This window comes from Moschus berezovskii, chromosome 12 (assembly GCF_049115385.1).
Source record: "Moschus berezovskii isolate FMDL1 chromosome 12, NW_MosBer_1.0, whole genome shotgun sequence".
NCBI lineage: Eukaryota > Metazoa > Chordata > Mammalia > Artiodactyla > Moschidae > Moschus > Moschus berezovskii.
The window spans coordinates 73911804-74055982 of NC_142471.1; positions in this window are offsets into that span (position 1 = coordinate 73911804).

Here is a 144179-nt window from a genome sequence, read left to right on the forward strand (position 1 = left end):
GTGGGCATATGCAGAGCAGACAATATGGAGAATGTGGGGTAAATTTCCCCCTAGTATCTCTCTCACTTTGATGGCTGTGAAGATTAGTTTCTAGGCATTTCTATGAAACTGCCTTGCAAACTGTCATGGCGAATGTCAATGCAAGATTGAGAGAAGCAGAATAAATTTGATATTTTAAACTCACAGTAAGTTCTGGACACAAGGCAGTGGTTAAAGCCAGACTTCAATCTCCTGCATATTTCTTTTCCATTCCTGCTCACACACATCATCACCTCCATTCATACCTGCACCCTGATTTCATTCTCCTTCTCCTCAGTCACAAAATACTGTGTATTTGTGACATGTTTATTTACCTCCTTCTCCTCCCAAATTTTCCATGAAGTAGGCATTATTTTTACCTCAGTTCTTGGATGAAGAAAACAGTATTGAGGTAAGACATGTAAACAGCCCAAGGTCATTGAAGACATGGCCTTGAATATACTGGATGCTAAAGTCTGGCTACAAAGTTTTGCTACAGGGCTTGAATGGCTACACCAGAAAGCCCTTGCAGCCAGAGGCCTGATGCTCACATGCTGCTCCTTGAGATGGGGCATCAGGGTACTCAGAGCTCTCCACTGTGCTATCTTCCTTCCATCTGCGTCATCTTTGTGCCACCCAAATATTACTTTCTCGGTCAACTGCATGTTCCTTTGAAAACTTAACACGATCATGTCCTCTTCTCATTGACAGGAAAGACACAGTTAGAAAATGGAATTTTCTGGAATAAGTGGCCTTGTAGGATGGCACTCGAAAGAGCAATGATGGGACTCTCGAGAGCAGTTTTCAGCTTCGGCTCAGGTACTCACTTGCTAAGTTCCTTCAAACAGATATTTTAAACTCTTTGGGCCTCAGTTTCTTCATCTATAAAGGAAGAGAATATTGCCTGCCTTCCTTATTTATCAGGGCCACTGTAAGGATGAGGTCAGATCATCTATATGGTGAGAAATTTTAAACTGTAAAGCACTAAACAAATGGAAAGTGTTATTTGACAGGCAGCTTTGCTGTAGAGGAGCAATCAGATTAACAGGAGCTGAATTCACCTCTGAAGTGATGCCACTTATTGTCAGAGTAAGCTTGTGGATGTCACTTCAAGTGCCTAAGTGTCAGCTTTCTAATCTGAAAAATGGGGGCACAAGGTTTCTCATGGGATTTCTGTTAAGATTAATTAGGGTGTTTGCTTAGAAATTAGTTGTTCATAAATCATTCTAATATTTACCATAATTGGTAGTTGGCAGGAAATAAAGTATAAAACGTAAGTAAATATACATGAAGATTAGAGATGAGTAAGATTTGCTGAAAGGACTTCAGGCTGCTGGGGGTCTTTTGGAAGCTGCCAAAGCAGCCTGTATAAACATGTAGTAACCTGGCCTAAATGATTAGACTGTTCCATTGTCTGAGCAGGCTACCAAATGGTCAACTGTCTGAGATGAAAACTTCCATTCAGTAATGGGGTTTAAGAAGATTTGGTGGATGAAAAACCCTTGACTACTACTAATAATGTCACCTTGACAGGCAAATGAGTTGGGCAGGTCCCTGCTCTTCCTATTGTCAAGAGGAGGGAGCACAGCAGATCTGCTTTCATCATCCTCAGCCTCTTAACCCTTGGGAGAGTAGATGTAGCAGTGTCTTGCTGTGTAGGGTGAGCTGGGCAGACCAAGAATTTGGAACTTCCCTAACACCTGTGGTGTCCAGTTCCTTCATTTTTGTCTGCACTTAAGGTTTACTCGTTGGTTGTAGTCTGGAAAGGGACAGTCTTATTCCTAAAATTTAGATTCTAGAAATAATGACTTCGGTTAACAGCTATGACTTTCTCAAAGAAAGAAACAGTATAAAAAGTATAAAAAGTTACACTTGTGTTTAACATGGGGTTTGGATCTGGATATATTAGGCATAAAACCCAGTTCCTGTTCACTGTCTTTATATTTCTAGACAAATGATCTATTATTTCTGAGTCCCAGTTTCATCATCTGTTTAAAGGGGATAACAATGCTAGCCTTTCTGTTTTGCTGTGATTAAATGTTATTCAGTGAGAAAATGAAGATAATGAAAGGAGTACTGTGATGGACACATACTTAATGGTCAACTATGAAAGCTATTTCTTTGACATTTTCCTCTTTGGGGAACATAAGATACAAACACAAAATATGTACCGTGCTTCTGCTTGCTTGTGTCAAAATGAAGGCCTTTGTTTAGTACTAATCTCAGACAAGGCAGTTTGCTGGAAGCTGTGAGGAATATAAAGATGTTCACTTAATAGTAGTCCTTGTCCTTAAATATTTTCCAAGCCAGTGGAACATAAGTAGGAAAAAAATGAGTTGCAAAAGGTTTTATACACATGGGAACTAAGATAGTACATGCAACTCATATGAGGAAAATTAATGTTCTTAGATAACATTTCACACACACATACACAAAAACATGTTTCATTTATCTGTCAGTTAGTCTGCCAATCCCTAATATTAGTGAATGGCAATACTGTCCTAAAAACTGTGCTAAGGGTCATGTTTGAGTTGAACTTTGAAGGAGAAGTGGGAAATACAGAGAGGAAAGAGAAATCGGGATTCATTTCTTCATGTTTTTAGGCAAGTAAAGCAAAAAAAAAGAATTCCATTTATTTTTTCCTTAGCTGTGGCTTTAACTGCTGCTGCTGCTGCTAAGTCACTTCAGTCATGACCAACTCTGTGCGACCCCACAGACGGCAGCCCACTAGGCTCCCCTGTCCCTGGGATTCTCCAGGCAAGAACACTGGAGTGGGTTGCCATTTCCTTCTCCAATGCAAGAAAGTGAAAAGTGAAAGTGAAGATGCTCAGTCGTATCCGACTCTTAGCGACCCCATGGACTGTAGCCTACCAGGCTCTGTTCATGGGATTTTTCCAGGCAAGAGTACTGGAGTGGGTTGCCATTGCCTTCTCCGGTGACTTTAACAACCTACTGGTAATTACTGTATGTTTGCCTTCACTCCCAATTCTTCTCACTGGTTTTAGGAGTGTAGCTTTTTCTGGATATCCTAATAGTAACTCAAATTCAATACATTCTCATATATACTGAAATTATTACCTTTTCTTAAAAAATGAGCATTATGTAGTTCTTATGTTGACTAAGTCATCACTATCTGTTAGGAGTGGCTGCCTGTCATGGCCTTGATGTTCTTACCCATTCTTCATATGTATATCAAACCTCAAGGCCTAATTATCCTCTGATCCTGAGTCATTTCTGCTGCTAGTTGTGCAGGCAATTAGTTTCGCCAAGACTGAAGTAGCATGACTTTAGTTCTACCATTTACTCCCTGGAGACTGGGGACTGTCCTATTTACTAGCCCTTAGCCCAGCTGCGGAGAAGGCAATGGCAACCACTCCAGTACTCTTGCCTGGAGAATCCCAGGGATGGGGGAGCCTGGTGGGCTTCCGTCTATGGGGTCACACAGAGTTGGACACGACTGAAGTGACTTAGCAGCAGCAGCAGCAGCAGCCCAGCTGCAGTACAATCCACTCAGTGTGTAAATGCCATCAACCCCATCACATCACTCTGTGAACCTTGGGGGTAGGAGATCAGTGCTACTGTGCTCATAGCCTGGCTATTTCCTTGCTGTGCAGTGATTAACATCCTGTCTTACTCAGATCCATTGAGTCTCATTGTCTACTTTTTGCAACCATGCAGCTAAAGCAGGCCAGCCTGCTTGCTGGCTTATCCATGTTCTTATTCCTTTTTGCTTTATGAAGCTGGGGTTCTTCTCTGATACCATCATTAAACAGTTCTAGTTCTAAACGTAAAATGATCCCCAGTTCTTTCCTCTTTCTGGAACTTGCCACCACACTGCCATATAATTAGAAAATCAAAATCTTGCAACTCTGAAGTTACACCTTGTACCTTGTTTCTTTACATTTTTCCTAAGTTTATTCTCCTTAGCTGAGATCTATTCATTTCAGAAGCTCTTCTAATTTAGTGATTCTATGTGGGATCTGAAGAAAAAGAATCTGGATTTGAATCTCAGTAACATTATTTGCAATCTTTATGACACTGAACAGTGTCTTGACATTTTAATGTCTTGTTTTCCTCTGATATAAAACGGGGTGAGTAGAAATAACTAATTTACTGGATTGTATGATGATTACATGAGTTAAAACATGTAAAACACTGAAACAACAACCAGATGATAGTAGAAGTCCAGTAAATGTTCATGATCATTATTCTTATTTTCATCATGAACTGCAGCCTTATGGTATCCTAGCCACCATATAGCATTCAGAACCAGATCACTCACATTCTTAAAAGTCTTCCTGCTGACTTGACTACAGATAAGACGGCAAAATTCCAAAATTTTGGCCTTTCAGTGTTTGGATTCATTCTTCTTTTCCTTAAATCCCTTCTACCTTCATTCAGCATTTAATATTTCTTCAAAAGTGACACATTTGTTTCCTTTATATGAACCCATCTTTGGTTTTCCGAGCTTTTTCCCCTTTGTCTTTAACTGCCTATTATTGGTCTATGTCTCAGCACCGTGAACAAAACACTAAAAATTTTTTAAAAAATAAAAATTTAATAAATAGATCCTTAATCAATAGGTGGATAAAAAAGAAAGAACTTTAGAACAGCCTGTTAAGAATTTGTGAAAAGAGTAAGAATTATTTAATAGAAGATCACAGTGACTTCATTGTTTCTTATGGCCACTGTCCTCGTAAAAATTCACTGAGAGATATATACACACACACACATATTCACAAAATATTTTTATATTGGAGGAATAGAAACCTCACTGGATAATACTTAAGTTCTTCATAAATATTATCATACTTATCATTTTCATACTCATACTTCACTTTATTGTTGTCTATATTCTAAAGAGACAAAGTGAGAACTGGGAATTATCACTGGGATTTGAACAAATAGTTTCTGTATCAGTTCACATAAAAATTTTTTATTTATGTGTAGGAGAAAATATTCCCAGCTTTGGCCTGGAAAGTCATGGTTTATGCATGTTATTCAGTGTAATTATTAACAGTTATTTCATTCTCAAAAGTATGTCAGCTTGAATAATAAACCATACTGTCATACTAATCATAAGGAAGATCTATGATTAAGATTGTATAAGAAATAAAAAATTATAGTCAGATATTATTTGCATGGTGTGAGATATATACCTGATCCATCAAAACATTTATGGAGTGTTCTCTATGTAATAATTCAGTACTATATGTCCCTTTGAATGATGACCAGATAGGAAGATATACTGCTCCACACATTTTCACTTCTCATTTTTACCTTTATCTGGAATTACTTTATCCAACCTGGATAAAAAGTTAGGAGTATGTGTGTGTGTGTGTACACTCAGTTGTGTCTGACTCTCTGCAACCCTGTGGACTGCAGCCCACCAGGTTCCTCTGTCCCTGGAATTTTTCGGGCAAGAACACTGGAATGGGTTGCCATTTCCTACTTCAAGGAACGTTCGTGACCCAGGGATCAAACCCAAGTCTCTTGTGTCACGTACACTGGCAGGAGTATTTTTTACCCCTGAGCCATCTGGGAAGACCAAAAAGTCAGGTAAAAAGGTTCAAATCATTTATTTTTATTTTGATTCTCAGAAAAGTCCACTTGTACTTTCTTGAAAGAAAAGTGGACATATTGCCTACATCAATAAAATGTTCAAAGCTGCTTCAATCAGGAATAGTTGGCTTTGTGTGTTCAAATAATGTTATCAAGAAGCTATCTCTATGTCTCAGTTTTTTTTTTCCAGAGAAAACTGTTTTATTTTACAAACAAATTTTGAAAACCTAGATGAAATCACTTGCTAAGAAATCATAAATAAAACTGACAACCATAGAAGGAGTTGAAAAGACAGTCAAAGATCTACCTGTAAAAGTGGTAAATAGCTTCTAAAATGGCACACAATAATCTCTACGTGCTCCTATTCACACCTTTGCTTAAGTTTCTTTCCTTGAGTGTTGGCTGGACCTTGTGACTTGGTTTTCTTTTTTCTTCTTTTTTTAAAATTTTAATTGGAGGCTAATTACTTTACAATATTGTATTGGTTTTGCCATACATTGACATGAATCTGCCCTGGGTGCACATGTGTTCCCCATCTTGAACCCCCCTTCCACCTCCCTCCCTATATCATCCCTCTGAGTCTATCCCAGTGCAGCAGCCCCGAGCATACTGTATCATGCATGGAACCTGAACTGGAGATTCGTTTCACATATGATAATATACATGTTTCAAGGCTATTCTCCCAAATCATCCCACCCTCACCTTTTCCAACAGAGTCCAAAAGACTGTTCTATGTCTCAGTTTTGCTTTCTACTATGTTAGCACCAAAGAACATGTTAACCATCTGACAACTGCACTCATCTCCCATGCTAGTAAGGTCAAGCTTAAAAATCTTGTATGCTATGCTTCAGCATTATGCAAACCAAGGACTTCCAGATGTCCAAGCTGGGTTTAGAAAAGGCAGAGGAACTAGAGATCAACTTGCCAACATTTGCTGGGTGATACAAAAAGCAAGGGAATTTCATAAAAACATCTATCTCTGGTTCATCAACTATGCTAAAGCCTTTGAGCGTGTGGAAAATGACAAACTGTGGAAAACTCTTAGTTCAGTTCAGTTGCTCAGTTGTGTCCGACTCTTTGAGACCCCGTGAACCGCAGCATGCCAGGCCTCCCTGTCCATCACCAACTCCTGGAGTTTCCCCAAACTCCTGTCGGTGATGCCATCCAACCATCTCATCCTCTGTTTTCCCCTTCTCCTGCCCTCAATCTTTCCCAGCATCAGGGTATTTTCCAGTGAGTCAGGTCTTCACATCAGGTGGCCAAAGTATTGGAGTTTCAGCTTCAATATCAGTCCTTCCAATGAACACCCAAGATTGATCTCCTTTAGGATGGACTGGTTGGATCCCCTTGCAGTCCAAGGGACTCTCCAGAGTCTTCTCCAACATCACAGTTCAAAAGCATCAATTCTTCTGCACTCAGCTTTCTTTATAGTCCAACTCTCATATCCATACATGATTACTGGAAAAACCATAGCCTTGACTAGATGGACCTTTGTTGGCAAAGTAATGTCTCTGCTTTTCAATATGCTATCTAGGTTGGTCATAACTTTTCTTCCAAGGAGTGTCTTTTAATTTCATGGCTGCAATCAGCATCCACAGTGATTTTGGAGCCCAGAAAAATAAAGTCTGACACTGTTTCCACTGTTTCCCCATCTATTTCACATGAAGTGATGGGACCAGATGTCATGATCTTTGTTTTCTGAATGTTGAGCTTTAAGTCAACTTTCTCTTTAAGCCACAGCTTTGACTAGAGGAAACTTTGTTGACAAAGTAATGTCTCTGCTTTTTAATAAGCTCTTCAGTTCAGTCGCTCAGTTGTGTCCGACTCTCCGCAACCCCATGAATCACAGCACGCCAGGCCTCTGTGTCCATCACCAACTCCCGGAGTTCACTCAAACTCATGTCCACAGAGTCGGTGATGCCATCCAGCCATCTCATTCTCTGTCGTCTCCTTCTCCTCCCGCCCCCAACCTTTCCTAGCATCAGAGTCTTTTCCAGTGAGTCAACTCGTCGCATGAGGTGGCCAAAGTATTGGAGTTTCAGCTTTAGCATCAGTCCTTCCAATGAACACCCAGGATTGATCTCCTTTAGAATGGACTGGTTGGATCTCCTTGCAGTCCAAGGGGCTCTTAGAGAGATGGAAATACCAGACCATCTTACCTGTCTCCTGATAAACTTGTATGCAGGCCAAGAAGCAACAGTTAGAATGTTTGGAATAACTGATTGGTTCAAGATTGAGAAAGGAGTACTACAGGGCTGTCTGATGTCACCCTGTTTGTTTAACCTGTACACTGAGCACATCATGAGAAATGCCGGGCTGGATGAGTTACAAGCTGGAATCAAGATAGGTGGGACAAACATAAACAACTTCCAGTATGTGGATGATACAACTCTAATGGAAGAAAGTGAACTAAAGAGCCTCCTGATGAGGGTGAAGGAGGAGACTGAAAGAGCTGACTTAAAACTAAATATTAAAAAAAAAAAAAAACAAAACTGGAATCTGGCCCTGCCCCATTACTGCATGGTGAATAAAAGGGAAAAGGTAGAAGTAATGACAGATTTCCTCTGCTTGGGCTCCAAAATTACTGGGGACAGTGACTACAACCATGAAATCAGAAGACGATTGCCTCTTACAGGAAAGCGATGACACACCTAGACAGTGTGTTGAAAAACAGAGATATCACTCTGCTCGCAAAGGTCTGTATAGTCAAGGCTATGGTCTTCCCACTGGTCACATATGGTTGTGAGAACTGGACTGTAAAGAAGGCAGAACACTAAAGAATTGATGCCTTCAAACTGCGTTGCTGAGGAAGACTCCTGAGAGAACCTTGGACAGCAAGGAGATCAAACCAGTCAATCTTAAGAGAGATCAACCCTGAATACTCACAGGAAGGAATGATGCTGAAGCTGAGGCTCCAGTATTTTGGTCATCTGATGCAAAGAGATGGCTCATTGGAAAATTCCCAGATTCTGGGAAGATCCAAAGGCAGAAGAAGAGGGCATTAGAGGATGAAATGGCTGGATGGCATCACCAATGCAATGAACATGAACTTGGGCAACTCTGGGAATTGAAGGACAAAAGTTTGGTGTACTGCAGTCCATGGGGTTCACAAAGAGCTGGACACAACTTGGGCGACTGAACAGCAAGTTAGCTTCATTCTCAAGAAGGCTTTTTTTCCTCATAGAGACCCTCTTAAGATCCAGCATGACATCCTTATAACTACTTAGCCATTGGAAAGATTCATTTCGACTGAACCCATTTTTTGATCATGAATCCCTATATAACTAAGAGGCTGAGAGACTGAATATGCTGACTATACAGGTCTGAGTCACGTATCATCCCTGAATATGGAGGATGTAGGGGTCCATCGATCCAAATCACATCGAATGACATTTGGGATTATTTTCTAGGAATAAAGAGGACTTTTAAACCAACCAGCAAACAAAAAACAAAAAAGAAGAATGGCAAAAACTGGAAGATCATAATCAACCCATGAACCATGCTGGTCAGGCTTACTATCGACTATTCTATAACCCTATATTTGTCATGGTAGACTAATCTCTGTCCGTTTATAATTTCTTAACAAAATGAAAGCTGATTTCTTATGCAATCTACAAGCTGAGAAAGGTTTTCTGAGTCCAAGTGACTAGACGTGTCTGTTTCTAATTTTTTTCCTTTTTTTTTTTTTTAATGACTCTCCTTAAGGAGTAACTCAAGATTCTAGGCTTCTATCTTGAAACTCACCATTTCAAATTCTTCTCCAATCAACCACAGCTAGGGAAAGGTATGGAGGATGGGAGTGTGCATGAGACAGTATTAACAGGCAAGCCTGGGGGTCATATACGTCTTCCTCTCTCCTACATTTTATTGGTTACAACTTAAGAACATAGCTGCCCCCTGATGCCACCTCGCAACACCTACCGTCTTATTTGGGTTTCTCTTACCTTGGTCAAAGATGGGGAAACAGTGGAAACAGTGTCAGACTGAATTTTTTGGGGCTCCAAAATCACTGCGGATGCTTATTGCAGCCATGAAGTTAAAAGACGCTTACTCCTTGGAAGGAAAGTTATGACCAACCTTGATAGTATATTAAAAAGCAGAGACGTTACTTTGCCAACCAAGGTCCGTCTAGTCAAGGCTATGGTTTTTCCCGTGGTCATGTATGGATGTGAGAGTTGGACTGTGAAGAAAGCTGAGCGCTGAAGAATTGATGCTTTTGAACTGTGGTGCTAGAGAAGACTCTTGAGAGTCCCTTGGACTGCAAGTAGATCCAACCAGTCCATTCTGAAGGAGATCGATCCTGTGTGTTCATTCAAAGGACTGATGCTGAAGCTGAAACTCCAATACTTTGGTCACCTCATGTGAAGAGTTGACTCACTGGAAAAGACTGATGCTGGGAAGGATTGGGGGAGGGAGGAGAAGGGGACGACCGAGGATGAGATGGCTGGATGGCATCACCGACTCGATGGACATGAGTTTGAGTGAACTCCGGGAGTTGGTGATGGACAGGGAGGCTTGGCGTGCTGTGATTCATGGGGTCACAAAGAGTCAGTCACGACTGAGCGACTGAACTGAACTGAAGAACATAGCTAAATCTAAGTGGAAGCCGAAATGTAGCTCATCCCTGAACACAGAAGGAACTTGGATTTCATTCACTGAATCTAATAAGTTATTTCTTCCGGGTTCCTGGGGGTGGGTAGGAGGAATCTGTGATCCAGTCTACAAAACTAGCTTCTTGCCTTGTTCTCTATCTGAATCCCAGTCTTTATTATACTTATAGTACTTTGAGACAGGAAACTCTGTAGCTTTAGAGTTACTCAGCTACTATTTGTCTAGGGACTAGCTCTTAGACCCCCATATCAAAAATCTGTCAGCCTAGACTACCAACCGGAGAGAGCAATGGCAGCCCACTCCAGTACTCTTGCCTGGAAAATCCCACGGATGGAGGAGCCTGGTAGACTGCAATCCATGGGGTCGCTATGAGTCGGACGTGACTGAGCAACTTCACTTTCACTTTTCACTTTCATGCATTGGAGAAGGGAATGGCAACCCACTCCAGTGTTCTTGCCTGGAGAATCCCAGGGACGGGGGAGCCTGGTGGGCTTCCATCTATGGGGTCAAACAGAGTTGGACACGACTGAAGCGACTTAGCAGCAGCAGCAGCAGCAGCAGCAGACTTCCAACCAATCCTTGTCTTATTCTGGAGGTCACCTCTTCAGGCCAGGGTGAGTCTGTCCTCATAGGCCTACCTTTATCACAATTCTGTCCCCAAACTGACCACAGTAATTCTTATTATGTTGGTTGCTACTTACACACTTATTTTTACTGCAGGAGCCATTAAGTATTTACTCTCCCGTGTTCAGCAATTCTTATGAAAAAATTTCTAGCCTTGCTTTAGTTAACAGGCTGCCAACCCCTTGATAACAATCCCAATTTATCACTCAGCTGTAAATACTGTCTCCAGGCAAAGCTTGGCCTACATGGTCTGTGCCCTGGAGCAATTTTATTTTTACTCATTCTAAATAAAACTTGAATTACTTAAGAGTGTGTGGGTGGGTGAACTGAAGAGGGTGAGAAAGGAAAGGGAGGGAGTTTCATAGCCTTGGAGATCTTTCAAAGAAGGAATAGGAGAAAAAGGATACGACCTCCTGGCAAAGGATAAGGGAAGTGAGAGGACAAAACAGGAGGAAAATAAAACAGAGAACCAACAATGAAGGACAAGTCATAACAGAAAATGTACAGTGAACAGACTATTGAAAGAATTAAAAGATGGATCAAATAAGAAGCCTGTGAAAGTACATGTCTCTGGTGTCCCATTTTCTCTTTCTCACCAGCCACCATGAATTGATCAACAAACACTGCCTGAGAACTTACTATTTGCTGGGCATATATGTCTCTGTAAATGTATGTTTTGAGGTACATATGCCATCTGTGCAATGCTAGGTAAGTGGCAAGTGTGTAAAACAGAATCTCTGAAGAGGGAGCTGTCTATGCCAGCTGGAGAACTAAGAAAAGGATTCATGGTCGAAATGGGGATCTGTTGATTCATGAAGTCTGGGCATCATCAGAGAAACAGACAAGGGCAGAGGGCACTCTTAACAGGTAGAGAAGTGCACAGACACAGGAAGTCTGGGCTCAGTCAGAAAACCCACAGTCCACAAGCTTCAATTAACAGGAGTATTTGATGGGGCAGATTGAGAAAACAGATGAGATAAAATAAAGAAAAAGAGAAAAGAAATTAATGTAGACAGAGTGAGGGGAAAGGAATAAAAGAAAAAGACATGGGTAGAGAAAATGACAACCTTTGAGATGCTTCAAATGTTTATTTTTGAATTCACACACAAAAGAGGAAACATTATAATATAGCAAAACTAATTTTTTATGAAATAAATGTATGAATCTAGCACCTAAATCATATTCTCATAATGAAAAGTCTTAGCTTGTCTATCCACTGCCTGCCCCGTCCCTATAACCTAATTATTACATTAACTTCCAGTATTATAGATTACCATTGTCTGTGATCATATAGTACGTACTTTGCTCAGTATTTACTATGAGATGCACTCATGGCTGTGCACATTTATAGTTCACTCATTCTTACTGATGTTTAGCTCAAGGTAAAAATATACCATGATTTATTTAACTATTATTGGAAATTCTTGCACAGATCTTTTGAAGTTTCAGAATTTCTTTTGGGGAGATACCTAGGAATAAGATCATTACTTTATAAAATATACACAGATTCAGTTTTGCTTGCTGCAAAGTGTTTTAAATGGTGTTTTATCCGATTTACACTCACACCAGTAGTAGGAGTTTCTAGATTCATTATCACCTATGCTTACTACTGTCTGTCTTTACAATTTTAGTAATTTTGTTTAGTACGTGTACAGGTATTTCACAATAGCTGTGATTAATTCACGTATCACAATGACTTAAGAATTTGAACACCCATTTTTATGCAGTTATTTGTCGTATCTCATTCTGTGAAGAAGTGCTTCAATTATTTTATCTGTTTTCTATTGGTATTAACCTCTAAATGATAACTTTGAAGGAGTTATTTATGTATTCTGGTAGCAAGCCATTTATTAAATATATTAAAAAAAATTTTCCCCTTACCTGTGATTTTTTCATTATTAATAATGCTGTTGAATAAAAGTTCTTAATTACTATGTCTATATTAATAGTATTTTATTTTGTGATTAGTCCTTTTCATGCCACAATAGCTCTGTTTCTTTCTTATATTCTTTAAGTGTGATTTTGCTATTCGTTTACCCTTAAAATGAAAACATTAATCAAGGTCATTTCTAGAAAGTTTTCCATTTGCCAAATACCTGACTCCTTTCACTTCTGTATGGTGCCAGTCCTGGATTCCTCTCTGCTGCCAAACTTCCCAAATTCCCATCTTGCCTGGACCATAGTCTTCAAGTTCTCTAGCTTTTTCAAGACTGATCTCTCAATTCTTTCATCTGGATGTGTCCTCAGAACCCAAAGTATGGATCTGTGTTCAGAGCAGCCTAGCCCTTCCTGCTGTAAACTCAGTTTCCAGCCATGCCCAAAAGTAAGTACAATCCAATCATTATCATCATGATAGAAAGGCAGACTGTGAGCACTCTTTTCTCTTAAAGCTAAGCATGAATTCTACCTCCTCCAACTACTCTAAATTATGAGTTCTTCTATGAGTGTACAAACACATGGAGTTGATTGTGAGCAGGGCTGTGCTGAGTACTTGGAATATACAGTGGGTAAAGTTAATGTCTGATATAGATGAGATACCTCAAATAAAAGAAAAAAAGAGTGAATAAAAGCCTGAGTGGAAGGATGTGAAGATATCTTTTTGTGCAAACATTTATTCTTTTATTAAACAAACACAATATGAATGCAGGATGAGAGCTCAGCTTCAGGCATAGAAAGTAGAAAAAGGTAAAGTAAGTATAAATATGTACAAGTTGAAAGCTTTTTCTTCGATTGATTTACTATTCAATAAAAAAGACTCCCAAAGAATGCTCAAACTACCACACAATTGCACTCATCTCACATGCTAGTAAAGTAAACCTCAAAATTCTCCAAGTCAGACTTCGGCAACACTTGAACCAACAACTTCCAGATATTCAAGTTGGTTTTAGAAAAGGCAGAAGAACCAGAGATCAAATTGCCAATATCTGCTGGATCATCGAAAAAGCAAGAGAGTTCCAGAAAAATATCTATTTCTGCTTCATTGACTATGTCAAAGTCTTTGACTATGTGGATCACAATAAACTGTGGAAAATTCTGAAAGAGATGGGAATAACAGACCACCTGACCTGCCTCTTGAGAAACCTATATGCAGGTCAGGAAGCAAGAGTTAGAACTGGACATGGAACAACAGACTGGTTCCAAATAGGAAAAGGAATACGTCAAGGATGTATATTGTCACCCTGCTTATTTAACTTATATGCAGAGTACATCATGAGGAACGCTGGGCTGGAAGAAGCACAAGCTGGAATCAAGATTATTGGGAGAAATACCAATAACCTCAGATATGCAGATGACACCACCCTTATGGCAGAAAACAAAGAAGAACTAGAGAGCCTCTTGATGAAAGTGAAAGAGGAGAGTGAAAAAGTTGGCTTGAAGCTCAACATTCAGAAAACTAAGATCATGGCATTTGGCCCCATCACTTCATGGGAAATAGATAGGGAAATAGTGGAAACAGTGTCAGACTGAATTTTTTTGGGCTCCAAAATCACTGCAGATGCTGACTGCAGCCATGAAATTAAAAGATGCTTACTCCTTGGAAGGAAAGTTATGACCAACTTAGATAGCATATTAAAAAGCAGAGACATTACTTTGCCAACAAAGGTCCATCTAGTCAAGGCTATGGTTTTTCCAGTGGTCATGTATGGATGTGAGAAGAATTGATGCTTTTGAACTGTTTGCTGGAGAAGACTCTTGAGAGTCCCTTGGACTACAAGGAGATCCAATCAGTCTATTCTAAAGGAGATCAGTCCTGGGTGTTCATTGGAAGGGCTGATGCTAAAGCTGAAACTCCAGTACTGTGGCCACCTCATGCGAAGAGTTGACTCACTGGAAAAGACCCTGATGCTGGGAGGGATTGGGGTCAGGAGGAGAAGGGGATGACAGAGGATGAGGTGGCTGGATGACATCACTGACTTGATGGACATGAGTTTGAGTACACTCCGGGAGTTGGTGATAGACAGGGAGGCCTGGGGTGCTGTGATTCATTGGGTCGCAAAGAGTCGGACATGACTGAGCGACTGAACTGAACTGAACATGAGAATATTGCAATATGAGTGGTATAAAACATGCATGATGGCAATAAATATATTAATTTATATATGTCTTGTATTTAACTAAAATAGCTATATGTAAATATATAGATATACCTTATGTGCTATATATTAGAGTCTGTCCATTGATTTGTTAATGCAACTAGCTTTCATTAGGTCTCAAGTTAAATCAGATATATATGCTAGGCACTAAGACATACTATTCATCTGAAAAGAAAGGACTCTTGCTTCTGGAGGCAAGGCAATCAAGGTTCATGGAGACAATATTTGGTAGGATAGGAGCTCCATAAGCAATATGAAAAGAGAAGGCATTCAAAGTAGAATAAAGAACATATGTAAAACTGGAGAGACAGAAAAAAGTAAATGCCCTGATACATATGTTGTTTAATTTGAATGTGGGATAATTATAAAATAAAAAATAACAAAGGGAGTTTCAGAGTAAGAAGAAAGAATGTTAAGATCCCAGTCTTTTCATCATTATAGAATAATTCACTTTACATGGATTTACTTGCACTCACGGCACTGAATATTTTCAGATCAGTTCAATTCAACACAATCTAATATAAACAATTTAGTACAATTTGATCAAATGCAATATTTTTAAAAAAAATAATGCTGTCATAATGCATGTTTTATATTACCTACTTAGCAATTAGCAGTTAGCATTCTCAGGCCAGTTAGTATAAGCTGAGCTATGACTCTTACTTAGGTTTTTTTCATAGTGACACAAAATGAAGGATAGCTATCTACAAGGGGCCCTGATTCCACACTGCCTCCATTCTGGCAAGGACATTTTCTCTGGGAGACAACATGCTCAGGGAGTCATATTTCTTCCATTTCACCAGGACTCATATGACAGAAGAATAGACTTAAAGGAAGATAATTTTTGAAGTCAGAATGTCACAGAAGGAATCCTTAAGTGTTTGCTCTGTATCAGGAAAGAGATGTGAGTGGGTGTAGAATGACTCATGATGAAAATGAATATGACATTTCTATTGTAGCTCCCATGCAAGAGAAGCTTTGTTTTCTCTCCAATTCTGGACAGCCCATGAGTGGGTTCCATGACCCCAGCAGGAAGCAGGAAAAAAACCAATTCATGAATTATTCGAATGATCACATTTTAATTCTAAAAGCTAGATATTAGCTTGACTAATTGGCTCTTAGTGGAAAAAAAAAGTAAGATTCTAGATTTCATATTTGTTAGCCAATTGCAAGTAGTAATTCCAGCAAAACCTAACTAAAGAAAAATATCTTAAACACTCAAAATCTTCATTGATATGTACTTTGCATAAAATTATGTATGCATTGAATGAAAATTTAAAAATAATCAAAAAGCAGAAAATAAAAATTATTCTTAAACACACAATATAAAAATAATCTGTTAATTTTGATATATAAGCTTCTACATATTTTCCTCTGTAATTTTTCTTTAAAAAGTGGACTTATAACATCTTGCAACTTATAAAAGGAAATAAATATAAACATATTTCTACCTCCATAAATATATTTACAAAACATCATTTTAAGAGCTTTATCAAATTCTACTGTACTGATGTCATAATTTAACTGGACTGTTAATTCGTTATCACTGGACTGTACTTCGGTGCAGACTTTCTAATATAATCAACAATGCGGTGATAAACATTCATATACATCAGTCAGTTCAGTCGCTCAGTCGTGTCCGACTCTTTGAGACCCCATGAATCACAGCACGCCAGGCCTCCCTGTCCATCATCAACTCCCGCAGTTCACTCAAACTCATGTCCATCGAGTCAGTGATGCCATCCAGCCATCTCATTCTCTGTCATCCCCTTCTCCTCCCACCCCCAATCCCTCCCAGCATCAGAGTCTTTTCCAGTGAGTCAACTCGTCACATGAGGTGGCCAAAGTATTGGAGTTTCAGCTTTAGCATAAGTCCTTCCAATGAACACCCAGGATTGATCTCCTTTAGGATGGACTGGTTGGATCTCCTTGCAGTCCAAGGGACTCTCAAGAGTCTTCTCCAGCACCAGAGTTCAAAAGCATCAATTCTTCGGCGATCAGCTTTCTTCACAGTCCAACTCTCACATCCATACATGACCACTGGAAAAATCATAGCCTTGACTAGACGGACCTTTGTTGGCAAAGTAATGTCTCTGCTTTTTAATATGCTGTCTAGGCTGGTCATAATTTTCCTTCCAAGGAGTAAGCGTCTTTTAATTTCATGGTTGCAATCAGCATCTGCAGTGATTTTGGAGCCCAAAAAAATAAAGTCTGACACTGTTTCCACTGTTTCCCCATCTATTTCCCATGAAGTGATGGGGCCAGATGACATGATCTTCGTTTTCTGAATGTTGAGCTTCAAGCCAACTTTTTCACTCTCCTCTTTCACTTTCATTTAGAGGCTTTTGAGTTCCTCTTCACTTTCTGCCATAAGGGTGGTGTCATCTGCATATCTGAGGTTACTGGTATTTCTCCCAGTAACCTTGATTCCAGCTTGTGCTTCTTTCAGCCCAGCGTTCCTCATGATGTATTCTGCATATAAGTTAAATAAGCAGGGTGACAACCTTGACGTACTCCTTTTCCTATTTGGAACCAGTCTGTTCCACGTCCAGTTCTAACTGTTGCTTCCTGATCTGCATATAGGTTTCTCAAGAGGCAGGTCAGGTGGTCTGTTATTCCCATCTCTTTCAGAATTTTCCACAGTTTATTGTGATCCACACAGTCTAAGGCTTTGGCATAGTCAATGAAGCAGAAATAGATGTTTTTCTGGAACTCTCTTGCTTTCTCCATGATCCAGCGGATGTTGGCAATTTGATCTCTGGTGCCTCTGCCTTGAACATCTGGAAGTTCACGGTTCACATATTGCTGAAGACTTGCTTGGAGAATTTTGAGCATGACTTTACTAGCGTGTGAGATGAGTGCAATTGTGCGGTAGTTTGAACATTCTTTTGCATTGCCTTTCTTTGGGATCAGAATGAAGACTGACCTTTTCCAGTCCTGTGGCCACTGCCGAATTTTCCAAATTTGCTGGCATATTGAATGCAGCACTTTCACAGCATCATCTTTCAGGATCTGAAATAGCTCAATTGGAATTCCATCACCTCCACTAGCTTTGTTCATAGAGATTCTTTCTAAGGTCCACTTGACTTCACATTCCAAGATCATATATATATTTCTTTTCACACTTCTCCAGTTATATCCTTAGGGTAAATTCCTAGGTAGAATTATTGGGTCAGAAAGTATAAAACATATATTTAATTAAAATTTCAGTTAACTAATACTTTAATACTTTTTTATTTCCTTTTTTTACCATATGCTATTCTGTATTTTTAACTCATGGCATGAGTTCATGCATAGATATGTAAAAACATGAAGTAACTGAAAACTATAAGACTAAACATTTAATTTCTCTTTTCAAATTATGAATAATCTTGGTTAATTCACTTCTGACATTCATCTCTCTTTGCTAAATTGATGAGATAATCCCTTTCCTACTAGCTGCTAAAATAAGCAGTATTTGTGATAGTATTTGGACAAAAGGAGATTTAAAAAAGAAACAAACAAAACTTTGAGAAATCACTACTGAAATCTGGACCACAGATAGCTTGTGACTCACATTTTAAAGAGCTGCATGAAATTTGAAATTTCTGTTTGAGGTATTAACACAAAACTCATCTAGAATTAATGAATTCCTAGATTCCTGGCAGAAGCAATTTTAAAACTCAGTAGAAATCCATGAGTGCATGGACCAGCCACAGGTAAACAAAACAAAACACATCACCATAGGGTTGTTTCCCAAATTTTCTATTTCTGTAAAATGCACAAACAAAAAATTTACCACATGAAGCATCTGTAAGTGTTTAGTTCAGTGACATTAAATACATAAAAATTATTCTAACATTACCACCATCCATCTCCACAACTCTCATCTTGTGGAATTTCATCTTTATACTAACTAAAGAAGAACACATCAGTCTTCCCTTCCCCTCAGCTCCTGACAACTACTGTTCTATTTTCTGTCTCCACGATTTCCACTTATCTAAGTACCTCATGTAAGTAGAATCATATAATAACCTTTTTGTGACTGACTTATTTCACTTAATGTAATGTCTTCAAGGTTTATCCATGTTGGAGCACACATCGAATTTCCTTTCAAGACTTCACAACATTCTATTGTGTGTATATACAAAATTTTATTTGTCCATTCATTCAATGATAAACACCTGGATTGCATTCACAACCCTATTGTCATTTTTAAAAATAAAAATATGTTAAAAATGAGATGAGATTAAAATATAAATATTAAATAAAATTTGTAGAATAAAATCAATCATCCTTTCTAATAAATCAAAAGAAAAGAAAGTAACAGAGACTACAAAATAACTATTACAATTTTCAAATGAATAAGAAGACAAAATGACAAATATCTATAGAAAAAATAAAGTAGTTGAAAGAATTGTAGAGAAATCCGTTAATAGTACAATTCAGGAAGAAAAAGATGGTAAAGACAACAGAATATAGGAAGAACGGAAGGAGGGGAAAGTGAGATAAATGATGAAACGAAATAATAAAATTGAAATACAAATACAATGGTAAGTTAATAAATTTAAGTTGATTCCATTTTCACATTTAAAAAAGTGTGTTCCATATTTTTAAATAATAATTTCATATACAGATTATAAGAGATATACCAAACAGAAATAATGCAAAAAACAAGCCAAATAAATATTAAGCAAAAATTCAATACATTAGTACTGACATCAGAGAAAATTGATTTGAATATAAAGTTTTCCAATATATGATATGCATTATGAAGTGGTATTTGATGTTCAAATGCACTCTTTGGTTCCAGAGATCCTGATATTAAAATAAGTGTAGACTTATGAACATATCTGTACTTAAGGATAGTCACCTAATTGCATTTTACCAGTAACAGCCAATCTATAGGAAAATACATTATGCACTTCAGGAACACTGCATATTGGGAAACTAAAATGGAAGAAAAAACATTAGAGAGATTCATTGCACCAAGAATGAGGAACAGATCCTTTTGATAACATCTAAGAATTCCACCCAGGCTAAGAATTCTTACATAGGAAAATATCTCAGGTCAAGGATGTCAGAGAAAACTGTTATCTCTGTCTTGACTCTGATTCTTACATAGTATTGTATCTCCACAGCACTTAAAATAGTGCCACCAAAACAGACCTCTGATCATTCATTCATTAACCTTTTTAATCCTTTGTTTATACATTTGGAGCCTTGGCTGTGAATGACTATTAAAGTTTTGTCTTCTCCAGTGGTGACAGTAGGAATTTAAGATGCAGCCATTCTGCAGAAATTTCTAGGAACAGAAAGGATAAATGATTCACTCTGAATAAGATCGGATAATTTGTCTGGTTCAATCTCCTTACTTTACATATGGGGCAAAATTCATACGTAAAACTTTCACCTAGCCTCTCCCTTACTGAATCACATAGCTGATTTGTAGCCATGTGTGGAAAGATCCTTATTACAAGTTTAATGATGCACATAATGGTTAAGAGTTTGAACAATGAACCCAGATTTAAAATCAATGACTTGAAGCTTGCTTTGTGACTTCAGTCATTATGTTTATTTCCATTTTTCAGATTTATATTTGGAGTTTCAAGAAATTAAAACATTTGCAAAATTCACAAGGGAATGATGAAACAAGTTGAGCTTTCAAACAGTCTCTAGCACTTGATAAATGAGGGCTATTGTTAATATCATGATTATTATTTTATTAACATTACTACCAAGACATCAGCTGCCCACCTTCAGTTGGTTTAACTTCTTCTAATTATCAGAATTCAATATTTCCTTTTTGTTCCTTCTCACATACACACTGGAAAATTCTTTCTCAGCTTGATTTCCATTTCTGAGTCACATTCACTGCCTTTTAAAGTCAATTCCATTTGTGCCCCCAGCATCAGCTCCTGAGCTACTGAGCTTTCTGCGGGGCTTATGAATTTTTCTCATTAGATGCTAAATTACTGCCACCAGAAAGTGACAAGTCTTAGTTTGCAACCTCTTTGCCGCAATAAAACTCACTCAAAAACAAAAGGAGTCATAGAGATGCAGAGTTTCAGGGATCATAAAGAATATCTATCAGTTTCAAGCAGTTTAGGTTTAGAAAAGTGACAGCAATGAGTGAGTTAGTGTTAAGAAAACACACAGCTTCAGTTAATGAGATATATTATTTAGGAAAAGAGAACTGTCACTATTACTTGTCATGTAAAGCAATAAATTTGTTACTTTTGAATGCTGGCTGCATTAGCAAATGCATCATTTATTCATATTGAGATGTTCCCCAGAGCTGCACTTTGGTTGATAAAGATAAAACCCTTATGGTGGTTGTTAAATGTTATCTTCCCATCCTGGGAACCCTTCCAACAGCAACCTGGGCATTTATTCTCAGATGATTTGCTTATTGTGAGATCTTCATGTGTATTTCAGAACCTGGGTGGATTATCTTAACTGATCGTTGGGGGTACCACCTATGAAAACCAAAAATCCACATCTGGGAGGTTTGATAAAGCAAGGAAAAAACTAAATGGAGAAAAAAAAGTTAGAACCTCAGACCCAAAGAAAACTCACATGTTTTCACTGAAAAAATTATCCAACTTTTAATCTCCCGTTTTCCTCCTTTCAGCCAAACTTCCCCCATTTGCCTCCCCTTCCTCACCTCTCCCTCACTCCCCAGCTTTTATGGAGTTCAAGAATGGGATCTGTTTAACTAAATCAAATGAATAGTTTTGGTTCTTCTTTACTTGCTTTATTAGAATTACTCGACACTATCTATACATTCCTGTTTCTTTCAAAACTACAGCCAATTAGTTTCCATGGCACCACGCTATTCTAGCTTCCCTCTTAAATCTCTTGCCAAACTTACTCCCCTCCACCTAGCCATTTCATGCTGCTGCCCCTCAAGGCTAAATACAAGCTCTGCTCTTTTCCTCCTATTATATTCACTCTCCCTAGAGGATCTTACCCACCAACACTTTTGAATACCAACTATTTGCAGGCAACTCATAAGCTGGCCTGCATCTTTGACTCACACGTCTCCTTGCAGTCTGGATTCATTTGACTAGGTGTATCACTGACATCTTCCAAACGTTGTCTCAAGAACTTTATAAATTCTCAAAATGTCCAGTCCAAATGCCTGAATTTCCTCCCCAAACATAGTGAAGTGAAATGAAATTCGCTCAGTCATGTCCAACTTTTTGCAACCCCTGGACTAAATAGTTCATGGAATTCTCTAGGTCAGAATACTGGAGTATTCTTTCCCTTCTCCAGGGGATCTTCCCAACCCAGGGATCAAACCCGGGTCTCCTGCATTGCAGGCGGGTTCTTTATCAGCTGAGCTACAAGGGAAGTATTTTTGTTTCCACAAGCCAGAAACTTGAGTGGCATCCTAAAAATAGCCTCCTTATACTTCACATACAATTTATAAAGATGTACTGTACATTATAGCACTTAAATATTGTATATAGCTATCTACATCTTTCTACTTCTAGCCCAGAATCCAGGGCATGACACACAGAAAGAACTCAAAGTTTAAGTTTGAATTAAAGAATCTATATCATAAACACACCAGTAAAAATTTTGCTTGGATCAAGAGTTTCTGGATTGATTACCTCAATTCAAGTATGCCCCACTCTGAATATAAATTGGTGTAGCTACTACGGAAAACAGTATGGAGTTTCCTCAAAAAACTAAAGACCGATTGGCCACGTAATCCAGCAACCCCACTCCTGGGCATATATCCAGACAAAACCATACTTCAAAAAGATACATGTTCCCCTATGTTCATAACAGTACTGTTCAAGGGAGCCAAAACATGGAAACAGCCTAAACACCCGACAGAGGAATGGATAATCAAGATGTGGCACATGTATACAATGGAATACTCCTCAGCCATAGGAAAGAATGAAATAATGCCACTTCCAGCAACAGGGATAGACCTAGAGGTTATCACACTAGGTGGAGAAAGAGAAAGACAAATACTGTAAGATATCACTAGTATGTAGAACCTAAAATACGACACAAATGAAAGTATCTATGAAACAGAAACAGGATCGCAGACATGGAGAACAGACTTGTGGTTGCCAACTGGGAAGGGGAGTCGGGGAGAGCTGATCTTGGAGTGTGGAAGTAGCACATGCAAACTATCACATACCTAAGATGGATTTTAAAAAAGGTCCTACAGTATAGCCTAGGGAACTACATTCAATATCCTATGACAAACCATAATGGAAAAGAATATGAAAAATAATGTACACACATGCATAACTAAATCACTTTGCCATATAGCAGAAATCAACACATTATAAATCAACTAGACTTCAATATATATATTTTTAAGTTAGTCCCACTCTATCAATTCATTTGACAAATAGTCTGGTCGCTTATAAAGCAAAACGGGATCATGCCATCTCCCTTTCTTCATTTTAAATGATTTCATTTTTGCTTCAAGAACCACATCAACTAGCCACTCTCTCTCTCTACAGGCCCCTCACATACCCCTTCTGTCCTTTCTCTCATGTGACAGCCAACTAGTATGTCTGCCTCTGCTCCTTACAATCACTGTCCTCCACAGACACAGTGTCTTCTTTTTGGTCTACAGTTCTACTCTCCTTCAGTCATCTCCTAATTAACATATACTTAAGTGGTAGCTCATTTCTTACTTCATTAGAAATAGTCACAATAACTTTGCTGACAAGGTCAATCATCTCTGATTATCCTCACCACCGTATCCTCAGGAACAACCAGTTTAATAAGTTTAAATATAAACATTTATGGTTACATTTATCTAATATATAATTGCTGCTTACCTGTCCTGCCACGTGGTGGGCCACTTCCAGGCCCTGCCTGCAGAGGGACTTCGGCCCAGCCCTGTCAAGGACGCACGCCGGATACTGGCCATCAGACCATGACCTGGTGGCTCAGCAGAACAAACCTGTTAACAGGAACAAGCTGGGCCATCCCAGTGGCTGGAGGGTGTGCCCTGGCCAGTGGACCGCCACAAGACCTTGCTGGGGAGCCTGAAACAGACCAGCGTGGACAGGTAGCTACCAACCGCTAGCAGCTCCACAGGGGAACAAGGAAACTGTCTGCTGCTCGCCGCCCGCAGCCCTCCTGGACGACCCCACCCACTAGCACGCGGCGGTTCACGTGCCCCGCGACTCCACGTGCTCCCAGCAGCGCCTCAGCTAGGGGAAGCGAAGTTGCTAGGAGGCGGAGGCCTGAGGCCTCCGGCGTCTCTCGACAGCCCCTCGCACCAGCACGTGGCTCTCCACCTGCCGCGCGACGCCTCATGGTCCCAGAAGCTCCGCAGCCAGTGGAAGAACTGGTGGACGAGGCTAATCCTCGGTACCTGTGTGCACCTGCGGGTGCCTGCAGAGCCTGGGGGTGGGGGGAAGAGGGGGAGGGAAGGGAAAGGGGTGCAGCCCCAGCCTCTTTGTACTTCAAGGGCTAGGCACTGCTGGGGATTGGGCCCTGTGTTAAAAAATAAAAGTTTAAATGTATATGGTTTATTTTATTTTATACATGTATGTAAAATGTGTATATATGTGTGTATTTATCTGTTTTTATCCCCTGGAATAGGGTATGGCAACCTCATCCAGTATTCTTGCCTGGAGAATCCCATGGACAGAGCCTGGCAGGCTACAGTCTGTGGGGTGGCAAAGAATGGGAAAAGACTGAGCGACTAACACAGCTGGTTCTATACACACACGTTATATATTGATTTTGGACAGTTTGGTCTCTTTGAAGCTCAATTTTCCCATCTATTTAGTGGCATTAGTCATTATGTGTGAGGTCTTTTCATGTCTAGATGCAGTAGAATAGAATATTAATTTAACAGCAAAATAATAAGTGAATGGCAACATTTTCTTACATCCAAATTAAAAACACAGATGAAAACAAAATTTGCAATGTATATCTCAAATGAATTAATATTCTTGTTGTAAAGGTTCTGAATACGTGTCCAAAGTATAACAGAGCAGAGGCAATACACATTTTCAAATAATTCTCAGGAAATGTATAAAGATATGAGAATATATTTAATCTCTCTCATACTGGCAAAACAGAAAATAAAACTGTGCTGGGTTACCGTTTCTCATATGTCAGATTGGCAAGAATAAAATAAATATGGTGATATATAATGGGCTTATGAGATGGCTTAGTGGTAAAGAATCTGCCTATGATGAAGATGAAGACGACACGGGTTGAATCCTTGGAGTGGGAAAATACCATGGAGGAGGGCATGGCAACCTACTCCAGTACCCTTGCATGGAGAATCCCATGGACAGAGGAACCTGGCAGGCTACAGTCCATAGGGTTGCAAAGTGTCGTACATGACTGAAACGGCTGAGCAAGCACGCACCATGCACAACATATAATACTTTGCTGGTGGAGATGTGGAGAAGAAGTCACTCTGATACTTATGTGATGCTATTTGAAATAAACTTTCCTAATAAACTTATAGAGGACAAACTTTCATTTTCAACAAAAAGATGTGTGTGTTCACATTGAGGCCTAAAAATCCAATTTCTATGAATTTATCCTGAAGATATATCTCCTAAAATAGGAAAATTCATATGTAAGGGGGTATCCATTGCAATGTTGATTAAAAATGCAAAATATTGACAACATCTTATGTGCTAATACATAGAAAAAACAGTTCAGTAATTAGCGGTATGTTCACAAAATGGAGTAAAATATAGCCAGAATAAAATAATGGGAATGAGAAAGATCTCTGTAACATGGAGTAATTTTTCAGATAAACAATTTACTGAAAAAATCAAAATACAGATGACTATATGAAGTATGCTGTTCTTTGTGTAAGAAAGACAGGGAAATATGCCTGAGAAAATATGCCTGTATCTTTTAATTATACATATAAAAATAAGGAATATAAACCACAGATCCATAATTTCAGTCTTTTACATGATATGGGTGAGAAAGCTGGAAAGTACAGAAGTATAAGATGGGATGTGATGCTTCTCTGAGCATACGGTTTTGAACACTGAATTTTACAATACTGTGAATGTTTCAAATTCTCAAAAATAAAAAATAATGTGCATGAGGGGATTTCTGAAACACAGTACAACTAGAAGCATTTTACAGGCTGTATTTGGAGAAATAATGTAACCACATTGCAGAGAGGGAAAAAAAACTAAATCAGGTAACTTTTAAACTTCTCAGTATTTAGATTATATGCCTCAAGCTAAAGGCAAAATTAGTTCTAAAATATGCTGGACTTTGTTTAGGTTTCTTTTTCACAAAATGATGGGTTAACTATTCTGAAAACAACTTTCTGTTTTCTGAGGCTAAGCAAATTAAGCAACTATATTGTAGCAAATTGGAGGCAGGTTTCTCATTGTCATAAGAAATGATTGAAAGGGAGAAGAACATTATGAACTCTAGCATTTCGCTGGAATTAGTAGTATCAGTATGAACTTATGATTTTAATATAAACAAAAAAAATAATTATAGATGTTTTGGTTCAGTATGCATATTCATATATATATCTTCCCTGGTGGCTCAGACGGTAAAGCGTCTGCCTACAATGCCTACCATGTGGGAGACCTGGGTTCAATCCCTGGATCGGGAAGATCCCCTGGAGAAGGAAATGGCAACCCACTCCAGTAGTCTTGCCTAGAAAACCCCAAGGATGGTGGGACCTGGTAGGCTACAGTCTATGGGGTTATGTGTGTGTGTGTGTGTGTGTGTGTGTGTGTGTGTGTGTGTGTGTGTGTGTGTGTAGGCTTTTATGTATATAGATACATCAATAAATATAGATACATTGAGAAATACATAGAGGTATAAATGTGTGAGTGTTTATGTACCTGTGTATACATATTTGTATGTATATATAGTTGCTAACTCCATGCATTAAGAGAGTTTAGAAGCAGTGATCCCCAAGTAACATTGACCACTGATCTTTATTTCTTATATCATTTTCTATTTAAAGAATCTAGGATTACAAACTAATACAATATTGTAAAGCAACTATATGTTTATATAAAAATTAGAAAAGAATCTAGGAAACTTCGGAGATGTGGATGATTTTAGTGATAGGGTAGAACAGAACAAGATATGCCTAGAATATTATTCTGTGCCATAAAGTAAAGAAGTGTTGAAAGAGTTCCAGCTTCATGGGCACCATTTGCTAAATCTGAGACCATCTGAGTATATTTAAAAATATAATGATAGTAAATAATTGCTAACCCATGTGCTAAAATAATGAGTCCACTTCTATATAAATGTATAAATAAATGAAAAGTTCTTTCTTATTATACAATAAAAATCTAAGTAGTAAGTATAGAAAATTGTCAACTGGCAATAATCATTATAAATATTTTTTCAAGCAAAATTCATTAATAGATGTTAAAACTGGTGTGTAAAATAGTGGTAAATAAGATGTGTCTGTGAGATAAGACTTTCTTAGATTTCACATACAAGTGAGATAACACAGAATTCATCCTTCTGTCTCTGACATTACACTTAGTGTAATGTCTTTCAGGTTCATTCATGTTGTTGCAAATGGAAGAATCGTGTTCCTTTCTAAGACTGAATAATGTCCCATCACAGACACAGATATAGATAGATCCCTATCACATTCATCCTTCCATCAAGGGACACTTAGGCTATTTCCATATCTTGGTATTGTGAACAATGACTCAAAAAACACGGGCGTGCAGGTACTGATTTCATGTCTTTTGGATAAAGACCCAGAAGTAGGACCACCAGATCATATGGTAGTTCTATTTTTAATTATTTGAAAGTTTAAAAAAATATACACATGTACTTTGCCAACAAAGGTCCGTCTAGTCAAGGCTATGGTTTTTCCCGTGGTCACGTATGGATGTGAGAGTTGGACTGTGAAGAAAGCTGATTGCCGAAGAATTGATGCTTTTGAACTGTGGTACTGGAGAAGACTCTTGAGAGTTCCTTGGACTTCAAGGAGATCCAACCAGTCCATTCTAAAGGAGATCAATCCTGGGTGTTCATTGGAAGGACTGATGCTAAAGCTGAAACTCCAATACTTTGGCCACCTCATGCGACAAGTTGACTCACTGGAAAAGACTCTGATGCTGGGAAGGTTTGGGGGTGGGAGGAGAAGGGGAAGGCAGAGAATCAGATGGCTGGATGGCATCACTGACTCGATGGACATGAGTTTGAGTGAACTCCGGGAGTTGTTGATGGACAGGGAGGCCTGGTGTGCTGTGATTCATGGGGTTGCAAAGAGTTGGACACAACTGAGCGACTGAACTGAACTGAACTGAAAATTTAAAAAAGCATTAAAAATATCATATGATATTATGTATTAGTAAACATCTTTCTAATACTTACTGATTAAAGCTTAAATGGTAATATCAGTTCAGTTCAGTTCAGTCTCTCATTCATGCCTGACTCTTTCCGACCACATTGACTGAAGCATGCCAGGCCTCCTGGTCCATCACCAACTCTGAATTTACTCAAACTCATGTTCACTGAGTTGGTGATGCCATCCAACCATCTAATCCTCTGTCATCCCCTTCTCCTCCCGCCTTCAATCCTTCCCAGGATCGGGGTCTTTTCAAATGAATCAGTTCTGCATACTGGGTGGCCAAAGCACTGGAGTTTCAGCTTCAGTGTAAGTCCTTCCAGTGAGTATTTAGGACTGATTTCCTTTAGGATGGATTGGTTGGATCTCCTTTCAGTCCAAGGGACTCTCAAGAGTCTTCTCCAAAACCACAGTTCAAAAGCATCAGTTCTTCGGAGCTCAGCTTTTATAGTCCAAATCTCACATCCATGACTACTGGGAAAAGCCACAGCTTTGACTAGACAGACCTTTGTTGGCAAAGTAATGTCTCGGCTTTTTAATATGCTATCTAGGTTGGTCATAATGTTCCTTCTAAGGAGCAAGCATCTTTTAATTTCATGGCTGTGGTCAGCAGTGACTTTGGAGCCCCAAAAAATAAAGTCTGTCACGGGTTTCCACTGTTTCCCCATGTATTTGCCATGAAGTGATGTGACCATATGTCATATCTTAGTTTTCTGAATGTTGAGTTTTAAATCAACTTTTTCACTCTCCTCTTTCACTTTCATCAAGGGGCTGTTTAGTCTCCACTTTCTGCCAAAGTGTGGTGTCATCTGCATATCTGAGGTTGTTGATTTCTCCCAACAATCTTAATTCCAGCTTGTGCTTCATCTAGTCCAGCATTCCTAATGATGTACTGGGCATATAAGTTAAATAAGCAGGGTGACAATATACAGCCGTGATGTACTCCTTTCCCGATTTGGAACTAGTCTATTGTTCAATATCCAATTCTAACTATTGAATGTTGACCTGCATACAGATTTCTCAGGAGTCAGGTCAGGTGGCCTGGTATCGCCATCTCTTCAAGAATTTTCCACAGTTTGTTGTGATCCACACAGTCAAAGGCTTTGGCATAGTCAAAGAAGAAGATGTTTTTCTGGAACTCTCGTGCTTTTTCAATGATCCAATGGATGTTGTCAATTTGATCTCTGGTTTCTCTGCCTTTTCTAAAACCAACTTGAACATCTGGAAGTTCACAGTTCACATACTGTCGAAGCCTCACTTGGAGAATTTTGAGCATTACTTTGCTAGTGTGTGAGATGAGTGCAGTCGTGCGGTAGTTTGAGCATTCTTTGGCATTGCCTTTCTTTGGGATTGGAATGAAAACTGACCTTTTCCAGTCCTGTGGCCACTGCTGAATTTTCCAAATTTGCTGGCATATTGAGTGCACAGTTTAACACCATCTCCTTTAGGATTTGAAATAGCTCTGCTGGAATTGCATCACTTCCATAACTTTTTCCATAGTATTACTTCCTAAGGCCCACTTGACTTCACACTCCAGGATGTCTGGCTCTAGGTGAGTGATCACACTATTGTGATTATCTGGGTCATGAAGATCTCTTTTGTGTAGTTCTTTTGTGTATTCTTGCCACCTCTTCTTAATATCTTCTGCTTATTTTAGGTCCATACCATTTCTGTCCTTTATTGTGCCCATCTTTGCATGAAATGTTCCCTTGGTATCTCTAATGCTATCTCCCTTGAGATCTAGTCATTCCCATTCTATTGTTTTCCTCTCTCTCTCTCTCTTTTTTTTTTTTTTTTTTTTGCATTGATCACTGAGGAAGGCTTTCTTATTCTTCCTTGCTGTTGTTTGGAACTCTGCATTCAAATGGGTATATCTTTCCTTTTCTCCTTTGCCTTTCACTTCTCTTCTTTAATCAGCTATTTGTAAGGCCTCTTCAGACAACCATTTTGCATTTTGCATTTCCTTTTTTTTGGAGATGATCTTGATCACTGGTAATATCACTTCACCATTATCAGATAATTTGTTAGAAACAAAGGTTAGTGTAGAGACAAGTCTTGTGTGTTCTTTACATTCAATAATACATTCTTACTAGCCAATGATATAAGACATCAGCTTCCACTCCTCCATTCTTATGCCTATGGTAGACGTTGATAGTCAGTTGATGTATTCCTTTATCCCTGCCCCACCTGGGACATAGTCTCCTATCTTCCTCAGTTTATCACCCCAGACAGCCCTTAGTGATCAGTGGAGGCATCCAGGTTGAAACCCATTTCCCATTCTAAAGATCAGATATACCCACTCTTAATTCATACTTAAGTGGAAAGACCCCATACCAGAAATTTTAGGGGAATATTTCTTATGGGGGTGACAAAACTAGAAGAAATAATATTCTCTACTTTGAAAGTAAGATGTGAGCTATAACTAAATGTAATAAATTTCAGTAACTAAAGGCCATGCAAGTAGAATTATGTTGGTATGAATGCATGTGAAAAAGCCCTTATCTTGTGCCACTGAGGGAGCTGTGTCAACACAGGATTCTCCTATTTCCCACTAATGAATTAGAGAAAAAAGACTAATGTTCCTTTAAAGTTTGGCTTAGAGTTCTAAGAGAGTAGAGATTGTTTTGAGAATAAGGCATGCCTAAACTTAGAGTAGTCCTTGATAATTGATCCTTGCACCTCCTTCAAAGCACTATACTCACCACCAGGAACCCCACTTTGAGTGTAGAAATAACCTCAGCATCTCTCTTAATAAAGTACCTCAGACCATCACCACTGATTTCAGTTGACACTCATAGTAAAACTCATGCTTTCACAATGATTCCACCTTCCTAACTGAAAGTCATGATACAGGATAACGGCTTCCCGGGTGACTGACTCAGTGGGTAATGAATCCACCTGAAATGCAGAAGATGCAGGAGATGTGGGTTCAGTCCCTGGGTTGGGAAGATCCCCTGGAGGAGGGCATGGCAACCTACTCAAGAATTCTTGCCTAGACAGTCCCATGGATGGAGGAGCCTGGGAGTTTATAGTCTGGAGTTGCAAATTGTTGGACACAACTGAAGCCGCTGAGCATACAGCACACATACAGGGTAAATGGCTTATACTATATCTTTTCTTGGTGTGTTTTTTCAATTAGAAGTAGGAGTGAGGATGGGTTTCCCTCGAGGCACTAGTGGTAATGCAGTAGATGTAAAAGACCCCTGGGTCGGGAAGATTCCTAGAGGAGGGCATGGTAACCCACTCCAGTATTCTTGCCTGGAGAATCCCATGGACAGAGGAGCCTGGAGGGATTGTTTTTTGATTGATGTCAAGACCATCTCTGATGGTCCAGGAATTGGAAATCTGAGAAACGTGCCTCAAAATCCCCCCAAAATCATCTGCTGGTTTTATAATATATTAGGGTATCTGTGGTAGAAATCTCCATTCACGTCTTAAGATCCACTTTAGAATTAGCCATCTTGGATTCAGTTCAGTTCAGTTCAGTTCAGTCGCTCAGTCATGTCCGACTCTCCGTGACCCCATGAATCACAGCACGCCAGGCCTCCCTGTCCATCACCAACTCCCGGAGTACACTCAAACTCATGTCCACGGAGTCGGTGATGCCATCCAGCCATCTCATTCTCCGTCGTCCCCTTCTCTTCCCGCCCCCAACCTTTCCCAGCATCAGAGTCTTTTCCAGTGAGTCAACTCGTCGCATGAGGTGGCCAAAGTATTGCAGTTTCAGCTTTAGCATCAGTCCCTCCAAAGAACACCCAGGATTGATCTCCTTTAGAATGGAATGGTTGGATCTCCTTGCAGTATAAGGGACTCTCAAGAGTCTTCTCCAACACCACAGTTCAAAAGCATCGATTCTTCGGCGGTCAGCCTTCTTCACAGTCCAACTCTCACATCCATACATGACCACGGGAAAAACCATTGCCTTGACTAGACGGACCTTGGTTGGCAAAGTAATGTCTCTGCTTTTTAATATACTATCAAGGTTGGTCATAACTTTCCTTCCAAGGAGCAAGCGTCTTTTAATTTCATGGCTGCAATCAGCATCTGCAGTGATTTTGGAGCCCAAAAAAACAAAGTCTGACACTGTTTCCACTGTTTTTCCATCTATTTCCCATGAAGTGATGGGACCAGATGCCATGATCTTTGTTTTCTGAATGTTGAGCTTCAAGCCAACCTTTTCACTCTCTTCTTTCACTTTCATCAAGAGGCTTTTGAGTTCCTCTTCACTTTCTGCCATAAGGGTAGTGTCATCTGCGTATCTGAGGTTACTGATATTTCTCCCGGCAATCTTGATTCCAGCTTGTGCTTCTTCCAGCCCAGCGTTCCTCATGATGTACTCTGCATATAAGTTAAATAAGCAAGGTGACAATATACAACCTGGAGCAAAAGCAAAACCAGTACCCAGTTGTGGATGTGACCAGTTATAGAAGCAAGGTCCGGTGCTGTAAAGAGCAGTATTGCATAGGAACCTGGAATGTTAGGTCCATGAATCAAGGCAGATTGGAAGTGGTCAAACAGGAGATGGCAAGAGTGAACGTTGACATTCTAGGAATCAGTGAATTAAAATGGACTGGAATGGGTGAATTTAACTCAGACGACCATTATATCTACTACTGTGGGCAGGAATCCCTTAGAAGAAATGGAGTAGCCATCATGGTCAACAAAAGAGTCCGAAATGCAGTACTTGGATGCAATCTTAAAAATGACAGGATGATTTCTGTTCGTTTCCAAGCAAACCATTCAGTATTACAGTAATCCAGGCCTATGCCCCAACGAGTAATGCTGAAGAGGCCGAAGTTAATCGGTTCTATGAAGACCTACAAGACCTTTTAGAACTAACACCCAAAAAAGATGTCCTTTTCATTATAGGGGACTGGAATGCAAAAGTAGGAAGTCAAGAAACACCTGGAGTAACTGGCAAATTTGGCCTTGGAGCACAGAATGAAGCAGGGCAAAGGCTAATAGAGTTTTGTCAAGAGAATGCACTGGTCATAGCAAACACCCTCTTCCAACAACACAAGAGAAGACTCTACACATGGACATCACCAAATGGTCAACACCGAAATCAGATTGATTATATTCTTTGCAACCAAAGCTGGAGAAGCTGTATACAGTTAGCAAAAACAAGACCAGGAGCTGACTGTGGCTCAGATCATGAACTCCTTATTGCGAAGTTCAGACTTAAATTGAAGAAAATAGGGAAAACCATTAGACCATTCAGATATGACCTCAATCAAATCCCTTATGATTATACAGTGGAAGTGAGAAATAGATTTAAGGGACTAGATCTGATTGATAGAGTGCCAGACGAACTCTGGACGGAGGTTCGTGACATTGTACAGGAGACAGGGACCAAGACCATCCCCATGGAAAAGAAATGCAAAAGAGCGAAATGGCTGTCTGAGGAGGCCTTACAAATAGCTGTGAAAAGAAGAGAGGCGAAAAGCAAAGGAGAAAAGGAAAGATATAAGCATCTGAATGCAGAGTTCCAAAGAATAGCAAGGAGAGATAAGAAAGCCTTCCTCAGTGATCAATGCAAAGAAATAGAGGAAAACAACAGAATAGGAAAAACAAGAGAGCTCTTCAAGAAAATTAGAGATTCCAAGGGAACATTTCATGCAAAGATGGGCTCGATAAAGGACAGAAATGGTATGGACCTAACAGAAGCAGAGATATTAAAAAGAGGTGGCAGGAATACATAGAAGAACTGTACAAAAAAGATCTTCACGACCAAGATAGTCACGATAACGTGATCACTGACCTAGAGCCAGACATCTTGGAATGTGAAGTCAAGTGGGTCTTAGAAAGCATCACTACAAACAAAGCTAGTGGAGGTGATGGAATTCCAGTTGAACTATTTCAAGTCTTGAAAGATGATGCTGTGAAAGTGCTGCACTCAATATGCCAGCAGATTTGGAACACTCAGCAGTGGCCACAGGACTGGAAGAGGTCAGTCTTCACTCCAATGCCAAAGAAAGGCAATGCCAAAGAATGCTCAAACTACTGCACAGTTGCACTCATCTCACACGCTAGTAAAGTCATGCTCAAAATTCTCCAAGCCAGGCTTCAGCAGTATATAAACCGTGAACTCCCAGATGTTCAAGCAGGTTTTAGAAAAGGCAGAGGCACCAGAGATCAAATTGCCAACATCCGCTGGATCATGGAGAAAGCAAGAGAGTTTCAGAAAAACATCTATTTCTGCTTTGTTGACTATGCCAAAGCCTTTGACTGTGTCGATCACAATAAACTCTGGAACATTCTGAAAGAGATGGGAATCCCAGACCACCTGACCTGCCTCTTGAGAAACCTGTATGCAGGTCAGGAAGCAACTGTTAGAACTGGACATGGAACAACAGACTGGTTCCAAATAGGAAAAGGTGTACGTCAAGGTTGTATATTGTCATCTTGGATTAGGGCACATTTTTGCAGCATAATCTAGTCTCAGGCAAAAGGTAGATATTTTGCTCATGCAGTCAAACCTTAAAGTGAAAGTGAAGTCGCTCAGTCATGTCCAACTCTTAGTGACCCCATGGACTGCAACCCACCAGGCTCCTCCATCCATGGGGTTTTCCAGGCAAGAGTACTGGAGTGGGGTGCCATTAATAGGTTTCTGTCCTGCTTCACTGAAGGTCATATTACGGCTGCCTCAATGGAACAAGGTTATGGGTTGTTTGCATGCATTCAGGCCAGTGCAATGCTACTTTCATGAAAGGGACTGGTCCTTAGTTAAGAAATTTATTTAATAGCAGCAAAAGTCATGCAAGGGAGTCAACACATTTACCCATTAATCCTTTAAGTGGTAGTCTCAGTCTCTAGAAGCTTTGGAAAATGCAAATCGGCAGTCCTTACAACTTCAATCCAATTTCTCAATCTAATTTCCCGAATTCCCTCCATTGGCAGCTGCAAGTGCCCCAGGGTGCATATTTCACATAATTGAGCTTATAGTTGGAGCCTGTTCTGAGAGGGTCAGCTGCCTGCATCCTATTGAAAATGCAGAGAGAAGAGGAAGTACTTGGCTGATTCACACTGTGGGATGCTCAGAGCCTGCCCTGGCTGCTCCACAGTTTGAAACAGCTCGAAGAGAGACTTTAGTTTTGTGAAGGAAAATAATCAAAATATGGGACAGCAGATTCATGAGGACGGAAGCAGAGCACTGGTTGGGACCCACACAGTGTGAAAGGCTACTCTCCCCTCTTCTGAACCTTTAATACACCTCCATCGGAGCCACACATAAATTAGTGTTGTCAAAAACTGCCTTATATTTATAGTAATTTCATGTATCTTACCATATTTTATCTTCAGGACAAGGCTGTAACTGATTCACTATTTTTGCCGATTTTTTTAGATTTAAAAAAATGAGATTTAGAGAAACCCGTGGCTTATTCTGTATCATCCCCCTACTAAGATGATTATAAGGTCAGCTTTTGTGACTATAAACTGAGTGAATTATATTACTGCACTATTTAATAACTTTGCTTTTCTTAACTCAATATATTTCTCTCTCTCTCTCACACACACACACACCCACCCCCACACCACACACTCTACACAAACTGTAATCTTCCAAGGTACAAGAATAGCATCCAAAGACCCCATGTCAGATAAGATGCTAGTACAAGGCTGGTGGTCTTAGATTAGAGAAATAAAAACTTTAAAACTGGGACAAGTGACTAATATCAGAGAAGAGACAGCAACAGACAGAAGCTCTAGTTATCTATGACTTCAAGGCTAATGAGATAGATTTGGGTCCATAGATTTAACTAAATCTTGGATGAAGATAGTCTCCTGGAACACTAAGGGTTCTGTATCCCCAGGACATGGCAGCCCCCAATGAAGATGGTATTGAAGAAATCAGAGAGATTACCAACAAAGCACTAAAGCCAAGATTTGCTATTTAAAACCCAATATTAACTGAAGCCAAACTTTTCTTGAAAACACAAAATAAAGATCTATTCACTGTAATAGGAATAGCTGCACAGGTTTAATCCTCCATAAGAAGGGCACACTGGATCATTATGGCACCTCGCATCCCAGTCCTCTGGTCTCACTCTAGCTCCCCCAAGAGGATCACAAGCTCTCTTTTCTGAGGACAATAGCTTGACTTTAAAGTTACCCAATTTTTTGTAAAGGAAGGTCACCATCCTTTAGAGTACACCAACCAAGTATGTATATGTGTATGGATGTGTGTGTGTGCATGCATACTTGTGAGTGCTAAGCTGCTTCAGTTGTGTCCAACTCTTTGTGACCCTATGGACCATAGCTTTCAAGGCTCCTCTGGCAGTGGGATTCTCCAGGCAAGAATACTGGAGTGGGTTGCCATTCTCTCCTCCAGGGGATCTTCCTGACCCAGGGATCGAACACAAGTTTCCTGTGTCTCTTGCCTTGGCAGGCAGGTTCTTTACCACTAGGACCACCAGATTGTTTACCATGGCTGAGCACTGAAGAACTGATGCTTTTGAACTGTGGTATTGGAGAAGACTCTTGAGAGTCCCTTGGACTGCAAGGATACCAAACCAGTCAATCCTAAAGGAAATCAACTCTCAATATTCATTGTAAGGACTGATGCTGACGCTGAAGCTCCAATACTTTGGCCACCTGATGCAAAAAGCTGCTTCATTAGAAAAGACACTGATGCTGGGAAAGACTGAAGGCAGGAGGCAAAGGGGATGATAGAGGACAAGACGGTTGGATGGCATCACTGACTTAATGTACATGAGTTTTAGAAAGCTTCGGGAGTTGGTGAAAGGTAGGGAAACCAGGTGTGCTGCAGTCCCTGAGGTCACAAAGAGTCGGCCGTGATTGAGAGACTGAAAAATAATATAAATGGTAAAGAATATATAAATAAATATATATATTATGTGTATGTACTACATATACATATGCATACATTTAAAATTCTTTATTAAATACATATATATATAAAATTTACTCAGACAGTAAAATCTTGTTGATGGTGAACATTCCTAGACTGAGGGATCATCCTAGATTGTATTTATTGTGTTCCCTAGTTTCACCTATGTCAAGAGCAATTAAAGTTGGATTAGCAGCTAAAAAGGCTGACTCTCAGGTAGATGATTGTAAGAAACATTTCAGGTGTTTCGCATTTGATTCACGCCAATAAATCCTATAGGGAAAAATCAGGCTGATAGATTTATGGGATTTCTCCACTTTGAAAAGAGACTTCACTGGGCCACAGGTGGCAATATAATCTACTCAGTTCTCACACCTCAGGGCCTTATTTTATACTACAGTAATAGGCTTTAAAACCTGAATCTCATTTTATCCATCATGGTAATTCACTAGCACAATTCAATATTTGAAGGAAAATTGCAATGAATATTCTGAACATTTAAAGGCTTATTTTGTTTCATTTTTTAAGCAGTTTACTAAGATATAATTCACACACCATACGTCATTTCAATGGCTTTCAATATATATCCACACAAACAAGCATCCATCACCACAACTAATTTTAGAACATTTTCATTGTACCCAAAATAAATGCTACACTACTCGGCCTTCAACCAAACTTCCTCAGCCCTTCTTAGCAATCTATTTCAGTCTCTATAGATTTGTCTGTTCTGGATGTTTTACATAAACGGAATTTAAAATATAAGTTTTTTTGTGTTTAGCCTCTTTTACTTTTTATGTTTTCAAGGTTTGTCCATGCTGTAGAATCTATCAGTACTTCACATTTTTTTTTTATTACCAAACAATATTCCATCAGCGGTTATACCACATCTTACTTATTCATTTATCAATTGATGGACATTTGAATTGTATAAAGATTTTGGTTATCATAAACATGATATGGACATTTATGTACAAATTTTGGGGTGGACTGCTGCTGCTGCTGCTGAGTCACTTCAGTCGTGTCCGACTCTGTGTGACCCCATAAACAGAAGCCCACCAGGGTCCCCCATCCCTGGGATTTTCCAGGCAAGAACACTGGAGTGTGTTGCCATTTTCTTCTCCAGGAGATCCTCCCAACCCCAGGATTGAATCTGTGTCTCTTAAGTCTCCTGCACTAAGTACCACCTAAATAAGAACAAATATATTCAGGAGAATTTTCACCAAAATAGTTGTTGGGGTGGACACATGATCCTATTTCTCTTGGGAGTACACTCTGTTGAGCAATTTCTGATTTATATGATGATTATATGCTTAACTATTTAGGGAAGTTGCAAATTATTTTCCAAAGAAGCTATGCCACTCAACATTCCTACCAGCAGTATATGAGGTTACCAATTTTTCCACATCCTTGTCAATTCTTTTTACTTGTATTTTTAGTACTTTTGTATTCTGAAGAGGAATGGCGTTAATATTTGGATTTAGTTGTACAAGTTTAGATTTTCACATTGAAGTCAGAGTGCCTCCTGACCTTACTATCAGATCAATTGTGCTTATTTACAGGGTGGGGGTTGGATGATAAGTAATCGTTTTAATCTGTGGTCACATGTTTGATTGTAGAAATGTCATCCCTTAAATTGGCATTTGAAGGCTTCCACTCCCCTATAGGACCCAGAAAGTCACAACTGAAAATTATGTGCATGCGTGCTCAGTGGCTCAGTCCAGGGGACTCTCTGTGACCTCATGGACTATAACTCTGCCAGGCTCCTCTGTCCATGGAATTTTCCAGACAAGAATACTGGAGCAGGTTGCCACGTCCTAGGTGATCTCTTGTGTTTCTTGCATTGGCAGGTAGATTCACTTGGGAAGCCCAGTTGAAAATTGATCCCACTTTAAAAACAAGAATAAGACCCATGCATGTAGGAACCCTGACTATTTTTATTTATCTTTATTAATTCATCAGACAGAACTGGGACTGCTAAGGCAGACTGGAAAAGGGACAAAATAGTCAAGTCAAAAGAGGGAGTGGAAGCTGGGACTCCAAGAGAAACACGGTCATGTCAGAGCAGAGCAAAGTCCTATGTCCTCAGTAAAGAGCCTTGACAAGCCCTTAAAGCTGGGCCCATCAGAGCCAGCCTTAGGCAAAAAGGCCTTATGTGATTTTAAGAAACTGTTCCACTCTCTTAACTTCAGGCTGCCTGGGACCATAGAAGAGTGAAGTTTTGCTTGAGGGCTGTGATATACAGGAACCAGTCCAGTTTAAATACAGAGTAGAAAATTGGGCCAAGAATGAATGGGCTGGTAGATTGATTTGGACCTGAAAATCATTTACTGAAAAATATCTTTTATCCAGTCAATTAGATGTGCCCAAATGGATCTAAAACAGAGCATGTGGAAGCTGTACAAGGACAAGCCACAGTCCTTCTCTCATGGGCTCCTGGTCAGTGGTAGCATGTGGTCAATGGAACAAGTTTTATCAGAATCTCTTTTTAATTAGAAATTATCTTTTAAAGAAATGCTGAAAGTATTGGAGATTGAGGGGGCAGAGCAGTATCCCTTTATAACTATTTTGATGAAAATTCTCCTGAATATATTTGTTCTTATTTAGGTGGTACTTAGTGATAAAGAACCCTCCTGCCAGTGCAGGAGACTTAAGAGACACAGATTCAATCCTGGGGTTGGGAGGATCCCCTGGAGGATGGAATGGCAACCGACTCCAATATTCTTGCCTGGAGAATCCCATGGACAGAAGAGTCTGGCAGGCTATAGTCCATCAGTTCAGTCGCTCAGTCATGTCCGACTCTCCGCGACCCCATGAATCACAGCACGCCAGGCCTCCCTGTCCATCACCAACTCCCGGAGTTCACTCAAACTCATGTCCACAGAGTTGGTGATGCCATCCAGCCATCTCATTCTCTGTCGTCCCCTTCTCCTCCCACCCCCAACCTTTCCCATCATCAGAGTCTTTTCCAGTGAGTCAACTCATTGCATCAGGTGGCCAAAGTATTGGAGTTTCAGCTTTAGCATCAGTCCTTCCAATGAACACCCAGGACTGATCTCCACCATAGGGCCGTGTAATAAGACTGAAGCGACTTAGCACACACGCACAAGGTGTAAGCTGCCCATGATTATAAAAAGATATAACTACATGAGCCTACAAAAAATAGGAAAAATATAGAGGAAAATGAAGAGTAAAAGGGCTTCTGCTCTGGGCCATGATAATAATGAGTATGCACAATGGAATTTAGCCTTGGATCTGAATCCCAAGGATCTGAACGACTATCTATTTCTTAATGACAAGTGATTCAGATACCAGGAAAAAAGTACCCTTTGGTCAGTGTTTAAACATTCTGTGCTTAATGTATGAATATGTGAATATATGAATATGAATATTCATATACCTAAATATATGAACATGTCATATATATATGTATCACAGAACACAAAAGCCACTTTTTCATGTAATTGAATGTCTATTTAATCACTGAAATCTTTTTAGACCTTATATTCTCATTAATATTTTTTTCAGAATTCCTTTAGAAAACTCCATGCTTTAAACATTCAAAGAGATTTTAGCAGTCAGCAAAATATTTTAAAAATTAGTGGATTGAAACAACAAGCATTTGCTATTTCTGAAGAGACTAGAGGTCAGTGGGAAGTGCCACAGGGCTTGGTTATGCTGCAGTTGGTGTGTCAGCTGCTGGCTAGTTGCTCTGGAATGGCATTGGCTGGGTCAGCAGGGACTTTAATTCACATCACTTTTCATGCTCCAACAGATTAGCCTGGACTTCTTATCATGGCAGTGGTGATGTTTGAAGAGACAGAGAGTAGAAGTATGCAAGACATCTTGAAACTTCAACTCAGAACTTGTGATGACTTTTATCGTCCAAAGTAAGGGAACAGTTAGCCCAGATTTAAGGTTGGGTACTCCTCTGCAATACTTTGGCCACCTGATGTGAAGAGCTGACTCGTTTGAAAAGACATTGATGCTGGGAAAGATTCAGGGCAGGAGGAGAAGGGGACGACAGAGGATGAGATGGTTGGATGGCATCACCGACTCAATGGACTTGAGTTTGGGTGAACTCCGGGAGTTGGTGATGGGCAGGAAGGCCTGGCGTGCTGTGGTTCATGGGGTCGCAAAGAGTCGGACATGACTGAATGACTGAACTGAACTGAATTCTTGTTTAATCTCTACATTCCACAAGCCCTGCTTCACTTAGGTCCTCTTTGTTTTTAACCTGGATTAGATGTTAACTTTTGAACTTGCCTCCCTGTCTCTGGTCTCACCTGTCTCTAATTCAAATATTCACAATTTTCTTGGAATAAATTCAATTAAATGCAAATCTGACCTTCTGGCTAATATCATTCTTTTGGCTAATGTCACACTTCTGGCTAATATCATCAAACCCTAGGCATACCTATATAATAATATGTATTATACAACATAGAACCTTCAAAACTCTCAGACAACTATAAGTAAGCTTAATGAGGGGAGGGATTGTGTCTCATTTAGCTTTGAGTCCCTCATACCAATGACTAGTTCAATGAATATGAGCTTTTCTTATGAAGTTAAGGAATATCACAGTTCAGCTTTACCTAGAATAAATATGTGTAGTCATGAATCCATAGTTGCTAAAGGATTGAATTTTTTTAGTTCAGTGGAATTATTTACTCAGTCAGCTTCTAGATCATATTCTGGCACCTGAGTACTGACTAGCATAAAAGCTGATAACTCAGGCCTGCCTCAAGAACCTTGTGTCAAAACAATTGTGATCCAGCAAAACCTTGGCTCAAGAAACAGACAGCTGAATTTTTGATTCTAAACCATTCGCTTGATTTCAAACCCACAGTCAGTCAAAGAATCATGCATAGGTTGATTTATGATGAAAAATATCAGAATTGAGAAATCAAGATGTTGGGAATTTATCATCATCAACACCTGATGGAAATATGATGTCTACATTTTGTTAAATCTTCCAGTTTTCTAAATTTCCAAGAACAATAAGCATGGGAATGAGGCCCACTTCCTATCTTAAGCACACAGGCTTTCAAAGCAGCCCTTATTAGTTTGACTGGTTTATTCTTTCTAGAAATATCACCATTTTTGGTGTTAAGAATACGCTGTTTGACCTTGAGACAGTATTTACAATTTGTAGAGGAGATTGTTTTCCCATATCTTTTGTTTCTTATTCAAATCCCCTAAACTTGCTCATTGATCAGGGAATGCACAAGAGGGCTAGAATTTTAATAATACATTCCACTTCCAAACTTCCTATCTGGATTTTTCAGCCTGATAAGTTTCATTTTCCTAAATCCTTGCTTTTGAGTCCAAATTATTTCTGTGACTCTTCCTCCTGTTTGCTCTGGGTTATCTGGCAATTAATGATATAATTATTTGTAGACATAGGAACTTGAAAGAAGTCCAGAATTTCTGTCTGCCAAATTGTAGTTTGATTTTCTAAATCTAGTGCTTTGCTTTCCTTCTCATTTATCTCTCAAAACCTTTCCAGTCCAACCCATTTGCTCTATTTGTCTTTATTCCAAAGAACATGGTTTATATATAACATTTAACTATTGCAAAAACACTTCTGACTCCTTTATTTTCATCTAGAAGGAATAATATTTCATCATCTCCAGTATACTTTTGTGGACTCTACAGGAAGAATAATACAACAGAGAGTGAGGAATTAAGAATTTTGAGTGGTACTACTCTTTTTGACTGGATAGTCAAAATAGTTCTAATCTTTTGACTATCGCGTTTGAATTCCCATATACTGTTTCACTATGAAAGATAAACCATTTAGAAAAGATGACCTCTTAAACGGCAATTTGTAAAGCCTCTTGTTAAATAATATTTTTGTTTTATGTTTGATCTTCTCACACAATTATTTATTGTATTATTTTGAATTATACTTAACAAAATGATTTTATAACAAATGCAATGAGAATTTATTTGATTTGGAGTAATGTCTATACAGATTAACCTACTATTTAAGCCCAAACACTATGAAATAGATGAAAATATGAAAATACTTACACACATATATACCTAGACTATTCTGCACACACATACAAATAAAGGTTTTCTTAACTAAGGTAACAGAATAGTAAAACCATACTGACACATATTTTACCTTCATACTGGACATAAATGTTGGGTTGGCCAAAAAGTTTGTTCAAGGTTATCCATGTTTTTGGTTAACCCGATAGAATATATAACTACATTTGCCTTTAAGGAACTCCGTCCATAGTTCTGGCACTCTGAGGTTTATAACATTGTACAGGAGACATGACCAAAACTATCCCAAAGAAAAAGAAATACAAAGGTAAAATGGTTGTCTGAGGAGGCCTTACAAATAGCTGATTAAAGAAGAGAAGCAAAAGGCAAAGGAGAAAAGGAAAGATATACCCATCTGAATGCAGCATTCCACAGAATAGCAAGGAGAGATAAGAAAGACTTCCTCAGTGATCAATGCTAAAAAATAGAGGAAAACAATAGAATGGGAATGACTAGAGATCTCTTCAAGAAAATTAGAGATACCAAGGGAACATTTCATGCAAAGATGGGCACAATAAAGGACGGAAATGGTATGGACCTAACAGAAGCAGAAGATATTAAGAAGTGGCAAGAATACACAGAAGAACTACCCAAAAGAGATCTTCATGACCCAGATAATCACAATAGTGTGATCACTCACCTAGAGCCAGACATCCTGGAGTGTGAAGTCAAGTGGGCCTTAGGAAGTAATACTATGGAAAAAGTTATGGAAGTGATGGAATTCCAGCAGAGCCATTTCAAATCCTAAAGGAGATGGTGTTAAACTGTGCACTCAATATGCCAGCAAATTTGGTAAATTCAGCAGTGGCCACAGGATTGGAAAAGGTCAGTTTTCATTCCAATCCCAAAGAAAGGCAATGCCAAAGAATGTTCAAACTACCATACAATTACACTCATTTCACATCCTAGCAAAATAATGGTCAAAATCAAGCTAGGCGTCAACAGTATGTGAACTGTGAACTTCCAGTTATATAAGCTGGATTTAAAAAGGCAGAGGAACCAGAGATCAAAGAGCCAACATCCTTTGGATGATAGAATAGCAAAGGAGCTCCAGAAAATCATCTGCTTCTGCTTCACTGACTACGCTAAATCTTTTGACTGTGTGGATCACAAAAAAGTGTAGATAATTCTTAAAGAGATCAGAATACCAGACCACTTTACCTGCCTTCTGAGAAACCTGTATGCAGGTCAGGAAGCAAGAGTTAGAACCAGACATGGAACAATGCACTGGTTTCAAATTGGGAAAGGAGTACATCGAGGCTGTATATTGTCACTCTGCTTATTTAACTTGCATGCAAAGTTCTTGTGTTCAGTTGCTCGGTTGTGTCTGACTCTTTGTGACCCCCATGGACTACAGCACACCAGGCTTCCCTGTCCTTCACCATCTCCCAGAGTTTGCTCAAACTGATGTCCATTGAGTCAGTGATACCATCAACCACCTCATCCTCGGTCGTCCCCTTCTCCTCCTGCCTTCAATCTTCTCAACATTAGGGTCTTTTCCAATGAGTAAGCTTTTCACGTCTGGTGGCCAAGTATTGGAGTTTCAGCTTCAGCATCAATCTTTCCAATAAATATCATGTGAAATGTCAGCCTGGATGAAACATAAGCTGGAATCAAGACTGCCAGGAGAAATATCAATTACCTCAGATATGAAGATGACATCACCCTAATGTCGAAAGTGAAGAGGTACTAAAAAGCCTCTTGATGAAGGTGAAAGAGGAGAGTGAAAAATGTTGGCTTAACTAAGATCATGGCATCTGGTCCCATCACTTCATGGCAAATAGATGGGGAAGCAATGGAAACAGTGACAGACTTTATTTTCTTGGTCTTCAAAACCACCACAGATGGTAACTGCAACTATGAAATTAAAAGATGCTTGTTCCTTGAAAGAAAAGCTACGACCAACATAGATAGCATATTAAAAAGCAGAGATATCACTTTGCTAACAAAGACAAAGGTTCATAGAGTCAATGCTATGGTTTTTCCAGTAGCCATGTATGAATGTGAGAGTTGGACCATAAAGACCACTAAGTGCTGATGCTTTCATACTGTGGTGGTGGAGAAGACTCTTGAGAGTCCCTTGGACAGCAAGGAAATCAAACCAGTCAATGCTAAAGGAAATTGACTAAAATATTCATTTGAAGGACTGATGAAGCTGAAGCTCCAATGCTTTGGCCACCTGATGCAAAGATAGCTAACTCATATTTGTAAAATTTGGTATATAATATTATTATACATACATATATATCCTTGAAAGGCTACAGGAGGAAGGGAGTTTACTTAGGAACACTTGAAAGAAATATTTTGTGCTCTAGGAGCCTCCTTCCATTATAGCATGGGGGGGTATGTTGCAATGATTTAATATTCATGTGGGGCCAATTTAGGTGTAAGGGTGTTTTAACCCAAGCATAATGTAAGCTTCAAATGCTAGTTAATAAACCCATTTTTCTTCCGTTTCTATTTAGCACAAAAGATGTAGGTTGTCTAGTACCTACATGTGAACCAATTTATATGCATATTTTCCGTACATGCTTTATTTGGGTTAGTATGACACATAATATTTAAGTTACTTGAACACTGTGGATTCTCCTAATATGTGTATGTATTACTGAAGCTTTGTGAATTAAGGAGAGCTTGTGTAAATAAGGTTATTATAGATATGCATATAACATATGTAGCATTATCAAAAAATTTTCCAATGATACAATCACAGCACAGGAAGGAATAGCATATTTGAAAATAAGTTAATATAAATTATCTAAAATAAAACAAAAGCAGAAAAAAAATGTGACGAAAGTAGCAAACCATCATGGGACAATATCTTACATCAAACATATATACTTGGGATCCCAAATGGAAGGAAAGGAGAAATGTTTGCTCAAGAAACTGTTTGATGTGATAATGGTCAATAATTTTCTAAAATTAATAAATGATGACAAACCATAGAACCATGAAATTCAGAAATCCTTATTCAGAATTTTTAAAAAGACCAAATTAAAACAGATGCATACACATTAGCATGTCATACTGAAACTTCTGAAATATAAAGATAAAGGAATAATCCTGAATGTAGCCAGAGAAATAAACATGAAATAAAAAAGGAAAAAATATATGGATTTCCATACAGCTCTTTTAAGAAAGTAGGCAAGCTAGAAAACAAAGAAGCTACATATTTAATATTTCAAAATACTGAAAGGGAGATAAAGCAAAGAACAGAAAACTATCTGGTCAGAGTTATAATTTATAAAAAAAATCTTTAAAAATAAATCAAGTAAGTTCAGTTCAGTTCAGTTCAGTTGCTCAGTCGTGTCCAACTCTTTGCGACCCCATGAACCACAGCAGGCCAGGCCTCCCTGTCCATCACCAACTCCCAGATTTCACTCAAACTCATGTCCATCGAGTCGGTGATGCCATCCAGCCATCTCATTCTCTGTCGTCCCTGTCTCCTCCCACCCCCAATCCCTCCTAGCATCAGACTCTTTTCCAGTGAGTCAACTCGTCACATGAGGTGGCCAAAGTATTGGAGTTTCAGCTTCAGCATCAGTCCTTCCAATGAACACCCAGGATTGATCTCCTTTAGAATGGACTGGTTGGATCTCCCTGCAGTACAAGGGACTCTGAAGAGTCTTCTCTAGCCCCAGAGTTCAAAAGCATCAATTCTTCGGCGATCAGCTTTCTTCACAGTCTAACTCTCACATCCATACATGACCACGGGAAAAACCATAGCCTTGACTAGACAGACCTCGGTGGCAAAGTAATGGCTCTGCTTTTTAATATGCTTTGTGTGCTAAGTTTCTTCAGTCATGTCTGACTCTTTGTAACCCTATAGAACCTTGTGATCCTATAGACCCAGCGATCGAACCCCTTTCTCTTGCCTCTCCTGCATTGCCAAGTGGGTTCTTTACCACCAGCGCCACCAGGGAAGCCTTCCTAAGGCTTAACTCCCAGCTATCATCATATACCAAATTGTGAAATAGTGAATGCTTTGTCTTTAAGATAGAGAAACAAACACACATGCTTCCTCTTTCCTCTTCTGTTCAACATTATACTAGAGGTCAATCACTGACATGATGAAATAAAATCATTGACACAAAGAAATACAATCAATGAAATAAAAAAATAAAATAAAATGAATAAAAGAAATTTCCATGAACAGTTTATAAAATTTGCAAAACAACTGCCAGAAGAGGCAAATTAATTTATCAAAATCACAAGGTAATATTCCTCTCTAACAATCAAAGTGCATGTGCATGTGTGCTAAGCTGAATCAGTCGTATCTGATTCTTTGCAACTCTATGGACAGCAGCCCCCCAGCCTCCACTGTCCATGGGATTCTCCAGCAAAAACACTGAAGTAGGTTGACATAAGTTGGGATCTTCCCAACCCCAGGGATCCATCTCATGTCTTTTGCATCTCCTACATTGGAAGACAGGTTCTTTACCACTAGCACCACTTGGGAAGCCCCCTAAAAATACAAGTATTTTATATATATATATATATACATAAAATAGCATATATGTAAACAATGAAACAAAATATTTACACAGGTTTGAGTAAAAATGCAGTATAATGGGCTTCCCTGGTGGCTCAGAGGTTAAAGCGTCTGCCTCCAATGCGGGAGACCCGGGTTCGATCCCTGGGTCGGGAAGATCCCCTGGAGAAGGAAACGGTAACCCACTCCAGTATTCTTGCCTGGAGAATCCCATGGACGGAGAAGCCTGGTAGGCTACAGTCCACGGGGTCGCAAAGAGTCGGACACGACTGAGCGACGGGACGGACGGATTCACTTAATACTCTGGTTAGTAAGGAATGATAAATGGTAAAGCACAAACAGTAAAATATTTGTGTCAGAACATAACTGAGTCTACTGAGGTTCAGAGTAAGCTTGAATGTGATGAGATGTTTACTAAGTAGCTTTGAAGGACCTAGTCAGTGAAGTACTTTACTACTATGGTTGTAATAGTAGCTTTAAGGACTATAGGAGTAGTGAGGCTATTTGTGACTGTACTGGAGAGATCGCAAAGAGAAAATCATAAGTTCTGACTTTTAAATCTCTAGTTTAAATGATTATCAAGGGATTAGAGTGGATGTTTGATGTTCCTGAAAGATTCTTTAATTCTTTATCTACAAGGATGACCCTACTGATAATTATATTGAAAATACATTTGTTTGAGTTGCAGAATTACAATATAAGTTGAATTCACACATTTGAAGAGTCTGTTATGTGATAATCAAGGCATTACTAAAGATGAAAGGGATTATGAAAATTGGTGAGAATAGTGAATAGATTTGAGTGAGGCTAAGAACTGTGAAATGTTGAGTCTTTTTCCTTAGTCTCTGAGTCTCTTCATAAGCATCCTGACTTCCAGTATCAAAGGAGGCTAACCTCCCCTTTCTCTGCCTAAATATCCTGTAATAAATTCACACTGTTGAAAAAAGTAGTGGCATTTTAATTCCTGATAGCATGCTGACTAATACACAATTCTGATAGATCTCTTTTTTATTCTTCATAAAACAGTATTGAGATGTGGGGAAAAGTGATAATAATAATCATTCATTTCCTTCCTAATGTCTGGATATTATTTATACTGTATTTCCAGACCACACTGCAAATCATACTTTACTAAAGAGTCCAGTATGTTAAAAACATAAAATGTCATATTTCTTAAATATAAGGATCATCTGTTGATATAACACTGGAGACGCATATTTGTTAGGATCTCTTTTATATTTTTTTCTTACTTGCAGCAATAGCAATTATTTGCAGAGCCAACTGATTCAATTAAACTCATTACCTTTCACCCACTTTGAAACCGCTTCTTGTGTTTCTTACCATCACCATTACAAATATGCAGAATAGATGTCAGCAAGCATCCCATGAAGTCCCAAAGGGTAACTGTTTTAGACTTGTAGACTTGAAGGTCACATGGTCTCTGCTATGACTACTCGAACTCTGCCCCTGTAGCACAAAAGCAGCAATAGACCATATGTAAACAAAGGGGCATGCCTGTGTTCCAAAGAAATGTTATTTACAAAAACAGGCAGCTGGCCTCTGGGAAGTAGGTCTGCCTACCCCTGATGCAGGCACTATATCTGGTAATCATTCCTAACTTCTATGTCTACTCAAATTCCAAATTCAAATCAGTTTAACAAGCATTAATTGAGTACATGCTATTTACATGCCATGCTAAATGGCACAAATCTTATCTGAAGCAAGTTTCAAATATCTACCGCTGTACACTGTTATATTATTTAAACAAGGAGACCATCAGACTGAGGTTGCTTGAATTTTTTAGGCAGCAATTTCCTTACATAAGTAAACCAAAACCCGTCTGTAATACCTCAAGGTGAAGAAATTAAAATCTACGGACAACCAATCACAGCCAACTAGGCTTTCTCAAATAAAGTAACTGCTTAAGTTACCATCAATCAAATAATTTTCTTGATTTGCTTCTGTCTTTTTTCTAGGGAGTATAGAGTCTCTCCCCTAGCTCCTGTCAATGGAGCACCTCCAACCTCTTCTGATTTGGGACTGTCCAATCCAAATAGATTTTTGCTCAAATAAAATCTTAAAAATTTTAATATGCCTCAGTTAATTTTTCAACAACACTCTTACTGTCTCATTATAAAAGCTCTGGGGCAGATTCATGTCAATGTATGGCAAAACCAATACAATAATGTAAAGTAATTAGCATCCAATTAAAATAAATAAATTAAAAATAAATAAATAAAAGCCCTCCAACTTGGTTTTCTATCTAATCTTTTTCTATACTATCCAGATTACATTCATTAACAAGATCTGAAGATAGTTTCTCTTGATGTCTCACAGATACTCTGCACTTCAAATATTATGTCAACATGGTCCAGTTCATAAAGAGAACTGTTACCATGTGTCAGAGGCCTTCTGATTTCCTTTGTTGTTGCAGTCTTATTTCTGAAGAACATCAAACCTGGGTAAGCAAAATTATACTGTACAATTGCCCCATTGCTATTTCCAGAAAGGTCAATCTCTAGTATAAAAGTATTATTCAAAACTTTGAAATATAGTTATAATGCTATTATATGAGTATATGTGTGTGTTCGAGCTGTCACTTCAGTCATGTCCAACTCTTTGTGATCCCAAGGACGATAGCCCACTAGGCCCCTCTGACCATGGAATTCTCCAGGCAAGAGTACTGGCATGGGTTGCCATTCCCTTCTCCAAGGCTCTTCCCAATCTGGGGGTCAAATACATGTCTCTTACATCTCCTGCATTAACAGGTAGATTCTTTACCACTAGTGCCACCTGGGAAGCCCTATGATAGGCTTTTAAGTGAGTATATATATATATATATATATATATAGTTATAGTATTATTATATGACTGTGTATATGTGTGTGTGTATGTGTGTGTGTGTGTGTGTGTAAGTCACTCAGTCTTATCTGAGTCTGACTCTTTATGACCCCATGGACTGTAGCCTGCCAGGCTCCTCTGTCCATGGGAATTCTCCAGGCAAGAGTACTGCCATGGGTCACCACTCCCCTTTTCCAGGGCATCTTCCCAACCCAGGGATTGAACCTGAGTCTCTCACATTGCAGGCAGATCCTTTACCATCTGAGCCACCAGGGAAGCCTATATATACACACAAACACATAAGTTCAGTTCAGTCGGCCAGTTGTGTCTGACTCTTTGTGACCCCATGAACTGCAGCATGCCAGGCCTCCCTGTCCATCACCAACTGCCGGAGTCTAATGAAACCCATGTCCATTGAGTTGGTGATGCCATCCAACCATCTCATCCTGTCATTACCTTCTCCTCCTGCCCTCAATCTTTCCCAGCATCAGGGACTTTTCCAATGAGTCAGCTCTTCGCATCAGGTGGCCAAAGTATTGGAGTTTCAGTTTCAACATCAGTCCTTCCAATGAACACCCAGGAATGATTTCCTTTAGGATGGACTGGTTGGATCTCCTTGCAGTCCAAGGGACTCTCAAGAGTCTTCTCCAGCACCACAGTTCAAAAGCATCAATTCTTCTGTGCTCGGCTTTCTTTATAGTCCAACTCTCACATCCATACATGACTACTAGAAAAACCATAGTCTTGACTAGACAGACCTTTGTTGACAAAGTAATGTCTCTGCTTTTTATCATGCTGTCTAGGGTGCTGCTGCTGCTAAGTCGCTTCAGTCATGTCCAACTCTGTGCGACCCCATAGACGGCAGCCCACCAGGCTCCCCCGTCTCTGGGATTCTCCAGGCAAGAACACCGGAGTGGGTTGCCATTTCCTTCTCCAATGGGTGAAAGTGAAAAGTGAAAGTGAAGTTGCTCAGTTACAACCGACTCGACTCTTAGCGACCCCATGGACTGCAGCCTACAAGGCTCCTCCATCCATGGGATTTTCTAGGCAAGAGTACTGGAACGGCTTGCCATTGCCTTCTCCGGCTGTCTAGGTTGGTCACACACATATATAAAATTGTACACACATACGTATTCCAAACTGGCTTTTTTCTTGTCTGGCTTTCCAGGTGGCTCAGTGGTAAAGAACCTGTTTGCAATGGAGGAGATTCAGGTTTGATCCCTGGGTCAGGAAGATCCCCTTAGAGTAAAGAATACTCCAGTATTCTTGCCTAGGAAAATTCCATGGACAGAGGAGCCTGGCAGACTACAGTTCATGGCATTGCAAATAGTCAGACATGACTGAGCATCCACACAAAGCTGGCCATTTATGATTCTGGTAATGTAACACAAGCCTCACTCGGCCCTGCTGATGGCATCTGCCAGAACCTCCATTTGATTGAAAAAAAAAAACCAAAAACAAAGAGCTTGAAGCAAACGATACTGGATGTTGGTTTTTGTTAATGAAGAAAGAGCCGTAAGATTTGACTGATCTTTACTTATCCAGAATTATTATTAATTTAGCAAAATTTGTTCTGCTTTAGACTGAAAAAAAAAGTCTTTCTTATTTTCATTGTCTTATCCTGGAGGGAAAATGAAACTAAGGAGTTTCACAGAGCCATCTGATCATCATAAGGTGCCCTTGTTGGCTTTCTGCTGCTGAGGAGGCACCAGAAATGGAAATTTGTGATGTCATGAGCACTTCCCCTCCTCTGAAACTGGTCACCCTGACTGTGTTTGTTATTGAGTATGGTTTATATATTCACTGCGTTCCTGCTCAATCAGCTCCTTTTCAGAAAATTCTGTGTGCCTCTTAGTGAAGCTATAGGCAAGCAGCCAAGGCATTAATCAGATAAATATCATTGCATTTGGAAAATCTTTTTTTCCCCACAAAGATCCTTCTTTTGCAGCTTCCTTCTTCATTATTCTTGTCCTTTGAATTAATTTCATTCATAGGCTATGGGAGGATCTGAGTGCTCTAGGGTGGGTTGGGAGACAGGTAATCATGACTGTTCTGGGTGAGGCAGAAAACTTTACATGAGCCATGGCTCACAAAGCTACCACAGGTGTTACTATCTTCCTGGAGTCACCTCCTTTCTGCTATTCCACAACCCCTAATTCCAGGGGCAACGTTCTTCTTAAATACAATGCAACATGCATTTGGCAACATATGTGGTAGTTTTCCTACTCCATCACTGTACTGTGCAGTGTTGTGCCGCTCAGTCGTGTCCGACTCTTTGTGACCCCATGAATTGTAGTCCACCAGGCTCCTCTGTCCATGAGATTCTCCAGGCAAGAATACTGGAGTGGGTAGCCATTCCTTTCTCCAGGGGATCTTCCTAACCCAGGGATAAAACCTGAGTTTCCTGCATTGATTCCTTATCATCTGAGCCACCAGGGAAGAGATTGCTTATCCTAAACACAAGTTCTAGGCTCCCCCTAGACCTAGTGGATCAGACTGTCCTGTAATTCCATGTTTCAAGATCTTGTTGATTCTGATGAGCAGTCAGGTTTGTAAACCAGCACTATATTCACCCCACCTTTTAATGCTCAAATGCCTCCTTTAGCAGTCCCAATGTTTGTTCCTCTAGCTTTGCTTTATATATATTTAGTGACAAAGAACTCACTATTTCCTGGCACAGACTTATCTACATGTGATACTTCTGAGAAGCGCTTCCCTTTACCAAAACAAAAGATGACTTTGAATCAATACTAACTCTAACCCTTATCTGTCAAGGAAAATTTTGAATCTTCTCTCCATTAAAACATCCTATAGCTATTTGAAAACACTAAAATTCCTGAGTGTCCTCTCCCATATGGCTATGCATTCTGAAAAAAATCCTTTACCTATAATACTAGCTTCTTTTTAAACAATTTTCTCAAATATATTTCTACTGGTAGAGTTTTAGTGAACTTATTCTTATAGTTCTCTTATAATTTATGCCTGAGAAGGTTTAATTTTTTTTAATATTATATTTCCAATTGCTTCTAACAGGTAGGGAATATGTTCTTTCTGTGAGCTTTTGCAAAAGAAATTTCAGATCAATTTTATTTATGTGATTTCCATATCCTCAATCATATCAATAAAGTAAGTTGCTCAAGGTAAAGGATATGATTTCTCATAATCTAGAGAATATGAAGATTCAGAATGGTCTAGATTTGAAAATGTTAAGAAAATATATATTGAGGGAACAAGATGGCAGAGGAATAGGACAGCGAGACCACTTTCTCTCCCACAAATTCATCAAAAGAACATTTGAACACTGAGTAAATTCCACAAAATAACTTCTGAATGCAGGCAGGGACATAAGGCACTGAGAAAAGCAGCCCATTGTCTTCGAAAGGAGGTAGGAAAAAACATAAAAGATAAAAAGAGAGACAAAAGAGGTAGGGATGGAGCTCCGTCCTGGGAAGGGAGGCTTAAAAAAGAGAGAAGTTTCCAAACACCAGGAAACACTCTCACTGGGGAGTCTGTGGTGAGCCTTGGAACCTCAGAGGGCCACATAACCGGGAGGAAAAAGAAAGAAATAATTAAAACCCACAGATTACGCACCAAATGGTAACTCCCAGCAGGAGAAGCAGCGCATACGCCCGCATCTGCCATTAGCAAGCGGGGGTTGGGCATGGAGGAGCCAGCTGAACTGATTAGAGTGAGGACCGGGCCTGAATGCTGCGAGGGCAATCTGAGACAGCTAACTGGAGACAGCAAAGCAGACTGTGGGATAACTACCCTGCGAAAAGGTGAAAACCCCTAACCTAAGACTCCACCAGTCTAGCTCACAGAACAAAGGACTGAGCAGAGCTAGCTGGCTGCAGACAGCCCATCCCCCACCGAGACAGGCAGGGGAGGGCAGCCAGAGCCGGAAGGGGACAATCGCAGCCCCAGAGAGGCATCTGATACCAAACTGCAGGCAGGCTTCGTTGCTAACCAAGACTTCTTGGGTTTCTGGCCGGTTGACATCCGCCTGAGAAGGTGTGCTGGTTGTACACCCAGAAAACCGAGCAGCAGGGACTGGGGAGGCGATAAGTCGCAGCGATGGTGCTCGCCAAACACCTGGTCAGCTGGGCTGCTCAGACCGGGGAAGTCACCAAACGCAGGCCCAACCAAGTCTGTGCCTTTGTGGAGTACCTGAGTACCTGAACCTGAGTGACTTTAGACCTGGGATATGCATACGACCCAGCGCCAGCCTCAGACAGTTCTTGGCAGAGCAACCTAGACCCTGTGCAGTGTAGACTGGGACAGCACACATGCCGTGAGCAGAGGCAAACCCAGTGTGGCCGAGACACTGGGAGGACTCCCCACAGATGCCAGAGATATTTGTCTGCAACATTCCTCCCTTCCCAGAACAGGACTGAACAAGTGAGCCTTAAAAAGTGTCCACCACCGCCCCCTAGTGTCAGGGCAGAAATTAGACACTGAAGAGATCAGCAAGCAGAAGCTAAAACAGAGGGAACCACCTTGGAAGTGACAGAGAAGTATAGAGGCTACTGCAAGAATAAGACTGAAAACCAGAGGCAGGAGGCTTAAGTCCGAATCCTGAGAACACCAGAGAACTCCTGACTTCAGGGAACATTAATCGATGGGAGCTCATCAAACGCCTCCATACCTACACTGAAACCAAGCACCCCCCAAGGGTCAACAAATTCCAGAGCAAGACATACCATGCAAATTCTCCAGCAACACAGGAAAATAGCCCTGAGCTTCAATATACAGGCTGCCCAAAGTCACTGCAAACACATTGACATCTCATAACTCATTACTGGACACTTCATTGCACTCCAGAGAAAAGAAATCCAGCTCCACCCACCAGAACATCGACACAAGCTTCCCTAACCAGGGAACCTTGACAAGCCACCCATCCAACCTCACCCATAGCGAGGAAACTCCACAATAAAGAGAACTCCACAAACTTCCAGGGAAAGGCCACCCCAAACACAGCAATATAAACAAGATGAAGAGGCAGAGAAATACCCAGCAAATAAAGGAACAGGATAAATGCCTACCAACCCAAACAAAAGAGGAAGAGATAGGGAACTTACCTGATAAAGAATTCTGAATAATGATAGTGAAATTGATCCAAAATCTTGAAAACAAGTTGGAGTTACAGATAAATAACCTGGAGACAAGGATTGAGAAGATGCAAGCAAGGTTTAACAAGGATCTAGAAGAAATAAAAGAGAGTCAATATACAATGAATAATGCAATAGATGAGATCAAAAACACTCTGGAGGTAACCAACAGTAGAATAACGGAGGCAGAAGATAGAATAAGTGAGTTAGAATATAGAATGGTAGAAATAAATGAAGCAGAGAGGAAAAAAGAAAAATGAATTAAAATAAATGAGGACAATCTCAGAGATCTCTGGGACAATGTCAAACGCCCAACATCTGAATCATAGGAGTCCCAGAAGAAGAAGACAAGAAGAAAGACCATGAGAAAATACTTGAGGAGATAATAGTTGAAAATTTCCCTAAAATGGGGAAGGAAATAATCACCCAAGTCCAAGAATCCCAGAGAGTCCCAAACAGGATAAACCCAAGGCGAAATACCCCAAGACACATATTAATCAAATTAACAAAGATCAAAAACAAAGAACAAATATTAAAGGCAGCAAGGGAAAAGCAACAAATAACACACAAGGGGATCCCCATAAGGATAACAGCTGATCTTTCTATAGAAACTCTTCAGGCCAGGAGGGAATGGCAGGGCATATTTAAAGTGATGAAAGAAAATAACCTACAGCGCAGATTACTGTACCCAGCAAGGATCTCATTCAAATATGGAGGAGAAATAAAAAGCTTTACAGACAAGCAAAAGCTGAGAGAATTCAGCATCACCAAACCAGCTCTCCAACAAATGCTAAAGAACCTTCTTTAGACAGGAAACATAAAATGAGTGTATAAACTCGAACCCAAAACAATAAAGTAAATGGCAACAGGATCATACTTATCAATAATTACCTTAAATGAAACCTGTATGCACAGGAAGCAACAGTTAGAACTGGACATGGAACAACAGACTGGTTCCAAATAGGAAAAGGAGTATGTCAAGGTTGTATATTGTCACCCTGCTTATTTAATTTATATGCAGAGTACATCATGAGGAACGCTGGGCTGGAAGAAGCACAAGCTAGAATCAAGATTGCCAGGAGAAATATCAATAACCTCAGATATACAGATGACACCACCCTTATGGCAGAAAGTGAAGAGGAACTCAAAAGCCTCTTGATGAAAGTGAAAGAGGAGAGTGAAAAGGTTGGTTTGAAGCTCAACATTCAGAAAACAAAGATCATGGCATCTGGTCCCATCACTTCATGGGAAATAGATGGGGAAACAGTGGAAATAGTGTCAGACTTTATTTTTTGGGCTCCAAAATCACTGTGGATGCTGATTGCAGCCATGAAATTAAAAGACGCTTACTCCTTGGAAGGAAAGTTATGATCAATCTAGATAGTATATTAAAAAGCAGAGACATTACTTTGCCAACAAAAGTCTGTCTAGTCAGGGCTATCGTTTTTCTAGTGGTCATGTATGGATGTGAGAGTTGGACTGTGAAGAAAGCTAATCGCTGAAGAATTGATGCTTTTGAACTGTGGTGTTGGAGAAGACACTTGAGAGTCCCTTGGACTGCAAGGAGATCCAACCAGTCCATTCTAAAGGAGATCAATCCTGGGTGTTCATTGGAAGGACTGATGCTGAAGCTGAAACTCCAACACTTTGGCCACCTCATGCGACGAGTTGACTCACTGGAAAAAACTCTGATGCTAGGAGGGATTGGGGGCAGGAGGAGAAGTAGAAGACAGAGAATGAGGTGGCTGGATGGCATCACCGACTCGATGGACATGAGTTTGAGTGAACTCCGGGAGTTGGTGATGGACAGGGAGGCCTGGCATGCTGTGATTCATGGGGTCACAAAGAGTTGGACACGACTGAGAGACTGAACTGAATTGAACTGAACTGAAATGGGTTGAATGCCCCAACCAAAAGACAAAGGCTGGCTGAATGGATACAAAAACAAGAACCCCATATATGTTGTCTACAAGAGACCCTCCTCAAAACGAGGGACACATACAGATTGAAAGTGAAGGGCTGGAAAAAGATATTCCACGCAAATAGAGACCAAAAGAAAGCAGGAGTAGCAATACTCATATCAGATAAAATAGACTTTAAAACAAAGGCTGTGAAAAGAGACAAAGGAGGATACTACGTGATGATCAACTGATCAATCCAAGAAGCAGATATAATAATTATAAATATATATACACCCAACATAGGAGTACCGCAATATGTAAGACAAATGCTAACAAGTATGAAAGGGGAAATTAGCAATAACACAATAATAGTGAGAGACTTTAATACCCCACTCACACCTATGGATAGATCAACTAAACAGAAAATTAATAAGGAAACACAAACTTTAAATGATACAATAAACCGTTAGACCTAATAGATATCTATAGGTCATTTCACCCCAAAACAATGAATTTCACCTTCTTCTCAAGTGCACAGGGAACCTTCTCCAGGATAGATCACATCCTGGGCCATAAATCTAGCCTTGGTAAATTCAAATAAATTGAAATCATTCCAAGCATCTTTTCTGACCTCAATGCAGTAAGATTAGATCTCAATTACTGGAGAAAAACTATTAAAAATGTCAACATATGGAGGCTGAACAACACACTGCTGAATAACCAACAAATCATAGAAGAAATCAAAAAAGAAATTAAAATACGCATAGAAACAAATGAAAATGAAAACACAACACAAAACCTGTGGGACACTGTAAAAGCAGTGCTAACAGGAAGTTTCATAACAATACAGGCATACCTCAAGAAACAAGAAAAAAGCCAACTAAATAACCTAACTCTACACCTAAAGCAACTAGAAAAGGAAGAAATGAAGAACCCCAGGGTTAGTAGAAGGAAAGAAATCATAAAAATTAGGGCAGAAATAAATGCAAAAGAAACAAAAGAGACCATAGCAAAAATCAACAAAGCCAAAAGCTTGTTCTTTGAGAGGGTAAATAAAATTGACAATCCACTAGCCAGACTCATCAAGAAACAAAGGGAGAAAAACCAAATCAATAAAATTAGAAATGAAAAGGGAGAGATCACAACAGACAACACAGAAATTCAAAGGATTGTCAGAGACTACTATCAGCAATTATATGCCAATAAAATGGACAACTTGGGAGAAATGGACAGATTCTTAGAAAAGTACAGCTTTCAAAATTTGAACCAGGAAGAAATAGAAAATCTTAGCAGACCCATCACAAGCATGGAAATAGAAGCTGTAATCAGAAATCATCCAGCAAACAAAAGCCCAGGTCCAGATGGCTTTACAGCTGAATTCGACCAAAAATTTAGAGAAGAGGTAACACCTATCCTACTCAAACTCTTTCAGAAAATTGCAGAGGAAGGTAGACTTCCAAACTCATTATATGAGGCCACCATCACCCTAATACCAAAACCTGACAAAGATGCCACAAAAAAAGAGAACTACAGGCCAACATCACTGATGAACATAGATGCAAAAATCCTTAACAAAATTCTAGCAATCAGAATCCAACAACACATTAAAAAGATCGTACATCATGACCAAGTGGGCTTTATCCCAGGGATGCAAGGATTCTTCAATATCTGCAAATCAATCAATGTAATACACCACATTAACAAAATGAAAAATAAAAACCATGTGATTATCTCAATAGTGCAGAGAAAGCCTTTGACAAAATTCAACATCCATTTATGATCAAAACCCTCCAGAAGGCAGGAATAGAAGCAACATTCCTCAACATAATAAAAGCTGTATATGACAAACCCACAGCAAACATTATCCTCAATGGTGAAAAATTGAAAGTGTTTCCCCTAAAGTCAGGAACAAGACAAGGGTGCCCACTCTCACCACTACTATTCAACATAGTTTTGGAAGTTTTGTCCACAGCAATCAGAGCAGAAAAAGACATAAAAGGAAAGAAAATATATATTGAAGATACCTCATACTCGGATCCATTATAGGGACAAGACCTCAGAGATCCTGGTTGACTAAGAGATTTTCTCCTCTCTTCAAGTACAAAGCCTACTTCTATGAATAAGGCTACATTTGTATAATGCATAGAAGTCAGGCTAGCATTCTAGAGAATTTTTTTTTAATTTATCATAGTCTTTTTAGTTAATATTTAAAATTCAAATATTTCACATACTTTTCCAGAAAACAACATTAAGAGATCAGCATTTCCACATAATGGGTTGGAGGTAAATGCTTCTTACCTTTGAACTGGATTTATATTCTCCATATTATGTGTCAGGGCATTGTAGGCATTTAACTTTACCTTGCTTCTCTTGCATGATTTGTTTTACTTGAAATATAGGTTAGTCCTATGTAGTACTCAGAATATAGGTACCTGTATATAATATAGCATATATATAGAATATAGCATATAGGTACCCCATATATAATAGGTGTATATAGATTAAATTATCTGAGATCTCTAAAATATGAAGCAGTTACACAATATTTTAGTAGTTTGGTGTAGTCTCTGAATCAGCCTGCCTGCTTCAAATCCCCATTTTACCACTTACAAGCTCTGCACTGTTAGGCAAATCATTTAATCGTCTGTAGCATGGTTTCTTCAGCTGCAAAATGGACCATGGTAATTTTGTTGGGAAACTCAAATGAGAAAATGAATAAAAATTTTTAGCAAAGGGTCTAACAAAGATAGCTATTGTTAATTTATAGAGACTGGGCGTCAGGACTCATGTCTCTTGGAATCAGCATGGCCCATTGATATTGTAACCATTCTGCTACCATTCTCCTGAGTCTCCCTGGTCCTTACTCTGGAGCTTCACAAATGAAAACCTCACTGGAGCTGTTAGTGGGCACTGGATGAGCCACTGAAACATCTCAACTTCCTACTTGACCCCCAATGCTTCTTATAAGGTAAATAAATATGAAGAAACCTATACCTGTGAGATGACCCCACTCTCCGCCCTGATTTGTGTTTCTAAATGGTCATAAGTAATCCAATCCGATTCATAATCATATTACATGATTTCTTAGGCAAATGATAGACTGGGATTCCAGCTAATATTCTTTGAAAATTCTGATAGTGTTGTGCAACTGATTGGCCATCCAAGTATATGACTCTTCTCTGTGAACCCTTCCATCAGGACAATTCAGTTGTGAGAGGAATTTGGGTCACTCAGCACCTACATGCCCAGAGGCAGAGAGGTGTCTTTAAACTTCACACTCAGAAGATAAATCTCTTCTATTTTCAGGCTTAGCTCTTTTTAATGCTTAAAATTTGGGGGGTTGTGTGGCTGTGTAGACAGCAGGATGTTCTCTCTCTCTTTTTTTTTTTTAGGACAACAAATTACTAATGACTCAGGAATACACTGGAAAGAATAAATTAAAAGTTTCATATAAACATTTTTTCAGAGTTCAGTCTTGACTCATGAGCCTCAGAATAATTTTGGTTAATTTTATGAAAAGGAAAACACAGTACCTGAATCTGTCCAAGATCTTCTGAACTGAAATCTCATGAATAAATCTCAGGAATGTGTTGTTTTCTCTTTTTTTGATCCCCCTGGATAATACTGAAATACATCAAATTTGAGAATTAAGAAATCAGTAGTTAGAGAAATGTGATAATGTATAAGGAAGTAATTGGGGTCACTGCAGCAACAAATGCTATTATAATGAGGAATACAAAATTGTGGGGCCAGCTCTTTAGGTGTGTGGAGGTGGCCTTGGCTCTAAAAATGTACAAACTAAAACAAAAAAGCACAAAAAATACACAAGAAAAAAATTCATGATTAAGTATTAAAATGAATCACGCTGATGGTCGAGAAGATCCCCTGGAGGAGGAAATGGCAACCTACCCCAGTATTCTTGCCTGGGAAATCCAATGGATAGAGAAGCCTGGTGGACTACAGTTCATGGGGTTGCAAAGAATTCAGACACGACTGAGCACTATAAACACAAGTCCGATAGAGTATCAGTCATCAGCTATCATAGATGCTAATGGTTTGAGAAGGAGGGAATATGATATGAGGTCTTAAAATGTGATCAGGATGTAGATTGGATGGATGAAAGAGAAAGAGATATTGCGATGGGAAAAGGAATGGTATGAATAAATCTGACGTTGTAATAAAGTTTAGGTTAATGGAGAGTTGAAAGGATGTATTTGGCTCAGTGATAAAGAATCTGCCTGCCACGCAGGAGATGCAGGTTCCATTTCTGGGTTAGGAAGATCCCCATGAGAAGGAAATGGCAACCCACTCTAGTATTCTAGCCTGGGAAATCCCATGAACAGAGGAACCTGTTGGGCTACAGGCTGTGGGGTTTCAAAAGAGTTGGACATGTTTTAGCGACTAAAAACAACAACAATTGAAGATGAAGAGCATACACATTTGTGTAAGTGCTTCCAAAAGTCACAATCACAAGATCTGAGATGCAGTGATTTCAAACGGCATTGGTTTTTGAGAAAAGGTGGTCTCTTGATCCAACATAGAGAAAACACGCATCTTTTTATAGTAGTGAAATCTGACCACGCATTTGACCAACTGAGTCTCTTGTCCTCACCTCGATCCTGGTCTGGAATTATGAGGACCAGCTTCATTTTGGGCAAAAGGAGATAGTAAACATATCCAATGCAGAGCAAACATTTATGAGAGCAATGTGACCCTATTAAAAAAGCAAGCAGATGTGAAAAAGGGAAAAATAAGTTGATAGCCAGAGATTTACCTGCCTCTTCTTGATTCTTTAGTTGCGTCTCAAAGGACCACTCCTCTGCTTTGGAAACTCGAGCAGTACCTCTCTGGTAATCCATGTGTGCAGCAGGATCAATCTACAAAGCAGAGTTTTATAAAATATTGTTGCTGAAATGGGAACTGGCAGCCTCATTCATTTTAAATAAGACTAAAACATAGATTCACATTCTGTTTCAAGGTTTCAGCTTGCATTTAATATTTCTTATGCTAAATCCCAGATCGTGGTTGAAAAACCCATAGAAGATTAAACTCATGTTCTTTCTTATACTCTTGTCACATTAGAAAAATAAAGCTTTTGCTCTTCCTTGTTTTTTTTTTTTTCCCCATCCTTTAACTAGGTTAGTGTCATTCATCCACACTGCTCTGGGACTGTGCTAGGTGGCCAGACTGTACTAAGGCACGATGTGGACAAGATTGGGTTGTTAAGAAATTTGGTTGAAAGGAAAAGCAAAGTGAAAGTCACTTAGTCATGTCCAACTCTTTGTGACCCCGTGGACTATACAGTCCATGGAATTCTCCAGGCAAGAAAACTGGAGTGGGTAGCCTTCCCCTTCTCCAGGGGATCTTCCCAACCTAAGAACTGAAACCAGGTCTCCCACATTGCAGGCAGATTCTTAATTAATTTGGTTGAGATGCTATTCAAATACTTCTGTGGCAAGAAAGATGTTGTGTGAGAGAGGCACCCAGTGGGCATAAAAGACTAGTGTGTTGTTGAGGAGTCAAAAGTCTCCATAATCTTAGAACAGTATTATCAGCCTTCTCTCATGCCTTGGCCTCGGAATGACACTGATTCCTATTCCACACCATGGTTTAAGATAGAATATTCATGTATGTGCTGTGTTCTGCAGTGAATGTTTATTATTATTTCAGCCATGCAACTTAGAATCCCCCTTTGGTAAAAGTGTCATTTCCCCTGGAGGAACTGAAGTTTCTATTATCTCAAGTGCCATGCCCTGGGAAGGGATGACCCCACTTCCAGCTTAAGAGAGAAGCCTGTAATTTAGGATTAAGCCTCTCCTTTAGCCACAAAATTGGATGCACAGATAGGGAACAAGCTTAGAACTGATAAAACTAATCTTAGGATGTATCTGGAATGAGCAAGAGAGGGATGTTGTTTGTTTGTTTCTTTTGGAAATTCTCTAGCCATCTCTCATCACGAAGTAAGAGTTTGTTTGAAATGGGGTCAATACAGAGAAGAAAGTGGCACGAACATACAGGGAGAAAACTAAATTGATAATATTTGCCTCTTGATGTATATGGCACATGAAGATACATGTTATCTTTGATTTTCATGTGTGTGTGTGTATGTTTATGGAAAAATAGATTTTATTTCAAGGCATTAGGATAGGAGTAAGAGGGATATTGTTAAATGTCAGTGGTATGCTGGAAAATGTTTATAGCTGTCTCTGTAGAGAGGGAGAGGAACTAGTATGGGAGTGGGAATAAAGCTCCAGTTTATAATATTTGCCAATGGTAGAACAGTGTAAATGTTGTACCATGCCAATTTCATGCTACCAGCCTGACGCGACTAAACATGGACCTGGAAACAGATATGTATAACTGGCTCTTGCAAGCTCATAAGAACTGGCTCTCAAACATTACACTTTTTTTTTTTCCCAATCTGAAAAATGTTGCTATGACAAGATGATACCTGGAACACTTCCCTCTTAGTTTGTCAGTAGAGGATGAATAATAATATCTCCATAAGATTGCACTGGCAGTAGATTTAGAATACTTGAAATAATTCACAAAACTTACATTAATGGAAGGTAATATGTGGCAGATGCACAAGTATGGGGGTTGGTCAGACTCAAACTGTGTGTGGCATTTAGATCTCTGTCACTGTAGGAACCTGGGAAAGTCAATTAAACTCTCTGAGTCTCATTTTACACATCTATAAAACTGGGGGGTACTAATACCTAAAACATGGAGTTGATAGAACTAAAATTGGCGTTCTATATGAAACGGCTTTAGTATAATGCCTTGAACATGGTAAATTCTTAATGCATGATAATTGTTGTAAGTCTCAGTAAGCAATCCACTGCTTTCCCCGCTCTTCTTCTAGGGGTTCTGTTATATACATGGTAAGTCACTGGTACTTATCTCACAGGTAATTGTGACTTTGTTCATCTATTTTTCACTCTTCTCACACTAATTTCTACAGATCATTATCCCAGACCCTATTTTCTTTTACAGTTGCAATTGACTGTTAAGACAATTGGCCCATTTTTCCAATTCAAATATTTCACTCTGAGATCTTAGAATTCCCACTTTGTTTTACAAGAATTAATCTGTTGATTTTTCACCTTGAGATCACTTCTTTTCTGCTAATTTGGAGAGTCTGTCACAGTGACACTTTTTCTGTTGACTGCTTTTTCTCTCAATCCTAGCTAAAATTGTTGCTTTTTCACATTTTTAAAAAGTTTTGACTGTACATTGGACATTTTAAATGATACACTGTAGACTCTGGCCTCTGCTATCTTTCTTTAAAGTGTTCATTTTATCTTAGCAAACAAATTATTAGTTCATCACATTAAAATTTTGCATTGCTTATGCTTTGTTAGTTTTCTTTTTTTCCTTCCTCAGATTTGCCCTTAGTCTTATGGTGAATTCTCAGTCCTTGGATCCAGTCTCTATTTCCAAGGCTTAGCCTCTCTGATGTTTCAATGGAAACCTCAGTGTTCTTACCACACCTGTTTAATTTGTAGGGTTCAAACTCCAAACTCTTCATTCATCTTCCCCTGTTGTGAGTGAGTAAGTGAAAGTCCCTCAGCGGTTTCTGACTCTTTGTGACCCCATGGACTTCAGCCCACCAGGCTTCTCTGTCTATGGAATTCTCCAGGCAAGAATACTGGAGTGGGTAGCCATTCCCTTCTCCAGGGATATTCTCAACTCAGGAATTCAACTAGGGTCTCCTTCATTGCAGGCAGGTTCTTCACCATCTGAGCCTTCAGGGAAGCCCTCCCCTGTTGTAGTGAGCAGCTAAAATTTCTACTCAGTATTTTCAGTTTTTCCATGATTGCTTTCTGTTGAGTTTCGGGAGTTTCCCCTGTACATGTGAAATTCAGGGGTGGCTATGGATTTGAGACTAGTTCATATGTAAATATTGGAGCTGCCCCAACTGTGACTCTTTCCTTTTTTGAGTTATTCTCTCAATTTCCAGTCACTATGGCAGCTGCAGTTTCTGTCATCTACCACATCATACCTATAATCCTATAGTTTTCTAAAGTAGAATTATGTGGAGTGCCTCCCAAGGATAAAATCTATAAAACAAAGATGTCACACAATGATTTTTCCTTCAATCAAAGCTCAATTAATCCCACATTTTTGCCTGTTCTTTCTCATTCTATAGTACTTGCAAATGTATTTCTATGTTTTTCTTCTAGAATTTTAAATTTTTAAGGAGGTTTAATATAATACAAAGAACTCTGGTGATACTGAAACTGGAATCAGTCCTTTCCCTTTTAATTTCTACTATTGCTAGAAAATTTCTTTGTTACTGATCTACTGAGCTTTGTCTTCATTGTTTTCAAGAAACATTATGCTTTTAGAAATATTATCTTTTGCATTTCTGGGGTTGAGAGTAAGTGAGACTATAGCTTATGCTTAGCATTTTAGATGAATAACACATTTCAAATATAGTTATTAAATAGCTCTATTTGGTAAACACTTCCTCTAATTGCATTGAAATATTTTTGTGTTAATGAGTTTGGTTTATATAAGTATCAGCTTTTTTGACTACTGAAAAAAATTCATGTATTTTTATTATGATCTAGGGTCCTTCTAACCATTTCTTAAAGAATGATTTCTTAAGGATTTTGAGAGGAGTAACAACTTCACTTTTATTATATCATTATATCTAGGGTACAGAAGTAAGTAGCATTACCTTGTGCATGCCATGCTAAGTCGCTTCAGTGGTGTCTGACTCTTTACAACCCTATGGATTGTAGCCTGCCAGACTCCTCTGTCCATGGGATTCTCCAGGCAAGAATACTAAAGGGGCTTGCCAAGACATCCTCTGGGAGATTGTCCCAAAATAGCGATCAAACCTGTCTCTCATGTCTCCTGCGTTGGCAGATTGGTTCTTTACCACTAGCACCACCGGCTGCTGCTGCTGCTGCTGCTAAGTCGCTTCAGTTGTGTCCAACTCTGTGCGACCACAGAGACGGCAGCCAACAAGGCTCCCCAGTCCCTGGGATTCTCCAGGCAAGAACAATGGAGTGGGTTGCCATTTCCTTCTCCAACGCATGAAAGTGAAAAGTGAAGTCGTTCAGTCGTTCAGTCGTGTTCAACTCTTAGCGACCCCATGGACTGCAGCCTACTAGACCCCTCTGTCCATGGGATTTTCCAGGCAAGATCATCTGAAAAGAAAGAAGTCAGTTTGGATGCCCAGAAAACAGATGACATATTGGGTGGTGTCAACCAGGCCTCTTTTATGCAGATTAGAATTGGCTTGTGTTTTTCCATCAGCCTAAGCATTGGAAGGACTGATGCTAAAGCTGAAACTCCAATACTTTGGCTTCCTCATGCAAAGAGTTGACTCACTGGAAAAGACTCTGATGCTGGGAAGGATTGGGGGCGGGAGGAGAAGGGGACGACAGAGAATGATATGGCTGGATGGCATCACCGACTCAATGGACATGAGTTTGAGTGAACTGCGGGAGTTGGTGATGGACAGGGAGGCCTATCGTGCTGTGATTCATGGGGTCGCAAAGAGTCGGACACGACTGAGCGACTGAACTAACTAAGCTTCTTCAGTCACCCTCAGTAAGCTTAGGCTCTGCCCAGCTGCCTCCAAACCTGCCAAATATAAAATGTAAATCAGTTCAGGCTGCTAAAAAAAAGAAAAGAAAAAAAAAACAAAACAGCCACTAAGAAAATGATCAGAAGAAAGTCTTCAAAACTCTCCATCCCACTGACTTATAAGAAGCTTCTAGGATGAAGAGCTACAATTTATTCCACATCTCTTATTATGTAAAATGATGCGTCAGTCCTACACTGAGTAAAAGTTCAATTATTCAGACTAGAAGGGAAGTTCTTATCTCAGCTATAATCTTAATTAAGATTGATTTGAAATCTAGCTTAGAGTTTTCCTTGACAAGAGGTATAACAGAGTAAGGTCCAGAGGTTTCATCAAAAGTTTCACCTTTCCAAGTTTCATCAGCAAGGGAAATTATCACAGCTTTATTTCCTTATGGTTTGTTTATAATCCATTTTGTAACACTTCGGTTACAAAATATGGACTCAACTGTGTCACCTGATTTCCTTCAAATTCAGAAGTCCAAATTAATGTTGTTCAGAATCCCATGTGTCAACTATGATTTGAGTTTTCATCCTATGATTTCAGAGAATCCCCATAGTCACTGTAGATACTTTGAGCCTTCTAAGTAAAGAAAATCGAGATATTCTGTAGAGAATAGGCAATGGGTGTATACTCACAGATACTTACATTGTCTATGGTATCCTCAGGTGTCCTGGTTACATATTTTGTTTAACATTTTGTTGTTTCCTTCGGACTGCAGCTGAGTTCGCTGTAGGTGAGTTAAAGTATGTTAATTGGAGAAGGAAATGGTAACCCACTCCAGTATTCTTGCCTGGAGAATCCCATGGACGAAGAAGCCTGGTAGGCTACAGTCCACGGGGTCGCAAAGAGTCGGACACGACTGAGCGACTGAACGGAACGGAACGGAATGTGGGCATATGACTTTAAATCCATCAGTTACACATGTTTACACTTCACATCACTCTTGCCATTCATTAATTCATTCATATTTAAACAATAAATGAAAGCACAAGATGTAACTTGTCTTTCAGTTGCTAAGTTGTGTCTGACTCTCTGTGACCTTTTAGACAATAGCACATCAGGCTCTTTTGCCCTCCACGACCTCCTGGAGTTTGCTCAAATTCATGTCCGTTGTGTCAGTCATGCTATCGCATCCTCTGCCACCCCCTTCTCCTTTCACCTTTAATCTTTCCCAGCATCAGGGTCTTTTCCAATGAGACTGCTGTTTGCATCAAATGGCCAAAGTATTCCAGCTTCAGCTTCAGCATTAGTCCTTTCAATGAATATTCAGGATTGATTTCCTTTAGGATTGACTAGTTTGATCCCCTTCAGCCCAAGGGACTCCCAAGAGTCTTCTCTAGCACCAAAGTTCAAAAGTATCAATTCTTCGGCACTTATCCTTCTTTACAGTCCAACTCTCATATTCGTACAGGACAACTGGAAAAGCCATCAGTTCAGTTCAGTTCAGTCACTCAGTCGTGTCCGACTCTCCGCGACCCCATGAACCACAGCACGCCAGGCCTCCCTATCCATCACCAACTCCCAGAGTACACTCAAACTCATGTCCACAGAGTCGGTGATGCCATCCAGCCATCTCATTCTCCGTCGTCCCCTTCTCCTCCCACCCCCAACCTTTCCCAGCATCAGAGTCTTTTCCAGTGAGTCAACTCGTCGCATGAGGTGGCCAAAGTATTGCAGTTTCAGCTTTAGCATCAGTCCCTCCAATGAACATCCAGGATTGATCTCCTTTAGAATGGACTGGTTGGATCTCCTTGCAGTATAAGGGACTCTCAAGAGTCTTCTCCAACACCACAGTTCAAAAGCATCGATTCTTCGGCGATCAGCCTTCTTTACAGTCCAACTCTCACATCCATACATGACCACAGGAAAAACCATTGCCTTGACTAGACGGACCTTGGTTGGCAAAGTAATGTCTCTGCTTTAAGCCATAGCTTCGACTATATAGACCTTTGTCAGAAAAGTGATGACTCTGCTTTTTAATACACTAATTTTGTCATAGCTTCCCTTCCAAGGGAAAAGCGTCTGAATTCCATGGCTGTAGTCACCACTGACAGTGATTTTGGAGCCCAAGAAAAGAAAATCAGTCACTGCTTTCACTAGGTAACTTGGGTAGATCTAAATTTGATTAGAAAAGATACCTGGGTGTGAGATAAAAAATGTAAGTAGTGTCAGACAATTTCCCAAATCAAACAATTTTCCTCTAATAGTCTCTCACTGGGGCCAGATTTCGTCACTGGAATTTAGTTTTCAGTTAAGTCGTGGCCCCTTTGAAAGAGCGTATTTTAGACTGTGTGGCAGTGGAGGATTTGAAACAAGGAAATGGTTAATTTTATTTTTGATGTGTATTCTGAATTATCACTAGGCCATGTCAGGTGGACATATTGTTCTGAATTAGGGGGACAGATTGTGGTTAGAGACTTGAGTTTAGAAGGATCTGCCTATATAACATAACAGAGGTAATATATAATTGGCCAAGGAGAGGTTTAAAATGAAGATTAGATGCTTGCAGCAAGCCTTTGAGGCATGTAGTGTTATTGCATTTTCAACAGAAGAAAATGAGCCCCATGGAGTTTATTTAATTTTTACGTGATCAGTAAGTTGTGAAGCCAATAACAGAACCAAGTTCCCCCTCTATCAATCCCAAAGTATTTTTATTAAGCCATGATCGCTTTCTTGCCCATGAATATATGTAGTGGGACTACCATGTGCTCAGCATGTGTAAGACACTATGCAGATAATAAAACAAGAATAAGTCAGGAGTATTGGATCTGCCACAAGTTAAAATGGGATTTTAAAAAATGAACTTAGAGTCAATCTCTTTATTTCTAGCACTTCTCTCTTTTAGGGCTTTCATGGTGCTACTTAGAGCTTTCCAATAATTATCTTGCCCAGACTTGGTCACTCTTTCCAAGTGATTGTCTGTACCATCCTACCATAATTATTTTCTGAAGATGCCAAGCATTTTATTTTTGTTAAAGAGAAAATGTTGAACTCTTTACCCCAACATTCAAGGTTCCCTTAGGCTGGTCTAACCATACTTTCCAGTTTTATTTTACTTTTATCCCCAGCATGATATGATATATATATATATATGCGTGGCTGGAGAAAAAATATATACATATGTATATATAAATACATATTTTTTCTCCAGCCATGCTGTTCCTGTCACTATTCTCCTATTTTAGTTATTTATTGCTATGCAATAATATACACCAAACTTAGAGGTAAGATCAAGACTTCAATATCATCATCTCGCATAGCTCTTGGTGCTGTCTGAACGAAGAGAGGCGATCCTTGCTTGGCATCTTTGCAGTTAAAGACAGGCATTAGCTGGGGCTGAAGCTGCCTCAAAAACTTCTTTATCCACAAGTCTGGTACATGAACTGGGAAGATCCAGACCTGGGGGATGGATCAGCTGGATCTTCTCAGGCATTTTCATCTTTCTCTAGAAGTTTAGCCATGTGTTCTCCCCAGCATAGCAACTTCAGAGCAGACAGATTTCCTACATGGTAGTTTTGGGTTCTAAAAGAGAAAGCTAGGCAAAGTCTTTTAACATATTTTATGATCTAGCCTTGAAAGAAGTTGTAAGGCATAATTTTGCCATACTCTATTTGCTATAAGCAAGTCACTAAGGTCAGGATATATTCCAGGCATGTAGAATTAGACACCAACTCCTACCTGTAGAAATGTAAATGTGTTATGTAGTTTAGGTGGTTTAGTTACTAAAGTCATGTCCAACTCTTGCGATCCCATGGACTGTAGTCTGGCAGGCTCCTCTGTCCATGGAATTTCCCAGGCAAGCATACTGGAATGGGTTTCCATTTCCTTCTCCAGGGGATTACCAACTCAGGGATCAAACCCAGGTCTCTTGCACTGCAGGAGGTGTCCTGCGTTGCAGGTGGATTCTTTACAGACGGAGCCACCAGGAAAACCAAAAATGTTATACTACCAAACAAACATTTCTTTTTGCTTTCAAAATATTTAATATTCCATAAATGCTCTATTCTGCATTAATAGAGGCTTTATTTACCATGACCACATAATTTTTTGACACTCACTAAAGTCCTATTTATTCTAATATTGGTTAACTGCCACTTTTGGGAAATCTTCACTTATCATCAGCAGCCACTGGTGATATTAGAACTATGTTATCCAATTCTTTAAAAAGCATACAGCATAAGATAAGGTCTTGTATGTGCATGTCCTATTTTAAGTGGAAAGATATGTTGTTGTTTAGTCACTAAGTCATGTCCGACTCTTTTGCAACCCCACGGACTGTAGCCCATCAGGTTCCTCTGTCCATGGGATTTCCTAGGCCAGAAATACATCCCAGTAGTGGGTGGTTACTTCCTTCTCCAGGGGATCTTCTCAACATAGGAATCAAACCTACGTCTCCTGCTTGGCAGGCAGGTTCTTTATAATGAGCACTTAAAAGAGAAGACCATCTTCAAATGGCTAATTCAATGATTCAGAATATCAAATGGTTACTTATGATATCAATAATTGAAACAGAATTCACTCCATAATTGATAAAAACACAGAAATTTCTTTATTCCTTGGCTGAGTGGGGCTATAGTAGAACAGATTTGAAGATGAGGAAGCCTCAGTTTTAATTTAGACTTTTGACAGAGTAACTCCTATCCACTCCAAGTCTCAACTGTACACAATCATAACATTCTAATAAGATCCCTTGGGCAGCAACTTGGAGAAAGGAAAAATTAATTATCCCAGACTGTAGTGTAATTTTTAAAATAATATCCTTTTGAATCCAACAATCTTGGATCTGTTGAAGAGTTTAGACTCTTCAGCCTTTTTTTTTTTCATGGTAACTGGGTGGCAGTAGCCTAGAAATCCTCTAGTCTTGGCAAATAGTCATTAAAATAGGTTGTGCAGAGCCCCTGGAGGAATGCTTCATCAGGAAGCCAATTTGTTTAGATTCAACCCTTGACTCTGTTTAGAACTTTAAAACCACTACCTTATTTCCTGTTTTATTTTCTTAACCTATAATTAATTACAACCTATTATAAATTCCCATACCGCAGGAAGCATTTATCTGCAACATTAGGTCATTTGGAAGGAAGTTAAATCTTTGAAGAGAGTGATTACAGAATCTCAGGACAAAACATGCTAACTCTAGAAACAGCTCCCTGACTTGGGGTATGATCTGAGACATCCTGTCATCTATCCATAGAGAACGCTTCCATCAGAAATGTGTGATCCAGTGGGAAGCAGCAGGTGCTCCTGGACCAAAGGTGGCTACCACGACTGGACTCTAGGTGCTGGGGAGTTCGTCAGGTCTTGACATTGATTCTAAAGTGAGTACAGTTCTCTCTCACCAACAAAGAACTAAATAAAGACAGATACAGTTATATTTAGGTTTATGACAGAACAGACTAATCTTTGCTAAATAGTGAATTTTATTCAAATTTGATTTCTGAATCTTGGCATCTTAGAATGTTAAACATTTTAGAGTCTTTATTTCTTATCCCTTATCTTACATACAGATCAGGCTATCGGCATTCATTATTTCAAGACTCACCGTGAGGTATGTATTGTTATATCATATTTAAGAGGAGAAATGTGAGGTTCAGAGAAGTTAGGTAATTTTTCTTAAGGCCTAGATTATCAGTGGTAGAGATGTGGTGGTAGAACTTAGGATCTACTCTTTGCAAAACATACATTCTTTCAACTGCACTCTATGTTTATAAATATTTACTTGCTCATATATAAAATATATGTGTTATATAAAACACTTGTTCTAGAGAGCAAAAGGAAGACGGAACTAGGAGGGAATGCTCTTTCACAGACATCAAGGACTCCTGCTCACATTTGCTGGAGAAAACTAGTACTCGGAAATGCGCTAGGAGAAGTTTATGTCAGTCATTTTATTTCCAGCCTGATCGTCCCTCTCCCCAGTCTATTCGGTAGATGTTTAGATATGCTCCACTGCTTTAGGTCTTTAAGACTTTTGTGAGAGGATAAAGTGGACGTAATACCCATAAGCAGCTCTCCCAGGAGAGGAGCATGATGGCTGAGGTTGAAACCACATTGTCTTACTGGTGCAAACACTACTAATACTTGGATTCATATGATACTTTCTCCTGTATATATTTACTGAACAAGTAAATGAATAAATATTATTTTTCCTCCTTCTCTCTCTTTTCTCCCAAGTACATTAACTAATACGTATGCTGTGTTGTGTTCAGTTCAGTTCAGTTCATTTCAGTCGCTCAGTCGTGTCCGACTCTCCGCGATCCCATGAATCACACCACGCCAGGCCTCCCTGTCCATCACCAACTCCCAGAGTACACTCAAACTCATGTCCACAGAGTCGGTGATGCCATCCAGACATCTCATTCTCTGTCGTCCCCTTCTCCTCCCACCCCCAACCTTTCCCAGCATCAGAGTCTTTTCCAGTGAGTCAACTCGTCGCATGAGGTGGCCAAAGTATTGCAGTTTCAGCTTTAGCATCAGTCCTTCCAATGAACACCCAGGATTGATCTCCTTTAGAATGGACTGGTTGGATCTCCTTGCAGTCCAAGGGACTCTCAAGAGTCTTCTCCAACACCACAGTTCAAAAGCATCAATTCTTCGGCGATCAGCTTTCTTCACAGTCCAACTCTCACATCCATACATGACCATGGGAAAAACCATTGCCTTGACTAGATGGACCTTTGTTGGCAAAGTAATGTCTCTGCTTTTTAATATACTATCAAGGTTGGTCATGACTTTCCTTCCAAGGAGTAAGCGTCTTTTAATTTCCTGGCTGCAATCAGCATCTGCAATGATTTTGGAGCCCCCCAAAAATAAAGTCTGACACTGTTTCCACTAACAAATAAGGCCTTATCTTTGACCTCAATAATTGTACAATCTAGGGAGAAAAGACAATGTGAAGGACTGTCTCAGGATTCAACATACAAAGAAAAGAATGATTCAGAAGGAGGCTGAGAGCACGGAGTGATCATGACAGTGTCTTCACAGAATCCTGAATAAACTTTCAGCTCAATCAACCAGGAATATTATCCCCATTTTTTAGATGAGGTGACAGAGGCAAAGAGAAACTAGGGAACTTTTCCCAATCAAAAGTTGATAAAGAAGGACTAAAATTCCTTCATCTGCCTTCCACTTTGTGCTATATATTCTTTATCAAAAAACAGAAAATCAGAAAATTCCACTGTAAACAGAAAAATTCTAACGTTCAAGTATCTTATAATGTAACAATACATAATGGTAGCTCATATCTGGTTAAAATATTCGAAGTTGATAAATCTGACTTATGAATTATGACTCAAACAAATCTATTAAGACTGGGATAATTTAGAACTTTAGCATTAAAAATTTATTTAACTGAAAGCAAGACTCCTTCCCTCTTCCCAGCTTTTTACATCATTCTACATTGCAGCCAAAAGGGGCAATTAACCTTATGAGGATGTCAATATTTGCTCACACTATAGATGATATAGCTCAATCCCGGGCACCCTCTCACTTGTAAACCCTAACCCCACCTCAGGATTTCAGTTCTGAGAGTTTCCCCAGGTCTGTGGTATGAAAACACAAAGTGCTCAGCTTTCAACCAACCAGGGCATCTGGAGCCCTACAATGCTCTTGACTCCTTCATAGCAGATACCATAAGGAACCCATCAAATACACAGCTTTACCCCACTTTCAGAGCAACTCTACCTCTCTAGTAATGAAAATTACTTGACCCCTTTTCCATAATGCACAAAATAGGGTAAGTCAATTAAAATGTATTCCTGCTGTAAATATATCATCTTGGAAATATTTAGAAGAAACAAATCCTGCTCTCAGGAAACTCTCCACTGGTAAACAAACGTGTGAGCTCCTTGAGCTCAAGGAATGAAGATTTTACTTCCAAATCCTGTTTACAATAATCTGGGATCAATAGTTAATTACTGAATAAATGAATAAATGATTCAATGCATTCATTTAATATTCATGTATTCATTCATTCAACACATATTTATTGAACTTCAGTACAGATAGTGGCAAAATAATAGCTATGGAAGACAGTGTAAACTGCAGGCTGGGCTTATATGGGAAGAATTTGCTGGGGTCTTCCAGAAGAGGTAGAAAGGAATAGATTAAAGGAGGGAACAGAGAAGACATAGAAGGACAGAGTATTTTACATAATGCATGAGAAACCACTTTAAGCACAGATATATGTGAAGAAAATAGTCCTTTCTCTACTAGGAATTTAGAACCACTTTGCTGGTAGTAAATAGTATTTTCATTTGTTTACCCATTGATATTTGGCTCTACCCATTTCTTTGAACTGTTGAATGTTTTATCATTCAGATAATTCAGGGTTCCTTCCTCAGAAACATGTAGTCTTGAATATTTCCACTAATTGTTGGAAGGTTTTTTCATCATTCACTTTTGCTGTTAAGGGGAGATGAATTAAAAATAAAAATATGAAAGAGCCAATGACAAAAATGTTTCACCATATACTTGCCCCATCAAACTTCACCTCCAGTCTTTCTTAATTTCTTCCCATTACCAAGACCTCTCTCCTCTTCCATATTAACTCAGTGGTGTACTTGTACTTCTTTTTCAAGACTCACATTACCTACATTCTTTTCATGGCTAACCCTGGACAAACACTTCTCTCAGGGAAGACATCTTTGGCTCCCTGAATTCAGTCTGGAAAATAAGTCTCTCACCCTTTAGCATCCTGTGCTTACACATTCTCCATATATAGCTAGATCTAAGGGCTCAAATCATGCCAACAAAATCTCCTGCTCTTTATACCAATGTTAGACACATTCTGGGGAAAAGTTCTTTGTCTGTTAGATTCTGGACCACCATCTCTGAAGTAAAAGATGGTCTTCTTGAATTTGCTATAATAAAAAGATCAACAAAAGCATTAATTGGCAAGAGACTGAATTATGTGCTTACCCCTAGAACCGGGATATATTATTTACCCAAACTGAATGAATGGAGTATGGAAAAGTGATGATTTCTCAAGTGTACATTGGAGGGGAGCAGAGGATAAAATTATGCAGAAAGGGCAAGTTAAATAATTAGAGGGAGCAAAATGGATCAAAGGAAGAATGACCTTGAAATTATTGTACAACCCTACTCAAGCACCCAACACACACACATACATGTACATATGAAAAGGAGAAGAAATACCAGCCTTGATATCACTAGTATTCAACAAAAGAGAAGCCATATTTCTCCTTTAGAATGGTTCATTTGGCAGTTAACCAAAGGCCTTTGCTGAAATGATGGATTTGTGACTCAAATTAAATCTTAGTTTCTGCTGGGAGCTACTGGACAGTAGTGAACTGGCTTTTGCTGAACAACTATTTTGATTGAGACATTTAGCCAGAGTACTGTGGACACTATCTCATTTAATCAGCACAACAACTGGACTATGATTACCTCTGCTTCACAGATGAAGAAATAATCTTTAAAATATTAAGCAACCTACTTGAGGGTCTCACAGATGGTGAATGATCCATAGAGGATTGATTCTGGCTCTGTAGGCCTAATAGCCCTTGCTTATTCCACTACGTCATGGAGTGTTCCCTCTTTTCTAGCTGGTAGGTGGGCACAGTTCCAGTTTTCCACTTGGCACATTGACAGATCCCCTTTCCTCTCATTTCTCATAGATAAACCTTTCTAATTCTAAAAAAAAAAAAAAAAAAAAGGCACAGAAAATGAACCCCTTTCCTGCCAACTGAGGCTTCGTTCTCTGATGCTCTCTGATGTTTCTCTGATGTGGAGTAGTCATGCTAATAATAGGCTGAAATCACATAGTACTGGGGAGACTGGTTGCTGCCTTTCTCAGGGGAAATGATATGGAGGTGCACATGCAATCAGCTCTTATGCAGAATTTTGGCTTCATTACCAAGATGCACTGGTAATAATTTGAAGGCTATTTACATGGTCTGTTGCCTACTTTTGTGAACTATTGACCATCTGTGTGTGTTGCCTAGGAAATGGATTGGGAAAGAGTAGAATAAGATTTATTTGTGCTGGTCATAAGCAGAAAAAAGATGTTTCCAAGCAAAGGTTTGATAAAAATAAATCAACCGAAACAAATTCTCTAGACACAAATTACATAGAATAATCAAAAGAGGTTGATGGAAGTTTTTGCTAATACTATAATTTTTATGAATTTGTTGTCTTTCAAAATGAAGCATAAGTAACTGACAGATGAGAATTATAAACACAAATGAGTTCACAAAATATTTACCTTCAACAAAGTGGATTTGATACTATTTGACAATAAATATACATAAACATAGCAACCAGAATTCTTTTTAACTTGTTCCTTTAACTTTTCTTCATTGAAATATACCATTTCTAAGACTTAACAGGGACTTGCAAATGCATCTACATTTATGATTCTATGGAACCCTTCTCCAAATGCCAGTATCTTAACTAAAGAGCAAAATATACTTGGAGCTCTCCTTATTTAGGATTATAGCGGTCACTGTCCTGAGTGTTTTCAAACCATCCTAAAGGTGCATATTTAAGAATAATCACAACTATCCCCTAGGGTTACTGTGGAAGTCAAAGAGACAAGGACGGATCTGAATTAAGTTAGCAGTGAGGCTGGTGGGTGTGAAGGAGCACATAACGGGAGCTCACGAAAGTCTTTACCTGCATCCGTGTCTCTTAGCATACTGTGCATGCTAAGTCACTTCAGTCGTGTCTGACTCTTTGTAAACCTATGGACTGTAGCCCACCAGGCTCCTCTGCCCATGGGGATTCTCCAGGCAGGAATACTGGAGTGGGTTGCCATGCCCTCCTCCAGGGGATCTTCCCAACCCAGGAATCGAACCCCGGTCTCTTATTGTCTCCTCCATTGGCAGGCGGGTTCTTTACCACTAGCGCCACCATCAGCATCGATTCCCTACAATCTGGATCCCATATAGCACAGGGGTTAAGAGTACTAAATTCAGACTTTCTGAATTTCACTATTCCCAATTTCACTACTCCCTCAGATGCCTGGTCTGTAAAGATAATAGTACCTACTGTTAGTGGACAGAGAGAGAGAGAAAGAGAGAGAGAGATCGGGTTGAGCATAATTACACATCAATAGTCAATCATATTCCAAGTGATTTAATGCCCATATAGAAACAGCACAGAATTCTTTACAGCACATATTCTAAAGAACATTATTAATCCATTATTAAACTGAGATATAACCAATTTTCCAATCCTATACTGAAATTATTCTGAACTGCTGCTCCAGTTGAGCTGGAGGAAGGAGTAGGGGCTGGCTAAGACACTCAGAAAGAGGACAAAGGCTGTCTGACACCCCTAGAGCTTCTGATCAACTCTTTCTCCTGTCACTCTTCATTAATCCAGTGTGCTGATTAACAAGACCTTAAAATTACCTAGTTTTTGAAATTTATCAATGCAAATGCTAACATAACAAAAGTTTTAGATTCATATAGAGGTTTCCATAAAAACGACAGTAGAATTTATCTCTGCAACTTAGGATGTGGGGAAGGGAAAATGTAGAGAATGTCATCTATCAGTATCGTTAATGAGTGGGAAAATACCATGAAATTTATTCTTTCACTTAACAGGAAAGTTGATTAACCATCAATACAGATAATTACTGGACTAATGTTTTTATATTAATGGGATTTGGTGCATTCACTCTAGCTATGCTCCTTTATTTGAACAGGAAGTCAGGATAAACTTCTCTCACCCTGACTCCCCATGAAAATTCTTAGCTTAAACTAAGCAATAAATACATTCTGATGGGAAACTGAAATATGACAAGAGTGGTGGAAAAGTCTGGTTTGCTCTATTATTCTGATTGGCTAGCAGGGGAAAACTACATCGAATTACTCCCTTCTGACTTGGTCCAGTTGAGCATTCCTTCTCTTCCAACCATCCACCCCCCATAACTTCACATGAACAGTCAGTGAGTGAGAGAAACAGTCTCACTAAGTGCTCTTGGTAGCATGGGAAACTGGCCCTATTTCTTTAGGCAATACTTGCTTATTTATGTTTTGTACTAACTCATACTGTTTTCCTTGACCACAGAATGACCCTGAACCTCTGGAACAGTAGATTGAACCACCCATTGGTCTTTGATATGGGTTGAGCAAACACTCCGTTCCGTTCCGTCGCTCAGTCGTGTCCGACTCTTTGCGACCCCATGGACCGTAGCCTACCAGGCTTCTCCGTCCATGGGATTCTCCAGGTAAGAATACCAGAGTGGGTTACCGTTTCCTTCTCCAGGGGATCTTCCCGACCCAGGGATTGAACCCGGGTCTCCCGCATTGGAGGCAGACTCTTTAACCTCTGAGCCACCAGGGAATAGGTGTTCTGAATGCAGACTCAGGGATGATTTGGACAGAGTGAGCTGTTGCTTTTGTGTTGAATTACAATATGCACATTTCAGATTTGAGGGGGGCTATCTTCTTCAATCATATGGCTTCCATAGCAGACAAAAGGGTTCTGCAAAGAGGAAAGTGAGAAGGAGAGAGAGAAACAAGGAAAAGTAGTAATGAGGAATATCAGTTCAGTTCGGTTCCGTTGCTCAGTCATGTCCAACTCTTTGAGACCCCATGATTCTCAGCACACCAGGCCTCCCTGTCCATCACCAACTCCGAGTTCACCCAAACTCATGTGCATCGAGTTGGTGATGCCATCCAGTCATCTCACCCTCTGTTGTCCCCTTCTCCTCCCGCCCCCAATCCCTCCCAGCATCAGGGTCTTTTCCACTGAGTCAACTCTTCACACGAGGTGGCCAAAGTATTGGAGTTTCAGCCTTACCATCAGTCCTTCCAATGAACACCCAGGACTGATCTCCTTTAGGATGGACTGGTTGGACCTCCTTTCAGTCCAAGGGACTTTCAAGAGTCTTCTCCAACACCACAGTTCAAAAGCATCAATTCTTTGGCTCAGCTTTCTTCACAGTCCAGCCCTCACATCCATTTATGACCAAATGAGGAATATAGAGAAGGTAAATAGCCATGTCCTGGGTTCCCAGAAGTTAATTTTCTGGGAACTGAAAACCCCTGGAAATCTGGCTGCATGTTTAGTCAGGAAGACAAGTCAAAATGGATTTGACAAGGGGCAAACACTGCTTGTTAAGGTGATTATTTGATACTTTGTTTCTTACATTTTCTTTGCCTTTTTTAACAGGATAATCATGCTGGTAGCTGTCAACATGCTCACTGGTTTACCCCGTTTTTTCCCACCATTCCCAACATTTAGAGTAATTCCATTGCTAATGAGAGGTGTTCCTCAAGCTTTAAGTAATATGACAAAGCAATTTCTGCATCTCCTATTCAGGGATTGATAATCTTTACCTGAACTACTCATTATTAATTTGATCCCCATAGCCTAATTCAAGAGGCAGCATAAAAAGGACACATACTCTTTCCATATCCTCTTCACATAAATTATCCTTCTCTATGACTGAGTTGTTCTTTCCTGGGCATCATAAATAATCCTTTTTAAAAAACCACAAAGTAGGTCATTTCCATTTGCAGATGTACAAACTGAAGCTCAGAAACTAAAATGGCATATCTAATTCAAAGTGCTGGTATATCAAAGGGTTGGAATAAGTATGTCCTAAGCCAAAGCTCTTTCTAGGTCCCTATGCTGTCTTTTGCTCTTCCTCAGTATTGATAATTTAATCTTGGATTGTCTACCTCATTTTTATGAAATATTGTAACATTCAGTGGCAAGAACCATGTCAAGCACTTCTGTATTTCATTCTCCATCACAACCACAAGATAAATGTGCTTATTCACATTTAAAAGATGAGAAAACCGAGTCTCAGCAAGATTCACAGACTTGGTAAAGCTGCAGTATTTATGATATTTATACATTTTAATGCAGGATATCCCACCCAGGTTTATCTCTCTGCTCTCTGAATCTACATCATTTACTTCAGATCTTTCCTCCCTTCATTATTTTCAGCTATAATTAGCATGTATCAAACTGGGACATTTGAACCAACTATGTGGTTGTCTCACGATCAGAGTATTTAATGCACTAATTTAGAGAAACAAAAAATAGAATAGAGGGAGAGGGAGGAAGAGAAAGGTGCTACTACCAACAGATTACAAAAAGAACCAAGGACTTATGCAATTAACAAGAAACCCTCCAGGTCTAAGTCATGGTCTGATACCAAGAAAAAACTAGGATGATTGACTTTCCATCATCATCACTTTTCTGGTTTTCATGCATTCCAGCTCCCATGCTGAAAGTCGCCACTGTAGTAAGTTTCCTAATCTCTGAATACTATTGATAGTCATTTCAACCTGATTACACCTGTCCTTCAGGTCACTAAATGACGGACACATATGCCTTAAGCTTTCTTCCAGGCTTGCCTATTCCTTGCTTCTTATCATGCTTCCATGTTCAGTCACTCCTTCTTCCCACCACCTGCCTCCTTCTCTGCTCTCTCCTTCTTCTCTATGCTATGAATTAGAGGCAGAAAGAGGAGGAACAAATCTATTGCTTCTTATTCCTTTTTCTCAAACACATGCATTAACATTTAGTTTTGTAATAAGAAGTAATCTTGCGAGGACATTGTGGGACTTTTTTTTTCTTTTTACCACGAGTGAGAATCTGTCCAGTCTTTTGGCCTCCATTCTGAAGTCTTTCCATCTACCTGGTCAGATGATTTTACTACTGCCTAGCTTAACTCCTTCTAGGTGCAAACCCAGCTCATGCCCTCTTCTTAGACATCAGTGTTTCTTAAGTTTAGTGACTGAACATTTTATTCTACATAAGAGGAATTCATGTTGAATCCAAAGCCTTTCTCAGAGATCTATTTTGTGCTTTATAATAGCTGCCATAGACCTCATCAGTTGCATGTATACATTTTTGAGGACACTTGAGACAGAACTGGCCATCAGCTGGAAGTCTCAACATACCTCCTCACCTATGATGTTTGAAACAACTACTTGTCAACAAAGCCTACATAGTTATTACAAGCTTAATCTGAACCTAACTGCAATCTGTTACTAGAAAACTTATTTATGTTTCTATGAATCATGAGAAGCTAACTTAATCACTGCCTACACAGAGCACAAGATCCATTGGGAACAAATAAAGGTTCATCCTCTTTATAAACTCAAATTTATCTCTATGCTGCACATTACTTCAAATTTTACTGACTTAAGTCACGACCATAAGAAACCACATATAGTGACTAAAGCTTACTTACATTTAAGGTGTGAAGGTAGGCAAGTCACCACATTTTGTTTTGGTGTGGGTCAGGAATAAAAAATGTCATTTGGGGGTAAATAAAAATAACTCAACTCCTTTAGAAGATAATTTTCTAGGTTTCTTATCACTTTCCCAGGCAATGCTAGTGATAAATAATCCGTCTGCCAATGCAGAAGACATAAGTGACTTGGGTTTGATCTCTGGGTTGGGAAGATCTCCTGGAGTAGGAAATGGCAACCCACTCCATTCTTGCCTGGAAAATTCCATAAGCAGAGGAACTTGGCAGGCAAGTTCCATGGGGGTCACAAAGAGTCAGACACAACTGAGTGACCAAGCACACTCACCCTGTTTGGAGTTAGATCCTCTTTCTGAGATGGAAAGTGATGAGGAAGTGAAGGGAAAAAAGAACAACGATCATATAAACTTACTGGTAAAGGGATAGAAGTGATGAGAGGGGTGCAGAAAGGGGAGGCAGTGCTCTCTTGAAAACAGCAGTATGTGAAATTACTCCCATGAAAGAAGTAATAAACCAGCAGCACAAGTTAAATAAATGATGTTTGATGATTGAAAAATGCATTTTTTACCCAGCTTCTGATACACTTTAATATGTCTAAATAAGACAAAGTAGAACAACATGCATTGCGAATGTTTTAAATAAATATTAATGTTCTCCTGATTTACTGTTTGTTTAGAGATCCCAAAGTCTTTCTGTCCCTTGTGGTTAAAGCTATGAAATTCTCCTTCGTGGAAAGATAAAGAAAGGAGCTGAAATTATACCTGTGGGGAGGGCTGTGTTTGGTGACTCCTTTACATCATCATAATTTTGTCAGTTTCTTAGCACTGTGGCTGTTGCTTGGGTTCTGACGTAGGTGGATCCTGTCCTGGGGTAATAGTCCCCTGACTTCCAGCAGCTGCACTGCTAGGTGGCTCTTAATGCTGATGATCACAGAGGCTGTCCATTCACTTCAGTCTTCAAAACGGATGCTATTCACTGAGCTGGCGCAAACTTTTCCTAGGAAAGAAATGTGGAACATCCCTTGGTTAGCAGCCACAGCAGAATCACAGGGAGGGGAAGGGAAAATCCAAAAGAGACAAACAGTCTATAATACATTGTTTTCTGAAGAATTCTCCCAAATTATCCATCCTTCCCTTAATTAATATTAGCCCCTCCTTCCTAATATTAGTATTGATAAATAATACAAATCATTGAACTCATAATGTTGTTATTACATTTCTCCACCTGAATGTCTTTGCTTGTGCTGTTGTCGCCATTGAAAAAGTGGTTCCCTTATACTATTTCCACTAGCCCACCCCTAATAGAACTCCCTTTGCCTAGAAACTCTTTTACTGCTGGGGATAAAATAGTATATTTTATGTTATTTACTGATATTTCATATAACACTTATTTTGCCAATGACCCCACAAATTTTGTTTTTATCATCCACTGTGCCTAACACACTGCATACATACAAACATAAATCCTGAATATATGTTCAAAGATTGTACATTTTGAATCAATCGTTTAGTTAGACACCACATGGAGATAATACTAACCGGTTAGGGCTTAGTAGATAGATAGTAGATAATACTAACCTGTGGGAGATGATGTCTCTAAAGCACTTACTATTTAGTATGCACACAACTAATAAATTGTACATATACATATGCATCCATAATTGTTTGACACATTACTCAAGAGCAGGGCTTTTAATAGGTGGCCTCCATTGGGCATTCAGTGTATGTATATGAGTGCTTGATTCTGACACATAGTTTCTTCTTTACCATGTCCCTCATGGTGATAATATAGAATGATGGCCACTATAAATATACTTCTGAATTTCATTCCTCAAAACAAAGAGAAGCTTCCACATTTTATTGGATTTTCAAATATATAAGTCAAGGTCACAGGAAAACATTTGGATGTACATTAAATAAACATAGGCAAGCAATATATGCAGTCTTCCCAACAATTGTCCCTCTGGTTTCACAGTCTCTGGAGATAATTTAAGATTCCTGTGCAGTTGTTTGTGGAACTATTTGCTTTCCTCATCTTTTAGTGGTGCCTCTAAGGAAATAACCAGCTCCTTTTTTTCTTTTCGGTAAAAAAAGGCAACTAAAGTATGACCGGTTTCCACTTTCAAAGGTTCAGGGCAAGGGAAAAAAATGTTTGTGGGTCTTGTTCCACTGTCTGTTTAGAGGTTGACAATATCAGTACACTGTCACTCTGAATTTTGGCTTTTAATTTATGGATTACTGTGACTAAATGTATTCATATTTTGAAAATCCAAAATCAGGGTAAATATATGGTATATTCAGAATACATATATACATATTTGATACATATTTGTAGCACAGAAATTAAGGTCACACCCAATAGTTTCTTAGTGAAAAAGATTTAAAATTGAAACATATGTATGGGAAATACTTTGAAACTATAAATATTGGAAACAATATTATCAGGTTTCTGACACTATCATTGGATAAGGTAAGATACAGAGGTTTAGTTTTAAAGAACATAGTGGGAATATATTGATTGGGATAGGCGTGATCAAGAATGGAAAACTTGTCCTTCTTATATTTCTGGACCTTGTAAAGAATCCTGAAAAGGCCCAATTGTTGCTTGCTCTTACTCTGCATGTAGAGGGGAACAGAGCTGGCAGAAGAGAACATGATTTTTGAATCACATGCTGTGCCATGACGTGCTAAGATGCTTCAGTTGTGTCCGACTCTTTGCGACCCTGTGGACTGTAGCCTACCAGGCTCCTCTGACCATGGAATTCTCCAGGCAAGAAAACTGGAGTGGGTTGCCATGCCTTCCTCCAAGGGATCTTCCTGACCTGGGGATTGAACCCATGTGTATTGTGGTCCCCACATTGTAGCCAGATTCTTTACTGCTAAGTCACTGGAGCAGTCCTGAATCACATAGGCCCAAACCTAACAAAGATTTAATAATTTCCTAGTTATGGGAACTTGGGAAAGCTCCCTTCAAGTTTCAGAGCTTTTGGTTTGTTTTGTTTAGTTTTAATGTCAGTTGTAAAATAAGGATAATAGTACATTTATTACTGGATTATCTGAGGAAGGTACTAAATAAGGTAATGTATGCCTAACATATCAAAAACACTCAATTAAAGAGAACAATAATGACAATAATAATTCTAGACATCATACCTGCAATGTCACACACCACAAAGATTTTTAATGGAGCTTATAAAGTTCTCTGAAAGTTTCTGTCAAAAAGTTTCATGACAAATTGAATACAGGTGCTTAATCCCAGGGAGAGGGTGAGCCTAAAACTGGAAAAACCCAAATCCAAAATTTTTATTTACAGGTGTTCAAATTGAGTATCAATAACTTAGTTACCTAGACAAACCTAGACAGTGTATTAAAAAGTGGAGACGTCACTTTGCTGACAAAGTCCATAGAGTCAAAGCTACATTTTTTTCAGTAGTCATGATGTGAGAGTTGGACTATAAAGAAAGCTGAGCACCGAAGAATTGATGCTTTCAAACTGTGGTGCTGGAGAAGACTCTCTAGAGTCCCTTGGAGATCAAACCAAATCAACCCTGAATATTCATTAGAAGGACTGATGCTTAAGCTGAAGCTCCAATACATAGGCTACCTGATGCGAAGAGCTGATTCATTGGAAAAGACCCTCATGCAAGGAAAGAATGAGGGCAGGAGGAGAAGGGGATGACAGAGGATGAGATGGTTGGATGGCATCACCAACTCAATGGACAGGAATCTGAGTAAACTCTGGGAGAGAGTGAAGGACAGGTGAGTCTGGTGTGCTGCAGTCCATGGGGTCACACAGAGTCGGACACGACTGAACAACTTAGTTACCAGCATGCATGATTCTAGACAATCAGTCCTGTGAATTCTGTCACATTAAATATCCCCACAAGTTTCCACCTTCAGCCCAAACCAAGAGATCTGTTCAATATGGGTGAATGTGTGATACCACAGGCAGAGACAGTACAGACAGAAACCACAGGGAGAAAACAGAAGTTTAGGAGCAATATGCAAGTTAGCAGGCTCTCTGCACTGTGAAGAGTATGTTGAATACTCAGCTGCACATGCTGGCTACAAGCAGTGGGAATACGTTCATTGTTTTTGAAATTTAAGTTAATAAATACAAGACTGCTAAAATATATTTCAGGGATTACTGTTTTCCACACTAGTAGCTGAAACTCCAATACTTTGGCCACCTCATGCGACGAGTTGACTCACTGGAAAAGACTCTGATGCTGGGAAAGGTTGGGGGCGGGAGGAGAAGGGGAGGACAGAGAATGAGATGGCTGGATGGCATCACCGACTCTGTGGACATGATTTTGAGTGAACTCCGGGAGTTGGTGATGGACAGGGAGGCCTGGCGTGCTGTGATTCATGGGGTCGCGGAGAGTCGGACACGACTGAGAGACTGAACTGAACTGAACTGAGCTATGAGCAAGTTTCAAAATATGCTATTTTTAAAAAATCTGTATTCCTGATTATACAGAAATAAGTCTTGGTTTTCAGAGATTCAAAATAATATAAGTATTTCTGCCATTGGCAATTACAGTCCTGCGAGGAGAATCACTTGATTGATTAATTTGGTGCCAAAATGCCTCAATTTTCCAGCCTATGGCATTTTCCAAAGTGACTTGCATATATCCACACCTCCCTATTCCCACCATTAAAAGTGGAATTTATTGCCACACTTTTAAGGTTCTTATAAGAAGACTTTCGTAATTTGGAATGTAGTGTGACAGTGTGCCAGGTCTGAGCCTAGATCCCAAGCAGTCTTTTCAGACTCTATTTCTGCCTCTCTGACCTCTGAATCGGACATGGGGACAAGTCTGAGCTACTTTCCTAAAGAATGAGTACTACGAGGAGCAGAGCAACGTTGCCTCGTCCAAGATTGTCCTAGTCTAGTCACCCACACTGAGAGAACTCAACATTGCCCTCGGCTCACCTCAGCTTTAGACAGGCTTCTTCCTGACTTGAGATCCCTGACCTCCCTTTTCTTAAAATACTTTCTTTAGAAAATTTGCAATTGTAAATTCTTAATCTGTTTCAGACAAAGTTTTTTTAAAAGCCTCTTGCTAGCTTTGCATATCCTTCTCAAGAATCTGAGAGTCATTTCTGTGAAATGTAATCACTAAGGAAGACAGAGTCCTTCATCTCACAGTCTCTAGGGGAGTAAGAGCTTAACTTTCACGAGGGCCTTCCTCCAAGTTGGAAAACTACCTTTCGTCACAAATACTATGGTCAATATCACTATTCTGGAGAAGTAAATGGCAACCCATTTCAGTATTCCTGCCTGGGAAATCCCATGAACAGAGGAGCTTGGTGGGCTACAGTCCATGGGGTCGCATTAAAAGTCAGACACAACTAGCAACTAACTAACAACATACCACTACTCAGCATACACCATGAGGTACAGGGGGTCATACCACTAAAATGAAAATGCTATGAGGCCAGGAATTTTGTCTTTTTTTTTTTTTTCAGTGTTGAACACATAGTTAGCTATAAATAATATAAGTACACATATATTAAATAAAGAGGCAAAAAGAATGAAATAAGAAAGGGAGAAGAAAGGAAGGAATAAAGGAAAAAAATGTCAAGAGTTAGGAACAAATTTATTACAAACCAATTATGTCAAGCAGTGACAAAAGCGAAATCTGGTAGCAAAATACGACTAACAATTCTAATAAAATAAAAATATGCCCTTTTTCTTAAGAGACACAGGGGATGGAGGGATTAACATTTGCTGAATTTAGAAAGATTTCTCATACATTTTTGGATATTGGATATCTGACTAGATATTGAATATCCAAAGTAAGAGAAGGTAATTTCACACTGAATGAAAACATTTGTAACATCATTATGGCATCGGTGGACATAGTATAGTTTTGAAATGGACAATGTGTGATTTTAGCTGTGGTCGAAATATCAGGTTGGGGCAGAATGCTGAAAATTTTAATTTGACAAGCCAAATATTTGGAATGTAATCCATAGGCAATGGAAAGACAAAATTAATTGTTGAATTATGTTCGAAATCTACTGTGAGATATTTAAATGTGAGGCAATTGTGCATATAATCTTGTTTAGGAATAATGTGTCCTCTGAAAAATAGCGCATGATCTTTCTGATAGAGCTACTTAATGAAGATCCAAATTGACCTAGAGAAGCAATCAAGAAACACACTACTTTGAGACTTTTAGGAATCATCTTCTTTCTGTAGCTATAAGAAGGGATGGGGGGTCTGGCAGAACCTCCAGGGCACCTGGTCCACCTGACAATGCATGAATCATGCTCTCATTGCTGGGTGTTCTTTATCATGAAAATGACATTCCTGACCTTATCATGAATAAATCATACACAATGATTCCCTTTTCCAGTAAGATTAAGGCTGCATGCACTGACCTAATATGCTCTCCCCCTTCATTCATATTGTGATAAAATAATGCCACTTGACGAAATGACAAGTAAGATTTAGGTGCAGCCCAAGGACAGGCACTAAAGTTAACTAGGACAGCCAGGAACCAAATCCTTCACTATAGACTGCTCTGAGCACCAACCATGGACAACTTAATAGTTATAATAGGCAATACTTTTTAGTCCCTTTGACATGAGTAGGTGGAGAAGTGCCTGATCCAATCAAGGATGGCTCTGTTTCCCCACCACACAGCTGACAAGCAGCAGGAGAGCAGAGACAGAAACTTTCCTTGAGATTCAAGATAGAATTGTTGGGTGAGCTCCTGAAAAACAGATCCATTTCCAAGTCCTAACCTTGTGAAGTAAACAAAAAAAGAAGCTCTGTTAGGCATTTTTTAGAATACATTTCTCCCTGATCCCCTTGGTATTTTTCCATCAGCCCGCCTCATATGTCCTGTTAGTTCTATGATGAATTGAGCCACTCAAAATGTCTCAGCCTGCTTCTCTTTTATTATGGAGATTCCCTGGTACTTGACAAAATGCATCAGTGAATTCTGATGACCCCAGTAGGTGTCCCTTGCTGCTTGAATACTCTCTCACACAAAAGCAATGTTAAATGGTACTGATGGAGTGAGTGACTTTCCCTGAATGACGGTCATGTAAAGAAATGGAGAATCTCACAGAGGACACTGGAGGTGTGTTAGCCGACCTTAGAGGCACAATGTGTGTATACCAGGAAGAGCAGTGGAAGAGAACCTGGAGTCCCAGCAGGAGCGCTGATTGTTTTGTTTAGGGACAGAGGTTAGAGAAGCAAAGTGCTGACTCATTGAAAAGACCCTGATGCTGGGAAAGACTGAAGGCAAAAGGAGAAGCGGGCAGCAGAGGACAGGATGGTTGGATAGCACCACCAACTCGATGGAAGCAAATCTGAGCAAACTCTGGGAGACAGTGGAGGACAGAGGGAATCAGGTTAAAAAGAAGCTACCAGAGAAAACAAGCAAAGCAGAAAGATGCAAAAGGACCACACACTAATAAAATGATCTGAGCCCCTGGGTCCAGACTTGCTTGTTGTTCAGCCTCTCAGTCCTGTTTGACTCCTTGAGACCACAAGGACTGCAGCACACCAGGCATCCCTGTCCTTCACAATCTCAGGGAGCTTGCTCAAGCTCATGTCCATTGAATTGGTGATGCCAACCAACCACTGAGTCCTCTGTTTTCCCTTCTCCTCCTGCCTTCAATCTTTCCCAGCATCAGGGTCTTTTCCATAGACTCAGCTCTTTGCACCAGGTGGCCAAAGAATTGGAACTTCAACTTCAGCATCAGTTCATCTAATGAATATTCAGGGTTGTTTTCCTTTAGGATTGATTTGGGAGAATGTCATTGAAACACGTATGTTGTCATATGTGAAATGAATCACTAGTTCAGGGTCAATGCATGTTATAGGATGCTCGGGGCTGGCATGCAGGGATGACCCAGAGGGAGGATAAAGGGAGGAGGGAGGTGGGAGGGGGGTTCAGGAGGGGGAACTTATGTAAACCCGGGGCGAATTCATTTCAATGTATGGCAAAACCAACCAATATAATATTGTAAAATAATTTGCCTCCAATAAAAAATAAATTAATTACAAAAAAAAAAAAAGATTGACTGGTTTGATCTCCTTGCAGTCCAAGGGACTCTCAAGATTCTTCTCCAACACCACAGTTCAAAAGCAACAATTCTTTAGCACTTAACCTTCTTTATGGTCCAACTCTTACATCCATACATGACTAGTGGAAAAACTATAGCTTTGAATATACAGATCTTTGGTGGCAAAGTAATGTCTCTGCTTTTTAATATGCTGTCTTTGTTAGTCATAGCTTTTCATCCAAGGAGCAAGTATCTTTTAATTGCATGGCTGCAGTCACCATCTGCAGTGATTTTGGAGGCCAAGAAAATAAAGTCTGTCACTGTTTCCATTGTTTCTCCATCTATTCGCCATGAAGTTATGGGACCAGATGCCATGATCTTCATTTTTTGAATGTTGAATTTTAAGCCAGCTTTTTCACTCTCCTCTTTCACTTTCTTCAAGAGGCTCTTTAGTTTTGAGCATCACATTGCTAGTGTGTGAAATGAGTGCAATTATGCGGTAGTTTGAACACTCTTTGGCATTGCCTTTCTTTGGGACTAGAATGAAAACTGACCTTTTCCAATCCCGTGGCCACTGCTAAGTTTTCCAAACTTGCTGGCATATTGAGTGTAGCACTTTCACAGCATCATCTTTAGGATTTGAAATAGCTCAGCTGGAATTCCAACACCTCCACTAGATTTGTTTGTAGTGATGTTCCTAAGGCCCATGTAGCTTTGCACTCCAAGATGCCTGGCTCTAGGTGAATGATCACACCATCACAGTTATCTGAGTCATTAATATCTTTTTTGTACAGTTCTGTGTATTCTTGCCACCTCTTCTTAATATCTTCTGCTTCTGTTAGGTCCATACTGTTTCTGTCCTTTATTATGTCCATCTTTGCATGAAATGTTCCCTAAGTATCTCTGATTTTCTTGAAGAGATCTATAGTTTTTCCTATTTTATTGTTTTCCTCTATTTCTTTGCATTGATTGCTGAGGAAGGCTTTCTTATCTCTCCTTGCTGTTCTTTGGATCTCTGCTTTCAGTAGGATATGTATTTCCCTTTTTTACTTGCCTTTTGCTGCCCTTCTTTTCTCAGTTCTTTGTAAGGCCTCCTCAGAATACCATTTTGCCTTTTTGCATTTATTTTTCTTAGGGATGCTTTTGATCACTGCCTCCTGTACCCTGTTATGAGTCTCTGTCCATAGTTCTTCAGGCACTCTATCAGATCTAATTCCTTGAATCTATTTGTCACTTTCACTGTATTATTGTAAAGGATTTGCTTTAGGTCATACCTGAATGGCCTAGTGGTTTTCTGTACTTTCTTCAATTTAAGCCTGAATTTGGCATTAAGGGGTTCATAATCTGAGCCACAGTAAGATCCTGGTCTTGTTTTGCTGACTGTATAGAGCTAATCCATCTTCAGCTGAATATAATCATCGGATTTCAGTATTGACCATCTGGTGATGTCCATGTTAAGAGTTGTCTCTTGTGTTGTTGGAAGAGAATGTTTGCTACAACCAGTGCGTTCTCTTCACAAAACTCTATTAGCCTTTTCCCTGCTTCATTTTGCCCTCCAAGGCCAAACTTGCCTGTTACTCCAGGTATCTCTTGACTTCCTACTTTTGCATTCCAGTCCCCTATGATGAAAAGGTCATCTTTTTTAGGTATTAGTTCTAGAAGGTCTTATAGGTCTTAATAGAACCGTTTAACTTCAGCTTTTTCAGCTTTATTGGTTGGGGCATAGACTTGGATTACTGTGATATTAAATGGTTTGCTGTGGAGATGAACAGAGCTTATTCTGTCATTTTTGAGACTGCACGCAAGTACTGCATTTCAGATTCTTTTTTTGACTATGAGGGCTACTCCATTTCTTCTAAAGGATATAATGTAGTAGATATAATGGTAATCTGAATTAAATTCACCCATTCTGGTCCATTTTAATTCACTGATGCCTAAAATGTTGATGTTCACTCTTGCCGTCTAATTGTCATGTTTGACCACTTCCAATTGATCTTAATTCATGGACCTAACATTCCAGGTTCCTATGCATCTTTACAGCATCGGACTTTACTTTCATCACCAGATACATCCACAACTGGGTGTTGTTTCCCCTGGCTCAGCTTCTCATTCCTTCTGGAGCTATTTCTTCACTCTTCTCTAGTAACATATTGGGCACATACTTATCTAGGGAGTTCATCTTTCAGTGTTGTATCTTTTTGTCTTTTCACTGTCCGTGGGGTTCTCAAGGCAAGAATGATGAAGTGGTTTGCTATTCCTTTCTCCAGTGTGTCATGTTTTGTTAGAACTTTTCACCATGACCCATTCATCTTGGGTGGCCCTACACAGCATGGCTCATAGGTTCATTGAGTTAACAAGTCATTTGTCTAATGAGTCACCTTATGGGTTTAAACCAGTTCTGATTAGAGTTTTATCACTTGCAAGACAGTGTTCTGCCTTACACAAAGTGTTAAGGTTTCGGTTTTAGGCTAATAATATCTGAAACTCACCCATACACTCTATAAATGATAGTCTGAAACAAGGTTGTGTGCAGCTAGTTTATTCTGGCAATTGTTTCCAAGGAACAGAGGTGAAATAGGGATGAAAGAGGAGCAAACTCAACAGTGTGTTGTCAAGTTTATCACTGCTAGGAGCAAATGGGGCTGGATCCCATAAGGGAATTTGTAAGACTCCATGTAGAAAGAGCCTCAATACTTTATGTGCAAGGAATAGGAAAGGAGAATATTTACCCTGGGTCACAGATTGCCTTGTTGAGTTTTAACTTCTTTCCATTTTCAGACTTGCACAGGTATTAGAAATGGCTAAGTAGGTCCTGCAGGTGTTCCATTAAACAGGCATAGGGAGTTCCTAATATAGTCCATCCCTTGGACTGCTCAGATCCACTAACATTTACATTAAGACCAATTCATAAGAAGGCTCTTAAGCTATGACAAACCATTAATCTCTTCTAGAGACATAACACACCAAGGTTAGCAGAAAAAACTACAGTAATAGTTGCCTCTTGAAGACACAGCTGAGGCACCAGATTGTGTTGACTTTAGGTATTAGGCAATATATTTTAAACTTAAACCAAAGTCATCACATGGTATTACTGCTACTATAAGTAGAATATACAGGTCTGGGATTTATGGGGTAAAGATAAGAGTGGCCTGCTTCCAACCCTCCCAGTGAACCACTTGGGGACATTTTTGCATAGTGTTCCCATGGATATAGAGGGTTTTATTTCCTGATCAGGGAATACCTTAACTAAGGCTAGGATGACCAACTTGTCTGGTTTGCATGGGACCATACAGGTTTCAAACAGAAGCCCTGCTTCCCAGAATTGTCATCAGCCCTAGACAAACTGGGATGGTAGGTCACCCTAACTAGGTAACATGAGTTCCACTAACCTTAAAATCTGAAGTTGCACTTGGTCATTTCTGCCTCCTCAGTAGGAAAAGAAAAAAAAAATCATAGAGGTGTTGCTAATTTACCCTGATCATCAAAAGATAGGTGCTACTTCATTAATGGATACAAAAGACTGTGTTTGACATTCATTAATATCCTGGAATATACATTGCTACCTCCATGCCCAAGTTTAAGTGTAAATAGGCAATTTCAGTAACTGTGGCCTGATAAGTGAATGTTACCATTGGCCCAGACAACTCAGAAATAAATGCCTGGGTTGCTTGTGACAAAAATATAACTCAAATTGGCTTTAGAACACAATGTAATATTTTGGTCAAACCAAATATGAAACCTAAACAAGTCTTGAATCCATGGTCAAATAGCTGTGTTAGTAATCACTTTCTTTCCATATTTCCATTCTGCTTTTATGCTGTGATGGCTTTGTTTTGGAGCAGATTCCCCTGCAAGGTGGTCCTTTGCAGGTACAAGTGTGCAGCAAATAGTGCCAAGGTTAGCAGTAAGTGATGTTCTCAACAGTTTCTAACAGAAGATCTAGAAAGGAGATCTATCTTATGCACTGAAGCATTGGTCAGAGACTAGAGTCCCCTCAAAAAGCATAGCCTGAAAGGAGGGCTATTGTGTGGATGCTTTACTTTGGGAAGTCATCTCATTGAATAGGTGTGAAAGACTTGTTCATATTCCACTAAGAAGTCAATGGTAGGGTTTATCCAAGGGCTCCATCCCATTTATGTACTCGGGTTCTAGGGTGTGTTTTTGAATCCACTAAACTTACCAGTATTCCACTTGTGATCTGACTTCTGTAAATCCACACTGTATTGGATTCTACTTTGGTTGTACCAAAGCATTAATTTCAATATTAATTCAGACTTCTTACCAAAAGCCAATCAGTAATGATGGGCATAATTCTTTCTCTAGAGTACACATTTTCTGTAAACGACTACAAATCCCTAAGAGAAAACAACAGACTACTATATATCATGGGCTTCCCAGGTGGTGCTAGTGGTAAAGAAACTGCTTGCCAATGAGGAAAACATAAGAGACGTTGGTTCAATCTCTGGATCGGGAAGATTCTCTGGAGGAGGGCATGGCAACCCACTCCAGTGTTCTTGCCTGGAGAATCCCATGGATGGAAGAGTTTGGCAGGCTATGGTCCATACAGTCATAAAGAGCTGGACATGCCTGGAGCAACTGAGCATGCACTCATTATATATCATATGTACAGGTAATGACATTAGAATCCTTCCTAAAGGGGACACAGTCTTTCTTTCAATCCATGAAAACTGGTTTTCCTTTGAAAACTCAGTGACAGCATAATTTTTCATTTTTACACCTGCAGTGAGCCTTCTGTTCACCAGTTCTCATGTCTGTCTTCTGCCCAGTATTTTGTTTAGCCTCATTGGTCCAACATCCTCAAGGTTCATCCTAACACATGCTCCTCTTATTTTCTTCCAGTAAGCAACAGGCAGATATTGCATTATTGGTGGGGGGAGGAGGATATAAACTGTGTTTTCCTAATATATGCACTGTTTTTCTCTATTTGGGTTGAGTTGAAATGTAATCATATTTTTAGTGTGACTATGATAAGGGAAGGTGAGGCCAATACTGAAAAGAGCAGATGTCAATTTTTTTATGCATCTGACACAGTGGAACTGCTGTCTGTATCTCAAGGCCACTTCTCAAATGCAGTATATTGCTGCTTCTTCTGGCCATGTTACTTTGGGGAAAATACAGGCATTCACTTTACTTACACTGATCTATTAAATGTCATTTTCAGAGATTTCAGTTTCCTCTCATAATTTTGTTTATATTGTATCAAACTTACTGAAGCATTGCCACTCTACTTTGTAGCTCTCTTAGCTTTAAAGCTAAATCCTGAGCTTAACATTTAGCACGATCACCCTGACACTGCCAGAGTCTTGGATCTATTTATATACTACCATAGAGCCACTCTAAGTCTCATAGCATGCCATGAGTTGATAGCTGGCTAACTCTGAACATATTGCATTCATTATTCAAGATTTCTAAAGCCGTTGATCAACTCTAAAACATTTATAAATGAATGATTAACCTTTTAATTGTCGTTTAAATATCACCATTCAATATGATAATACCTTACCTTCTTCAGTTTAGTTCAGTCCGGTTCAGTCACTCAGTTATGTCTGACTTGTTGTGACCCTAAGGACTGCACCATGCCAGGCTTCCCTGAGCAGCACCAACTTCCGGAGCTTGCTCAAACTCATGTCCCTTGAGTCCAACTCATGTCCATTGAGTGATGAAATCCAACATCTCTTTCTCTGTTGTTCCTTTCTCCTCCTGCCTTCAATCTTTCTCAGCATCAGGGTCTTTTCCATTGAGTCAGTTCTGCACTTCAGGTGGCCAAATATTGGAGTTTCGGCGTCAGCATGAGTCCTTCCAATGAATATTCAAGACTATTTTCCTTTAGGATTGACTAGTTGGATCTCCTTGTAATCCAAGGGACTCTCAAGAGTCTTCTCCAACACCACAGTTCAAAAGCATCAATACTTCAACACTCAGCTTTCTTTATAGTACAACTCTCACATGACTACTAGAAAACCATAGCTTTGACTAGATGGACCTTTGTCGGCAAAGCAATGTCTCTACTTTTTAATATGTTGTATAGGTTGGTCATAACCTTTCTTTCAAGGAGTAAGCATCTTTTAATTCCATGGCTGCAGTCACCATCTGCAGTGGATTTAGAGCCCCCCAAAATAAAGCCTTTCACTGTTTCCACTTCTTGTCTTCTATGAAGACCTACAAGGCCATTTAGAACTAACACCCAAAAAAGATGTCCTTTTCAATATAAGGGACTGGAATACAAAAGTAGGAAGTCAAGAAACACCTAGAGTAACAGGCAAATTTGGCCTTGGAGCACGGAATGAAGCAGGGCAAAGACTAACAGAGTTTTGCCAAGAGAACGCACTGGTCATAGCAAACACCCTCGTCCAACAACACAAGAGAAGACTCTACACATGGACATCACCAGATGGTCAACACCAAAATCAGATTGATTATATTGTTTGCAGTCAAAGATGGAGAAGCTCTATACAGTCAGCATAAACAAGACCGGGAGCTAACTGTGAATTAGGTCATGAACTCTTTATTGCCAATTCAGACAAATTGAAGAAAGTAGGGAAAATCAATAGACCATTCAGGTATGACCTAAATCAAATCCCTTGTGATTATACAGCAGAATGGAGAAATGGATTTAAGGGACTAGATCTGATAGACAGAGTGCCTGATGAACTATGGGTGGAGGTTCATGACACTGTACAGGAAACAGGGATCAAGACCATCCCCAAGAAAAAACAAATGCAAAAAAGCAAAATGGCTGTCTGAGGAGGCCTTACAAATAGCTGTAAAAAGAAGAGAAGCAAAAATCAAAAGAGAAAAGGAAATATATACCCATTTGAATGCAGAGTTCCAAAGAATAGCAAGGACAGATAAGAAAGCCTTCCTCAGGGATCAATGTAAAGAAATACAGCAAAACAATAGAATAGGAAAGACTTGAGATTTCTTCCAAAAAATTAGAAATACCAAGGAAACATTTCATGCAAGATGGGCTCAATAAAGGACAGAAATGGTATGGACCTAACAGAAGCAGAAGATATTGAGGTGGCAAGAATACACAGAAGAACTTCACAAAAATGACCTTAATGACCCAGATAACTGTGATGGTGTGATCACTCACATAGAGCCAGACATCCTGGAATGCAAAGGCAAGTGGGCCTTAGGAAGCATCACTATGAACAAAGCTAGTGGAGGTGATGGAATTCCAGTTGAGCTATATCAAATCCTAAAAGATGATGCTGTGAAAGTGCTACACTCTGTATGCCACCAAATTTGGAGCACTCAGCAGTGGCCACAGGATTGGAAAAGGTCAGTTTTCATTCCAATTCCAAAGGAAGGCAAGGCCAAAGAATGCTCAAACTACCACACAATTGCACTCATCTCATATGCTATCAGAGTAATGCTCAAAATTTTCCATGTCAGGCTTCAGCAATACATGAACTGTGAAATTCCAGATGTTAAACCAGGTTTTAGAAAAGGCAGAGGAACCAGAGATGAAATTTCCAAGATCCGCTAGATCATCAACAAAGCAAGAAAGTCCCAGAAAAACATCTAGCTCTGCTTTATTGACTATGCCAAAGCCTTTGACTATGTGGATCACAATAAACTGTGGAAAATTCTGAAAGAGATAGGGATACCAGACCACCTGACCTGCCCCTTGAGAAATCTGTATGCAGGATAGGAAGCAACAGTTAGAACTGGACATGGAACAACAGACTGGTTCCAAATAGGGAAAGTAGTACATTAAGGCTGTTTATTGTCACCCTGCTCATTTAACTTATATGCCAAATACATCATGAGAAACACTTGATGGATGAAGCACAGACTGGAATCAAGATTGCTGGTAGAAATAGTAATAACCTCAGATATGCAGATGACACCACCCTTATGGCAGAAAGTGAAGAACTAAAGAGCCTCTTGATGGAAGTGAAAGAGGAGAATGAAAAAGTTGGCTTAAAGCTTAACATTCAGAAAACTAAGATCATGGCATCCAGTTCCATCACCTCATGGCAAATAGATGGGGAAACAGTGGAAATAGTGACAGACTTTATTTTTTTGAGATTCAAAATCACTGAAGATGGTGACTGCAGCCATGAAATTAAAAGATATTACTCCTTGGAAGGAAGTTATGACCAACATAGACAGCATATTAAAAAGCAGAGACTTTACTTTGCTAACAGAGGTGTATCTCGTCAAAGCTATGGCTTTTCCAGTAGTCATGTATGGATGTGAGAATTAGACTATAAATAAAGCTGACTGCCGAAGAATTGATGCTTTTGAACTGTGGTGTTGGAGAAGACTCTTGAGAATCCCTTGGACTGCAAGGAGATCTAACTGGTCAATCCTAAAGGAAATCAGTCCTGAATATTCATGGGAACTGATGTTGAAGCTGAACTCCAATACTTTGGCCATGTGATGCAAAAACTGACTCATTTAAAAAGACCCTAATGCTAGAAATGATTGAAGGTGGGAGAAGAAAGGGACCACAGAGGATGAGATAGTTGGATGGCATCACCAACTCAATGGACATCAGTTTGGGCAAACTCTGCGAGTTGGTAATGGACAGGGAGGCCTGGTGTGTTTCAGTCCATGGGGTTTCAAAGGGTCAGACACAACTGAGTGACTGACCTGAACTAAACTATTTCCATTATTTCCCTGTCTATATGCCATGGAGTGATGGGACCAGATGCCATCATCTTTAGTTTCTGAATGTTGAGTTTTAAGCCTACTTTTTCACTCTCCTCTTTCATTTTCATCAAGAGGCTCTTTAGTTCTTCTTTGCTTTCTGCCATAAAGGTGGTGTCATCTGCCTATATGAGATTATTGATATTTCCCCTGGCAATCTTAATTCCAGCTTGTGCTTCATCTAGCCTGGCATTTCACATGATACACTCTGCCCATAAATTAAATTAGCAGGGTGACAATATACAGCTTTGACATACTCCTTTACCTATTTGGAACAAGTCTGTTGTTCCATGTCCAGTTCTAACTGTTTCTTGACATGCATAAAGATTTCTCAGGAGGCAGGTAAGGTGGTCTGGTATTCCCATCTCTTTCAGAATTTTCCAGTTTGTTGTGATCCACATAGTTAAAGGCTTTGGCATAGTCAGTAAAGCAGAACTAGATGTTTTTTTGGGACTCTCTTGCTTTTCTGATGATCCATTGAGTGTTAGCCATTTAATCTCTAGTTCCTCTGCCTTTTCTAAAATCAGCTTGAACATCTGGAAGTTTCACATACTGTTGAAGCCTGACTTGAAGAATTTTGAGCACTACTCTGTTTGCATGTGAGATGAGTGCAATTGTGTGGTAGTTTGAGCATTTTTGGCATTGCCTTTCTTTGTGATTGGAATGAAAATTGACCATTTCCAATCCTGTGGCCACTGCTGAGTGTTCCAAATTTGGTGGCATACAGAGTGTAGCACTTACACAGCATCATCTTTTAGGATTTGAAATAGCTCAACTGGAATTCCATCACCTCCACTGGCTTTGTTTGTAGTGATAACTTCCTAAGGCCAACTTAGTTTGTCATTCTAGGATGTCTGGCTCTATGTGAGTGATCATACCATTACACTTATCTGAGTCATTAAGATCTTTTTTTGTATAGTTCTTCTGCGTATTCTTGCCACCTCTTCTTAATATCTTCCGCTTGTACCTTACCTTCTTATGTCATCTAATTATAATGTACCACTAGTGACTATCTGGTTTATCATTATGATTTCACATCCCAGGTGTTGTCATCAATCCACTTATCATTCACATTTGGGAGCCTTTTGTCACTGAACTGTGAATGGTCCAGTTTCAGAATCCTGTCCTGAAGATCTGTTTTCTAGGCCACTTCTCATTCAAACCATCTTAAATTAAATTCCACTTAAAGCCTCAGATGAAGACTTACATATTGTTTAATTTGTTTTTAGAGGGAATCCCAGGGAATCTGAGATGTGGTCTTCTAAGAGTGACTAATAGAAGGAAAGAAAACTATTTCAAGAATAACTTACTAAGTTTATTGTAACTGACTAAACCTCACTGTGAATCTTCTGAAGTACCATGATTTTCCAACAAAGAGACAAAGAGGGACTATTATGTATTAGTTTCCTTCATCATTGATGGCAGGATTTTCACTGGGGTATTAAATACCTTCCATGGCTAGGTTGCACATGCATCAAAACGATTGAGTGGATTTCTACAGGTATCCAATTCAGAGTCAGTGGCGAAGTCTGGGAGAGAAAAAAGCAGCTCAGTGTAAGTGCTATCAGCTTACACCTGACTGGATCTGTAGGTGCAGCAACAACCAGAATAAAACATGGACCAAGAAGTGGCAAGTTTGGATAAAAGTAATATCCTATAATATCTTTTCACTTTCATGCATTGGAGAAGGAAATGGCAGCCCACTCCAGTGTTCTTGCCTGGAGAATCCCGAGACATCAAAGCCTGGTGGGCTACCATCTATGGGGTCGCACAGAGTCGGACACAACTGAAGTGACTTAGCAGTAGCAGCAATATCCTAGAAAGCATTCCTCCCTGCCCATGTGTAGAGCATTCAGACATGTGCTTTTCCCTTTATGTTCTTTTTAATAGAAATTCTCAAGGTCTATTTCAGAAACTTACAATAACCTACAGGATGTGAGATTAAGGAACAACTCTCATCTCTACTGCCTAGATTCTTAATTTCAGTTTGTCAAGATATCCTTCAAGATTATTGACTTTCCTGTAGTCATTTTCAATTTATCCGTTAATAATTAATGGGTATTAATCCATTATTGGATTAATGGATATTATCCATTAATACTTTCTATCAACAATTATTTATGGTAAGTCTTTGATGTACGATGATATTGAGGACGTAATAATTATCCAGAGATACAATCCACCTTCACACTGCTTTGAAATAACTGGAGAAAAATAGGTATCAGAATGTCCATACTGTTTTCTTATTCTTAGCTCTGGAAGTAATTTTTATACACTTTAGTTTAAAGGACAAACTTCGAGGGTTTCAGAGATGAAAGAGGAAAATAATTTGTAGTCAAGAAATCAAAACATGGTTAGCATCTCAGAAGTCTGACTTGAAAAACAGGGATGGAAAACTTCGAGATACTATGCTAGTAAATTGGAGAAAAAAATGATGAGATCAAAGATTAAAAAAAAAAACAATGTCTTGAACTAAAACATGCAGTGTCTCTGGGAGAATGTTAGTGTAGATGTGGACCTAATTTAGGTTTGGGGGCAAATGGTCTTGGGCAATGGTTTTAAACAATAGAAACATGTTCTTTTCAGAGGTGACATTTGAAGTTTCTACTATAATCAACGGAGAAGGCAATGGCAAGCCACTCCAGTACTCTTGCCTGGAAAATCCCATGGATGGAGGAGCCTGGTAGGCTGCAGTCCATGGGGTCGCTAAGGGTCGGACACGACTGAGCGACTTCACTTTCACTTTTCACTTTCACACATTGGAGAAGGAAATGGCAACCCACTCCAATGTTCTTGCCTGGAGAATCCCAGGGATGGGGGAGCCTGGTGGGCTTCCATCTATGGGGTCGCACAGAGTCGGACACGACTGAAGTGACTTAGCAGCAGCAGCAGACTATAATCAAACCTCTGGCTATATAATAATGATTGAAACTGTGAGACAGAAAATTGAATCCTAAATTCCACTGAGTGACATGTAGGAAAGGGAAATGGGCTAAAGAGTAGCCTCGCCTGCTGCACAGTATCTGCAATGCAAAACCCAAGTGACAGGTGGAGGACTTAGTTCTTCATGCACTTATGGAAAGCAACTGATTCCAGAAAGAGAGGCAGAGGACATGTTAACACTGGAATAGAGGAAAGGATCATAAGGCAAGGAAGGTTAATATTTGCCAAATAAAAATGAGTGATAAATCTGGACTTTATAATGAGAGGGTTTGTAAGGCCATTCCTTGGCTGAATGTTGAAGAACTCTGTGATTCATTCATTAGTGGTGGGGAGAGAAGTGAGAACAGCACATGTGGCCCATAATTAACATCTTTTAAAGAATAGAAATGCTGTCTTAGTGTGTGCTGTGTGCTATGCATAGTCACTCAGTCATGTTCGACTCTTTGCGACCCCGTGGACTGTGGCCCTCCAGGCTCCTCTGTCCATGGCGAGTCTCCAGGCAAGAATACTGGAATGGGTTGCCATGCCCTCCTCCAGGGGGGCTTCCCAACCCAGGGATCAAACAAGGGTCTCCTGCATTGCACATGAATTCTTTAGCAGCTGAGTTATCAGGAAAGCCCTGTCTGAGTATGGGTTCCCCTTAAAGCTGAGCATGAGATAAAACTTTCTGAGAATGTAGTTTACTTGTTAATGGAACCTCATAGAGTAGGTATGAGAGACAGGGGAAATGAAATGCAGCCAGTACAAGGACAAGTTATTGATTTGGCCACAGTTAGGGTGATTGACCCCAGGATGACTTTTGAGAAGATGTGAAAGGGCTCTCTAAATTTCTTGCCCAGGGAATGAAAAGGGAAGTGTATATTTCTAAGTTCCTCACCCAGTGGCTAAGGTAGTTCCATGGTCCTTAATGGACTGAACTTTCCCCTTGTGCATGCATGAATGCCAAATCAGTTCCTTTCAGTTTCCTAGGCCACAACCTCATTAAGCAAAGGGTAGGTGCCTTCAGATCCGGAATTCGAGCAAAGTTGGTCAGAGTCTGAGTTAAACTGGGGACTGTAACTCTTTCTGAAATCAGATAAAGGACTGAGGAAAAAGCGTTGCGCAGGAGATGTTTGATACATATATCTGACATCACTTTTTATATTCCTATTTTCTGCAAGCCTATGCTGACTCTACAAACAAAACTTGACCAATCTCACCAATTTAAGGGGTATGCACACAAATTGTGACCTTCTCAAGAATGACTTTGTTTGGATTTTGCCCACGTTCAGATTTGATCTTTGAGTAGTAGGTCATGCCATTCAAGCTAGGACCCAGTTGTTACAAAGGCAACGGGGTCAATGAAATAAAATTAACAGTGCATCAAGTTAATAAAATAGGGGGAAATCCCTATATTCCCTATGAAAAAAATATATTAGCCTGACCTACATTTATTTATTCTTTTCTGCAAAAATTAGTTTTCCCAGAAGCTTTTGAGAAGCACACCAACAGTAATGAAGCAGAAAAATGATGGATGGTAAGAACTTAAGGTACTCCAGAATGGGTTATAAACTTGTACCTCTTTGTTGCCCATGCACTTTTGATGAGCTTGCAAAGTTTTAGACCTCTTTAATTTAAGATTGAACAGTTTTATTTCTTCCAACTACAGTGGAAATAATTTCCTTATCTATCATTAGAATGGTTTAATACTTTCATTAATCCACACATCATAAAGCAGAGAGTGATTTTTATACCTACTCCAATCAGTCATCATGCCTGTTTCAGAATGGAAAATGGTTGTTTTCTGCTGATTCCAAAGATAGACCGAAGGCCAGTATCTTCATGAGCCATCACAATTAGAAGGGCAAGACCAAGGCATAGAAATGCTGTTGTCACCACCTCTTTTGGCATAATCTGCTTATTGCTCTGAGCAGCATATAAAAAACTCTGGATTTTTGAAGCAGTACAGAGACATGAGACATCGGGAGGCACCAGGGCTGCCTCTAGAGCACAGAGCTTACTTTCCCACCACATTTATAGGAAGCCTGTGGGTTTGCATATCTTATCCTCCTGCTTCACCTCACAGTGGCCGAGAAGGTGCGCCAGGTTTGAAAACAGATAAACATATCTTAGGCCAGGAAGTTACAGCTACTGGTCACAGTTAAGCCCTTTCCATGTTCCTCTTTCTACTAATCACATTCAGGATTCTCTCCCTGTCCCTACACAGAACACTTGGTTTCCATTCAAAATGTGCAAGAAAGAGAGGAGGGATTTACAGTGTTCTATTAGTAAATTATCAGTCTCCAGAAATATGGATCCCAGTAAGATTTTATCACTTCAGATGATCATTTAGTGTGCTATAATGTATTCTTTACCATCTGAGCCGCAAGGGAAGCCGTGATGTAGAGTGCTCTATGAAGAAACAAAACAGCTGCCAGAGGGGTCAGAATTCACAGCAGCAAGGTTCTGACTCCTGAGACACAAACCATGCTAATGAAATCCTGACTGTGTGATTCCCAGTCTTACTGGGCAATTGTGAGCAATGTACCCTATGTATCCTGAGAAACAATATGGGTCCTAACACTAAGGAATAAGAATGAAGAACTTAGACAAAAGAGGAAAGTGGAAAGAGGATAATCTAGGAAACAGTAAATGCACAGCTCTCTGTTCTACTCACAGCAAAAAGTATATGCTTCTCCCTAAGCCCCCAATATGCTAAATCCTAATTCTTGGGTTCAGCAAAGAATATCCAGAAAAGAGTCATTACATAAACTATCAAGAATATTTCATTCTCTACATTTTTAGAATACTACTGGATTATACCACAATTTATTAATTTTAAAATGTGCTAACTTGTGTGTTTCCATTTTCATGCCTTGATAATATTTTAGACATATATGATAATTTAAAGATATTTTTACATAAATTACCTGTTTGATTTTTACAGCCACTTTGTGAACTAAGGCAGGTACTATTTTTCCCATTCAAAGATTAAAAATAAGGCTCAGAAAAGTTAAGTGACTTTTCACATTTAAAAAAATTCACATATTTAGGAAATGGAGATGCTAAGCTGAAAATCTGGATCTCTAATCAGAGACTTGGCTTTTATGTACTATTTGTGTTGAATTAATTGTCCAAGATTACTTAGAGAGGAAAAAAAAATAGCAGCTAAATTAAGGTTCGAAATCATGAAAATAAGTTATTTCAAAGTTCCTTTCCAGTCAGGGACTAGAGAGACTGTAAAGGCACCTCCCAGGTTTTCTGTAGTCTTAGGTGTAACCTATTTAGATTTGAAAGCAGCCTTGTGTAATGTATGAAGCCTCCTATGTATGTGCGTGATAACTCACTTTAGTTGTGTCCATCTATGTGAGACACCTTAGACTATAGCCTGCTAGGCTCCTATGTCCATGGGATTTCCAAGGCAAGAATACTGGAGTGGGTTTTCATGTCCTCCTTAAGGGGATCTTCCCCACCCAGGGTATCAAACCAGCATCTCTCACGTCTCTATGGTAAAGAATCCACCTGCAATGCAGGAGACCTAGGTTTGATCCCTGGGTCTGGAAGATCCCCTGAAGAAGTGAATGGCAACCCACTCCAGTATTCTTCCCTGGGAAATCCCACAGACAGAGGAGCCTTGTCAGCTACAGTCAAAGAGATCACAAAAAGTTGGACACGACAGAAGTGATTAACATAAAATCTAGGTGTAACCTATTCGGATTTGAAAGCAGCCTTGTATAATGTAGCAATCTTGTCCCTAGAATGAACAATATCTCAGAAAATTATATAGTAATGTACCGTGGGAGAAGAAAATACTTTCCAATTCTCCAAGGCAGTAGCTTTATTCACTGAAACTTGATTGCTCTTTTAACTGACTTAAATAGAATGGATATACATGAAAGTAGACACCAAGGTAATACCTGGATTTGTTAAAATTATGGAACACGTTCCACGTAATCATGGCCTGCATATATGTACTTTGTATCACTGAAATGCACTGTGCCATTTGAAATGGAGCCCACATGAAATGCACTGCGGGCTCCATGTTGGCTTCTAGACTCACAAAGCAACTGGGGTCAAAATTCATGAGTTACTTTCTGCCTGCAGATTTACAGCTAAATACTGAAATCACGTGTTCAAAGTTTTTGGTAGAATGAAATGACACTACATATTCTACAGGAGAAAAAAGGAGTTCAAAAGAAAGCAAATCATTAAATCTAATAGGGGTACAATGTTCAATGAAGTCTCACTCTGTTGAAGGCCTTAAATCCCTTTCAGTTCAGTTCAGTTCACTTCAGTCGCTCAGTCGTGTCCGTCTTTGTGACCCCATGAATCACAGCACGCCAGGCCTCCCTGTCCATCACCAACTCCCGGAGTTCACTCAAACTCATGTCCATCGAGTCGGTGATGCCATCCAGCCACCTCATTCTCTGTCGTCCCCGTCTCCTCCTACCCCCAATCCCTCCCAGCATCAGAGTCTTTTCCAGTGAGTCAACTCGTCACATGAGGTGGCCAAAGTATTGGAGTTTCAGCTTTAGCATCAGTCCTTCCAATGAACACCCAGGATTGATCTCCTTTAGAATGGACTGGTTGGATCTCCTTGCAGTCCAAGGGACTCTCAAGAGTCTTCTCCAGCACCACAGTTCAAAAGCATCAATTCTTCGGCGATCAGCTTTCTTCATAGTCCATCTCTCACACCCATACGTGACCACGGGAAAAACCATAGCCTTGACTAGACGGACTTTGGTTGGCAAAGTAATGTCTCTGCTTTTTGGAGCAGAGCTATATTGAGACACACCTTTGCCTGACTCCTCATCCAATGAAACTTAATTATTAGCATCTACTATGGAACATCCGTTGCATGTGCACTGTGCTTGTTCTCTGTGTACCTTATCTCCTGAGATCATCAACAACTTGTGATAGGGTCACTTTAGGTCACTCAGATCATTTCACAAGAAGTGTTTTGAGACAGTACAGCACTTTGACCAAGTTATTGACTTAATGTGGTAAAGAACCTGCTTGTCAATGCAGGAAATATAAGAAACGTGAGTTCAATCCCTGGGTAGGGAAGATCCCTAGTGAAGGAAATGACAACCCACTCCAGTATTCTTGCCTGGTAAATTCTATGGACAAAGGAACCTGGCAGGCTACCATCCATGGGGTTCACAGAGAGTAGGGCATGACTACATTTACTCCTTGGAAGGAAAGTTATGACCAACCTAGACAGCATATTAAAAAGCAGAAACATTACTTTGCCAACAAAGGTCCATCTTGTCAAGGCTATGGTTTTTCCAGTAGTCATGCATGGATGTGAGAGTTGGACTATAAAGAAAGCTGAGTGCCAAGGAATTGATGCTTTTGAACTGTGGTGTTGGAGAAGACTCTTGAGAGTCTCTTGGACTGCAAGGAGATTCAACCAGTCCATCCTAAAGGAGATCAGTCCTGAGTGTTCATTGGAAGGACTGATGTTGAAGCTGAAACTTCAGTACTTTGGCCACCTGCAGTGAAGAACTGACTTCTTGGAAAAGACCCCGATGCTGGGCAAGATTGAAAGCAGGAGGAGAGGGGACTACAGAGAGTGAGACAGTTGAATGGCTTCACCGTCTCAATGGAGATGAGTTTGAGTAAACTACGGGAGTTGGTGATGGACCAGGAGGCCTAGTGTGCTGCGGTCCATGGGGTCTCGAAGAGTCGGACATGACTGAGCGACTGAACTAAACTGAACTGAGCTCACACACACACACGCACGCACATTGACAATGAGGGAAAGACAACTTTGTCTCCATATTACAAAATAAAGTTAGAATCTGTATGTATTATGAAAAGAGTCCTGGGCTTAGTATAGGGAGACCAGGATACTGAGGGTGAGTTAGGAAGCAAGAATTAAGGTTCTAAAGGTAAGGTAACTAAAATTAATAATTAACCTGAAAGAAAATGGAAACCAATTAATTTGTGGCATCGAGGTTTTAAACAGTCTGTTAGGTTATTTCCTGGCTAAAACTATCTCTTAAGTTATAGACTAAGTAAGACCAGTGAGGTTCTTTTCCTGGCATTAAAAACTAATTCCAGAGGAGGAATCAGAGCCAGACCCAGAGGAGGTCCAGCATGTGCCCGTGCGCTTGCATGCACGCGCACACACACACACTGAGCTCCCTCCTCCCTGACCCTTTCAATGGGCTGAAGAATTTACTCAAATGTTGTAACCAGACACGCAAGACCATTTGGCATCAGCCTTCCCCTCTGTCACTCTATTCCCCCTGACACACCTGTGCTTTAGCCCAAAGGGACATGCTGGGACTCTAGTTGCTCAGAACACTAATCTATACTAAACAGTACACTAACACAGTACACAAACTGTTACAATAAGGAAAATATTTCACTGACTATATTTCATTTGGAGGAAACTTTATACTGGCTATTAAGTAACATTCTGCTGGACTGTTTGTGTTATACATTGAGACATCTGAAATGCAAGCCTAAATTTCATCATCTGGTCATTACAATTCAATCTGAGACTCTAAACAGGGAGCAAAGGATGAGCAAAAATAGAGGTGAAATTAGGGTAGAGGTGACCTTTTCGCTATAGTAGAAACCAAACAGTTTCACAATAATCTTTTTCCTTATCTTTATCTCAATTGACAGTACACCACTCTTTAAAAAGTAAATGAATATTTGCAGGTGTATGTGCATGTACTTACACTGATGTCTATTTATTTATAATGGTCTACAGGGACACCAATATATTAGCCTGCTTGTATCCCTACCGGCATTTTTTGGACCCCACTCTAGTTACGTGCAATGCCCTCTGGCCCCCTCAATAGGCTAGGCACTTTGAGTCCTTGCTCATTCTCTTCCCTGAGACTGGAACACATTTAAATGCTCCTCTGTTCCCCTCTGGGCTTTCCTGGTGGCTTAGTGTTAAAGAATCTGCCTGTAACGTAGAAGATGCAGGAGTCATGGGTTTGATCCTTGGGTTAGGATGATTCCCTGGAGGAGGAATTGGTCACTCACTCCAGTATTCTTGCCTGGGAAATTTCATGGACAGAGAAGCTTCAGTTCAGTTCAGTCGCTCAGTCGTGTCCGACTCTCCGCGACCCCATGAATCACAGCACGCCAGGCCTCCCTGTCCATCACCAACTCCCGGAGTACACTCAAACTCATGTCCACAGAGTCGGTGATGCCATCCAGCCATCTCATTCTCCGTCGTCCCCTTCTCCTCCCGCCCCCAACCTTTCCCAGCATCAGAGTCTTTTCCAGTGAGTCAACTCGTCGCATGAGGTGGCCAAAGTATTGCAGTTTCAGCTTTAGCATCAGTCCCTCCAATGAACATCCAGGATTGATCTCCTTTAGAATGGACTGGTTGGATCTCCTTGCAGTATAAGGGACTCTCAAGAGTCTTCTCCAACACCACAGTTCAAAAGCATCGATTCTTCGGCGATCAGCCTTCTTCACAGTCCAACTCTCACATCCATACATGACCACTGGAAAAACCATTGCCTTGACTAGACAGACCTTGGTTGGCAAAGTAATGTCTCTGCTTTTTAATATACTATCAAGGTTGGTCATAACTTTCCTTCCAAGGAGCAAGCGACTTTTAATTTCATGGCTGCAATCAGCATCTGCAGTGATTTTGGAGCCCAAAAAAACAAAGTCTGACACTGTTTCCACTGTTTTTCCATCTACTTCCCATGAAGTGATGGGACCAGATGCCATGATCTTTGTTTTCTGAATGTTGAGCTTCAAACCAACCTTTTCACTCTCCTCTTTCACTTTCATCAAGAGGCTTTTGAGTTCCTCTTCACTTTCTGCCATAAGGGGAGTGTCATCTGCATATCTGAGGTTATTGATATTTCTCCCAGCAATCTTGATTCCAGCTTGTGCTTCTTCCAGCCCAGCATTCCTCATGATGTACTCTGCATATAAGTTAAATAAGTAAGGTGACAATATACAACCTGACGTACACCTTTTCCTATTTGGAACCAGTCTGTTGTTCCATGTCCAGTTCTAACTGTTGCTTCCTGACCTGCATACAGGTTTCTCAAGGGGCAGGTCAGGTGGTCTGGGATTCCCATCTCTTTCAGAATGTTCCACAGTTTATTGTGATCCACACAGTCAAAGGGTTTGGCATAGTCAATGAAGCAGAAATAGATGTTTTTCTGAAACTCTCTTGCTTTCTCCATGATCCAGCGGATGTTGGCAATTTGATCTCTGGTGCCTCTGCCTTTTCTAAAACCTGCTTGAACATCTGGGAGTTCACGGTTCACATATTGCTGAAGCCTGACTTGGAGAATTTTGAGCATGACTTTGCTAGCGTGTGAGATGAGGGCAATTGTCCGGTAGTTTGAGCATTCTTTGGCATTGCCTTTCTTTGGGATTGGAATGAAGACTGACCTCTTCCAGTCCTGTGGCCACTGCTGAATTTTCCAAATCTGCTGGCATATTGAGTGCAGCACTTTCACAGCATCATCTTTCAAGACTTGAAATAGCTCAACTGGAATTCCATCACCTCCACTAGCTTTGTTAGTAGTGATGCTTTCTAAGGCCCACTTGACTTCACATTCCAAGATGTCTGGCTCTAGGTCAGTGATCACGTTATCGTGACTATCTTGCTCGTGAAGATCTTTTTTGTACAGTTCTTCTGTGTATTCCTGCCACCTCTTCTTAATATCTTCTGCTTCTGTTAGGTCCATACCATTTCTGTCCTTTATCGAGCCCATCTTTGCATGAAATATTCCCTTGGAATCTCTAATTTTCTTGAAGAGGTCTCTTGTTTTTCCTATTCTGTTGTTTTCCTCTGTTTCTGTGCATTGATCACTGAGGAAGGCTTTCTTATCTCTCCTTGCTATTCTTTGGAACTCTGCATTCAGATGCTTATATCTTTCCTTTTCTCCTTTGCTTTTCGCTTCTCTTCTTTTCACAGCTATTTGTAAAGCCTCCTCAGACAGCCATTTCGCTCTTTTGCATTTCTTTTCCATGGGGATGGTCTTGGTCCCTGTCTCCTGTACAATGTCACAAACCTCCGTCCAGAGTTCATCAGGCACTCTATCAATCAGATCTAGTCCCTTAAATCTATTTCTCACTTCCACTGTATAATCATAAGGGATTTGATTGAGGTCATATCTGAATGGTCTAGTGGTTTTCCCTACTTTCTTCAATTTAAGTCTGAACTTCGCAATAAGGAGTTCATGATCTAAGCCACAGTCAGCTCCTGGTCTTGTTTTCGCTAACTGTATACAGCTTCTCCATCTTTGGTTGCAAAGAATATAATCAATCTGATTTCGGTGTTGACCATCTGGTGATGTCCATGTGTAGAGTCTTCTCTTGTGTTGTTGGAAGAGGGTGTTTGCTATGACCAGCGCATTCTCTTGACAAAACTCTATTAGCCTTTGCCCTGCTTCATTCCGTGCTCCAAGGCCAAATTTGCCAGTTACTCCAGGTGTTTCTTGACTTCCTACTTTTGCATTCCAGTCCCCTATAATGAAAAGGACATCTTTTTTGGGTGTTAGTTCTAAAAGGTCTTGTAGGTCTTTATAGAACCAATTAACTTCGGCTTCTTCAGCATTACTGGTTGGGGCATAGGCCTGGATTACTGTAATATTGAATGGTTTGCCTTGGAAACGAACAGAAATCATCCTGTCATTTTTAAGATTGCATCCAAGTACTGCATTTCGGACTCTTTTGTTGACCATGATGGCTACTCCATTTCTTCTAAGGGATTCCTGCCCACAGTAGTAGATATAATGGTCATCCGAGTTAAATTCACCCATTCCAGTCCATTTTAATTCACTGATTCCTAGAATGTCGACATTCACTCTTGCCATCTCCTGTTTGACCACTTCCAATTTGCCTTGATTCATGGACCTAACATTCCAGGTTCCTATGCAATATTGCTCTTTACAGCACCGGACCTTGCTTCTATCACTGGTCACATCCACAGCTGGGTATTGGTTTTGCTTTTGCTCCATCCCTTTATTCCTTCTATAGTTATTTCTCCACTGAGCTCCAGTAGCATACTGGGCACCTACCGACCTGGGGAATTCCTCATTCAGTATCCTATCATTCTGCCCTTTGATACTGTTCATGGGGTTCTCAAGGCAAGTATACTGAAGTGGTTTGCCATTCCCTTCTCTAGTGGACCACATTCGGCTGTGGTCCATGTGATCACATCGGCTAGTTTCCTGTGATTATGATTTCAGTTTGTCTGCCCTCTGGTGCCCCCTAGCAATACCTACCGTCTTATTTGGGTTTCTCTTACCATGGTCGTGGAAAATCTCTTCACAGCCGCTGTACCTTACCTTGGACGAGGGGTATCTCCTCAAGGCCGCCCCTCCTGACCTTGAACACGGAGTAGCTCCTCTCGGCCCTTCTGCGCCCGCGCAGGCACCGCCTGTTGGATGTGGGGTTGCTCCTCTCGGCCACCGGCCCTGGCCTCAGGCGTGGGGTAGCTCCTCACGGCGGCACCTCTTTGCGTGCTTCGCTGCGCCGGGGCCGGCGTCTCTCGCGTCGCGTCTGCGCCGCCGGGGCCGGCGTCTCTCGCGTCGCGTCTGCGCCGCCGGGGCCGGCGTCTCTCGCGTCGCGTCTGCGCCGCCGGGGCCGGCGTCTCTCGCGTCGCGTCTGCGCCGCCGGGGCCGGCGTCTCTCGCGTCGCGTCTGCGCCGCCGGGGCCGGCGTCTCTCGCGTCGCGTCTGCGCCGCCGGGGCCGGCGTCTCTCGCGTCGCGTCTGCGCCGCCGGGGCCGGCGTCTCTGGACTGCAAAACATTTGGTCTCAAAGGGTTGGGCATGACTGAGCATGAGCACTGCTCCCCTCTGGCTCATAGCCAACACCATAATTTTCCTCTTCAATGACTTAGAATGGATAAAGTAGCATGGAAGCATATACACTTAATATGGGCAAATAGATAGCCAATAGGAGTTTGCTATATGACTCAAACTGGGGCTCTGTAATAACTTAGAGGGGTGGGAATGGGTGAGAGGTGGGAGGGCGATTCAAGAGGGAGGGGACATATGTACACCTATGGTTAATTCATGTTGATATATGACAGAAATCAAACCAATACTAAAAAGCAATCATCAATCAATTAAAATAAATATTTTAAAAACACTCCAACTTTTCCTTTTAACTCAAAATTATTTTCTTCCTCCTCTGGAATTTCATTGTGCTTGGTTCAGACCTCAGTTTTTTTACCATGCTTACTGCAAAGTCTCTTTTCTGGAGCATGCTTTCAGTCTTCCTGAACAAGAAAATGTCTTATTGATGTATTAACCTAATATTTGGTGCTGGAGGAGTTCTCCATTAGGTTTGTTAAATTACCTCTTAAATTCTTTACTGTGGGTTCTAGTCCTAAATGAGATACTAACTAGCTGTTAAACCTTGGAAAAGCAGCACTATCTCCAAGGTTAGGTGCTTTAGAAAAATAGGAAAAATGCCAGTCCATGTCACATGTACTTTGAAGCATCCATTCTAAATTCAAATGAAACATACTTGTAAAAAGCAGAAAAGTGAGCTGCAACCTGCCCACTGACATGGAGTTAAACAGAAGAGAGCACATCAATGGGGATCAAGATTCAGGCTGGTACAGAACACATTCCTGTAAAAGTGCAAGGTTTAATGAAGGTCCTGTCTCCTGACAAAAGGCAATGTAAAATTCATAAACAGCACAATTTGGAATCTTAATTCTTCTAAGGACATCTCCAAAGGGTGGCATTCATTGTCAGTAAGTGTGTGATGCTCAGAGTCTAGTAATATTTCCATTCCCTAGCATTCTTTGTGACACTGTGGAAAATGGAACAAAATCTTGGAAACTGGACTTTTAAATTAAGACTCAAAATGGCAAAATATGCTAACAGGATAAATATAAAGAGAAATGGCATCAAGGAAGGTATTTTCATATCCTCTTTTGAAATAGTGCATTCACGCATGCTCAGTCATGTCCATCCCTTTGTGACCCCATGGACTGCAATCTGCCAGGCTCCTCTGTCCATGGAATTTTCCACGCAAGAGTACTGGAACGGGTTGCCATGTCTACCCCAGCGGATCTTCCTGACCCACAAGTCGAACTCACATTTCTTGTGTCTCCTGCACTGATTCATTATAACTGAGCTACCTGGAAAGTGCCTTTGAAACAGTACATAAAGTGAAATTCTGCTCAAAGTACACATTGGTTCAAACAAACATTCTTTGCTTTATTGTTTACATTCTCTATCTCCAACCAACTCACTTAAAAATTTACAAAGCAAATAAGAAATCACACCTGTTTCACTCCAATTATTGTATTCTTTGTCCAATGGTGGTGCATATATAATTTTTATATGCTCCAAAATGCAAATCACAAATTTCTTTCTTGTTTAAATTTCTTTGTGGCAAATTAACAACCCTTCAACTCATTTGCTTAAAATAGTCATTTTATTATTATTGGAGAGTCTACAAGTTGGGAAATTGATTATTATTCAGTTGGGTACCTTACTCTTCTTCATGATGTCTAGGGCCTATGGTGGGTAGTCTCAGAAATTGGAGGTGACGCTATAGTTGGAGGCTAGAATCATCAAAGGGATAATTCACATGAATTCACATGACAGGAATGACTCAAAGATTAGTACTGCCAACCTTAAACTTTACATGTGATAATTCTATTTGGCATGGCTTCTTCAAAGAATGGATGCTTTGGGGTAGGTAAACTCTTAACAAACTCTTAGTCAGGCAACAAAGACAGGTGTTCCAACAAATCAGGTAGAAGCTGCACTTGAACTAAGAGTCACGCAGTGTCCCTTCTGCTGCACTTTATTGATTATATAGAAGTTATCTGTTTACTTAGATTCAAAGGAGAGTGGGCATCTCAGTGAAACAGTGTGAGCACTGTCTTGGGGGAAACAATCAGTTTACCTTTAGTAGGATATGTCCAGAAATCTGACATTTCATTTTTATCACTCATATGTCAAAATTAACCTCCTCCCTCATCCCTGGCAGATTCCTTTGAAATGAAAGCATTGAAAGTGAAGATTTTCAATGAATATGAAAATTAAGCAGTTGGCATTTTATCTCAGAACATATGTCCTCCAAAGTAGTGTATGTAAATTAGATTTTCTTTAATTTCCCATCTCACAACCTCACTTTCTGGTATCTAGTTATATTTGCCTTTGATTTCCTTAACCTTTAGAACTTTGCCTCTCCTAGGTTTTCATCAGGTGGCTTCTTGAAGGTCTCTGTTTTAGGCAAACTCTTTGGTATTTCATGGATTCTTCTGATAATGTGCTTGGAAATGGAAGTTGGAAAGTTTGCAATCACATCATGTATTCCACTACTAAAAATGCTCTATGTAATTACAAATGCAACTGAATACATTTTAAAGTAATGCGAGTAGATTATTTAAGACCTTGACTAAGAAATATTTGGATGAATTTTTAAAATATGTTATTACATAGAAATTAATGCACATTGGTAATTTTGTGAGATGAGTTTTCTTAAGCTCTTATTAAGAATATATTTAAATTAAAATGCACATATTAGGTAGAACAGAGAAACCTAAAAAGTCTCATCTGAATGAAAACATCTAAAGGAAGTAGTTTTTTCCTGCCTACTTAGATCTGGCTAATGGCATCTACTGTACTGTACTCGATGGAAAATAACAAAGTGTGCACTAAGAACACTGAAACTGATTCATGTTCCTTTCCATTGGAGCCTGCTTTTATTTCAGACACCATGAGGAAGGAAGGGCTTCACTTCCCAAACTTAATTTTTTAAAGCATTCAGAAAACTATTTTGTCTTCTCTAAGAAAATATCCTAGTAATTTACAATGGTGTAACATTGGGAAAATTGAGAAGAATTTGTATAGTTTATTGGGAAGATGAAGTGGTGGAAGAAGATATCAAGGGAAAATGTTTGAAACAATATTAGATTCTCTATAAAAACTAAAGTTCTAATCTATTATAATTATTAACAACATTATCATAATTAGTTACTAAGCTATTTAAGTTATCAATCCTGGGTATTCATTGGAAGGACTGATGCTAAAGCTGAAACTCCAATACTTTGGCCACCTCATGCGACGAGTTGACTCACTGGAAAAGACTCTGATGCTGGGAGGGATTGGGGGCGGGAGGAGACGGGGACGACAGAGAATGAGATGGCTGGATGGCATCACTGACTCGATGGACATGAGTTTGAGTGAACTCCGGGAGTTGGTGATGGACAGGGAGGCCTGGCGTGCTGTGATTCATGGGGTCGCAAAGAGTCGGACACGACTGAGTGACTAAACTGAACTGAACTGAAAGTACTTTGCCCCCAAAGTAAAGGGAGAAAATAAGAGAGAGATATTAAATGAAAGAGACTGGTAAAAACCCAGCTTTTCTTGAAAGGAAAGCTATGACAAACCTAGACAGTGTATTAAAAATCAAAGACATCATTTTACTGACAAAGGTCTGCATAGACTGCTGTATGGTTGTTCCAGTAGTCATGTATGGATGTGAAAGTTAGACCATTAAAGAAGACAGTAGGTGAGTGAGTGAAGTCGCTCAGTCGTGTCCCACTCTTTGTGACCCCGCGGGCTGTAGCCCACCAGGCTCCTCTGTCTATGGGATTCTGGAGTGGGTTGCCATTTCCTTCTCCAGGGATCTTCCCAACCCAGGGATCGAACCCAGGTCTCCGGCATTGCAGACAGACGATTTAACCTCTGAGCCACCAGAGGAACACTAAAAGACAATGCTTTTGAATTGTGGTTCTGGAGACTTTTGAGAGTCCCTTGGACTGCAAGGAGATCAAACCAGTCAATCCTAAAGGAAATCAATCCTGAATATTCATGGGAAGGACTGATGCTGAAGCTCCAATACTTGGCCACCAAATGAGAAGAGCTGATTCATTAGAAAAGACAGTGGGGCTTGGAAAGATTGAGGGCAGGAGCAGAAGGGGATGACAGAGGATGAAATGGTTGGATGGCATCATCGATTCAAAGGACATGAATTTGAGCAAACTCTGGGAGATAGTGAAGGACAGGGAGGCTTGGTATGATGCAGTCCATGGGGTCACAAAAAGTTGGGTACAACTCAGTGACTGAACAATAGCAACAACATAAAACTACTAACTTTACTGTCCCTCATGTCTATGGCCATGCATTTAATTTGGTGCTAAAATGTGAGATGTTGATAAAAAAAATTCAAAATGATAAACACAAGAAAGTTAGAATTGTCAGAGGTCTTGCTAGAGCTCCTAGGACTTGGGCTCAGCACTGATGACTAATAAAATTTGAATGAGTGGAAGGAAGAAAAAGAGAGTGCCTGAAAAATGCATGAAGTTTGGACTGAGCATGGTATGAGGTGGAGGGGAGTGAGACATGAGTTTAGAAATGATCATGTTTATGTCAGACAATGTTCCTAGAGCCTTAAAGAAGCAAGGAGGTGATGAACAAATGTGTTTGTTTTCAGTGAATATAGTGGGAATCAATACTTTTACCATACTTTCCAATTCCTGAAAACTAAATGACTAATTTCCAGATTGAAAGAGTTAACTGTTATTTCAACACAATGAATAAAAGTAAATTCAAATCTAGGAATATATTTTCAAATTTCAGAACGCCAGGGATACAAAGAGCAGACTGTAAAATATTCCACAGTGGCTGAAACAGTGTAAAGACCAGAATATCATCAGGGTTCACAATAACAGCTGGAGATGTCAAAGGCATCAAATCCATAGCTTCAGTAATATTATGAGGGAAAATCACCATATACTAGAATTATATGTTCAACCAAAATGTCGAGCAAGTATGAAGATAAAACAAAAACCTTTTAAGATATGCAGACTCATTTTTTTTTCTCCCAGAATTCTTTCTGAAAAAGTTAATGAGGTTGTTTCCCAGCAAATGTGGGGAATAAATCCAATAAAAGGAAAAGACAAGTTTCAGGAAATAATAACTCTGGGGTAAGGCAAAAGAGCAACACATACAATGGCTGGTGAATGTAAGCTCCAGGAGGGAAGGTTCCAGGGAAATTATTAAAAAAAAGAACTTATAGATTCTCTGAAAGATTTAACCATGTTAAATGGGAGCAAAAATGAAACTAACAACAATAGTAAAACTACTGATCTCCACATATTAATAGTGACAAAAGTAAATGATGTTAAGCACACTATAGACTATGCAAGTAAAAAACAATCATTATTAACTCTAGGAAACCCCAAATATTCCCTCAAAGAAGCCCATGATTCTTTGGTATTATTCATCTATTTAGTGAGCAGATGATACGCAACGAAACAGACGCGTAAAAATTCAGATGAGCAACAGATATATAACAATATAAACCATTTATAAAACAATTTAAATGGTGATTACACATTTAACTAAAACATCTGACGGGGCTTCCCAGGTGGCTCAGTGATAAAAGAATTTGCCTGCAATGCAGGAAACACAGGAGATGTAGGTTCAATCCCAGGTTTGGGAAGATCTCTGGGATAAGGGAATAGTTACCCACTCAAGCATTCTTGCCTGGAAAATCCCATAGACAGAGGAGCCTGCTGGGCTACAGTCGATGGGGTCACAAAGAGTTGGACACAACTGAGCAACCGAGTACACACACAAAACATTTGATACAACTCTATTAGGAGAATGGGTAAGTTGAGATATAGTGGTGTGTTTCACAGTGTTAATTCTACTTAAGTAGATAATGTAGAAACTAGACAAACCAAGAAAATTAAAACATATCAATGTACATAAATTATTTAGAATATCTCTAAATCATTTAAAAGAACTTTCCTCTGGGGAGCAAAACTGGAAAGGGGAGAGAGTGTTACAGAAATGTCACAGAAATGTTGATGTAAGCTTTTTTATGCTTGAATTTTAACTTAAAATTCAAAGACATTTTTTGAATTTGGAAATTGAAGACATTAAAGATTCTATAGTTAGAGAATAGAGAACATTTCCAAAAGAGTAAGAACGATCCTCTGTCCTGAAATAAATGATCTCCTAAAGCTTGAAAATACTGCATGATGGGGCTTTACTGAGGTATCATTGACAAATAAATTTGTATATCTTTAAAGTGTGCAATCGGAGAAGGCAATGGCACCCCACTCCAGTACTCTTGCCTGGAAAAGCCCATGGACGGAGGAGCCTGGTGGGCTGCAGCCCATGGGGTCGCTAAGAGTCAGACACAACTGAGTGACTTCACTTTCACTTTTCACTTTCATGCATTGGAGAAGGAAATGACAACCCACTCCAGTGTTCTTGCCTGGAGAATCCCAGGGACAGGGAGCCTGGTAGGCTGCCGTCTATGGGGTCGCACAGAGTTGGACACGACTGAAGCAACTTGGCAGCAGCATAGTGTGCACGCAATATGATGATTTGACATACATAAGTTCTGTGAAGTGATTACTGCAATCAGGCTAATTAACAAATCAACCACCTCCTATATTTACCATTATTTCTGTGTGTGCAGTGAGAATGCTTAAGGCATACTCTTTAAACAAATTGTAAGAACATAACACAGAATTATTAACATTAGTCCACTTGCTCTATATTAGAATCCCAGAGTATATTCATTTTATAACTGAGGTCCTCTATCCATTGACCAGACTCTCCTGATCAACCACATCCCTCAGCCCCTGGTAAACCAACATTCTATTTCATGTCTATGAATCAACTTAATTTTTTTAAGATATAAGTGAGATCATACAATGTTTGTCTGTTTCTCTCTGGCTAAATTCACTTAGCATGATGTATTCTAATATCAATCCTTAACATATTTATTGGAAGGACTGATGCTGAAGCTGAAGCTCCAATAATTTGGCCACCTGACGTGAAGAACTGACTCATTGGAAAAGACCCTGACACTGGGAAAGATTGAAGGCAGGAGAAGGGGATGACAGAGGATGAGACGGTTTTATGGCATCACTGACTTCATGGATATGAATCTGAACAAGCTCCAGGAGTTGGCTATGGACAGCGAAGCCTGGTGTGCTACAGTCCATGGGGTTGCTAAGAGTTGGACATTGACTGAGTGACTGAACTGAACTGAACTAACTGAACTGAAAGTCTTCTAGGTTCATCCACATTGTTAAAAATGGCTGATTTCCTCCTTTCTCATGGCTAAAGTATTTCATTATATATATATATATACACATAATTTCCTTTATCCATTTATGTCTCAATATGCACTTAGAATGCTTCCATATCTTGGCTATAGTAAACAATGCTTCAATGAACATGGCAGTGCAAGTATCTCTTTGAGATACTGACTTCATTTTCTTCAGATGTATATCCAGAAGTAAAATCAATTTAAATTCCTATCAATAGTGTACAAGTGTTCCCTTTCTACACATCCTTATCAACACTCATTACCTCTTGTGGATTTTTTTTTTTTAATTAGCTCTTGTTTTTTTTTTTTTATAAAAGCCATCCTAACAGGTGTGAGATTCTATTTGATGATTTTTGATTTGCATTTCTCTGATGATTAGTGATGCTAATAACCTTTTCATGTACTTGCTAGTCATTAGTATGTCTTCTTTGGAAAAATGTCTATTCAAGTGCTTTGTCCAATTTTAAATAAGTTTTTTTTTTTTTTTTTGCTATTGAGACATATACCCTTTTTCTACATTTTTGTTGTTAACACTTATCACAAATTTTTGCAAATATTTTCTCCCCTTCCATTGATTGTTTTTTCATTTTGTTGATTGTTTCTTTTGCTTTGCAGCAGTTGTTTGATTTGCTGTAGTCCCATTTGCTTGTTTTCACTTTTGTTTCCTGTACTTTAGATATTACATTCACAAAATAATTCAGTTCAGTTCAGTCGCTCAGTCATGTCCGACTCTCCGCAACCCCATGAATCACAGCACGCCAGGCTTCCCTGTCCATCACCAACTCCCGGAGTACACTCAAACTCATGTCCACAGAGTCGGTGATGCCATCCAGCCGTCTCATTCTCTGTCGTCCCCTTCTCCTCCCGCCCCCAACCTTTCCCAGCATCAGAGTCTTTTCCAGTGAGTCAACTCGTCTCATGAGGTGGCCAAAGTATTGGAGTTTCAGCTTTAGCATCAGTCCCTCCAATGAACATCCAGGATTGATCTCCTTTAGAATGGACTGGTTGGATCTCCTTGCAGTATAAGGGACTCTCAAGAGTCTTCTCCAACACCACAGTTCAAAAGCATCGATTCTTTGGCGATCAGCTTTCTTCACAGTCCAACTCTCACATCCATACATGACCACGGGAAAAACCATTGCCTTACCAAGACATAAAATTTCCTCCTGTGTTTCCTCTAGGACTGTTATGGTTTCAAGTCTTATATTCAAGTTTTTAAAACATTGGAGTTAATTATTTGAGTAGTGTAAATAGTTGTAGTTAATTATTTTTAAATAACCTGGATAATTGAGTTGACAATGATAAGTTTACATTGTGATATGGTTTTCCAAAGTGTTGATAGAGTCTTACTAAACAGTAATATAGCATTTTCTATTCTCTTGATCATTGTTATTCATATTACATCAAAAGTAGGATCATGGCACCTGGTCCCATCACTTCATGGCAAATAGATGGGGAAACAAAGGAAACAGTGACAGACTTCAATTTTCTTGGCTCCAAAATCACTGCAGATGAGCAGTGAGCAATCATGCTCTCATACTGCAGCCATGAGATTAAAAGACGCTTGCTCCTTGGAAGAAAAGCTATGACCAACCTAGACAGCATATTAAAAAGCAAAGACATTACTTTTCCAACAAAGGTCTAGTCAAAGCTTTGGTTTTCCAGTAGTCATATATGGATGTGAGAGTTGGACCATAGAGAAAGCTGAGCTTTAAAGAATTGATGCTTTTGAATTATGGTGTTGGAGAAGACTCTTGAGAGTCCCTTGGACTGCAAGGAGATCAAACCAGTTCATTGTAAAGGAAATCAGATCTGAATATTCATTGGAAGGACTGATGCTGAAGCTCCAATACTTTGGCCACCTAATGTGAATAACTGACTTATTGGAAAAGACCCCAATGATGGGAACGGTTGAAGGCAGGAGAAGGGGAATGTCAGAGGATGAGATGGTTGGATGGCATCACTGACTTCATGGATATGAATCTGAACAAGCTCCGGGAGTTGGTGATGGACAGGGAAGCCTGGGTTGCTGTATTCCATGGGGTCTCAAAGAGTCAAACACAACTGAGAGACTGAACTGAACTGAAACCCAGTTCTTAGTACCTGCTGCCTTCCTTTAAGAAAAACCAACTTCACCAAAGTTGTATGTGCAGAAACCTCAACCTCTTTGGGGCTTCCCTGGTGGCTCAGACAGCAAAGAATCTGCCTGCAATTCAGGAGGCCTGTGTTTGATCCCTGGGCCAGGAAGATCCCCTGGAGATGGAAATAGTGACCCACTCCAGTATTCTTGCCTGGAGAATTCCATGGACAAAGGAGCCTGATGGGCTACAGTCCATGGGGTCGAAAAGAGCCAGACATGACTGAGCTATTAACAATTTCAATTTCACTTTAACATCTTTCAGTTCTATTCAGTTCAGTTCAGTCACTTAGTCATGTCCGACTCTTTGCAATCGCATGAATCACAGCACACCAGGCCTCCCTGTCCATCACCAACTCCCGGAGTTCACTCAAACTTATGTCCATCGAGTTGGTGATGCCATCCAGACATCTCATTCTCTGTCGTCCCCTTCTCCTCCCGCCCCCAATCCCTCCCAGCATCAGAGTCTTTTCCAGTGAATCAACTCATCGCATGAGGTGGCCAAAATATTGTAGTTTCAGCTTCAACATCAGTCCTTCCAATGAACACCCAGGACTGATCTCCTTTAGAATGGACTGGTTGGATCTCCTTGCAGTCCAAGGGACTCTCAAGAGTCTTCTCCAACACCATAGTTCAAAAGCATCAATTCTTCAGCACTCGGTTTTCTTCACAGTCCAACTCTCACATCCATACATGACCACAGGAAAAACCATAGCCTTGACTAGATGCGCTAAAGCTGAAACTGCAATACTTTGGCCACCTCATGAAACGAGTTGACTCACTGGAAAAGACTCTGATGCTGGGAAAGGTTGGGGGTGGGAGGAGAAGGGGACGACAGAGAAGGAGATGGCTGGATGGCATCACCGACTCTGTGGACATGAGTTTGAGTGAACTCCGGGAGTTGGTGATGGACAGAGAGGCCTGGCATGCTGTGATTCATGGGGTCGCGGAGAGTCGGACACGACTGAGCGAATGAACTGAACTGAACTGACTAGATGGACCTTTGTTGGCAAAGTAATGTCTCTGCTTTTTAATATGTTACCTAGGTTGGTCATAACCTATATGCAGGTCAGGAAGCAACAGCTAACATCTTTAGATGCATATTAAGTGCATTCTTTGATCTTTCATTAATCTTCTCCATGTTATTAATGTTGTTTTTAAATAGTAAAAAGAGCTTCTCCTTGTGTTAGTATCTTTAACATGAAGGAGGTCTAAAATACCAGAAGGCCAAGCCAGTGAAAGACTCCATAATATTGCTACTCTCTCAGCACCTTCAGATTCCTGTGGATATTCACACTGATGACAGGTGAGAGCATTAGGAATCCACTTTTAATCAAAGGTCATATATATAAGCACATAACACAAAACAAAAGCTGGAGCTGGGTAAGACATCAGAATGAGAAGTGCTAAGGGTTGAATTTGTCCCTGAAACTTCACAAGATGAGGTGCTTGGAAAAGTGAAAGTTAAAGTAGAGAGAGTTAGTCACTCAGTCATGTCCAACTCTTTGCGTTCCCATGGACTGTAGCCTGCCAGGCTCCTCTTTCCATGGAATTCTCCAGGCAAGAATACTGGAGTGGGTAGCCATTTCCTTCTCCAAGTTAAAGTAGATGGTGACTACAAATATCCTACATCTACCATGCTAACATAGAGCTATGTCAGGAAACTGATTTAATAAATATGGAAGAATCACCTCCCTTGAGTGATATAGTTCTTAGAGTCAGCCTCACATCGATACATACTCCTCTGCCCAGGACAGGCTTGTATAACCACACAGGACATTTAGGGATGTCAGAATAAATATTAGAGAGGGAAACAGATTTCAGGAAGTCCATTGGAAAAATGTAGAAAACCCAGGATATCTCACAGAATTGTCTGTAATGTAATGGCATTTACCAAATTGACTAAATCAAACTTTAGGCCTAGAAAAATGAAATAGATCAATCTTAAATAAATAAAGGCTATAACCTAGGTCCCTCAAATCCCTTTACTTTGTAGATGTCATAAGGAGTGATTGTTTACTGGTGCTTTACTAACTCAATATAATTTTCAGATAATTTGAGTTTCTTAATTAAAAAACCTCTCCTGCATAGTTGAAAAGAAATACATTAGATGTTCAGTTCAGTTCAGTTGCTTAGTCATGTCCGACTCCTTGTGACCCCATGGACTGCAGCACACCAGGCTTCTCTGTCCATCACCAAATCCCAGAGTTTACTCAAACTCATGTCCATTGAGTCAGTGATGCCATTCAACCATCTCATCCTCTGTCATCCCCTTCTCCCCCCACCTTTAATCTTTCCCAGCATCAGAGTCTTTTCAAATGAGTCAGCTCTTTGTATTATGTGACCAAAGTACTGGAGTTTCAGTTTCAGCATCAGAACTTCCAATGAATATTCAGGATTGATTTCCTTTAGGATGGACTGGTTGGATCTCCTTGCAGTCCAAGGGACTCTCAAGAGTCTTTTCCAACACCACAGTTCAAAAGCATCAATTCTTTGGCGCTCAGCTTTCTTTATAATCCAACTCTAGATTCTATACGTGACTACTGGAAAAACCCCAAATCCAGAAGTTGTAAATAACTTGCACAGAGCTTTTAGTGATAACTCTTCTTAATATACTCTTCTTCATATAAAATATGGGAGTCCAGATGATTCTTGAACATGGGTTAGGACTTCATGGGTCCACTTATACATGAATTTTTAAAAACAGTAACTACTAAGACGACAGGATCCATGATTAATTGAATCAGATGCAGATCTGAGGATGGGGAGGGATGGAGCATATATAGAGATCACATGTTTAAAATATAATTTTTCTACTCTGCAGAGTGCTGGCACCACTAACCATCCTGTTATGCCCGGTGCTCAAGGGTCAACTGTATAGACACATTCTCATCGCTATCAGACATTACATTGGTCACACCATTTCTATTTTTCACCCACTTTCCCCCTTACCTCTTCCTATTGAGGAGTCTCTAAAAGGTAAAACCCTAGATTCCTTGACTGTCTTGTAGTTAGAGAAAGGCCAAAAATACAATGCTGGCCAAAAAGACACAAAGAAGGTTACTGATTCCACCCCTTTCCAATCATCTCCCTTCCTGCCAGAATGCCCATCTGAGACCTAGGTCATAGAAATTACAAAAAAGAAGCAGGAGAAAAGACAGAAGAAATCTATACCTCAAATGCCATCACTTACAAGTAACCCCAGTTCTGGATCCTCTGTACCTCAATTCTTAAACGTGGGGGAAATATAAGATGTGTGCTAAAGTGGGATTTGCACTAACATGGTAAATAGGATGTGTGTTTATATGTTGTTGTTCAGTTGCTAAGTAGTGTCTGACTCTTTGCAACCTGATGGACTGCAGCAGGCCAGGTTCCTCTGTCCTCCACTATCTCCCAGAGTTTGCTCAAATTCATGTCCATTGAGGCAGTGAAGCTATCTAACCATCTTATCCTCTGCCAACCCGTTATCCTTTTTCCTTCAATCTTTCCCAGCATCAGGGTCTTTTCCAATGAGTGAGGTCTTCCCATCAGGTAGCCAAAGTATTGGAGCTTCAGCTTCAACATCAGTCCTTCCAGATGAATATTCAGTGTTGATTTCCTTTAGGATTGACTGGTTTGATCTCTTTGAAGTCCGAAGGACTCTCAAGAGTCTTTTCCAGCACCACATTTCGAAAGTACCAATTCTGGAGTGCTCAGCATTATTTATGGTCCAAGTCTCACATCTGTACCTGACTACTGGAAAAACCATAGCTTTGACTAGATGGACCTTTGTTGGCAAAGTGGTGTTACTCCTTTTTAATAAACTGTCTAGGTTTTTCAGAGCTTTCTTCCATGGAGCAGTGTCTTTTCATTTTATGGCTGCAGTCATCATCTAAAGTGATTTTGAAGCCCCCCCAAACCCCACCAAATGGCAGAGTAGTAACGAATCCACCTGCCAATGCAGGAGACACAAGAGAGGTGGGTTCAGTCACCGGGTAGGGAAGATGCCCTGGAGGAGGAACCAGCAACCCAGTGAACCAGTAAAGTTGCTCAGTCATGTATGACTCTTTGCAATCCTATGGACTGTAGCCTACCAGGCTCCGGCAACCCACTCCAGCATTATTGCCTGAAAAATTTCATGGACAGAGCAGTCTGGTGGATTCCAGTCAGCTGGACATTCTCAGTTGGACACAGCTGAGTGACTGAGCATGCGTGTATGTGTTTATATGGGCTGTGTGCTAACTTGATATGCAAGCTAATATGGGGCATGGATTAACATGGACACACACTAAAATTATACTTATGCAAATCTGAGGTATGCATTAACAAGGGATAACATGACAAGTATACTAATGTGCACTAATTAGGGTTCTCACTTTCACAGGACATACACTAGAATGGAACACACCTTACCATGAGGTGGACTGATATATGATAACAAGGACTATTATCAGGTGTGTGCTGACATGGGGTATACACTAATGGACACGCACTAATATGAGGTGAGCATTAAACCTGACTTTCCTGCTCCTGAGGGAAAAACCCAGGAAAAAATATTGAACTCCTACTACATAGAAACAGTCTGTTTCTACTACACAGAAACCAAAATGACCTTGCAAGAATAATTTGAAAAGTAAATACTCGGGCAAGGGCAGCAATAATTTCCCTAATACAGTAATTTGGGTAAAAAGCTTCTAAGTGGGTCTAAGAAGAGTGCCAATCCTGTCAGAGTGTACAAGCGTCCGTTTCCTGGCGCAGAAGTCAGAGAGTTTTGCTTTTGCTGGAGTTGGAAAATAACTGCATCTTTCAAAATTAGTCTTTTTTGGTAGGTCAGCAGCCACTAGTGCCAGTCCCTAGCACACATAGTGCCTTGCATATAACCAGTACTCCATCAAACATCTGTTGTTAACATTGATGCAAATGGAATGAATTAGATTCAATAGCCTATTATGAATCATCTAAAAAAGAAAAAAATCCTGCAGATTCGAGAATAGTACAAAATTAAGCAAAAGTTAAATAAATTTCTGTTCTGTATTTCATACTAAACTTTATTCTTAACAGAAAAAAATAAATAAATCTTTTCTTTGGACTATAAAAAGCACAATGCATATATAATGCATTTAAACCAAAGTAATTTAATTCTTTGACCAGGTTGCTGGCTAGGGAAGTTACACTTGGACATCCACTTCCATTTTCTGCTTCAAACTTTGATGATTTTGTAAAAAAGAAATTAGTTTAATAATTTAACAAGGATAAGCTGAATATTTTCTTCTGTTATTCTGCCAGAGAGGCAATCATGCTGTCTTACTTTAAAATTAAATCTTAACTTTATTTTCTGTTGTGTGCTTCCTGTTGTTCTAAACAAGACTAATTATTTTATAGGAGTCATTGATCAGTCACCACTAAGATAATATTGATTCTGAATGTCTCAATCAACCCCTCCTCATTTTTATATTTTGAAAATAATTCAGTGTAAAAAAAAAAAAAACCCACTGTCTTTCAAAGTTCAATTTACTATTACTTTTAACCAGGAGAGTCTTAGACTCAAAAATGTATCTTTCAGTTTTGGAACATAGAAGTAAAAGAAAGGAATTTTTCCTAAGATAATTTCAGGAAATAAAAAATCTAAAACTCATTTGGAAAAAAAGGGAAACATTTCTCTGTCCTTGGGTACATCATCTTTAAGGAATAGGTGGTACTCATTATTTTTGAAGAATTTCATAGTGATTATTTGTTCAAAATCTTAATCTAAAATGTAACAAGCCACTGGGGATATTTTTTAATCTTATTTACAATAACTATTATTTTTATATGTGATTCAAAAGGAAGATGTTTTTCTATTTTCCCCATAAAGAAACATCTTTTCACATATTATTTCTTAAATAAAATCTCAAGACATTGACATTTTGCTAATGCCCAGTGAAATTTTCACCATAGTAAATGTTCACACACTAAAAGGCAATAGCTTATAATTTTATATTGCTATTGCTATTCAGTCATCTGTCAAATATTTAATTAACACCTACCATGTCTTAAGTGCTCATCTAGGTCCTGTTTACTTTTACTGTCATATTTATTTTTACAATTGTCCTTTTCAATTTACTCCTTTCCCAAACCAACTTTATAGTATCTTTTAATAAGATCTTTAAAATGAAAAAATGATTATATTGTTTTAGATATTTGAGTTAAAAATTCTTAAGTTAAGCATGATATTTCCTGCTAACCATATTCATTCTAAAAATTCATTGGGAAATTAGTATATAAGTGCATACTACAAAGTTTGTATCTAAAATGATTTTCTACATTTATAAAGTAAGTATTTTAAAACAAATATTAATAGGATTATGCTCTGATCATGTCTGTACTGGATTTCTTCAGATAGTTTTTAGTGCATCTCTATCTGGGCATATGAGGTGCCTCATAATTTTGCTTTCAGGCTTTCAAGTTGGAGCCTACAGTCAAGTCTTATAGTTGTTCTTTGTGACAAACACCAAATCCTTTTACAATAAGGTAGGAGAAATTTAATGGAACAATTGGCTTCGCCTCTTACTAATTTACCCAATTAGTAAATTACCCCTCCATCCCTTCACAGTAGTTAGCATCAACCCTATAGCAACCTTCCTTGAATTGCATATATGCATGTGTGTGTATATTTATGTATATGTGTGTGTGTGCGCATGTGTGCAGGCATACATGCTCAGAGGTGTGCACATTGAGTTCCACAGAGGGTTAAAATCTTAGTTGTGAAATAACAAAATAAGGCTTTATTTGAATCCCTCCAAGAACATGATTTGTAAATTCCTAGGTCCTCATTCTCTACAGTTGTAAAATGAATAGCATTTCAACTTCCTATGGGATTGTTTGGAGTACCACAAATTTTAAGCATTCAACCTAATTCTCCTCAGTAAATGGTAGGTGTTTTTATACATGAGTGGCAAACTATCTGTAATCTCAATTTTATAACTGGTTGATGTGTGTGAGGCAGGAGGGCTGATTCCCCAAAACACAGTCAAGATATAATAATAGTTGTTGAGTTGAAGTCTTTTACTTAATATTCTATGTAAAGAATTTTCAGAACTCCCAATATCAGAAATAACTCCACTGATTACCCAATTACTGAGGAATGTATAAAATATGTTTCCATCCAACACTGACAGTTCACCTTTCATAATTCTTCCTGGGAGAAGACACTGCAACTCTTTGAATAATTGCCAAATGATTTCAGCATCTAGACCTCATTTTCCTTAGTTCATTAATGATAATATAGGGATGATGTCAGTTTAAAAAATTAATATTTATAATAGTGAGTTCAGCAAAATTATAAAAATCATTTGGACATCTCATTTAAAAAATATCGTGCAAGTACACATATTTTTATTCCATGCTTTTATTAACTTTCTCTTCTTAACATTATAAGAAGAAAAAAATACTGTCAAACTCTGACTTGGTGTAAGATTGAAGCAAATTACTCTGTCATACTTAATTAGAAGAGAAGACATTTTGAAACATGTTGTTTGTTTTTCAACCTCAGCCTGACATGCTGATGAAAGCAATTAAGCAAGTCCTGCTACTAAGAACATCAGTCCAGCCCAGGGGACACAGTACACTTGTGGGGACCAATTTACTGACTATACTCCCGTAATTTCCATGTAACCAGCCCATGTTCTCGGAAATAAAATAAACATGTAAATTTTTTTCAATAATGAAGCCATCTCTATTTCTTAAAATATCAAACTAATAATCTAGATCATTATAATCAACATGGTCGGCCACAGCCAATAGATAGATTACAGTAAGATTCCCAGAGGTCAGTAAGTGTGAAGCAAAAGCCAACTTGAAAAATGATTAAACAAATTAAAATGTTCTCTAGTGAACAAAAAATCAACAGGTGATTACATATGTGTCATTTTTAAACTCCCCAAATTCTCAAGTATTACTGGCCTGTGCACGAATTTACCCTAAGGAAGATACCTGTTTATTACAGGGTACTGGGAGAAACAATTACCTTCTTTCAGCTAATCTCAATTCTATTTACAAGAGATGAGTTGGAGGCAAATAGGTAACTACACCAACACAAAAGTCACAACTTAGTTAGGTGGCTATTATTGTTTTAATGATGCTCCCTAGACCACTAAGTGTTGCTGACAAGAGTCAGGAGACAATGAATAGCACTTCCCGATTTAGCCATGTTTATATTAACTGCAGCCCACCTAGAGGACCAATTACAGGTGTCAGAGCCTGCCTTTCTCAAATGTCAGAGTTGAATGAACCTTGAGTTTGTTCTAGACTATTATTTTGTAATAGGGTACGCTTATATTCTGAGATATGCAGATGATACCACTCTAATGGCATATCATGAAGAGGAACTAAATATCCTCTTGATGAGGGTGAAAGAGGTGAGTGAAAAGATTGGTTTAAACTCAACATTAAGAAACTAAGATCATGGCATCTGATCCCATCACTTCATGGCAAATAAAAGGGGAAAAATTGGAAACAGTGACAAAATTATTTTCTTGGCCTCTAAAATTACTGTGGATGGCAACTGCAGCTATGAAATTAAAAGATGCTTGCTCCTTGAAAGCAAAAGCTATGACAAACCTAGACAGCATATTGAAAAGCAGAGACATCACTTTGCCAACAAATATCTGTAGTCAGAGCTATGGTTTTAGCAGTAGTCATGTATGGATAAAATAGTTGTACCAGAAAGAAGGCTGAGCACCAAAAAAAAAGTGATGCTTTTGAATTGCAGTACCAGAGAAGACTCTTGAGAGCCCCTTGGACAGCAGGGAGATCAAAACAGTCAATCCTAAAGGAAATCAACCCTGAATATTCATTGGGAGGACTGATACTGAAGCTGAAGCTCCAATACTTTGGCTACCTGATACAAGAAGAGCTGATTAATTGGAAAACACCCTGATGCTGAGAAAGACTGAGGGTAGGAGAAGAGAGTGGCAGAGAATGAAATGGTTAGATAGTACCACTGACTCAATGGACGTAAAAATAGAGAAAACTCTGGGAGATAGTGAAGGACAGGGAAGCCTGGTATGCTGTGGTCCATAGGATGACAAAGAGTCAGACGCAACTTAGCAACTGAATAGCAGCATACTTACATCTCAGAGGGCATGCTGTTTCCTGTCCAATCCTTTCTAGTGCTCACATTTTCCTTGATATTAAATTTACCTTAATCAAAATTGTGTGTTTTGTGTAAGTTCAGAATAAATATAATTCATACATGCTTCATAATTTAGTCATTCCATGTACTTTTCACAGATCAGCTTCATTTATATCCTCTAAAATTTCCTCCATCTCTTAGAAATTAAGAAGAATGTATCATCTTCCTTCTAGCATTGTTGGAAATTAAACATGGTATAAGAGGCAGTAGGGTGAAGAAACCCACAAAGTATATAATGAACTCAAATCAGAAAGATTTCAGCTGTAATTAATGGAATATTCCAATTAAAATTGAATTAGAATATGTTTATTTTGGGGGGCTCCAAAATCACTGCGGATGCTGATTGCAGTCATGAAATTAAAAGATGCTTACTCATTGGAAGGAAAGTTATGACCAACCTAGATACTATATTAAAAAGCAGAGTTTGCCAACAAAGGTCTGTCTAGTCAAGGCTATGGTTTTTTCCCGTGGTCATGTATGGATGTGAGAGTTGGACTGTGAAGAAAGCTGATCGCCAAAGAATTGATGCTTTTGAACTGTGGTGCTGGAGAAGACTCTTGAGAGTCCCTTGTACTGCAAGGAGATCCAACCAGTCCATCCTAAAGGAGATCAGTCCTGGGTGTTCATTGGAAGGACTGATGCTGAAGCTGAAACTCCAATACTTTGGCCACGTCATGCAAAGAGTTGACTCACTGGTAAAGACTCTGATGCTGGGAGGGATTGGGGGCGGGAGGAGAAGGGGACGACAGAGAATGAGATGGCTGGATGGCATCATCGACTCGATGGACGTGAGTTTGAGTGAACTCCGGGAGTTGGTGATGGACAGGGAGACCTGGTGTGCTGTGATTCATGGGGTCGCAAAGAGTCGGACATGACTGAGCGACTGAACTGAACTGAACTGAAATCTATTTTGTCACTAAGCAATATATAGAGGGTCTTCCCAGGGTTTATTTATTAAGCATCACACTGGCACCATCAATAACCAAGTGCTTCCATCTTTCTCCTTAGCCATCTTCAGCTTGTTGGCCTCAACCCCCAGGTCTGTGCCCTCCAGAATCTGAGCTAACTGTCACTGGTATAAGCATGCTCCCATATGTCTATGCTAAGTGGGAGCAAGGGAAATATATTCTCATACATTTCTTCCATAAATTGATTTCTTACCTCTCCCATCTTACCTTCTGTCATATTTGATCTCTCCTAGTGTTTACTGTTTAGGAGAAGGCAATGGCACCCCACTCCAGTATTCTTGCCTGGAAAATCCCGTGGACAGAGGAGCCTGGTAGGGGGCAGTCCATGGGGTCGTTAAGAGTCTAACACGACTAAGCGAATTCACTTTCAATTTTTACTTTCATGCATTGGAGATGGAAATGGCAACCCACTCCAGTGCTCTTGCTTGGAGAATCCCAGGATAGGGGAGCCTGGTGGGCTGCAGTCTATGGGGTGGCACAGAGTAGGACACGACTGAAGAGACAGCAGCAGCAGCAGCAGTGTTTACTCTTTAACCTACTCTGGTGGTGGAGGTTTAGTTGCTAGTTCAGTTCAGTTCAGTTCAGTCTCTCAGTCGTGTCTGACTCTTTGCGACCCCATGAACCACAGCACACCAGGCCTCCCTGTCCATCACCAACTCCTGGAGTTCACTCAAACTCATGTCCATCGAGTCAGTGATGCCATCCAGCCATCTCATCCTCTGTCGTCCCCTTCTCCTCCCGCCCCTAAATCCCTCCCAGCATCAGAATCTTTTCCAGTGAGTCAACTCTTCGCGTGAGGTGGCCAAAGTATTGGAGTTTCAGCTTTAGCATCAGTCCTTCCAACGAACACCCAGGACTGATCTCCTTTAGGATGGACTGGTTGGATCTCCTTGCAGTCCAAGGGATTCTCAAGAGTCTTCTCCAGCATCACAGTTCAAAAGCATCAATTCTTCAGCGATCAGCTTTCTTCACAGTCCAACTCTCACATCCAGTTGCTAAGTTGTGTCCAATTCTTGCAACCCCATGGACTGTAGCCTGCCAGGCTCCCCTGTCCATGGGATCCTCCAGGTAAGAATACTGCAGTGGGTTGCCATTTCCTTCTCCAATTGACCTACTTTAGGTACCAGCTAACCTCAAAGTAGACTAGGAAATCAAACATATCTTCTGAATTTTCAGTCTTTATGGGCAATAAAGAGAACAAAGAGACAAAAGCCATCACTCATTCATTTCTAATGGTACAATCTCTGAGATTTAATCACTCAAATTCCTGCAGTCTCTCTAGGGAATGGTATACATATATTGACATGGATGGGACAGGGATTAGGGGAGAAACAGAAATGCAGTATAGGGAATACATGGAGGAATTTTTATGAAAAAGCTTTTGCCACAATCCAATTTTATCACTGAGCATCCAAGAACTAGCCAGGTGCCAAATGCCAAAATATGTCTGGAAAACTGCACTGAGGAATGCTCATAAACCATATTATTTCATGTGGGAAACCAAAGAAAAATTATAAGCAAATATCTGACCTTCTTCAAGATAAATTTTGATTTAATGTATTTCATATTTTGCTTTTCCAAAGGGCTTTGAAAATAACTTCAGTATGGATGATAACTGATGAAATTTGTTGGGACCACAGACAATTGCTGGATAGACAGCGTCACAGTTTTTCACCCCATCACAGGAAGAATACTTTCTGTAGTAGTATAAGACTGAAGCTCCATCTCTTCCATAACAACCCTGCCTACCTTCTTAAATCTAATCACATTTACCTTCCTCTGAATGATACATCTGCATTCTTTCTGTTTTTAAATGCACCAAGATCATGTCTTTCCTGGGTTCAAACTAATATTTTGAATTCCTTTCTTTCCACCTCACTTCATTTATTCCCATGTTCAGAATAAAATTCACATCTTCAGACAGTGTGTCTTGAGAGTCCAATATAAATTAAGTCCTCTTGCTTTTTTCCTTTATAGTAGTTTGGACTATGTCTTTAAAAGAATTTGATACTGCATGATTTATTTGATTGACTATTAAATGTTTGCCACTTCATTAAACACTGGCAGTTTAAGGAAGCAAAGTCTTGTGTGTTTTACTCATTAATGTAGTTGCAGAATCTAGCATAGCGGCCAGGTCAGGGTAACCATTAATATTCACTGAATCAGTATATACAGAGATACTGTGAGCTCTTAATTCCTAATTTTCCAACTGATAGAACTGGTTTGTTATGTTTGTCCTGTTACCCCTTGTGTTCTGTAAGCTCCATGAAAACAGATGCTATTTTTATGTCTTTTGGAGATTAACACTATGTATTTCTCTTAGAAGGAAGCATTAGTATTTGTTTATTGACATTTGAAATGGTTGTTACATGTATAAACCTTAAATATCTCATAGAGTAAGCTTATGAAAATGATATGAGAATTCTGGTTCCACTTAAAATATTAAAAGCTGATGGATATGCAATATGATATAGCTACTTTCAGATAGAGGGAATGGAGACTTTCTGAGTTTATATGAGATGAATTTACATGAGTAATATGACCTTAATTTACTGTAACTAGTAGGACTAGCTATTGGCTTGTCTGATCTATGTGTTCAGCGGTGACAAAAGGTATGCTATGGGTAAGAAACAACAATAATTTATACTTCAGGAAACTATAATTTATTATTATTATTATAAAATTGAAATGGAATTAAAGAAACATTTGGGTAAGACATAGAGCTGAAGAAAGGCTGGGGCCGATCTGGAGAAACAGAGATCAAAAATAGAGCCAAGGTTTGCCACTGGCCCTCAATTCCACATCAATGGAAAAGACTCTATACTCTCTCCCCACCTTCCTCACCCAATTTTTTATTTCAAGGCAGTTTCTAACTCTGGATAATGGAGGTTTAATAAGGTGCAGGTCAGTGATTCTGCTGTGTCTCCCTGAGAATGTTTCTCTGCTCTGAATAGTAATGAATCTGAACATTTTACCCAGGTATTTGCATGCCAATTGTAAGTCAAAAGTGCTCTGATGGAACTGTCAGTGATGAAGTGAGATTTTTTTTCCTCTCATATTAAAAATGAAATAGGAAAAACACTATGCCTATTCATACGAAGCTGAGATTTTTGTCCAGTGAGTTTAAGGAATGTGTGGACTTTCTTTAACTACCAGCTCCAGCCATTGATTGCCAAATGCGATCCCTTCAAAGCCTCTCCAATATCCAGGTTTCCAATTACACACACACACAAAAAGGATTCCATTTCTGTTTTTGTTTCATTGGTATGACATTCTAATGCTTCATTAAGTAAACACAGAAGCTGTATACTTATAAACACATCCTAGCATTGTTGGGTTTTTCCTCTCACAAAATAATTCTTCCCTGGAGACATTGCACTAGGCTATCAGCCATGTACAGTTTAGAATAAAATTAATAAACTAAAATGGTGGGAATGTGCAGATGAAAATGACAAAATCAAGTACTATTTGAAAATTTGAACTGATAGAATATGAGAGGTATCTGTTTTTGTCTTTCTGCTTCATTTCACTGAAATTAGCATAAAACAAGCTTTGTCTCTCAGACACTTAGGGGACTTTGGGAAAAGATGTTTGGAAACAATATTATGCCAATTAAAGGCAAGGCTGGAGTTTCCGGCCCCTTTCTCTGAGATGTAATTGGTTTATTCTCTGTAGACAGCTGCCTGCAAAGTCATAACTAGTGTGAGATCTTTGTTGATGTAATAGAACCAACACAATTACAGATCCCTGCTTGTCCAGAGCAACAGAACACATGTGTTCCTCAAAAGATTCCATGCCTACGCTGTATCTTAGCATCAGACCAATTTTGGTCTTAGGCACGTCTGCTGATAGTTACCTATTTTAAAGTAGTTCTTTTAGAACATTGATAAGTAAGATATCTGTATTTTTAAAATACCAAGAACCTAACACTTTTATAAATTAGGCTTCTTGTGATTTCAAATTTAGTTGTTGTTCAGTCACTCAGTCATGTCTGATTCTTTGAGACCCCTTGGACTGCAGCATGCAAGGTTTCCCTGTCCTTCATCATATCTCAGAGTTTGCTCAGACTCATGTCCGTTGAGTCAGTGATGCCACCCAACCATCTTATCTTCTGTCATCCCCTTCTCCTCCGGTCTTCAATCTTTCCCAGCATCAGGGTCTTTTCCAATGAGTCAGCACTTTGCAACAGGTGGCCAAAGAATTGGGGCTTCAGCTTCAGCATGAGTCCTTCCAATGAATATTCAGGATTGATTTCCTTTAGGATTGACTGGTTTGATTTCCTTGCTGTACAAGGAACTCTCGAGAGTCTTCTCCAGCACCAATTCAAAGGCACCAATTCTTCAGCGCTCAGCCTTTTTGTTGTCCAGCTCTCACATCCATACATTACTTATTGGAAAAACTTGGACCACACAGACTTTTGTAGGCAAAGTAGTCTCTCTGCTTTTTAATACACTGTCTAGGTAGTCACTGCTTTTCTTCCAAGGAGCAAGCATCTTTTAATTTCATGGCTGTAGCCACTGTCCATAACAATTTTGGAGCCCAAGAAAATAAAGTCTGTCAATGTTTCCATTGCTTCCCTTTCTATTTGACATAAATTGATGGGGCCAGATGCCATGATCTTTGCTTTTTGAAAAAGAAAATATTAAAATTTGGCTTCCATCCTTGTATTACATAGGAAGAAGCACTTCCTTATATTATGCAATTCTGTCATACATCCTATTTCAGTTTTTACTTTGATTCTAGGAAAATCATTACTGAGTGTTATGTTTAACAACATTGCAGTCCTTAAATTTAGATTTTCTGATTTCACCCCATCATTATTACTCATTATTACTTAATTCTTCCCTTTCCTTTGGTGGTTATATTTAAGTATATTTGAGCTTTGTTGCATTGATTTGGAATTTTGAGTTAGAGAGTTTCACCCTCTTTTGATATTTGTATGTTTCATTAAATATAATTCCAAGCATTTTTTGAAAGCTCTTGGGGAAAAATAGTTAATATTTATAAACACATTAGACATTCCTGAAAGCAAGAATACTTTCAGATATGAGAGTTCCACCAGGGAGTTTCACTATATCTGCTATCATAGGTAATGTGCTCTTTGTATCTTTTACAGGGCTTTCAAAACAGGAGATATCTTCCATTTTTGTTGTTTGAATCAGATTACTTGCATGTGAAGTGATGGGACAGAAAGGCCAAAATACCCAAACTTGATGACTTGATGTATCTGTTGGATGGTTTTCAATGCCAAGGTAGAGGTGAAAATGGTGAACAGCGGGTAATATTTAGAGTCAGATTTCTTGGGCTCGGGGCCTCAGCTTTTTCACTCGTTGACTGAGAGACTGCTGAAAGGGTAGATAACATTTTGGAACCACATTGGCCTGAGCTATGAAATGGAGATTGTGGTAGAATTTGTGCTAAGTCTTGTTTTCAGTCAGCAAATTTAGTAGTTACTACTGCAAGGTAATTTCATTTATTATCAGTTCATTTAGTCTTTCTATTAGTCCTGAGATTTTCATAAAAACAGTAGAGGAAAACTGTTAATACTTAATACTCAGATTAAGCAATTGACCAAGATCACATAGTTAAAACATAGCACATCTACTCTGAAATTTCCTACAGCTTAATTGACGTGATAATCAAGGTCATCCTTTTGAAATGTAAAGTGAAAGTGTTTCTTTAGAGGGTCCCTAAACTGGAAAAACTGCACTCACTGCCTTCCTGGGAGATCAGCTCTCCTCGTATTTTGTAAGCTGCCTGTGGTTCTCCACTCACAGCAGAGACCAGATTGCTGGGCAATCATCCGGAGTCTGTTTCTCTCAATGGACCAAAATATACTTCAATGGATGGGCTGTATCTAACCTTTGTACCACTGTTATAATAACTCAATCAACATTTGATTAGTGAGTAAATAAATATATAAATGAACTAATAATATTTGCTTCATGGCTTAGATTCCTCCACAGCAGAAGCTCATCTGAACATGACCATCGTAGGAGCAAACATGGCTCATTGTCTTCAGGATACCCTTTCTACTTTTATTCTTTTTTATATAAAGTTTATTTATTTTGGTTAGTGATGTGCCTAACTAATTTTTAAATTTTCTAGTTTTTCTTGAAAGTAAGAGAAGGCAAATGACATAGTGTCGTTGTTGTTCAGTCACCCAGTAGTGTCCAACTCTTTGCAACCCCATGGAGTGCAGCATGCCATGTCCCTCATCATTTCCTGAAGTTTGCCCAAGTTCATGTCCGTTGCATCAGTGATGCCATCCAGCCACCTCATCCTCTGATGCCCTTTTCTCTTTCAGTCCTTACTATTTCCCAGCATCAGGGAATTTTCCAATGAGTCGTCTGTTTGCATCATATGACCAAAATTCTGGAGTTTCACTTTCAGCGTCAGTCCTTCCTGTGAGTATGCAGGACTGATCTCCCTTAAGATTGACTAGTTTGATCTCCTTGCTGTCCAAGGGACTCTCAGGAGTCTTCTCCAGCACCACAGTTCGAAGACATCAGTTCTTTGGCATTCTGCCTTCTTTATGGTCCAGGTCTCACAACTGCACATGACCATTGGGAAGATAATAGCCTTGACCATATGGACATTTTTCGGCAGAGTTTGCTTTTCAACACACTGTCTAGGTTTGTCATAGTTTTCCTGCCAAAAAGCAATAGTCTTCTGATTTCATGGCTAGGGTCACCATCCACAGTGATTTTAGAGCCCAAGAAGAGGAAATCTGTCACTACTTCCACGTTTTCCCCTTCTATTTGCCATGAGGTAATGGGCCCAGATGCCACGATCTTAGTATTTTTAATATTTAGCTTTAAGCCAGCTCTTTCATTCTCCTCCTTCATGCTCATCAAGAGGCTCTTTATTTCCTCTTTGCTTTCTGCCATTAGAGTGGTATCATCCACATACATGAGATTGTTGATGAGTCTCCAGCCTATCTTGATTCCAGCTTATAACTCATCTAGCCCTGCATTTATTATGATGTGCTCAGCCTATAGGTTAAACAAACCGGGTGACAGCAGAGAGCACTGTTGTACTCGCTTCTCAGTCTTGAACCACTCAGATGTTCCATACAGGGTTCTAACTCTTGTTTTTTGACTCACATACAGGTTTCTCAGGAGACAGGTAAGATGGTCTGGTATTCCCATCTCTATAAGAGCTCTCCACGATTTGTTATGATTCACACAGTCAAAAGCTTTAGCGTAGTTGATGAAACAGAGGTTTATGTTTTTATGGAATAAAAACCCTAACCTCTAAGAAAAATTAGGGTTAGGGTTAGAGGTTTCTCTATGCTTTCTCTATGAACCAGCGAATGTTGGCAATTTGATCTCTGGTTTCTCTCCTTTTCTAAACCCAGCTTGGACATCTGGAAATTCTTGGTTAACATGCTGAAGCCTAGCATGCAAGATTTTAATCATGACCTTACTAGCATGGGAGATGAGTGCAATTATCTGATGGTTAGAACATTCTATCCTTCTTGGGAACTGGGATGAGGATTGACTTTTTCCAGTCCTGTGGCCACTGCTGGGTCTTCCAGATTTGCTGACATAGTAAATGCAACATCTTGATGGCATCATCCTTTATGGTTTTGAATAGTTCTACTGGAATTCCATTGCATCCACTAGCTTTATTAACAGCAGTGCTTCGTAAGGCCCACTTGACTTCATACTCCAGAATGTCTGGCTCTGGGTGACTGACTACCCATTGTAGTAATCCAGTTTGTTAAGATCTTTTTTGTACAGTTCTTCCATGTATTCTTTCCATCTCTTCTTGAGCTCTTCAGTGTCTATAAGGTCTCTACTATTTCTGTACTTTATTGTGACCAATTTTCCTGACAAGATCTCTAATATTCCCCCTTTTGTCGTTTTCTTTTGGGTTTTATGCACTATTCATTGAGGAAGGTCTCTCCTTGCTAATCGTTGGAACTCTGCATTTCGTTGGATGTAACTTTCTCTTTCTCCCTTGTTTTTTACTTCTCTTCTCTCCAATAAAGTGTAAGCAAATATCTACTGGTAATTTCTGGAAAGGTTTTGATTGCTAATGCAACCATAACAGTTCTTTTTACTTCTTTCTTCTACCTGAAATGGTCACTGAGGTAAGAAGGAGAGAAGCCTTTTTGCAAGAAAGAAAGCCAGGAGGACCCTGGTTTCTAAAGCAGCGCAGAAGTCCAGGACTACTCAACTTTGGATTCCTATTACATGATGACCATCAATAATAGCCATTTGGCTAAGACATTATCACAGGCTTTCTGTTACATACAGTCTAATAAAATCCATAGCTTACAGTATTTAAAAGATTACTTTAACTAATTGCCTTAGAACAAATTAATAAATGTAATAACCATGATAATGAACAGATAATTTTCTCTTTTGGTTGCAAAACTTAACTACAGTATCCATTTTTAGGAAGAAATGATAAATTTTGTCATGCGTTTTGTTGGGATGCAACTTCATCATCTGTCTGATGTTCTCAAATGCAGGCATGCCTATACACTACTCTGCCAGATACTTCTAATACTCTCTCCAAGGTTTTGTGTTTTAAATATGCACAAATTCATCTCTAATCTTAGTTCTCATTTGAGATAGACATGATATATGTTGAAGAAGGCAACATTGGACTAAAAAACTTGAAGTCATCTATGCCAGTCTTAATTTTTGCCACTTGATGGCCAAGTCATATAACTTTTAAATGAGTTTAAAGTCACTGTAGGGAAATAGTCACCACCTGTCACTTATTTTCTATTGTAGTTGTGACCTAAGTATGAAATTAAAACTCTATTTCCTCATTTATCTTTCCAATTGCTGCCCACTGAGGCTCACGGAATTGGCATCTTAAAGGAACCCACACACCCTTTCACATTCCTGAACACCCGTGCCAACCACGCCTGCTTTCTCACAATTATTCCCCAGGCCTGCTTTTTCTTAGTTGTCACCATTATTCATGCAATACCCCACCAGGTGGGGATCAAGAGAGTGACTGTCTGAGCTTGCTCATGAGTAAGCTGAGCTGTAAACTCAGGAAAATTGAGCTTCACAGAGAGAGACAGCCCACAGTTTCATAGACTGTACATCTGAGAAGAATCAGGACAGGCTGCATTCTCTTTGTTCATCATTGTTGAAAGATAAAAACATCCTCTACAGATGACTCTACAGAGGACTTAGCTGCAACATCATCCTACCTCCTCATCACTATCTAGAGAGCCAGTGCTCTGACTCACATAGCATATCTAGGGGACAAACTCTCCCTGGTAAGTGCCTTGTAAATTATAACTGCAATTCAGATGCTTGCTAGAGCTTCTGACCCTAACGATCTAGGCAAAATTACTTAAGTATAGAAAACACATAATCCCATGGCTTGTGGGAGTCTGCAGCTCCCCAAAATATTTCTGTGAATTTCATTTGGGCCTCAGTTTCCTTGACTGCTCCTGTTTGGTGGGATGGGTGTCCTTATTTGTTTCCTAGACCCTAAGCCAGATTTAATGTTCAGTCATTCAATGCTTAACCCATCAATGCCAGAGCCACATTCTTAATTCACTAACTTTTATTTCACTGAAGAAGATCATGGCATCTGGTCCCATCACTTCATGGGAAATAGATGAAAAAGCAGTGGAAACAGTGTCAGACATTATTTTTTTGGGCTCCAAAATCACTGCAGATGCTGATTGCAGCCATGAAATTAAAAGACGCTTACTCCTTGGAAGGAAATTTATGACCAACCTTGATAGTATATTAAAAAGCAGAGACATTACTTTGCCAACAAAGGTCCGTCTAGTCAAGGCTATGGTTTTTCCCTTGGTCATGTATGGATATGAGAGTTGGACTGTGAAGAAAGCTGATCACCGAAGAATTGATGCTTTTGAACTGTGGTGTTGGAGAAGACTCTTGAGAGTCCCTTACACTGCAAGGAGATCCAAACAGTCCATTCTAGAGGAGATCAATCCTGGGTGTTCATTGGAACGACTGATGCTAAAGCTGAAACTGCAATACTTTGGCCACCTCATGCGATGAGTTGACTCACTGGAAAAGACTCTGATGCTGGGAAAGGTTGGGGTCGAGAGGAGAAGGGGACGACGGAGAATGAGATGGCTGGATGGCATCCCCGACTCTGTGGACATGAGTTTGAGTGAACTCAGGGAGTTGATGATGGACAGGGAGGCCTGGCGTGCTGTGATTCATGGGGTCGTGGAGAGTCGGACATGACTGAGTGACTGAACTGAACTGAACTGAAGGGAAAAAAAAAAAGACTTAGAAGTCATGAAGAAAGCATCAGTCAAATGTTTTCCATATAGTAACCAATTTTCTAGCATTCATATTTTTCCTCCTGAAATCATTTTTCAGTTCAGTTCAGTTCAGTTAAGTCGCTCAGTCGTGTCCGACTCTCCATGCACGCCAGGCCTCCCTGTCCATCACCAACTCCTGGAGTTCACTCAAACTCATGTCCACAGAGTCGGTGATGCCATCCAGCCATCTCATTCTCTGTCATCCCCGTCTCCTCCCACCCCCAATCCCTCCTAGCATCAGACTCTTTTCCAGTGAGTCAACTCGTCGCATGAAGTGGCCAAAGTATTGGAGTTTCAGCTTTAGCATCAATCCTTCCAATGAACACCCAGGATTGATCTCCTCTAGAATGGACTGGTTGGATCTCCTTGCAGTCCAAGGGACTCTCAAGAGTCTTCTACAGCACAGCACCCAACAAATCAGAATCAGACCAAACCTCTCTCCTCCACTAATTTCTCCTTTCTCTTCTCCAGTCAGCTTTTCTCTCTGTTGTAGACTCATCGAAAGATAAAATACCTACACCATTAGGAAGTATTCTGGGATGAGAACATTGCAGCCAGGCAACACTAGATCTCCAAAAATGCATAGACTCTAAAATTCTGGATGTGTGTATGTGTGTGATAGGTGTATAAAAGATACCAGATATTCGAATATGCTGGCATCCAAACCACCTTCCCTCATTTGACGTGAATGACATAAAAGTTATCATTAGAGCAAAGTTTTAACTTTAGCCCAATCATTGGCAATCTTTCTGAAGCTTTAGGGTTTGTACATTTGGCTTGTACCTTAGCTGTATGTGGAGATACAAGGTATTTGAAGTTATGTTTTATTGTATTAGCATGTTTTATTAGAACATAAGTCATTTTTTCTATATTCTAAACTGGTATAAAATAGTCTGTTTTAAGAATTTACTCAACACAAATCTCAAAGCTTACATACTGAAGAAGCTGATACACAACACATATAATAAATTTCTCTGCCTCAGTGGAGTATTTTATACTTTTCATTATATACCAAAGATTATAACAATATATAATATGAACATGTTATGATGTAGTCATGTAATATAATATTAAAGCAGTAATTTTAGTGCCTACTCTGTGCTAGGCATTTTTCTAATCTTTCACAGGAATTATCTCACTTAATGTCACAAGACAATGAAATACTCTTGTCATCCCTATGTTTTAGATTAGAAAACTGAGGGCCAGAAGTATTAGTTTATGATATTATTTGTTATTGTTTAACTAGGCTCAAACACATCTTTATTAGTCAAAATAGGAACCATTACAATCAACACATTTTTGCCAGTGATAAATAACTTTGTCTATTCCTGTAGTGTAAAAATCTGCACTTCCAGATTCGAGGAACTCTTAAAAAGCATTTTCTGCCTCCTGCTGGTTGTGGAAGTGTTTTCTCTGTAAAGAGTTGTTGAGATGCTTAAAGAAGTGGTAGTTGGTCAATGAGAAATCAGGTGAATATGGCAGATGAGGCAAACATTTGTAGCCCAATTTCTTCAACTTTTGAAGCTTTGATTTTGCAATGTGTGGTCAGGTGTTTTTTGTGGAGAAGAATTGGGGCTCAAACGGTAAAGAGTCTGCCCACAATGTGGGAGACCCGGGTTCAGTCCCTGGGTTGGGAAGATCCCTTGGAGAAGAAAATGGCAACCCACTCCAGTATTCTTGCTTGGGAAATCCCATGGACAGAGGAG